Source organism: Leptosomus discolor, chromosome 20 (genome assembly GCF_034619465.1).
Source record: "Leptosomus discolor isolate bLepDis1 chromosome 20, bLepDis1.hap2, whole genome shotgun sequence".
NCBI lineage: Eukaryota > Metazoa > Chordata > Aves > Leptosomiformes > Leptosomidae > Leptosomus > Leptosomus discolor.
The window spans coordinates 8875375-8993529 of NC_141410.1; the positions used below are offsets into that span (position 1 = coordinate 8875375).

The 118155-nt window shown below is 49.4% G+C and overlaps 4 protein-coding genes across 8 annotated transcripts; all 4 read right to left on the reverse strand.

The window, feature by feature from the left end:
* Window positions 1-13059: 13059 nt before the first annotated feature.
* TMEM240 (transmembrane protein 240) lies at window positions 13060-29186 on the reverse strand. 2 transcript variants are annotated; one of them, XM_086476270.1, is made up of 4 exons: window positions 29130-29186; window positions 28757-28863; window positions 16524-16732; window positions 13060-13208 (listed from the first exon to the last, which is right to left on the reverse strand). In XM_086476270.1, the coding sequence occupies exons 1-4, from the start codon at window positions 29184-29186 to the stop codon at window positions 13060-13062; spliced, it is 522 nt and encodes a 173-aa protein (XP_086332396.1). The 2 variants fall into 2 exon arrangements, with proteins under 2 accessions (XP_086332396.1, XP_009950928.1); XM_009952626.2 differs by lacking the exon at window positions 29130-29186 and having other exon boundaries at window positions 28757-28962.
* A 7707-nt stretch (window positions 29187-36893) lies between these two features.
* On the reverse strand, window positions 36894-65373 carry SSU72 (SSU72 homolog, RNA polymerase II CTD phosphatase). The gene is made up of 5 exons (XM_086475989.1): window positions 65232-65373; window positions 58036-58179; window positions 40435-40574; window positions 38501-38619; window positions 36894-37491 (listed from the first exon to the last, which is right to left on the reverse strand). Exons 1-5 carry the CDS (start codon window positions 65309-65311, stop codon window positions 37390-37392), a joined length of 585 nt encoding a protein of 194 aa, XP_086332115.1. The 5' UTR covers window positions 65312-65373; the 3' UTR covers window positions 36894-37389.
* Window positions 65374-73831: 8458 nt separating this feature from the next.
* Window positions 73832-74575, reverse strand: FNDC10 (fibronectin type III domain containing 10). Of its 3 annotated transcripts, none has more exons than XM_086476269.1 (2): window positions 74477-74575; window positions 73832-74431 (listed from the first exon to the last, which is right to left on the reverse strand). In XM_086476269.1, exons 1-2 carry the CDS (start codon window positions 74573-74575, stop codon window positions 73832-73834), a joined length of 699 nt encoding a protein of 232 aa, XP_086332395.1. The 3 variants fall into 3 exon arrangements, with proteins under 3 accessions (XP_086332395.1, XP_086332394.1, XP_086332393.1); XM_086476268.1 differs by having other exon boundaries at window positions 74474-74575; XM_086476267.1 differs by having other exon boundaries at window positions 73832-74434; window positions 74471-74575.
* A 7842-nt stretch (window positions 74576-82417) lies between these two features.
* Window positions 82418-116155, reverse strand: LOC104352542 (uncharacterized). Of its 2 annotated transcripts, none has more exons than XM_086476229.1 (14): window positions 115969-116155; window positions 107541-107615; window positions 106245-106294; window positions 104507-104560; window positions 99818-99968; window positions 97382-97464; window positions 93511-93666; window positions 93098-93376; window positions 92241-92398; window positions 88119-88327; window positions 85486-85553; window positions 85024-85188; window positions 83940-84011; window positions 82418-82528 (listed from the first exon to the last, which is right to left on the reverse strand). In XM_086476229.1, the coding sequence occupies exons 1-14, from the start codon at window positions 116153-116155 to the stop codon at window positions 82418-82420; spliced, it is 1818 nt and encodes a 605-aa protein (XP_086332355.1). The 2 variants fall into 2 exon arrangements, with proteins under 2 accessions (XP_086332355.1, XP_086332356.1); XM_086476230.1 differs by having other exon boundaries at window positions 83940-84013; window positions 85017-85188.
* Window positions 116156-118155: the final 2000 nt, after the last annotated feature.

Here is a 118155-nt window from a genome sequence, read left to right on the forward strand (position 1 = left end):
TATTAAAGGACCCCCTTGCTGAAATGCCGTTGACTGTGGTGGTCTGTATGGCCTGTCCTGCTAGAGAGGCCCCAACTCCAAATCCTTGTCAGCCTTTTGGCACTGACTGTACGGCCGCAACGCTTTGTTTGCTTTCTCCAGCCGGCTACGTGCTGCTACAGCTAGTCTGAGAGCAGCCCTAGATACGTTTTTTCCCCCCAAATAAATCATCTCTCTCTTTAAGGAGGTGAGTAGGCCAGGCTCAGTGAGTGAGTCTGGAGTACAGGTGTCCAGCACAGTCTGAAGAGAGAGGTGAGTGGGGCTTGTTTGCTGCTGGCTGCTGCCATCGAGCTGCTTTTGCTGCGTGAGTCTTCTGCTGCGTTTCCAGAACAACTGAGAAATGTGCCACTGTCAAGTCATGAACACGAGCGTGTTTTGATCAGATGACGTGTGCATGTAAGAGACAGGTCAGAAAATCTCTTGATTATTTATTTTTTTCCTTCCGAGTTTGAACTGGGTTTGAACTCTGCGCCCCGCTCTGAGTCCCCGTCTGTAACTACACGATGCGAGCGCAGTTGCCTGACCTAAATTTGTGCCCTTGAGTACCTTGCTGAGCCGTTCTCCTCTGACAGGACCTGACAGCCCTCTCTGCTTTGTCCATTTCGCTGGTGGCTGTTGCTGGGCTTGGAGAGATGCGCCCTGACAGGAGCTCGTGAGCATGGGAGCGGAACGGGGCTGCTCACTGGCGTCCTCGGAGCAGGCAGCCTCGTGGGACACCAGGAAAGAAGTAGTTCTGGAGGCTGCAGACTGGCTGGGGCTGCCATCTTCTCTCAAAATAGTTCTCTGATATTTTCCCCTGGATGCCAAGGGAGAATTTGAAGAGGCATTTTTAGAAGCTGCTCCTTTGTTAAGGACGGCAGCAGTGGCTGCCCAGACTTGCGTGCCCCGCTGACACTTAGGTGGTGCAAGGCCCGTTGCTGTGGGAGGCGTTCTGCAGAGGAAAGGGAGGAATCACTCACTGTATGAACTGAAAGGGCGTGCTTTACGTTCTGAATGACTGAAATAAAACTGAATGACTTTTTTATTTTTTCCCCTCCCCTGCAGTCTAGGTGTAGTTGTCCTTTAGTCCAGTGATTTACTAGAGGATTAGCTGTTCTAGGGTTTCCCCTTCCGATAGATTTTCCTGGAATTATATTTCTGTTTAAGCCCCAAGAGATGGAAGGGAGCAAAGCAGAGCCGCTCTGCTAAAAACCCCTTGCTAATGAATTCTGTGAGGGAGCAGGCTGATACTGTGTGATTAAAATCTCTAACTGTGACATACACCTTCACTACCTTTCCCCCTCTCTTCCGTCATCATCTCCATGAAGCACAGAAGGAGCTGGGGGGAGGGGAAAAGTCCTCTGCCTTGTCCTTACGCCGTCTGACTGCGCTTTTGCTGATACCCGTAGCCGGGGAAGAGAATCCTGCCGAAAAGCCGTTGCTGTCTCAGCTGTTTTCATGCGATTCCTCCTTCAGATTGCATCAGGTCCCTGCGTGGAAGCAGAGGGAGGGCAGTGCTTGTCATGCAGCTGTGAGAGCCCTGCTCCTGGGCTGTGATTAATTGCGGGGTCGGGAGAACAATTAGCGAGAAGTAGCCTCTTGCTGTGGCAGGGGAAAACAGCGGGAAGCGTAGGCTGACCTCGGGGCTCTCGGGTTTGCTTCAGCACAGAAGGACTTTTCAGTGAGTTTTGAAGGGCTTTTGATGCCCCCTCTTAAGGAGGGATGCCACGAGTCCTTACCTGAGCTTTGCTGCACGGGCTTCGTGTGGGTGGAAAGGACTGTCCGTCTTGAAGACGGACGCAGGGCTGGTTTTGAGAACGCTTCTGGTGTGTGTATGGATCCCTTGGCGTTTCTGGTGCGTGTTGAGACATCGCTCTAGTGTGCTGCTTGTATCCCAAGGGGCAAGGTTGGTTTTCCCCTTGGGCAGCCCAGAAGATGATGCGCTCTCCACTAAATGGAACCTGTTTGCTTTAGTCCCTTTAAAAGGTGGGGAAGGGGAAGTAGCGGCATTTCTCTACTCTATACTAGGAACTTACTCCTAGGAACAGGGCTTTTTTAATATACAGAGTTTTTCCTGTGTGTCTCAACCTGCCTTCACCCTCAGAAATCCTCAGACAAGCGTCAGCTGGTCAGCTTTGCACATCTGTGCTCTTCACGCTTCGGTAGCAACGTGTTGCGGGCTCTTGTGCAACCCTGGAGCTCGTGGAAATCCCAGTAGAGCGCTCCAGGGCTCCCTTGTTTTCTTCTCTCTGTTCACCATCTCCCTCCACGGGCCCAGCCTGGTAAGTTGTGCCAGCATCTGTGTGTCTGAAATTCGCAGCGAGTTCTCATCCTCCTTTCCAGAGAAGCTCGTGGCACTGGGACAAGCAGGCACGTCCCCCAGTCCCCTTCTGAGAGATCCCCTGAAAGCCCACGGTCGCCTCTACCTGCAGCAGCAGCAGCAGGACTGCTTGCACCCAGCCCAGCAGTAAGGATACATCATTTGTCAAACTCCTGCTGGACGATGGATGTCTGTCTTCCCACCTGGGAAGAACAGAGGGAGGAGGCACCTGGGCAGGAGTTGGAGCAGAAAAGCCAGAGATGAGCTTGAGGAGGCTTGGGGTGCTGCACGTGTCGAGTGAGGAGGGGCAGAGGTGGTGTGGACGGCTTGTTTTGCTTGGCTCCTCTCTTCCAACCCTGTTGTCTTCACCTCTTGCCGCTGCGTTGAGAGCGTAGCACAGATTTTTAGCTTGTACAAACTGATACCGTTTGTCCTTCCCCGACAACGTTTTGGGAGCTGGTGGGGGAGGTTCCAGCCAAATAACCCCCACGGGGCTCAACATCCTTGTGCCGGGTTAGCGGCATGGGGAGCACTGGGAGCAGGGGTGGCGGATGCACCCTGCGGTTCTGCACCTGGTCAGCCTTGGCACAACCTGGAACAACGGTAGCTGGGGGGCTGGAAGGTGCTGCTCTTCTCAGTGCTGACACTTTATTTCCACAGGAAATCGTTCTCCATCCGTGCTCTTCGTTCCTTCATAGCAAGAAGGGCAAGGAATCTCCTTTCAAAGGCAGGATTGAGCGAGCTGGTAGCCATAGAGCTGGCTTCATCAGTCCCTCAGCCCAAGGCACACGATGTAAAGGAGCGAAGAGGAGGTCGCTCCTAGCCACCAGCTCAGTGATTTCATGCCCTAACGCCCGCTGAATGGCTGGGCCAGTGGCTGTCACTGCTGCTGCTCGTGTGGAATGCAACGTGAAAGGAGGGAAAAAAAGGCCACCTGTCAGTGTTCAACTCCTGCCTCATCAAAGATTTAAACGCAGGGCCTTTGTCACCTCTGCCAGCCTCGTCAGTGAGTTTGGTTTGCTCTCAGCTCCCAGGATGAATGATGTCCCTGTGGAGGTGGCACCCAGCTAGCCATTTGTTAACAGTCCGGGCAGGGATGTAGGATGGCAACCCCAGGCTGAGGTTCTCTCCTCTCCGTGACACTGAGTGAGTTATGAGCCCACAGCACTTTATTAAAATAGTATTTTGCCTTGGAGAGCAAATCCAAGAGCAGATGGATTAGCAGGCAATCCATCACTCCCCATCTTCGCCGCTGCCAGCGGAACCGCCTTCTCTGTGCTGCTTCGGCATTGCAGCTGGGAGACAGATTTATAACGTGGTCATCTATCTGTTCTCAGCCCTCATCCATTAAAGTATTTAGTTTTGAATGTCACACGCTGGAAGGAAAGTTCCTTTGGGCGAGCCCGAGGCTGTGAGCGCCGCCTGTTGCCTTAGCGGTGCGTGTCCCGGGCTGTAGGGCTTAAGGGAGCCAGGAGTCTCCCCAGGAACTATTTCTCTGCCAACTTGCGTGTTCTGAATGGAGAAGAAACACTCAGATTCTTTTACAATCCGTTGTCTGTGGCTGTTCTTATTTTATTGAAACATTATTGTTCTCCCTCTTATGTTTGGTTGGGTTTTTTTTAAAAAAAAACGTGGCAAATCTGGTTCGTTTGCCCCGCCTGTAATGCAAGTCAGTCCCTTGCCTGCCCTGGGAAGCCTTGTGGCTCCAGGAGGCTCCGTGCTGGTGGAAGGCAGCCCGGCCGAAGGAGCTTGTACAAGGCAAACCCACCTGCAGGTGGGGAGCTGGAGGGTGGTGGGGCTGCACAAGCAAAGGGGGGGGGTTTAGCAGCACATGGGTGGGTGTGGGCAGCCCAGCGGCCGTGGGTCCGCTTGGCAGGTCATGCAGATACGGCCCTGGGGTGTCTTGGGAGGCAGCACAACCGCGTAAATGCGTCACTTGGGGAGGAGCAAGGAGCTAAGGTCTGGTGTCGGGGCTAGTTGTAGGTCCTCTGTCCCACGAGAATGTCACAAGCCAAAAATGACACTAGAAAAGCCTTTCTCCCGTGGTTACCCCTCCACCCGGCCTCTTTTGCAACCTCCAGGCCGTTCGTGGTGTGCATCCCTGAGTCAGCGCTTTCACAGACTCTGCTGGACCTTGTGGTTCAGCCAGCATCTCCCCCACAGACATCAACCCCTCAGGCGCTGGGATAAGGCAAAGTTTGCCCATCTGAGCTGCAGTAGAAGAGGAAACAAAGGAGTTCCACCAGCTGGATACTCAGTAAGTGCCACCAGGCCGCTTCACTCATCATCTCTTCCTACCAAGCACTGACAGCAGAGATTGGGTGCCTGGGGAAGGGCAGGTATAGGTCAGGCCTTGCTTTGAATGACCTAGGACAGTGTATCCTTGCTGGCTGCTTTTGCCTCTCTTTCCCCTGATTCCTCGAGGTAGCACAGCCTTACCAAATCTTGGTGGTACCTTCTGATATACGGCATCTCCTGGAATGAAGCTCTAGCAGCATTACCAGGCTACACGATGTTATTTTTGTAAGATGTGCAAAGGGGAGCAGCACAGGGGTAGCTCAGAGAAGTCCCCAAGCTAAGCTCTTGTCCTCTCTCTAATTGTTCTCACCTCAACAGAAGTCAGATCATCTGCCTGTCTCTATTTTTTACCCCCCAGACATAATTTGCGATGCCGGTGCCTGCAACTATCAGTCAGTTCCATGACAACAGCTCCCTGCCTCGCTGCCTGGCTGGTTTTTAGCCTCTCTCTGCTGTTGCTGTGGGTTTTAGTCTCGTTGTGGGGGTTTCTTTGCTTGGGTGTTGGGTTGGGGTTTTTTTGTTTTTGTTTTTTTTTTTACTGCTGCTCTGCTTTCACGTAGTGTCTCCACCAAGCCCGAGTAAGATGTGCCCAGACTTGTAGAACAACTCGTGCATCTTGGCGCGTAAGGACTGAAGTCCCGCTCAGTGTCAGACTTGCTCTGTTTGTGTATGTGTGGTCCTGTTCCAGGAGAGAAAAGAGCAGAAGGAAGAAAGTCAAAGGACAGGTTCGTGGTGGCAGATTTCTCCTTGCCCCTGCCAAAGCCTTCGGTTTCCTGCACCCTGCCTTCCTTGCTTGCCCTTGCAGGCAATAGGCAAGCGAGTCCCGCGCTCCTCTCTGGAGGGAGGTTGCACCCAGAAGGTGGTTTTAACAGTAAAATATTTATCTTCTTTTTAAATCCGTTTTGGACCTTAGAGCTTCCCTGTGTTCCCAGTGAGCGGGAAGACGAGCAGGCTGGAATCTGGGACAGCCTCCTGTGATGTCACGTAACCTGGGGGAAAGGGCACAGCCCTTCTTCAAAGGCTGGGCGCAGCCTTTTCCCCACAGCGTCCAAGCCGTGGCTGTGCCTCCTCCTCTCTTAAACCCCTGCCCGTAAGCTGGTGACCTGCTCCTCCGCTGCGCCCCTAGCAAGCCTCCAGCCTCTGCCCCCAAGAGTATCGTTTGGTTCAAAGGGTTGGAAAAACCACTCAGATGCAAAACGTGCAAAAAACTATTTTACTGACAAACAGCAAAGGACGGGCTTAGTTCCAGGAGCTGAACTGGTTATCTATTATACAAACATATTACTGAAAGGGAAGGAATGGCTGAAATACACTCACTCATTGACCCAAATAAAATCACAGTGTGCTTTTTCTATTGCCTCCCCCCGCTCTCCGCAGCCCTCAGCTGCTCCCCTCGGCTTCCGCACGGCATCGGCGCCGCTCCCAGCACGGCCGCTGGAGAGCACAAACTGTAGGTGACATTTGCCTGTGCAAGTGTATTTAATAAAAAAAAAAAAATTAGCCATTATTGCTTTTCAACCACAGTAGAGATTATTCTATGATTAGACTCAGAGCAGAGTATAATCTCTCTCTCTGTTAGTATCAACGTGTGTTGTACCTCTTCCTGCCTGATGCATGCAAAATCGGTTTGAGTGCGGGGAAAAAAAAAAAAAAAGAAAGATTAACAATCAGGGAAAACAGCACTCCAAGTTTTGTTCTTGTATTCTCACTGCAGAGCACTATTGAAAAAGAAGATCTTCCCGAACTGCATGCTCTCTCCTGCAAAGGGTTTCCGCTGCCGTGGTGGCTGAGGGTGCTCAGCGCCTCGCAGCATTGAGCCATCCTCCTGGTGTCACCCCCTCTGTGGAAATCCCAGGGCTCAGCTTGAGAGGGGACTAAAACTAGCAACCCCCTTGGAAAAAGAAATGAGTGCAAGCGACGGGGAGGTACTCAAGAGGAGGAACAGGCTTCATGCAGCGAGCACGTGATGACACACACAGATAGAGACACACGGACGCGCACTGACACACACACACACACACACACACACACACACAAAACTGGAACAGCATCCCGAGAGCCCAGCCAGGATGCAGTAAACCCGCAGCCCAGACTCGCTGTAGAGCTCCTCCTTACACCTGCCCACATTTTCCTACTCCTCTGCTTCCTTCTCCAGTGGCCCGGCAGCCCACGCCCGTGGAGCCTGCAGGCCTGGCGGGTTTATTTCATTTTATCTTATTTTTCTTCAGCAAGTTCCCTTGCTGCTTCACGCTCTCCTGGGCGCTGCAGTGAGGCGGGCTGGCCTAAGAGGACATCTCGTCTTCATCCTGAGGTAGAACCAGTAGTCCTGTGTCCCTGCCTGCCAGTAACGCCCTGCCTGTCCCCTGCGCTCCCTCCCGTTGCCTGTCGCCGAAACGTGCCTCTGGTTCACCAGCGTGTCCAGGTTGCGAAGCATTTGATCCAAATGTCTGTCTACCTTACGCTCTAGTCATGGAGGTACTTCTGTTCCTTTACATCCAGAGGTGCTCTGGGAGCTTCTGTTGGCTATTTCTACCTCCAAAGCCCCCTGAATGCAGAGGCCTTTGTTACCTCCGTGTTCACCCCCACACACACGCTCTTCTTCAGCGCCACACTGAACGTTGGAACTGCTGCTGCGAGGCTGCCTCAAAGTGAAACCCAAAATGAGCCTGAGGCTCCCCTGTCACTGACTGCCAGCAAGCCTCTAGCCTTCGAACAAGGGACGGTGAGGGGCGAACGTTGCCCTCCTTTTATCCAGGGGAGCCAGAACATGTGAAACGGTTCCCTCACAACGTGCTTTCTCCTGAGCTGGGGGTTGACCTCGGATCGCTGGCTTCCCCCCGGGGCTTTCTCCTGCTCACCCAGACCTGACCCAAGGTAAGCAAAGGCTGTTGGGTTTTGTGTTGGCGCTGCCTGCTGCAGTCTTGAAGCATCAATTCTTGGTCTCTTGCAAAGCCAGTGGGCTTCAGCTCACCTAACACCGTTTGCGTGGCATTTTCTTTTCACAGAATGGTTGAGGTTGGAAGGGACCTCTGGAGTTCACATGGTCCAACGCCCTTGCTCAAGCATGGCCACCCTAGAGCAGGCTGCCCAAGACCATATCCAGTTGGCCTTTGGCTGTTTCTAAGGATGGAGGCTCCACCACCTCTCTCAGCGACATGTCCCGGTGCTCCATCACCCTCACAGTGACAAAGGGTTTCCTGGTGTCCAGGCAGAACCTGCTGTGTTTCAGCTTGTGCCCACTGCCTCTGTCCTGTCACTGGGCACCACTGCAAAGAGCCCGGCTCTGCCGCCTTCACGCCCTCCCCTCACCTATTCAGGTACGTTGATAAGATCCCCCTGAGCCTTCTCTTCTCCAGGCTGAACAGTCCCAGCTCACTCAGCTTTTCCTCACAGGAGAGATGCTCCAGTCTCTTAATCATCTTAGTGGCTCTTTTTAGTGTCCCTGTTTCTCAGGGATTCTCTTCTCCCAGCTGAGTGCAACTGGAAAATGAGGTAGAGAGTAGCAGTGAAAGTAAAACCACCCCACCGTGCTGCGAATGCCTGGGACAAGCATTCTGGGCTCTCTTCTGGTCTTTTACTGTTTATTGATAGGTGCTGCCAGAGACGTCGGCAAGGATGGGCCGGTTGATGTGTCCCTGGCTGGCTCGAGGGCTAGCTGAGCCGTAAGAGGGCAAGGCGGGTGGATGGCTGGTATCACAGCAGACACCTTCCCAAAGTGCTCCTCGAAGGGGAAGGGTCCTGCTCGCGGTGTCAGAGCAGCAGGCCAGAGAAGGCATGTATGGTGCCTGGGTCTACTCTGGGCTACACCCGAAATCCCATGTGCCTTTGGGCTCTTCCTTCCCTCTCATTCCTGAAGCAACGTGCAGCTCCCTGGCACACCTACGGTGAATTTGGCCTCCTGTCGCTTCTTCCTTCCCCGCGCCCATCCTGTGGTGAGCCACCGAGCGCGGTGGAAGGACAGATGCCCGATCGGAAGCGAAGTGGAGGAGACACCCAGCTTGGCAGGCCTGCTCTTTATCGTGTGGCTCTCTTGAGAAGAAAGAAGGTGGTAAGAACGGAAAGAAGGTTGGTATAGAACGGGTTTGGCTTTATGCTGCCTTCAGGGGTCTCACTGAGGGGCAAGGGGTTTATCCAGCTGTGCTGGTAAGTGGATGCTTGAATTTAGAAAGGAGCTACTGGTTGATACGATGGATTTCACAAGCCTCTCTCCACCTGTCTTCCCACCGCACCTCTCCTTTGCAACAGATCCCGAGCAGCAGCGCGCAGCCCCTCGGTTGTGCAGGCAGCCGAACCCGGGCTCCTCGCACCGAAAACGCAGGAGAATGTTTCCAGTGCCAACCCCAGCTCTGGAGAACTGGCACGTACCGTTTTAAGCTCCGTCTCTGCTCTAAAAATAGCCCCTCCTGAGGCGGCACAAAATTCCCCCCCCCCCAACTATCTAATTCTGCAGAAACCTCCCTCAAAGCATCTGGCGGATGAGTGCTGAGACATGGTGCGCACTTCCCACTCCTTTGTCCCTACCGAGCTGCCATTACAGACACAGCTGCAAGCTTTGCAACCCCGAGTTTTCTCTTCCCCAGGTTCTGACCAGCGTCTTGCCTAGCCCTGACCTTGTTGTGTCAGCTCCCTGATGCCAAAGTCGCTTTCTCCCAACGGAACCCTTTTTTTTTATTTTTGTTCGGGGTTGTTGCTGGGTTTGGGTTGTGGTGGTGGTGTTTGGATCCGTCTGGGGGGGTTATTTGTTTGTTTTTCTTTGTGAAGACTGGATCAGAGGCAAGAGGACAACAAACAAGTCAACACTGGTACATCTCAGACAATTAAACACGGAGAAAACACCCCCACAACCAGACAAAAGCGGAACGAACACATGCACAGGAGAAGAGGACAGCGCGACGGCGGACTTTACAGACAACTGAGCTGCGAGCAACGGTAGCGACCTCACTTGGACAGAGGAACAAGAGACCACGAAGTCAGAGAGTGTTGGTAAGGCTCACACCTCGAGCAGAATCGGCTGAGGGGATGGGGTAGGGACAAGAGTGCTGATGCCAAGCAGAGGGCGAGCAGGCGCTGCTCGGGGCAATGCCGCTCCCAAGGCTCCAAACACAGCTGCCTCTTTCACCTTCTGCTTCTCTGGGAGGAGCTGGGGGGGGGCTCGTCGTCCCCAAAGAGGCGACGTGGCAGGCACTTGGCTGTTGGGACCAAGAGTCATCTTTTGCCCACACCACGGGTTAAACGGCACGTGGGCCCTGGGCGGGGAGTTCTCACCACGGTGGCTTTCCTTGGCGTGTAAGGTTGGGCAGCCCCAGCCACAGGCACGGGCTGGTCTCTCTCCGTAGGGTCAAATCTACGGCAGCTTCCTAAACTCGGAGGAAAACGGCACCTCGCTCCAGGAATCTGCCCTTGGGTCTCTCTTAAGCTGGCTGTTTGAAATCACTCGTGCACAGGAGATGCACCACATCGCTCGGGGCAGGACGAGGACCTGGCCTTACCGTATGGGAAGGAACTTTGCCCCTTATTTATTAAGGATGCGACTCGGAGGCCTAGGCAGTTCCCCAGGATTCATCCCAGTGGTTTAGCGTGTGCTGGGACAAACCTTGCGCTACGGGGTTATTTCTGCTTTCCTTGGATCTAAGACCAGTGAATCACCCTCAGTAAATTTAATTGCACTGAGAGTATTTTTTGTTTTGTTTTTTTGACTAAGTACAAACAGGACATAGGCTCGCAGCGTAAGAGCTGCAGACACAGCAGATTCAAATAAAAAGTGTTCTTAAACAATGGCAATATGTACCATGTAGGATTTTTTTCCGCCCCCCTCTTCCAGAGCCTCATATTATTTTGAAATTCTGCTGCGGATCAGACTTGATCAGTGTGAGCCGTCACTTCACTCTCTCCAGTTGTAAGGTTCATATTTAATGATATTTCAACTACGGTCAGTTGCTAGAGCAGGGCAGAACCAGACTTTCAATTCAGTCTGAGTTTAGGTCACTGCCTTAAGTATATCTTAAGTGAAAGGCTCCAAGTGGAATGATTATTTAAAGTGCTTTTCCCCCCCCATAATGAGTTCCAGAGCCTCAGTATTTGTCCTTACGATGATGGAATTGTCTCCCCTGCAACATGTTGTCCCACCTGAAGACGTGTCCATGACACGGACCTGGTTTATAATACAGTGCCTACTCCTCGCTGTCAGTTAAGCCTGTGCCGTCACACAACGGCAAAGAGCGCAGCGGTTCGGCCAGCTCTCCTCTGGCACTGCACGAGGCACACGCCATCGAGGTGAGCATCCTGCGCCCCTCGAGGATGAGCCCACGCAGGCAAATGCACAAAGCTCATACAGCGAGGGAGGCTGCAAAAAGCCGTGTGTCTTGGAAAGGAGCTGCTCAAGGAAAAGTCATTCTTTAGGTACTGCCAGGTGGCTGCAGACATGACAACCGTAGGAAGTCCTGAATGACAGACAGTCAAGCAGACAGACATAAGTATAGACCGGGCAATTATTTAGGTCCAGACAAGAGGCACTAGGGAATAGCAAGGGTAGGAATGGCAGAGAAACAGGTATGTTTGGCTTTTGGCCGACTTTGGGGCTTGCAAATGACCGAACTGATCCTGAGCGTAGGAAACAATGAAAAAAAAACCAAACCCCAAGACACAGAAGTTGAAGCAGGGAGGAAAAGAGCAGGGAGTCGTGGTGTCCTTTTCCCTTCACAGACATTGCAATCAAACAGTAGAAGGCCATTGACACAGTCAAGGAATCCACAGAAGAAAACAGTTTCTGATAATATTCACCACCCTTTTGTTCTGGGTTTTTTTTTCCCCATTTAAGCACAAGCCCACTCAGTACAAAATGATGAATGAAGGAGAAATGGTTGGGATTCAGGGCTACCACCCTAAGTTCTTCGGTCTAGCATCGCCCTCCCTTATTCCCCTCAATAACAATCTCTCCCTTCCCACGGCAGCCAGCAGGGCGACTGCTGACCGCCGCCCAGCACGTGCAGAAGCGATGCCATCTGGGCACGTTGGCTTCTCTCCCCCCCCCGGCAGAACACAACGGCTACAGGCATCGGTTACCGCTGTGCTTCCGAGGTGCCCATGGGCTTTATCACCTCCTTCAGGCACCTCCGGCTGGAAGCAGAGGAGGGTGCAACAGGCATCGTGACAACAGCCTCGAAATCCCCACCTGAGCTGCGACCAGGGGAAGCAAAGGCAAAAACCACGTCAGAGCATTTTCCTACTTCGATTCAACCCCTTCTTAGGACTCCGTAGATGAGTTTGGCTTCAGGCCCACGGCTCTCTGTTCCTCAAGCCCAGCCCAACCTGCTGCCGAAGGGCTATTTCAGCTCGGAGCAGCAACACAAGAAGACAGCGTGTGTGGAACACGCTTGTGGAGCACAAGTGGCTGTTCGTGCGCAGGAAGGGTGAGACTGGGAACAGGACCGTGAGCGTTTCGAGGGTGGTATTAACCAGGCCCGCGGGCTCGCCCTCCAAGAAGAGGGGGCGAGCAGCTCCTTTCCTCCAGGGCAAGGGCCGGGGGGTGGTTATGCGGCAGAGGGGTATGATCAGGGCGCAAGTCAGACCGAACACCATTCGACCTCACACGCTTCTCCCCCGCGTAGCAGGAGCAACTCCTCTCTAGCATTAGTGAAGAATAACAGCACTGACATCAGCAAGGTACCACCAGTATAAAAGTGGTGTAACCCAGGCAGCACCAGCCCCGTTAAATGGACCGATACCTTAGAGCACTGTTCCCCTGGTACTAAGATTTCTTGGATTGCTTAAGGCAGGTTTCAGTGTATAGCGATGCAAACAACAAATCAGTTACGTATTCCCAGGATTTCCTTCCCCCACAGCAACTCCCCAAAACATGAACCAAAGCGAAAGGGACGCTGTGCCTTCGCAACCAGCTGGCAGCAGCCCCCATCCAAACCTGTGGCCAGCCAAGCCGTTCTAGCAACGGAAGGAACAGAGCAGAGCAAAACCAAGCCAAAGGACCAAAGAAACGGGGGACTTGAGCTCTTGGATGAGAAACTCTGCATCTTCTTCATGTTGTCCCACCTCCTTACCCTCGGCCAACATTCCCCGTAGGGTAGCTGGATGTGCAGGACAGCCGTGAATGCCAGGAAAAGGGGGTTGAAAGTATAATGCAAATCTCTTTTTTTTTTTTTTTTTTTTTTTTTTTGTTTGTCTGCTTTTTACATATGTACACAAGTCTGACAATAAAATGTGGAACACAGTGCAATGTCTTGGCTGCGTGGCATCCAGGACTGGCTTAGTTGTGCATCATGGTGTGCCACAGGGACACACGGGATGGGTAAGTAAAATTGTGTCCTCGGCTGGCTTCCACAGAGGAGCGAACTAGGAGCTGTTCCCCTGCAAGAAGAGCAAAGTCCTTTTTAAAACCTCACTGCAGTCTCTGGAGGGGAAGGCATTCCTCAGAGGTGCCGTGGGCTAGGGTGCCCGTTATGGTACAGCTTCTGTTTGATGTGCACCATGTTCCCAGTCGCCTCCTCGTACTGCCTGTGATGACGTTTTCTGAACTCCTTTAAGTTACAAAATTTTGGAATCCAAGACCAGGAATTGTCTGGAAGGCAGAAAGGAGAAGGAAGATGAGATGTTACAGGAATGGTGAGACCCATGTTCTCCTGCATGCCTAGCCCTGTTCCTGGCCTGCCCCACAGAAATCCAGCGCTAGTTATGGCCTCGGCAAGGCCACCCTTGAGGCTCCCCTTCAGGTCACCCTTGTTCCCCAGCCAGATTTCATGCCTTGGCTGTAGCCACAGCACTGCCCCTTCATCTCCTGGACTTGCAGCAGCCCGTGCCCTGAACACAACCAGCACATACCCACCCTTCGGACGCACCCTGGTTGTGCCCGCTGTAGGAACGGCTTGTTTCCAGAGAGGCACGGATGGGCTGCACCACCCCGTCGTGACAGCGAGGCTGGGAGTCAGAAGAGGCAAACTCCAGCTCTCTGCTCTCGGTAGGAACCAACTCCTTGCGATGAGCCCCCCATCCTCCAGCCTTCCTCGTGCCTTACTCACGCTCTGCATTCCGGGCTCGCAGCACGGGCCAGGGTCAGCAAAGGCAGTAACCTCACACTGATCTCTGCTAATCCGGAGCTGCTCTGGGGACCGAGCTGCCAGGGAAAGAGCAGCACACGCGCATCATCCCTGCTCAGCCCTGGCTCGCGGCTTCTGTCTTCTGGCGCCTTGGCCAATTTCACGCAACATCAGCACAAGCCACTTTCTGCCCCACAGCCAGTGCAGGCTGGACAGCATCATTTTATTTTTTTTTTTTTTTTTTTTAAATCCAGCATTTCAGCCCATGAACCTTTCCCTGGAGAAATGTTTCGGCTGCCATTCAGTTTTAGGAGAGCTTGGGGTCATCCCACCCAGAAATACTCATGGCGCAATGCCACAAGGGAGAATTTGAAAGTCCCAGAGAACGACAGATGGTGTGAAAGTTGAACTATTGCAACTAGCACGAGGTGGTGTGTGACTGCTCTGACCAGCTCTGACTGCAGCTACTACGAAGCGCAATCTGATGTCTGAGTTTCTATAGAATGTTTTCTATTTTAAGAAATCTCTTCCATCAGGAAGGAGCTATAGGTTATTCTAATAGACCGAAATTCAAGCTCATCAGGCCACAGCGTGACATTGAGTCACTGCTGAGTGGTACTCATGTATTTCAGGGAGGGCTCTACATTTTGTACCAGTACAGTATTTTGCATTACCCCTACCCCCATCTCTCATAGTCACGGGCACCATTTCTTTCTTTAGAAGGAAATTTTAGCTTAGGTGCTTGTTCCACAAAGAAACGGGTATCCTTTCTGCTTGCTGCCTCTAAAATGCCTAGATTCGCATCGCTGATTTGAATGAGCAGGAAATACCCAAAGGCTCAATGTTCATTATTCTGCTCCCTGTGATTTTTTCAGCCCGTCTTTAGCGAAATGTCCCCAGCACAGCCCACAAGCTCACTGTTTTCTCTTTGGACAGAGCAGTTCAAGGCATGTAAAAACCTTTACTGGGAAGAGACATCCTGTCCCACTGCACGGTACACACTGGAAACCTCACCTACAGCTTCGATGAGGAGGGCTCCCAGGGTCTCTTCTACCACCCATTTGACTGTGAGGCCACAGGGTTGTTACCAGAGGTGGGAACAGCGCAAGCACTCAGCTCTGGAACAACCAACGTGGTTCAAGAGTGGACTGGTCCCATGTGGCTGGTGCAGCACCGCCAAGACGGCACTAGGAGCCAGTGTCTCAGGCCAGAGGGGCTGGCAGGCTTCTGCATCATGGAAGGGGCACTGCCAAGGGGGTTGCTAAAGGAACCAAAAGCTGGGTGCAAATTAATCACAGAATCGTATCATAGAATGGTTAATGGTGATGGCGTTCGACTTCTGAAGAGATGTATCTGCACCCTTGGCCAGCCCCTTCTTAAAGCCTTAGCATATGCATACACAGGGAGAAAATTTAAAAAAAAAAAAAAAAAGAAAGAAAAAAGATCATTCAGCTTAAATACTAAATTAATTACTAGCATTACCCCCAATTACTAAAAATAAAAACCTATGCAGTATCCATTCCCAAGAAGGAAGGTTGGATGGCGATAACTCATCTGTAGCTCACTGCTCCGTAACGAAAGGCAACAGCTCTGGAGAACAATCTCGCTGTGCTCACTGCCGCCTCTCACCCAAGGACGGCTCTTGCCAGCCCTGCTGACTTCGTCAGCGGTGAGGAGATCACAGCCGCGGGTGGTCTGACCAACAGCAGGTGTCACGGCCCCAGGATTGGCTCGGTACCTTGGATCCCACTGGAACCTCTGACAATTAGCCTTCTGCTTGGGAAACAACAGCCACACAGCCTCCTGATTCAGAAGCTGCTCAGGCAGGCTGCTGGGGAGGGGTTTGGGAAGACTGATGAGAAATTAATATCATTTTGATCTGAGTTTTTAGATAGTCCACTTCCCTAATGAGAATTTCTTACAGATAAATCTTTCTCTTGCTCATTTTCCTTTTCCTCAGAGTCGTAATTTAACCGACACCATCAGTCAGAGTTGGAGAGACTGGGATTCGTAGGTACACTGTTATGGAATTTCAAGTCATTCACTGTTTTAATAGTTTTTCTGACTTTTTTCTCCCCTCCAAAAATTAAAGCCCATGGGATGTCCACGCAGAGGGGCAGAGCAGGCCTCTGAAGCAGCATCTGTTGGCCATTCTCAGGATGTCACTTCAGGATGCTAAGTTAACCAGTCCAAAGACTAACTAGTAGGGCTAACGCTGTTCCCTGTGGGGCTGATGTCGCTACTGAAACACAACTGACACACCTGGAACAGCAACGAGGATGGGGAAACCTCAGCCGACGCGTCCCTGACACAGCACAGAAATGTCTGCCCCCGTCATCACGTTGTCACGGGTTTGTACAAACCCCGAGGGGCCGCAGGCCGTAAGCACGTGCCCGGCTGCACATCACACGCACAGGAAAATAAATAAATAAATAGATAAATAAATAAATAAATAAAAATTTCCAGATTTCAGGGAAGTTTGGTCTGGCCTGAAAAGGTTCTGCCCCCATCTGCAGACGTGCAGCCGCCACCTGCCAGCCTGCCTGCGGGTGAACATGTTGCTTTCCATCGAGCGCCCCTCTGCACCGACACACGCTTCACGCTTCCCAAAGCAGAGCTCCCCCCCCGCCCCCCGCCCCAAGGCCAGGATCCGCGGCTGGGTATCTCCACGAAAACATTCCTGCTCGTATAGAGAGGGCTGGGGTACGGCTGGTCAGGCCCGTGCCAAACCCACGTGGGACAAACGCTGCGAGACTCTCGACCTCCTCCCTCTCCACCAGCTTCAGAGGACAGGGCAAGGGATGGAGGAGGGAGAAGGGAGCCCATGGGGCTGCACTTACCATACCGTCGGCTAGTTCTCCAGGCTCGCACTGCGTAATGGAGAACCCCATCCATCCACACCAGAAACCAGCTTATACAAAAGCCCAGCAAAAGTCCCAGCATCAGATCAATCTCCTGCTTGGTTACATTGTCAGTCACAAAGTAATTCTCCGAGGAGTCCACCACTGACTGATCCCCGTCATACGGAATGACATAGTGGACATGATGCCTGTTGCAAGGAACAGAAACAGGGAAGAGCATCAGTGGAGAAAAGCACAGTGCGGTTGGTTTTTTTTTCCATCCAGCGCCTGCTCTTGTGGCCAGGGGCTGGTTTAACACCGTTCCTTCGAGTTTCTACCAACATCCCCAGGAGCAGAGGTGCTGCCTTGGCTTTTTTGTGCTTATGTCAGCAGAGGAATTGCCGGAAAGCGAGGCAGGAAAGCACAGAAACCTCAACCCGTGCCTGGAACTCGCGTCACATTCCCGACACAGGCTCCCTGTGCCTCAGTTTGCCACCTGTGAAACGGAAGATAACATTAAGGACAGCATGAGGCTGGAGCGGTCACCCCCTCCACGAGACGTCACGGGCAGCACCGCGTTCGTGCTCGCAGGCAGAGGTCGATAACACTTTGCTCCCGGGAGTGCACGCAGCCTGCGAGGGCAGCTGGGCAGCCCTGCGAGCGCAACCATCGCCTGCTGCCTCGCAGGGGTTAGGAAAGTCCTCCGCTGGGCGGCACCGCCAGCTTCCCCGGAGGTCTGCTGTTTTGCTTAATGTCCCATCTCCCCGAGTAAAACGAGAACCGTGTCTTTCGCGTACTAGAGCAGAGCGTGTTTACAGCCACGGAGAAGTGCTTGAAAGCACGCCTTGAAGTCATCCTCGGGCAGCAGATGGCAGAGACCCTGCAGCCCATCCCTCCTGGAAAAGTCCTGCAAGCTCTAAGGCCGCCTCAGGTTCTCTTCCTGCGGGTCCCTGGGGTGGTTCGGGGCGCGGGAAGGTCTCCCTCAGCCTCCTCAAGGAACAGGCAGCAATTCCTGCCTGTTGCAAATAGCGAGAACTCCGTCTCAGCGCAGGAGCAGCCAGCAAGCCTCCCCTGAGTGCCCCCAGTGCTGCCTGGGGTAAACGGCAGCTGCAGCTGAATCTCACAGCTCCCTCCTGCAGCCCTCCAGCTCAGGAAGGTCTCCCAGATGGACCCTGCTGGGTGCAGGATCTGCCAGCACCCTGCAGGCTGCCTCCCAACTCATCCCACCCCTCACCGCTTGCTGGGGACGCCGCCAGAAGCCTGACCTGACCTTGCATTGCAGCCAGACTCCCCCCCCCCTCCAAAAACAAAAAAGCCACCAGCGTAGCACTGACCCAAACGGCACAGGAGCGCAGCAGATGCCCTGCCTGCCAACGTGCGCCGCGGCATGCAGCAGGGAAGGGCTGCTGTGCCACAGGCTGCCAGCCTCCTTCGAGGGAGAGCGTGGACTCCGGAGCCTTCAGAGACTTCTGTCTCTCTCAGGGGTTCTGGAGAGGCTGGGTGGGTGATGCCAGAAGGGTGATGGGGTTCATTTGCGCAATGAGATGATGGAGGTCAAGCTCAGGATGATGCTGAACTGCTTGAAAGACCCTGGTTATCTTGGGGAAAGCAGGAAGACGGCAGGGATGGAGTGAGGGAGTTGTAGAGTAGAAAAAAAATAAAGCAGATCTGTGGGGGCTGAATGGGAGGGGACCAGCTGTGACAGGTGAGGCGAACATGCGGGATAGGAGCATCCCAGATGACGGGGGACGCAGGATGCAAAGCAAAACTGGAAGCAAGCTGCTCTGGAGCCTCGGCACCTGCTTTAAACGGCGCTTAACCATCCCTGAGAGCAGCCAGGAGCCATGAGGCTGCCCAGGCTCTGTGCTTCGCCATCCCGCCTCCTCCCACTGCCTGGTTTAGAGGCAGGCACTGCTTGGGCAGGTGCTGTCACTGCTGCCGAGGAGCCCAGGAAGGGCCGGCCAGCCCCGGCGAGGGGTGCTCAGCAGCCCCACGTGCCTGCCAGCCCCGCTGGCGTTGCACGCATCAGGGCACCACAACAGTCCCGGCGCCGCAGCTCGAGATGCGTCATCACCAGCGCTCCCAGCCCGAGGCCAGTTGCATGGGGTCTCCCCAGCCTTGCCCATCGCCACCAGCGTCGCCTACACTCCCGTCCCTCCCACATCCACGGACCCAGCCTTGCTCCCGCGTGCAGGAGAGGAGGCAATCGCTGGAGGCCTCTGAATATGCATGAGGTGCAGGTTGCTCAATAATCACGCCTGAGAAACGTCCAAATATTTACACAAACAAACCTCCACTCAAAGGAACCTACTGAAAACAGCCCTAATCTCAGCAACGGCTTAATGGAGGCCACCTGCACCAGAGGCACCAGTTCCTGGCAGATCACGGCACGGAAGGCTGGTGTAGAACCTGGCAGGCAGGGGGTGAAAAGGCTGTGTGGATGGGAAGCCCATCCAGCCACGCTCCCGCTGGCCAGGACTGCTCCCCGTTTGCCTTCCTCAAAGGCTCCAGTACTAGGGACCAGACTGGGGCAGTGGCAGAAAGGAGATGCATCCAGGCCAGCCCTGATGGCAGCTCAAAGCCACCTCAGAGGCTAAGGGCCGGCCCTGCTCACGCCTCCTCTTGCTGGTTGGTTTGCAACCAGGGTTTTTTCCACCCCTTCATTTGACTAGGGAAAAATCTAGGGGGCAGAGAGGGTGGGAGGGAGGGAGGCTCCCCAAAAGCACGTACTTACTCATGAATGGGAGGGCTCCCACTAATTTCATGAACACAGCCAAGCAGCTTTGCAGAAGGGGAAAAGGGAAGCCTCACACGGACCTCCCGTGTGCCTTGCTTTCCCAGTCACTGCCAGGGAGACCTGGCAGGTCCTTAACTTACTCCCTTTCGCTTCTTGCAGTACAGAAACAGCCGAAGGGCTGAATCCACAAACACCTCCAAAACCTAGACTCCTTGAAATGATCAAGAGCTCGAGGGCCTCAGCAGGAGCGGGTAAGTATCCGCTCTGCATCGCTGTGTCACAACCCCCCAGGGCTATCTAAAGCCTCCCCAGGCAAAGCATCACTGACACGCAGCCATCGCTGGGGTTGAGAGAAGCGAAACTTCCCAGACACGCCAAGGACAGACCCATCCCTAGGAAGCGAGTGCAGACCTCGCTCCACACAGGAGGTGCTTCTCACGGAGTTTCTCAGCCCTGTACCAGAACAGAGTCCTGGAGGGCACTCCTCCTCCCGCTGCCAAACATCCCCTGGCACTCAGGAGCAGGGATGTGCCTGTAGCACTCACATACGTGTGCTCCCACACACATGTAGAGCACGGCCAGCTCTGCAGTAACGTGGGACATAGCACTTTCCTCACGTGCTTCACAAGAGGTTTCTCCAGCCCCACAGCCTGCTTTCTTCTCTTCTCTGCTTGCAGGGCATCGAGGGAAGGGACACAGTCACCTCTTCCCTGCCTTGTCCCTCTCCTCGGCGCAGGCTGACTCTGCACACTGCAGTGGGATCTCCTCCAGCTCTCCTGGCTTCCTCTGGTCGTCACTGGGCTGAACGGCACCTTGGGGGCAGCAGTTATGGCCTGGCACTCCTTTGGGGTTTGCAGCTCCCTTTCCACATGCAGGGAACTCTCCCCAAAGCCCAGTAATTTCAGGGTCCAGACTCAGAGGTGAAGTCCTTGTTTCTGTCTGGTAGCTTCCCTAAAATAATCACAGAATAGCTGAGGCTGGAAGGGACCTCTGGAGGTCATCTAGGCCACCCGCTTGCTCAAGCAGGGCCACCCAGAGCCAGTTGCCCAGGACCACGTTCATGCGGCATTTAAATACCACCAATAAGGCCACCACCTCTCTCAGCGACCTGTCCCAGTGCTCCATCACCCTCACAGTGACAAAGGGTTTCCTGGTGTCCAGGCAGAACCTGCTGTGTTTCAGCTTGTGCCCACTGCCTCTGTCCTGTCACTGGGCACCACTGCAAAGAGCCCGGCTCTGCCGCCTTCACACCCTCCCCTCCCCTATTCAGGTACGTTGATAAGATCCCCCTGAGCCTTCTCTTCTCCAGGCTCCATGGCACAATGAGTCTGGGTCTGTAGGTCATTCAGATCTAGAGGATGCGGGTGGCGTGGGGCAGACGGAACAACATAACCAGGTCTGGGATGCAACTGAAGTTGGCAACAACTACTGTTCTCAGCACAACCCCTCGGATGTGACTGCACCACCCTCTCCGCACACCCGTGAGCCATAGGGCACATCTCAGGCGGACAATGGAGGGAGGAAGCTCCAGGAAAGGATGGCTGGTTGGCCCTTTCTCACTGTTCACGTGCGGGCTGGGCCTAGGCACATAAAGTGGCCATCGGCTTCCAGCATTCCATAAGGAGGGATTTGGTCCTCGCAGTATCCCTGTGCCAGCCCTTGGCCTGTTCAGCCTGAAGTGCTGCGGGACAGTCGTGTCCCAGAAGAGAAAGGAGTCAGTCCTGTTGTATGGTGAGCCACCAAGAAGTCCGAAGGGGATTCATGGCGGGAGCAAAAAGCAACAGAGAGCAAAAAACTTTCACCTATCCGGATTTGGCAACTTAATTTTCCAAGTATCAGAAATCAAAGTCGGATCCCAGGGGCAAATTTCCTTAAAAGAAAAGCCTCCTGTCGCTAAAGCACCCCAGGAAAGCACTTGAGGCCCCTGCACCGCTGCCTTCCAGGCAGGTTTTGGGAACCCTGAGTTACCAGAGTAGTTCTATGGAGATGCCAGTGCTAGGTTTCCACTCGGCAGCGTTTTCTCTCTGGAGGGTTTAGCAAGGCGCAGGGAAGATGAACAGTGCAACCACTGGGAGAGTTGGGCTGCAGGGATTTTTGTGCTTTGGCTTAACAGGCTTGAGCGGCGCCACTGAGATGGGGAGGAGAACAGGGACGGACCCCCAGAAGTTTTCTGTTGCAGCTCAAGTCCTTGGGGACGTTACGGGAGTGATTCAGAGCCACTGGCACATCAGCACAGCACGTTATTAATAGTGCACAAAGGTCCAGGGTCCCCACTGCATATCGAGGGAATTGGAAACTGGAACATGGCCTGGATGGCTCTGGGGGCTGGATCCAGTGAGGGAATGTATCACCTCCAAGCTGAGCATATTGTGGGTGCAACAAGCCACCACCAGCTGCACACCTCTGCACCTCCAGGGAGGGCAGACAGTGCTGGAGGCCAGGTTCTGGCCGGGCAGCTCCTCAGAGCAAATGCTTTTGGCCAAACCTTGGTTTCGGAAACGTGGCTGCCCAGGGGCTGGCATAACCCTCCAGCCAATGACTGTTTCACCAGCCAAAGACCTTTGAGAAGAGACGAAAGTCTCCTTCAGCCCTGCGTCACCTTAGCCAGCAGTCAGGTGACGGGGTGTGAGGACCCTGGGGTGCACAGCACCCTCAGCTCTCAGAGAGCTGTCACAAAGCACATGTGGCCCTCAAAAGGCAAACCCATGTCCTGACCACGTCTCTTTACAAGAAAAAGATGTACCAAATAACCCGAGGGCCAATTCCTGGGGCGTTCAAGCTGGTATCAGTTGTCACAACAGATCCAGGCCAAATTATTCCTGCTAGGTGAACCGCGCGCCGCCTCCCTTCGTGTGCCTTGTGCTTTCAGCCACACCTAACAGCTAAGGCCAGCCTTGCTGTGGTGGAGCTTCCACGGGAAGCAGATGGAATTGTAGGAAAAGGAATAGACCCACACTTCAGGCCAGAAACACCCTCGGAAGCAGGAGGGTCTGGCGATCGCCAGCCGCCGCTCTCCTGAAGCAAGCGAGAGACTGGATCTGCTGGTCCGTCCCCAGCTAGACGGCGCCTGGCTCAGGTGGGGAACTGAAGCTGCTGCACAAAGGGAGCACAGTGGCTGTGGCTGTGCACTGTGGGCTTCAGCTGTAGCATCCCTGCCCCCTTTCCCAGTCTTTGTGAGAAAGGGGGAAGACCTCCTCCTCTCCTCCCTCCCAGGGCGAGCAGTGCAGCGGGCTGGAGCAGAGCCTCGGCCAGCACGGCTGCGAAGTTTCACTACCGAGCTGCCCAGAGCGCTATTGTCCCTTCCAGTGACCTTGCGTGTGTGCTGGCTGCTGCAGCCAAAGCACCGCACGGGAGCCTCCAAAAAATCGCCGCTGATGTGTCGGTTTTAAATGCGAAGAGCCCGTCGCTGCCTCTACACATCCTGCCCCACGTCCCCCCTCGCTGGGGATGTCGAAGGCTGATGCTCCGGCTCAGCTTGGCTCCCTCCCGGGCAGGTGTCGGTCTCAGTCGGTAGCAGACATGTCACATCTCCCAGGCTCACGCTGTAGCTGTCACAACCTGGCTGGATTGACCCATTCCCCACCTCCAGCTGCAGCAGGATTCGGGGGAACACGGCTTATCCTGCCTTGCTGCCCAGCCCAAGGGGCTGCAAGCAGGGCTAGAAGGAGGCAAAGAGCCCCCCCTCCCCCGGTCTGCATCCCTCGCTGACCTTGCAGCCTCTCCCCAAACGTGCCCAGTGCCTCGCAGAGCCATCGCCATCCAGACCCGCGTGGATGGCACCGCTGCGCAGGGAAAAACGTCTCCCTGGGTCCCTTCCCACTGCAGCAGCCACCAAAAGCCCACGGAAGCCCTGGTGGTCTCCAGCACGGGGCAAAGAGCACTCCCAGCCTCCCAGCACATCCAACAGAGGATCTGGGGACAGAGAGGTTTGACATCTTTTCCAGGGAAGGAGGAAATAGCAAAAAACATACTCGCTGCGTACCTCCCGACAGCAGTGACGCTAGCCTGGGGCAAGCACTGGTCTGTCCCTCCTCTGAGCGTGGAGGGCAGCATTTGGCCCCCTCACGGACCGAGCCCAGTGAGCAGCATTATTCGAACCCGTGCTGCCACGAGACAGCACTGCTCCAGCACCACTGGCCATCCTCCCTGGTCACTGGTGCTGCCAGGGACCCCAGCACCAGGGCAGAGCTCCAGCCAGCAGCCATCTCACCCATTTCCACCCAGTGCCCAGCCACTCTCCTGGGAAGCAGCCCATCGCGCTGCAAGGGCTCCGTGCACACCAGTCGCTCGGGAGAGGTCCAGCATAGCCTTGCCCTGAGACTTTCCCTCCTGGATCAGAGCCTAGCGAGAGAGCAGGGCTGAAGCATCCCTCAGGAAGAGCTGACTTGAGGGTTGGCCAGGCCCCCAGCTCCGCTGCGGGGTGTTGGCGTTCAGGTGAGGCTGACGCTCCTCTCAGTCCTTTCTAACCCTGCTCACGGAGAAACTTTGCCTGGGAGGGAAAGACTTCACCCAAGGTCACCCAGAAGGTCAGTGGAAAGGAGAATACATGCCAGAGCTCCTGAGGGCCCTGTCCTTTCCCAGACAGGGAACTTCCAAGCCCTCCAGGCTGTTTTGACGGGCCCTCGCTCCATGTAGGTGTCATCTGTCCTCGCCAACTCACCCTGTCTCCACAGACGCCCTTTGGTGTTTTTCCTTTGCATGACATCACCCAGCTCCTGATCCGCTGCCAGCTCTCTGCTTCCAGAGAGGACCCTTTACTGGCTGGGACGGACATTTGGGCTGGGGCAGTGCCACACTCCTGCAGTCCTCCACAGCCCTGCTTCTCCCCTGGGAAGAGGTACATCCCAAGGAGGTAGAACCAGAGGGGCTGGGCTGCCTGCTTGCAAGCTGGCCCCAACACAGTGATTCGGACAACCTGAATTATCTCTACGTGCTGAGGACAGAGAGTGCCAAACTCCCCCAGCGATCTGCTCCAGCGGGCGCATTCCTGCGTGGCACCAACAGGAGCCAGCAGGGGCGTAAGTGTGGCTGTCACCCCTTCTTCCTCCAGCAAGAAGGCAGATGTTAAGAGAGGAACGGTCCCTGTCGTACCAGACACGTCAGCGCAGGCTCAGTATCGGCACCAGGTGCCAGGGCCAGCCCTGTCTCTCTGCTGACGTTCTCACTCCATGCACCATCACGACACCAGCTTCCCTTCCCAAGGAGCTGGCAGGACTGTTTTCCCACTGAACAGCTGTAGGTGTGCGCTCTGACTGGCCTCAGGGGCTCTGGCAGCTTGGCCCTCCTTGGCTCTAGTGCTGCCAGTAAGGCAGCCGAGCGGGAAAGCACCGGTCCAGCCCAACAGCAACACCCCACCTGCACAGATGAGTCCATCTGCTCCCACCCACAGCCCAGAGGGCCACCCGTCTCCGCGCGGAGAGCAGGACTGCTCCTACGGCCAAGGCACCGTCCAGCCCAGGCTCGGCGGACGCCGCCACGTAACAGACCGCAAATGCGCGTCAGCCTTGGCCACCCATTTTGTTGCACCGGGCAGGGGAGAAGGGCGGCTTACATGGGCAACCCCAGACAGCATCCCCTCCCAGCACCACCCAGCCGTGGGGTCCAGGCCCTGCGGCCACCGGCAGGCACCAAAAGCTGTGCACAACACAGCCTTCGCAAGCGCCCTCTCGGTTCTCCTGTGCCCAGCGAGAGGCCACGACTCCCTTCTGTCGCCACAGACCTGAGAAGCACCTGCCAAGGCCCAGCACAGCGAGGGCACTCTTGCCTCGACAAATTGCTGCCTTGCTTTTGTGGCACAAAGCGACGAGCAACAGCTTCAGCCTCAAACAGCCCCAGCGACCCCGACCCCGCAGGGGTGTGCACAGCGAGGGTGGAGCAGTGCCAAGTGTCCGGCGCTCAGCAGCGCCTGAAGATGGGGCTGGTTTTCTCCCCCAAATGTCTTGACCCCAGTGACTCTCCACAGTCACCGCTAACACACCGAATGCTCGGGAACATGGGGAGGAAAACCCCACAAATACAGTCCCCAGCTGCAGGGAATGAGGCCCTTTCTCTGAGGCGGAGGGTATTTCGGGAAGAAGCACGCAGGGTGCCATAAGCTATCACCCCCTTTCATTTGCCGACCTTTTTGCTCGGCCCAGCCCCCCACGGGGAGGAGAACAGGCAGAGTCCAGGCACAGACACATCACTGCCCATGAGGAGAGACCCCAGCCCCAGCCTCCACGCAACCCGAAGAGTTACAGTCTCTGCCTTGCTGGCCACGCACGCCGGCGACTCTAACGAGCCCAGAGCCACCAAGATGGGGGCAGAGCCTGGGGCACCCTGGGGTACGGCTCGTACTGCTGCCTGCCAGCCTCCCACCAGAGCCCAACACCGCAAGGAGACGCGTCCCAGCCGACCCTCCCCAGGGAGCAGAAAGGGTGGACAGAAACAAGCGTGGAGAGGGAGCTGGAAGTCCAGCCAGGTCCCCATCCCACTGCCAAGGGAGCGGAGACCCAGGCTGCAGATGCACTGACGGCACACCTCTGCCTTCGCCCTGCTGTGCTCCAAGCCAGGAGCCAGACGCCCAGGGCCGCCTGCAGTCTTCCCAATCTTCTGGCTGGGAAGGGCACTCCAGCATCCAAGAGCGGCTGGGAGAGCCAGGGGCTGAATCTGGGCTTTTTCCCTGGAGCCGTGCAGGGATGCGGTGGGACCTAGAGGCCTGGGAGGGGCAGAGCACAGAGCCCAAACTCCCCCGGCACGCCTGGCTTCAGCCTGGCACCCAAGACACACGCACGGAGTCGCCGCGGGCAGCCCTCGCTGCCCACAGCCGTCGCCAGCAAGGCAACGGTTCCCACCGGCCACGTAAGGTCAGGGCAGACCCTGATTCCCCCTGGAGAGCACGTCCTGCTGTACAGTGGATGCCCGAGGCCAGCTACTCACAGCCCAGCCTGGGGTGTTCAGACACGGCAGATCGTTCCTGGGGACGGGGTCCACTCTGATACCCTGAGGAAGGCTACGACTAGGACGGGAGAGTGGAAGAAGGAAAACATTTCTGAAGGAAGGAGTTGGGGTGACGGATGCTACAACCTAGGCTAGGGCAGGAGGGGAAAACAGTAATCGCAGCAGCTCAGCCTATTGCACATCAATCTTCACTTCTTCCAGTCCCTCCTTCCCTTCCATTGCTGCACCATTTCCCCCATTCCTCCCTGCAACACACTGAACTGCAGCCAGTTCCCTCCTCCAAGGACTCCCTTTGGTTACTCCTTTATCAATCCCTGGTACCACTGTTCACAACGTGCTCCAGGATGCATCCTCGCCCAGCGCGAGGCAGAACTGCTCGTGGCTCGTGCTACGTGCCCTGAAGGCCTGCACTCGGAGCACTTGGACAGCTGACAGCAAGGACCAGGCTCAGTCATCATCACCCGCCTTTTAAATCAGAGAACTCGAAACACTGGCAGCAGGTCAGGGCTCACGGAGAGCAGGTGAGGATCAGGATCACAGCCCCAACCTTAGCGTGAGGCCGCACGAAGCCCCACAGTACCGGGATGCTTTGCACAAGTGTCTCCTACATCAGAGCACGAACGCGTCGAGGCCAATGCTCACGCACAGCAAGAGCCCGTGCCCAGGAGCAGAGACCAGTATGCTATTTCTGTGGGCAAGAGCCATCGCTTCTCCATACCTAAGGCAGCTGGTAAACGTCCGCTTTTTTGCCTCCTCTCAGATCCATGCTTGACAATTTGGAAGCTGTTTTGTGCACTTTCTAAGAAATGACCTGAGTGTGTCTGGGGAGAGTGCCATGGCTAATTTATCTGCCTCAAGAGCATCTCTGCAGACATACAGTTAGAGGAGAGAGGAGTGCCCCTTCCACCTTCTCGGGCTTGGGCAGAAGGGACACTGCCAACACTACCAGTGAGACCTGACACTCCTCAGTCACCCCAGATGACGTTAAAGTCTATTACCAGCAGTCAATTTTCACCACCGCTGAACGCAACTGTGACAAGTATAAAGAAAAATTGGTCGAAGAGGCAGAGGAAAACTCTTAAACTAGTGAAAAACATCAAGAAGAATCAAAAAAATTACCTAAGAAAAAGCCAACCCTTGCCAAAAAATGTCAAAGACACTGTGGACGTTTCTTGTCCACAGTCTTCCTAATTGACCTTAAGGCAGAGGTGCCCAAGGAGCCAGGCAGTGAGGGTCTGCTTCCTAAATCGCTCAGGGCCTGGCTGCACGTGGCCCTAGAGGTGCTGCCTGTACCTTCTTCGCTGTTCTGCCACAGAGGTCTGAGGAAGAGCCGTGGGGGGAAAGGTAATGATCGCCTTCGGTGGATGAAGCAGAGTGGAAGGGCATCGCGGTTCCCCTTCGCTAAGCCACGCGCATCCCACTTTCAGCTCAGCTTCCACACCAGGGCCACCAGAGGGATGGGATGCCTGGGAGGCAGGATGCAGCTGGCTCCAGAGGCAGCTCAAAGAGCAGTAAAGCTCAATCCAAACGTCGGATGTGACAGGGGAGGGCTCCCCCAGCATGTCCTTTAGCTGGCACAGCCTCATGCTGCTTTACTCCCCCACAGACAAGAAACTCTCCAGCAGGCAGTGAGTAACCAGGCACAGGAGGGGAACGGGGGCCTCTAGGAGTGCAGGACAAGGATCACCAACAACAGTCCCATGGAGAAAAGAGAGATTCACCTCCCCAAAACTCAGTCCCAAGGCTCCATCACAGAGAGCGGCCAAAGCCCGGTTACAAGCTGAGCACCTCGGCAATTACACACGACACAAGAAATGCTACGTTGCTTGGGAGAATTAAGCACCACCAAACAGCCATGGAGAGAGGTCGGTATTTGTCCAGTCACAAACTTGTACACAGCAGAGGCGTTACTCCTGGCACTGAACCCACCCCGACGCTCCCAGCTTGCTCCACAAAAGCACAGACCAGCTACCTCGGTGTGCTCCGTCCAGCAGCACAGCAACTCTCAGGAGAAAAGCCACAGAGAACTAAAAGCTGACCAAAGACCACAAAGCCTCAAAGTGACACTTTGTCCTAGACAGCAACACTCCTTCCTGGACACAGATCCTCTCGGTTCTCCAAACCCCATTCCGTTTGAGCCACACAACCACTGACTGCAACACCCTGGACCACAAACACACCGAGAAACAACACACACAGCCCAGTGACAACAAAGGCAAAACGGCAAGCGTTTAAACGAAAGTTACTCACTTTCCCAGGGCTCGCAGATGCATACACACAAGCATGCACACAAAGGAAAACGGACTTCCAGGCCCACAGAAAACTCTTCTTCCGGTAAAACAAACAAACAAAAAAAACCCAAACCCAAACCACCCCGTGTTCATGCAGGAGCTACCGAGGGAGGTGAGACACGGCCAGAATGCACAAATGGTAGCCCAGCCAGCAGCCCCCTGCTGCTGGCCACCACCTCACTGTGCCTTTCCCGTGAGATGAGGTGGGAAGGGGCTGGGGGGGGGGGGACAGGACAGGTGAGGGACATCTTACGCAGGTAACTTACCTTCCACAGTTGCAGTGACAAACTCGGTCTTCCCCTCTCAGATGCGGTAAGATGTAATTGTGAAATCTGTCCAACAACGCATTCATGTCCATCAAGCAAGCTATTGCCTGTAAGAGCCCATAACCAAGGCATCTGGTCAACTCTGGATGATGGAATAAAACATTGACTCTAGTTTGATTGCCAAAGACTGAAGCAGTCATAAAGAAAATAATCTTCGGTGTCTAATGGGGCAGACACACACGCACACACACGCGCACACACAGAGGGGCACAGGCTAAGGGACAGCGCGGGGGGCGGGGGTGGTGGCGGCGGTGGTGGTGGTGGTGGGGTGTGTGGGGGAATGGAGGGGAGGGAAATAAGCAAAATCTCTTACCATAACGATAGAGGCGCCCAGGATCATGAAAATCATGGTGTTTGCATTCATGGACATCAATAGGGAATTGCCAGCGGTCGGGTCCGTCCGCCCCCAGCCCGCGGTGAGCGAGCGGCGGCCGCGCTATTCCGCAGAGCTCAGCCCGGGGCGCATCGCGCTCAGCGCCCGCACGCTGCGGTGCGGCGGGGGGCGGCGGGGCGGCGGGGCGCCCCCCGCACACACACACGCACTCCCCCGTGCCGGGGATGCCTCGGGCTCCCTCGCCCTGCCCGTTTTATTATTTTATTTTTCTAGGACGAATGTGATAGGTAAAAAAAAAAAAAAAAAAAAATTAAAAAAATTAAAAAAAATAAAAATAATGGGAAAAAAAAAATATACAAAATTCTCGATATCCCCCGGCCTCTCCCCGGCCTCAGCCGAGGGAGGTGCGCCACGTCTCCGGGAGCGGGCACACACCGCCACAAGCACAGCCCTTCATGCAGCAACTGGAAAGCGAGCCAGCCAAAACCGGGGGGGAGGCTGGGGGAGGAGGAGGAGGAGGAGGAGGCAGGCTGCAAAAAATCACCCAGTCCGGGGGGAGCCTCATTGCAATCCTCTTCCTCGACCCTCCCCCCCACCCCCCCCAAAAAAAAAATCACCCCCCTCCCCTTCCCGATCGGTGCAAAAAAAAAAAAAAAAAAAAAAAGGTGAGGAAAAAAAAAACCAAAACCAAAGCTCAAACCAACCCCCTCCCCTAAAAATAATAAAAAAAACCCCCAACCGAACAACCCTCCTGGCTCAGGGCTGCGTGTCCCCGCTGCTCGGCTCCGGGCTGGAAGCCCCCGGCCCAGCCCCTCCCGGAGCCCCGGGTGGCTCCGCGCCGGCGGCTCCGCACGGGGAGGGGAGGGATGCGGGATGCAGCAGCGGGGAGATGCGCCCAGGCAGAGCCGGCCGCCCCCTCCCCACCCCGGGCATTTACCTACGTGGGGAGGCGCTGCTCCGGGAGCGGCTCATTGCGAGCGGCGGCGGCGGCTCTGCGGACCTGCCCTTGCGGGGCTTCCCCCCGCCTCGCAGCCGCACGTTTTTCCCCAGCGAAGCCCCGGCCCCGGCGCTTGGCCGCGTTTGGAGTCCCACACGCCATCCTCACCCCGCCCTTCCTCCCGCCCGTCCTCCTCGCATCCCGCTGGGAAAGCCCCCCCCCCCCCCCCCCCCTCCTCCCACTCCCACCCCCACCCCCCCGCAGGGGGTGGGGGGACGGCGGCTTCGGTCGGAGCAAGGTGGGGGGGGGGGGGGGGTCCGGGGTGGGGGGGTGGGATGGGAGCCCCCAACTCCGTCGCGCACCCCGTGTTTCCCACGGCACCTCCCTCCGCCGGCTGCTTCCAGCAACGGCCTCTCCTGGGGGGTCCCCCCTCAGCCCTTTGGTCCCCCCCAGCCCTTTGGTGTGTCCCCCCCAGCCCTTTGGTGTCCCTCCCCCAGCCCTTTGGTGTCCCCCAACTCTTTGGTATCCCTCTCCCAGCCCTTTGGTGTCCCCCAACCCTTTGGTGTCCCTCCCCCAGCCCTGTGGTGTCCCCCCCAGCCCTTTGGTCGCCCCCCAGCCCTTTGCCCCTGCTCGCTCCGGGTCTTCCTATCCCGGGGGAGATGCCCGAAGGGGCACCCAAGGAAGGTGCCCAGCCCACCCTGGAGCATGGTGGCAGCAGAGCTGGGAGCAATTCCCCCCCACCCCGCTGCCAAGTGTCTTCCCCTGGACTCGGCCCCCAAAGGAAAGCTGGGGTGATGCAGACACAGGAGACCCACTCGTTTTTTTGTGGCAGAAATAAAATCACCCCGCGCAGCTTTGTCTGGCAAAGCTGAGGTCTAAGGTCCGAGCAAAAGGTCACGCTGCAGGTTCTCCCGCGGTTTTATTTCACCGCGCTCGGGCCACGCTGAGGAGCTTCTGAGAAAAACCAAACAAGCGGCCAGCCGATAACTTCGTGCTCGTTTGTTTGTTGTTCTTTTCCGTGTAAACCGCGCGATCTGGATGTACAGAAGAGATTACAGCCACCACGTGGGAAATGCGTGGCAGCACATCGCTTGGTGGTGGTTGCGCCGCGTCGTGCAGCGCCTTCGCCTCCAAGGTTAGTTTCACCTTGCCGGAACCCAAGGATCATTTGTTTTTTGCGCTTCTCGGGGCCATCGAGGTAGAGTTTGCTTGTTCTGCGTTTTGCATTCTTGCATATTTGTTTTCCTCCTGTTCCTCAGGCCCCAACCAGCCTTCTTATGTAATGGCTTGGGTTATATAAACTCCATTCTTCAAGGAACAGTCATTAACCTACTACTGGGTATTGAAAATACCAAAATACTGTCACACAATTAAAATCACTAAATGGTGTCCTCAAATTAGAGCACAGATTGCATTGCAGATTTTTTTTTTCTTTAAATTAAACCACACACATGAAACATTTGATAAGCCAGGCACCTCATGAAAAAAGCAGAGAGGCTGGGGAAGGCGTCTCTCGCCGCAATCCTGCCCAAACCATCAGGGTTCCCTCCTCAAGAGCCCTCTGCCCTGAGCTGCTTTCACTTCTTAATGAGCTAGGAGGTGCTTCCTACCAGCTATATGCAGCCCTCAGTAAAAGTAATGCAGAGATAATGCAGCTTGTTACTCTGCTAGTTGTAGAAAACACAGGCATTTTTAAAGTAACAGCCAAATAAAATCACAGGAGAGACCAGACCATTTGAAGTCAAGTCTCAAGGAATTTTGGGTAGCTGAAGGTTTGCCTGGCCCTCAGCCAACGCTTCTGATCTCCCAGCCATCCCCACAAGCTTGGCCAAGTCAGCTCTCAGCTGGGCTTGAGGCACTGAGGAAAGATTTTGTCATTGACTCAGGTATAAGCCGGGTTTCTCAGCAAAGAGCAAAAGTCCTGGCTGCTGGGGAATCCAAACATCCCAGTCCTGGTTGCACCTACTGCCCTTAACCTCCCGTCTTCAGCTATAGGGCATTAAAGCTGCCTGACAGTCAACAAACTTCAGCCTAGTGCTGGGCAAAATGGTGCCCAGAGACCAGGATTTACTGAGTCTGACAAGGCTGCAAATGCGGGTAGCAGCCAGGAAATTACCGCAGTCTGTGTTAAACCCAGTCGCCACGTGTCATTCTGCAGCCAGGACGCTGTAAAGCTTGTCTTGTCCCATCCTCCTGACCCCACCACATCCAGGTTTGCTCCCGAGCCTTGGTACAGACTCTTACTGAGTTTTTCAAGCCGCAGCTCTTCACAGCAACCCGTGGTGGAAACAATGAGTTTTGGGGCAGGGATCAGACCGCAGACAAACCTGGATAAACATAACCAGACCCCTTGCTCTTGCAGAAACAAACCACCAGCAGCATTTCTGTCCCAGTCAGTGCTAGCACACGTCGGACCCTCGGCTCCTCATAGCCTGATTAGCTAGAGACCCAAGAACAACCTGAGGCCATGGGTGGTCTTCAGCCAGTCTGGGCTTCCGTCTGCGTGTCCAGGGGAAGCGAGGGGAAGGAGAGTTTCTCTAGTGACTTCCATCTGATGAAAAGAGGCAGCAGGGACCGACTGTCACTTGAGCAAAGGGACATTCTACTTGCCTGAGCGAAGACTGCCCGCCTAACGCAGGTGCTAACAGACACCTAGGCAGTTTCAGGTTGCCACCACGCTAGTTTACAAAGGGTTTGTTAAACTTGCTCCTAATGGGTTTAACATTGCTAGAAGCAAGCTGCTCCTTTTTGAGAACAAGCATCCACGCTACCTACGGCTCCTGTTCAGCGTCAGGCCTCGCGGTGTACCGTCCCCACCACCCTCACACAGGCAAGCCCGTGCTCCGCATCACAAGGTGGTGTTTGGCCAGTCCCCAATCAAGCCACTGCTGCCTTTTCCTTCGTTTTAACCCAACCCTGCTGCAGGACCTGGTACTGTCACCCAGCCTTGGGGGCATCCTTCTCTCCTTACAAAACACCTTTCAAACCCCAGCAATCCTGGCTGAGATGATAAAGGCCAAAGAGATCCGTGTGGGAACCCTCTCAGATTTTTTTTGCCCTGTGAGTACGCAGCCCCGGGTAGGGATATTATCCCAAGCCACGTCCACAGGAGCCGACGCCGTCTTCTTTCCTCCTGAAGGGAGCACAGACCTCAGCTGGCATTCTGCAGCGCTCACACAAGGCAGAATTTATGGAAGAGCCTAATAACAACTAGAGTGAGCGTTTACCTCCTTTTTCCTTTATAATTTTTGCTCTTCTGCAAGAACCACTCAGCTGTCCCATACCCTCCCTATACTCCCCTGGATTTAATCCTCTTGTTCTCTTCGCAGTTCCTGTGCTTTGTGTTTGTCTTTACCGATACCTTCTCCCAAGCTCCTACCCGTATGAGAACCAGAAGTTGAAGCTGGATAATCTGCCTAGCAACAAATGCATTAGGCTGCTGCACTGGGGAAATCTAGCTGGGATCGTTGATCTTCGCAGAGTCAGATCCAGAAATGTTGAAATCTCGGGAAGGATGCTCTTTTCCACCACACGCAGCCCGACTGCGTTCCCTGCATTACTCTGTGCGTTGAGCCTTGTAGGCAAGCGAAGGAAGGCAACGAGCAGAGAACTTCAGCAGTGTAGAGGGGAGAAAAGGCATCACTCTTTAATCACCAGCTTTTATTTACATAAACCTATTCGAAGGCTGATGTCTCTGACAAAGAAGAACGCTCATGAACGTTACAACAGGCCTTCGGCAAGGCAAGGCACACAGAAAGCAGACACCAAATCTAGAGCGACTTGTGTGGAAGAAAAACAGGCTGTGAACTAGGAGTGAGCAGGGCTCTGTGCCTCACGGATAGGATCTGCGGCGGGCTGAGATGGGAGAGATGGGAACCTCAGGAAGTTCTTAGCAAAGATCCGCCCGCACAAGAAGCGGCATCGACTTCACGGCAGCAAGAGAGCAAAATCTTACAAATGTGCTTCCACAGACACTGTCCTTTAATCAACGTGGCCTTTCACAGAAAGTCCAAAAAGTGAGAGAAATGCCGACAGAACAGAACCACCGTGTTTAGAAAGCGGAGGGGACATACCTCTGGGAGGAATCTGTGTTTTCAATCCTCTTCTGCTGGCCTATGGAATCTGGGAGAAGAGCCCAGATAGCTGGAAACCCCCCTGTACAGCAGAAATCTCCCATCACAGCCAAATTCTGAATACTCACAGCCTGTTCACAAGGTGTGAACCCTTCGTGGCTTTCCCTCTAAACAGGAAGGCGGCCAATGGCAGGACTTAAAAAGAAACGGACCATCTTTCAACACTGATGCCTATGAACGAGAGCATCAACGCCCCTACAAGGCAGGGAAGAGCACACCATCATCACATACAAGCCACACCACTCCTAAAGGAAAAATACATTATTTTTCCCCCATTTCCTTTAGACAGAAGTTTCTCTTGACATTTCTTTTTGACACAGAATAGCCAAAGTTTATTTTATACCTACATCTACATTTGCGTGTGTATAAACACACGTGTATCTCAAGCAAGACAAGGACCCCATAAAGCTCTCGTATAAACTGTGCTTCGTTGCGGATTTCAATGCAAATGGAGCGCATGGAGCCAAAGTAACTACATAAACGCACACATTTTTCACTAACCTGTAAGTTAAATGAGAAGTAACGTGTCGGAGTAAGGGCAGCTTTAGCTGAAGAATGAGTTTTGCTCACAGAAATTTGTAATACCTTGAACTGGGCTGTGGATCGTTCAGAATACTTGCCTGGTAAATAAATGACAAATGACCAGCTCCCAGTCTTGCTTTGGCTTGTGAACAGAATGTTTCCGATGGAAAGAACGATCCTGTAACACCCTGTAACCACAGTAAAACACTGTGGTTTTAGACCAAGGCTCCTCATTTCAGATGGAGCCAACTGAAGTTCCACTAATTAATCCACACCGAGCTCTACAGCAACCAGAATTCTTTGCCAATTACACCCGTGAAAAGTATAACCTTTATGTGATGAAAGGACACCCGCTGTAAATCTCCACGTACACACAAAATGGGTTAGAACATCCTGTTTGGGTTTTCACTGCCTTTTTAGAAAATAACAAAGAGCTCTGTTTAGGATGAATTAAGATGAAAGTAGAAAACATTTTCACTCTCCAAGTTTCACCTTGCCACAGAGTAGACTTCAGTAGTGTCTAGGGAAGGAAAATGCTGCTCAAAATACTCAGCACCATGCTGCTTGAAATGTCTTTTTTAAAGAGATCAACTAAAGCAGTTCAGTCCTCGCAGAATCTTCTTCCTTTGGCTGTAAATATCCCCATGGTAACAAGCGATGGTATCAGACAGACAAATGAGCAGAAGCAGAGGAGGCTGAACGAAATCCTTCAAACACAGAGTCTCCAGAAACAAAACGGGACAGGACAAGCCAATCGCAAAACAAACACTCTGCAAACCTTATCACAACCGCTGCTTGAACTCCCCAGCCCCTAATTGTTCTGATCTCTTCATTCATTCCCCACAAGTTTTTTTTTGTTTTTTTGCTTTAAGTATTTTTAACAGACAAGAGAAACAGCACAGGTAATTCCTGGGTCCTGACTATGATGCAATGACCCATTTGGACACTGTCCAGGACACAGATCGAGCTGGCAGAGGTCTAAAGTTTTCCCACAAGGCAGCTGAAACCACAGCCAACCCCCAGATCCCAGGAGCAGAGAGAGGTATAAGGTTTCTTCAGAAGCCTGACTCAGACTTCAAGATTTTGCCACTGCAAAGAATTTTCAGCTCTGGACTCGCAGTTTTCAGGCGTGCAGCCACGGACGCCTTTTAACACGCGTGTTCACTGAAAGAGGCGCAGCAGCGTTGCTGTGTGACTTACCACAGACCAGCTGGAGTCGCCTGCACAGACGGGTAACATCGCCCTAAACCAGAAGCAACTGAGCACTAAGCTTCCTGCACGTGCCCAACGATTCAAGCTGAGGAAAATCAGGCGATTCATGGGGGCTGTCAGAGGTCAGTGATGGAACGAGAGAGAAGGCAGGAGCTCAAGCCCCGTTTCATGCTACCTCGCTTTCAGGATGATGTTTAAACAGCTGTCCCCGCACAGCCAAGTGCTGGAGAGCACACGGACCTCATCTGCTCCAGGTCATCCACAGGTTCCTTTAAGAAAACAGCTTTTAAGATCTTCTCTTGCCTGTGAGCAGCAACGCTTTACCACTCACCTTTTGAATGTCTAATAATTCGGTTTGGTTTCACTTGCCTCAGTTTGAACAAACAGGAGTCTGAGCTTTTGCTCTGTTTGCACACACATGGTCAGTTTCTGGATGCTGAGCCGTGACAAGCATGTTGGTTAGTGCTGCATGGGAAGAAAATGCTCCTATTCAAAAGACACTTCAGGTAAAAAAGAGCTTTAAACTATTTCTACTGACAGCAGCGTTCGCCATTCCTCTCCATCTTCCTTATAGAAGGCGTATATACAATTGGCCCCACTGCTACAGCTACAGCCTCGGTGTCTTATTAATCCCACACAGGGTAATTCAAAAGCAATTAAGATTCCAAAAGATTTCCTGGTAGTGCCCTAATTCATGCCGAGAAAGCAGTTCACTTTAGTTCAGCAGAGGCTCAAAAACCATGAGGAGCTGCCCAAACACACGGCCTCTCCAAACAAGGGACACAGTCCAGGTCTTCTGATCCCTGTATCAAGATCTTCGCGCTGCCGCTGCCCTCTCCGAGACCCTTTGAGAGTCCTTGTGCCGCTTCAGGTACTTTGTGTTTTACCTCACAGGGAACAGTCACGCTTACTGAGCTTCAATTTTGAAAACAGACAAACTTACAGGTTTTTCATTTTTATTGGATGCTTCCAACTTTATATCTAATAATATACAGATACTCGTTTTTCATTGTTCCATTCATATCCTCACGTAGTTCAGCCATTCTGTCACGTTAAAATAAAAAAAAAAAGCACAACTGAAATAAAATAAATTTGTAAGCTGGAAAAATACATTATAAACTTATATTCAAGAAACATTCTCTTTATAATTAAAAACCTACTTGTAATAATTAAAGTAGGATTTAAAGAAAAAAACTTGATTTTCATTTTTAAATAGGTGGCCTTTGTGTATACTTTTAATCATCTCATATGTACAAGCCCAACCAGTATCTCTGCCTACCTGTGACAGAATACCCGAAACAAAACAAAAAGACACTGAAAAGGAGTTTTTAAACAAAAAAAGATCAATATTCATTTTCCAGGAAAATACAGTATAATCAGAACTTTAAACACATGCTTCCCTCATCTGTATTAAGGCCTAAGAGACAGATGTGCTTTAATAAAAGCAGACAGTATGAAGAAAAGTCCTTCCACTTTTCTCTTCAAATTCCTGTAACAGCTCATCTATTTCATTTTCCATGTCTTCTGTGTGCTGTATCTAGAAGAGAAAAAATACTAAGCAACCGGACTCCAAGGATATGATGTAGTTTAGAAAAAACTGCAACAATTCAATGCTTTTGGCTTCCTGGGAAACCTAACCCAGCAGCAGGCTGTCCCAAACGTGAGCACTGGGAGCTCCGTGGAGATTCCCAGCATTCCCAAACTGCATCGTGTTTATCTGCACAGCCTTCCTTCTGCAACCCGCTGAACTTAACTAGTCCTTTGCTGAGCAGGCAACATCCTCAGGAGATCACAAAGGGGAGCTGCAGAACAGCTACAAGCACACTGAACTGTCGGCTGGAATTTCAAGGCCTTGAACCCTCTTAGGCTTTTTGAATCTGGAAAGGATTTAAGGCTCAAATGGATCTCTCAGGCTGGGGTGAAAACAAAACAGCCTGTTGCTACAGTCGAATAGGTGAGCTCATCAACTCCACACCGACTCTGTCCTCACAGTTACACGGGCTATTTGGGGCGCAGCTTGTTTCAGTCGTACTTCAAGGGCTGCGGCCCTCAATGTGGGTGACAGAAAGCGCTGGTTTTCCCTCCCACACCACACACACAAGGTGGTACTATGAACTCCATCTACATGGGATGCTTTTCAAGCCTATTGTGATTCCGAACGCGACTCTGATGTTTAAATCCCACGTATTACAACTGCTTTTGAAAGGGATGTTTTGGCCATAAACGGCGTTTTGAGTACGGGCTCGACACGTGTAACGGTTACGCGCAGCGCTCTGCGATCCTGCTCTTCCCCTCAGCTATCCATGCGCTCGTTTTGAACGCACAGAGCCCGCTTGTGACCGAGTTCATCGTTTCCCAATTCACCTGCTTGCACAACGGCTTCAAAAACAACCACGAGAATCAGGAAACTTGCGCCTCTTGACATGGATTTTACTTAAACAACTGTTGCAATATGCAGCACCTTCAAGGAGCCCCAAGCAAACCCCAACCCCTGTGCAGCCAGCAGGGTCCAAGGCACCCACGGGCAACGAGCCCTCTCTACTTACACACTGGCAGAGCTCACAGATAAGGAAAGCACCCAGGGTTGCCTCCTCATGGTTATCCTGAATGTCCACATTGATCACATGTACTGGCTGACATGTCTCCTGCTCTCTGGAATTTAAATCTATTTGAAAACAAAACACACGTAACAGCAAAACTTTGGGTGGAATGGCATCGTATTTTACACAAACTATTTGCAAGATTTTAAAAAATACATAGACATTGTCCACCTCTGCCTTCTCCAAACTTGTTTTTAGAAAACTGATTCTTTAATATTGTCTTAAACAGTAGTCCCTCTTGTTTCAAAAAGAAAAGATGGATTTTGGCAACAAAAGAATTCAGTTTTGTGGAAGGGTCACGACAGTTTATTTACTCTGGTCCAGAAAAGTTACCACCCGCCTTACTCTGACAGTCTTTAAAGACCAATATTGAGATTCCTGAAAGCCAAGAATGACCTTGGGCTCCCTCACCTGGAGAGGTTTAATTGCCTGTTTGGGTTTTTTTGTTTGTTTTTAGAATAAAAGCACTGTACATCTAACACTGAAAATCCAGCTGCAAGGTGAACTCCTACAAGTCAAGCACTGATAGTCACATGAGAAAGTTCTAGCTAATGTGTTCTGCTTATTAAGGGGGGAAGGGGGTAAAATAAAGCATCCTTTTCCTACTAATCCACCCGTGTATCATTGTTACGCCTCTCTAACATAACCTTCCTATCCCACACACTTGTTTTTGAGCTACAAGTTGTCCTTCCCTAATCTCATTCTGCAACTTCACTTTGACCTGTTGAGGCCTTCATTTTAAAATTCCAGCTTTCACATCGAGAGCCATTGGGGAGCACCCGAGCCGCCTTCTTTTCAGTCGTGAAGGGCGTTACCACAAAGTTAGAGATGCACAACTGGAAAAAAATCAGCAAGCGGTTGCTCTTCAGCTCCCCTCCTCAGGATACTCACCCAAAACATCCCAGTGAAAGCTGCTTTCTACGTGAGACATGCTGAACTTGCCGAAAATCCATTCAAGTCCCAGGGTGGCTGCTCTCAGAATTTACCAATTTCAAAGCACCTCACTTAAACATGCAGAACACTAACTGCTCAGCTGGCAAAGCCCAAATGTATCGTGCTCTGCACCTCTTGGGACAGGACCACTGAGGACTGAAAAAGCAAGGCAACAGCCTTTGACGTTATGGGTATGACACCAATTCGGGTGGCTGCTCTTTCAGTGCAGAGGAAACCCCTTAAACCTCACGTAAGGCTGTACCCAGCATTTCCAGAGAGGTTCTCAGCCCAGGAGCTAACTGAGTCACTGCTGAAACCCCATGACTTTCAAGGAGCTCACATCGAGCTTGCTGCATTGTATTCACGCAGAACCCAATCCCCAACTGAGACTCCTCTAGCGTATCTCACTGACTCATTTACAGGCAAAGCTGTAGCACGTTTGCAGTGTTAATCGTGCTCAAGAAGAGTTTCTCCACCTGTACAGGAGGTCTTTACTGGGGGTAAACTGCTTGGTAGGTCACAGGAATAATTCTGCAGGGAAGGGAAGTTGCACAAGGAAGACAGCTTAGACTTTGGTTCTCCACCAACCCAGGGTGAAAAAACGCTCATCACGTACAATTTGCTAGTTTTCTAGATCCATGAGCATTTTCAAACCAAACACGTATTTTGAGTTTCTCCAAATGCTTGCCATTTCTGTATGTCAGCCCTTAGAATTACTGTACAAACACATTCTGTGTGGCTGCCAACACCAGCATCTTTTAGAAATAAGTATTCAGCCACCAGTTCTCCGGTACGTCAAGTCTACATCGACGGATTGCAAACTCCTGTCCCTGCTGGTGTTCCAGCAGCAGTCGTCAGAGATGTTTCCAGATTTGTGAAGGACTTCGGGGAGGAGGGGGAAAAAAAGCACTCAAAGTTAACTTGGTTTATCAGTTCAAGGTCCTTACCTTCTACTACTTGATCATAGACTCTTTCTTCACACGTTAGGATCAAATCAAAAACGTCTTTGCAGTTCTGGAATCTTTCTGGTCGTGGCTTGATTCTCTTATTTCTGTCCAACATGTGTAAAATCCCATTCTGTGTGTATCTGAAGTTGCTTGAGTTAAGTACCTTTACTTTAAGAAAAGTTATGTTTTTGAGCAAGTGACCAGTACAAGTTAAATTATTACTGTATCTTCAAAATACGATTCTTTCTGTTTGCAAATATAAAGATCAGTGACCACTAAATAGATTCCTAAGGTGGCAGCATGATCCCCATCAGGGTCATCCATACAGCTTCTGGTTTTCAGAGACCTGTCACTGTCAGGAGTAAAATGGCAGAGACAGCTTTAAAAGGCCCTCCTAAGAGCAGAGTTCCTCAAAAGGACAGCTTTTCTTGGGCAACTATTTTTATACCCATAAGGCTTAGAACGCACCGACTGTTTGCGTGAGCAGAATGTCCTACATTCACTTAAGTCCCTGCCCCTCACTCCAGGGGCCTCCGTCTCGAAAGTCAATTATATGGTGCTTTTCGTGTCAACTGCCCATCTGCAGGAAGTCCCACTCAGGCCTCAGGTTGATGCAACTGAACTTCCAAAGAAAGTTAAATAAATCACAGAAGCACAATCCCTTTAAAATATCCCAAGATATATAAATGGGAACGAGGAAAAACACTGACTTCATGCCTGTCAGAACTTCAGTCGCTGTGTGGAAGGAATCTGTTACACCGCTTGGTAGCTATATTTATGCCGGTACTGCAACCTTGAGGCTCCAATTTACATCCTGTATCCCCCTTTGAGACAGGTTTCACCAATCCCACTGTCTTCTCAGCCTTCTGGGACACGCCGTTTCATTAGGAGCACGCCAGGGTTGACTGTCACATAAATCTGTTCGCTTGACTAAAACCAAACTCCCTCTGAAAGCAGAGTTTTATGGGCAAATTAGGAATATCAGGAAAAGTTTGAATTAAGAAAGCCTGGAAACCGATGCATCTCTTCCTTGCTTTGAAGCAGCAGTATTTTTAGCCATCTAAGTACATATTTTTAAATTAAAATAGCAGGAAGGATAAGTCTATAATTTCTTGAGATAACAGAAGGATTCTGAGCAAAAAACAACTTTCCATCATTAGTAGCAAGTATGTAAGAGGCTGTCGTGGATCATTTCCTCGTTGAAAAGGTCACATACACACCTAGTATGTTTAGGTATGCTATAAGCAGGTATCTTAATTCTTTTCAGAGAACAGCCCAACGACCAACAACCTTTCTGTCTACCTTTTTGTAGTTGCCCTCTGGTATCTCAAGTTCTACCGCCCTAGGTATCCAGGTCTGCACCTGCTCACTCATACGCTTCAGTCTTCTGGAACAGTTTTCAAGCAAACAGCCTTCAAAGCTTTTTAAGTCTTTCAAGGGTTTAAGCTGTATTAAAAATTAAACCCATCTTTTTACCTGTGCCTACTTTATATGGAAGGTACGTTCGGTTCTCTCATGTGTCTGCATTGTTGCACTTTAACTACTTGATGGAAAAAACCTTCAGTTTTGTATCACAAACTGAATGATACATGGGCTATCACACGTACATGTTGTCAATTCTCTCTCAGCCAACTGACTTCCACTGCGTTTCTTTTCTTCAGGTCACCCCTGAGCCTTTTACCGCTCTTCTTTCCCAAAAGACTTCTCCCTATATAATCAAAGAACTGTCCTGTATAGCCCGAAGCTCTCACAGGCAGCCTTTGTACGCCAGCACCCACCGCTTCCTCACAGCCCCCCTGTGAATTCTCCCTGGGTTTGTCGTGCTTGGAAAAAATCCACTTCAATGTAGTCATTTCAGCCCCCTGCTTATTTGCAAAGCATGAAAACGACTGCAACGGCCATTTTCAAAATACTTGTCAACACCTGGGTGCGTTGCTGCGTTCAGGCAGAAGGTCAGCCCTTCCTCAGCTCCATATCCTCATTTCTACATCACGCTGTTCAAGGAAAAAAAAATCCACAACGTCCCACACACTTCTTTGGGTTCTTCTTTTTTTTTTTCCCCCCCTTTCTAGGATAAAACGTTGCTGGCATCTGTCCCCTAGCTTTCCTGACTGAGCTTGGAGACAGAATTACGCATATTCAGAAAACCCACACAGTCAAGCTTTCTGCTTCACGCAGTCGAGCTTTCTGCTGCCAACTTACAGCTATTTTTTTTTCCAAGGGTCCATCTGCCTATAAAAGGAGTCTGAAATAAGCAGTTAAGATTCATGACACTTTCGTATTTGGTTGTCTGGAATCTTTTTCACCTGGAAAAAAACCCAGCATACCATCCTTTCAGCAAGCAGGGGGATGTGATCTGCATGATTGCTTTCAATGCATAATCATAACCCAGCTTCTTTCTCTTCATGAGCTCAGGCGACTGCAAAGATATTACAACTTATTAATGGTTTCCAATATACTACCAGATGTTGAGTCATTTAAGTCAGACTTTGCTCTCCTTCCCACAGACTTCAACTCCATGCTTCCTATCCTATGCATCTCTGCTCGCTCTTTTCAGCCGTCACTTCTTCAGAAGGTACTCACAAAATTTTCTCCTGGCTTTCAGTGCTGTTATGTTGTCTGGCCATAGCAGCCTTCTCCACACTACCACGCTCAGAAAGTCAACAAAACATGCATATATTTATCTAAGAGGCCTTCACCTACTGCAAACTACTGGTATAGTAAATCCATCACATTTTTCCAGTGAGTCCAATTCAGATATCACCTTTATTGGAATAACTATGCTAAACAGATCCACAATATAATAAAATTTATGCATGACAACTCGGTAATGGAAAGACTTGGTATAAAAAGTAGAAATTGCAATACAAGTTGAGTTTTTTCGATAGACACAGCATCGTGGCTTATTCTTATGGAGGGAGCTATACCCAGCTATTTCTATTGTTACTGACTCTGCATTCTCTTCATTTACTTAAGGATATCCCGTAATAACATGCTGATGAAAAAACATACATGTATTAAAAAAAGTTATATGTGCGTGTGTTTAGATTAAACCCCCAAAGCTTTCATAGCTTCTGCTACCCAAATTCAAAATCCCTGTCACGGACACCAGCAATGCCTTCCACCACCCACTCGGCAGGTCCCTGCCCCCCACAGCTAACGGCCCTTCACCCCTCTGCATCCACCACAGCCTCTCGAAATGCCTTCGCCCCCTTCCCAGGCTGTTTAAAAGCTCTAAAATAACTTGTCAGAAAGTCCTCTCCACAAAGTCTCTACTGAAAGCCATTTCCATTGCAGACGCTGTACAAACTATTCTCCCCAAGCACGAGAACATTTAGAAGTTTTACAGAACTGAACGTCCATTTGCTGGTTTTACCCCTCTTCCGCTGCTGCTCCGAAGTAACTGCTTAACAGGAGCACTTCGCAAAGTATGAGCGAGTCTTGGCAGAAACTGCGAAGGGGAGCTTTTGTTAAAAGGGAAACTGGGATATGGGAGAGCATCCCCAGCATAATGCAGATAATCCTGAGAAGCAGAAGTGTTTTCTTGTTCAACATATTCTCATAGTTACCTTCACACATTGATTATGAGTAATTCCTTGCTCTCACCTCCCCAAACCTGCCCTAGTATGTCATAAAACCTACAATGAGGCTAAAATTAAAAAAAAATAAACATTTTCCTTACCCCAGACTACCCTTTTTCAATGTCCACATACACCACTCCCACGCTGAAAGATAACCACGACTGCATTGCTTTCACAAACATCCAACTTCCCGTTTTGCTGACTGTGTTTCTTGTGTAGTTGAACGAATAGGCAAAGATGTGGTGGTTACCAGACTACGAAATTCAATAAAATGTAGATTGCTGTTTCCGTTAGGAAATTGGATCCCTACAAACCCAAAAGATATTTCTGGCTGTTAAGTTCATGAGAACTATTGGAAATGCATTAAGAAAACCCACAACAAAACACTCAAAGCACATGCTCCTGCGTATTTACGCTCTCTCCTACTTAGGTTTTCCAGGATCTGGTCTGCATTTTTCTAACTGTTAGAAGTTGTAGTGAATATGTACTAAACCACTCACGGTCTAATTATTTTTTTAATGACTCAAATGGCAGTGCTATCTCCCTACCTCTGCCTGTTAACAATACGCTCCTTCCTCTGTTTAGCCAGAGTCGAGAACAGCTGTTATTCCAAGTTCTATTTCAGAAGCCAGTGTTTTAGGTAACTAAAGACGGTCTCTAGAGCAACTTGTGAAACTGTCTATGCAGAGTTAAAGATAGCCCAGGCATTCTCTTCTTCACTCCAAACAGCAGAATCTAGTAGGAAAGTCACATCGAGTTTATCTGCAGGGACAGATGGTACCTTCCCCATCCCCCCCCCCTTTTTTTTTTTTTAAATAGCTCCTGGATAAAATATGGCATATTCCCTAAAAACCTGCACATCGAGACTAATTCCCCCAATACATCAATATTGAAGTGGACTGCCAGCACCTGAAAGAATACTAAAATCATCTGCATTAAAGTAAGACAAATGCACGGATTTGACTTCCCATTGAAACAAGACTCCCGGCCCCCCACCCGCCCAGTATGAGGTGCTATGTGTGTCACACCTGACCCAGCCTTAGACCTTCTGTCACCTCCAGACCTCAAGGTTTTATGCTGAGCACACTTCTCAAGCAGAAGCGCAAGAGGACAGCAAGAAGAAAGGAAGCTCAGAAACAGAAGACAAGATTACAGTAACGTACCGGCTGCAACTGGAGTGTTTTTATCACCAAACAAGCTTATAGAAAATTATGTAAGAAAACCAAGTTTTATTTGCATTAAATAAAAACAGGTACTCTTAGGGCACAAAGCATATGGCAACATACAGGGTACAGAAAGCAACTAGTCTGCACAGAAATTACTATGGATTATCTTCAGAGAACCTGTACTTGAGGCTGACAAAAAGCAACAGTAGCAGAGAAAAAACAGGAGGCTTTGATAAATCCCAAGATCAGGCAGTTAAAGGTTGAAAGAGTATGTCGCACAACAACAGACATACTTGAATCTGTCAGAATACAAGATCACTGCTGCTTTTCCCAGAGCAGCAGGAATCAGGAATCGCTATTTACTTCATTGGGAATAAATCCAGCTAAGGGCGAGGTTTTTTTTTCCCCCCAGTAACCAGGATGATGGGGCCACCACCTACCATCTCAGTTTTGAGAGACAAGACGACTGTAAAATTCTAAATGAGAAATTCTGGGAAACAGGACGGACTAAAATCAGAGTTGGGCGTCGCCAGATGAGTTCTGTTTCCCACTACATTACTGTTTTGCAGAGCTCAACGTCCAACTGCAATCAGAATGCTCTACTAATTCAGCAGGGAGATCTCCTCAGCAGTTCAACCTCAGAGCTCGATATTCATGAATGACCATCACCTTAGGCCATCTAAGTTGCATGTTTCTAAAGGAATGTGCATTTCAGAACTTGTAAAACACCACCTGGATACCAAGCACCACGTGAGAAATGCAAGGAAGAACGCTACATTTCATGCCTACTTCCCCGCACGAACATGTCTCAGCACATGATGCTGCATTTTATGACAAGGGCTTCTTGGTTTTCATTTCTTCCAGAGCTGCATTTTAGTGGTGGTGGTAGTGGCAATCATTGCACCTAGACAATTTGCCTTCAGAAGTATTTTTCATACCTTAAGAAGAAATTTAGACGAATTCAACCGTGCAGGTTTAAAAGGCTGTATGTAAACATCTATGTCGAAGGTCATCAGGTAGAAAGTCTCCCTTGATATATCGTCAGCGGAAAAGAATCTGGTGTATCTGTAGCCTAGCTACTGTTTTAGTTCTTCCACCCTCCACAAAGAAAGGTCTAAAATATCCCTTTCTCTCCTCTTGGCATAAGGGCATCCAACCAGGCCCCATCCTGGCAACTAGTCTGCAGATGACTAAACTTAGGCAAGCGTTGCCTTATGCAATTTATATGCACCAATATATTGGCCTATTTAAGTTAAAATCCTGTATGATGAAAGAAAAATGATCTCTTACTGATCAAAGTATCCAATAACTTTCATTTTAAACTCCCAGGTAAAACTGAAAATTAAAAACTCTCAAGTGATTTGAGATGAAAGATTTGGGGTATGTGATGAATTACACGGCCATCTAAAATATACTAGACACCAATTCATTGAACATAATTGGGCAAACTACATTTGCCAAAACGTATATATCTTTAGGAAAAAAAACCTTCAAAGTAATGGCTGGCACCCAAAGCTTCTAGGTCTTCAAACAAATCTGGCATGATCATTCATTTTGGTGCAGCTGTAATCATAGTCAAATAATGCAATTCTTGGTGAAAAACCAGCAGCACAGCACAACACTTCCCACACTAGCATGAACGGCATTTGCAGGTCTCTTCCCTATCGTGTTAGCTCAGTTGTTAGTATCTGCATTATGAACAGAAGATGCATGGTGTTAAACCCTGCTTAGCTAAATGCCTAGGAACTAGACGTTTCCTAAAGGAGCGGGTGTAGGGGTGAGACTGCCCGACCTTCTTCCACCTTCAGCATCAGTTCCTTTCACAGGGAATGCGAGACTAAAAATGGGCACCAGTGCTATGAATTCTACTGTCCAAGCAACTGCGACGACGACTGCAAGAACAGCCTGCATTCTACATCCAGAGCGCCAATTGTCTTTCACTTGGAGTTGAAATTGAGTGGTTTTAGTACAAAACCAGAGTTTGTTCACAAGTCTTTTGTGGCACTGTGTAACTTACAGTCCTAACATGGAGAATATGCCATTCCAAAATATCACAGAAATACTAGCCAGGATGAAATAACATTTCTGGTAACATTTGTGCCTGCATCAATGATTTGCAAAGAACTGAAGTGTCACTGGTTTTTCATGGGCAAGGACAACTACATAGCATTTCTAAGCTACAGGCTGCACAACTGAGCACGGTCACAGTAGCTGGTCCAAATATAACATGCTAGTCATGCTCATTTCCTCAAGTCTGGCTGAGCCCTAAAACTGAGGGCTACATACCCACACATCACCGAGAGAAGGGAAAAAATCTTCCTTTTAGCCTAGAGCTCAAGTGCCAGACAATGACTCGTCAGCACCGAACAGCTGAAGCTATATTCGAGGATGAAACTGGACAGACACAAGCTGTCAGAGGGGAAAAGAACAGGAGCAATGGCAAAGGCCACTGCCAAAGAGCTGCGGAAGGGATACACAGACCTAGTGAAGGGACTACCTGAAAGGCAAGGACACCAGAGAGAACGCAAGATGACTTCAAAGATGCGGTGTGTTTGACTTTGGCATCACACGGCTGACCGTGCACTTCATCCAAGCACGTAGTTCACGAGCAGTTTGAGTTTGATTGCTGGCATCTACAGCGTCTTGGTCACTTGGCAAGAGAGCCAAACAACTGACAAGTCCAGTATGTGTCACGGCCGTGTAACAAAGGAATACGGAAATCGTTATCGGCACCAAGAGGCGAGCAAGATGGAACCGTAAGAGGATTTGGAAGTACCGCACGTTACTTTTGGATGCTCTTCTCGGGTTTAGAAGCAAGTGCTACGTTTCAGAAGATGAGCAGCAAATGTAGTAGGACTGGGCAGGGGAAGTGCTTTGGAGTAGCTGTGAGGAGAGAGGTCTGGGAGAAAACCATCAGCCATCCCACCTAACGTCTCGGAGAAACACGGTCTGCAACAGTTATTTTCAAATTGGTTTCCGCTGTTGTCATTGCTTTGTACTGTAAAACTCAAAGGTAATTTTCAAGCAAATAGAGTTACAGCTGGATAGGGTAACTCAGATAAAGCAAAACAAGTATTACAAAACTTAAATCAATTAAGCCATTTCATTTCACACATTTGGGAAACCTGAGAACACATTCACAAAGACAGCAGGACCACTTTTAAACAGCAGCACGCTGAGCCAGAAACACGCTGGGTGAGCTCTGCAGCAACCACTCCTCAGTGCAACACCACCAACAGGATACTGACGAACAGCAGGATGTGGTCAACCCACAGCCGGATTAACAACCAATTTTGCAAAGCTGACAGACACACAACTTGTGTGCCTTGGGTAAACACTGCTCCCAATAAGCCCTTCTCACCCTGGTCATTAGTATGTCTCCATTCCTGCGTTAAATTTTAAAGATTCTGAAGACTGCCAATTCTGTCACCTTCTCCCCCTCACCCCAACTTACTGTCTTCTGAAAATACAGTACTTTAATCACTTTGGGGTTTTTTCCTGACAGGGTATCTATGCTACGCCAATTAGAGGTATATGGCAGCAAGAGAGTCTGAATTTCTTTCACACATCCTGAAAACAGACTTCACTAATTAATACAACTTCCGATTTTCCTACTTTCACTACCTATCAGATCTGTCAAAAATAAGTATCCCATAAACTAGCAGCACCATGTTTGGGAAAGGAAAACATCTAAATGCATATTTCTATTTATAGTAATTCCCTCTTTTGCTGACTTTCAGAAGTTTATTGTAGATTTTTTTTTGCAAAGAGCTCTCATGTATACGAATTTCTCAGGGCTGATGGAGCTCTGTCTGGGCTATGAAGCCCTTCAGACATTTCTTGCATGTACGCTAGCAGCATACATGAACAAGATCTTCCAACAAGAATTCCACGCCAGCAACTATTCTCTACATTGAGCGGGATTTCAGAAACATAGTTGTGGCAGCCAACTTGTTTCTACTGAGACGGAAAGTAAGAAACTCGCACACACCTCTCCTGCCATTCCCATCCTAGGCTTCTAATTTGCGCTGCTAAATACTTCTTTATATGTTGGTCCGTTGCTGAAACCTTGCTGGTTTCACTCTAGTTGAATGAACGCGGCTCCTGGATCCCCAAGTGCCCAAACAGTTGTTATTTGCAATACACAGAATGATATCGTGCTATCCTTCGCGCTGTAACCCAAATAATTCTGCCAACGCTTGAAGTGCATACCTCCACAGGCTCTTGTGTAGTCTAAGAGTACAAGGAGTATGACCAGTGTAAAATGGTAACAATGGCCATCTTATTCAGATTTCTCTTACCTTTCACATTTTTTCTGATCTTCCTTCTATCAAGATGTGGGTTATTGATCACGTTTCCAAATGCGGCCAAAATTTCCCAACAATCTTTCGTTTCTATCTGTTAGAAGTTTCCAAAACGCTCCTCTATGAGTCGCTGAAAGATGGTTTACGCCATACTATGCGGACATGGGGCAAGCTACACAGGAGTTTTCAAAACACTTCACAGAAGTAAGCCATCTCAGATGAGATGATCAGAAAAATTTGTCACATTTCGCTCCATTTCTGCAATTTGTACCTTTGGCAGTATTGAGAAGTTGCTAAGACCAGAGTCATCAAACAAAAATGATGAAGCATCAAACCTTCCCTTGCTCTTCCATATCCAAAAGTGTTACGTGGTTTGCCTTACACAAACATAACCTGATCACTCTAGAGCCAAAATCATCAAGATTAATTGCTAAAACTATGAAGATTTATTTCTTCCCAGTAAATTAAATTTCTTTCTTCACAGTAGTATTTTTCAAAACTAGCTTCTGTAACTTAAGTTGTTGGGTTTGTTGCAAGTTTCTAGATGCTTTAGTAAAGTCAGAAGCTGGCTTAACTCGGAGCTTTAACAAGAAGGAATGCTGGTAGCAAGAGAATGCTAACTTTGCCTAGATGGAAATAAATCGTGATTCATACCCAAAAGCTCTACCATTTTAAAAGGTGGCAGCGATGACACTAATACTCCATGCACAAAGTTTAAGTAGGAAACACGGCAAGATAAGACTGTCTGACTAAAAAATCCGTATCTTTAGTTACGGGTACAAGAGCAAAGAACAAGAAGAGGTAACACGTATTTGCACACTTTGTGTGGAAATAGGCCTTTGGGCCATCTGTTAAATATTTTCACCATCTTTCTCCATATCCAAGAAAAATGGCGTAAACACCCCAGAAGTCAGGCACAGAGGTTTTACTGTCGTGCAGCTAATGCTAGTTGAAGAAGTTACAGCCACTACTTTGAAGATGGAAATTGTTTTAGAATCCATGTAAGGAAAAAAGTATAAGCATCCCTTACGTTGGCACAGGAGTTGTTTTGTGTTCGTCCGAGGTAACCGCTTCCAGGCGGGAAGCAGCAGTGCGCTGTCACTTCTCTCCCCTCATTCAAGCCCAGAAGGAAACTGCCAAACCAGGACCAAACACAGCTAGGCTCATTTTCATGGTGCAGCCTGCTTTTAAGTTTTATCAGCTACAGATTACAACGGCACTGAGTAGGATTTAAGTCAATGCCCAAGAGTGGAAGAAGCAAAATTCTTTACTTACCCTTATATAAAGTCCCTTATAAAGATGATGGTCTATAAACAAAGACATTAGCTATGTGAAAAGCAAACAGTATGAACGTCCTGCTGCACTTACTGTCAACGCTACTCCTGAGAGCTTCCCGGGTGGTGTCACAGGCACCAGAGCAGACGCGTTATGATCTGCTTACGCAGCAAAACGTATTTAAGCAACGTGCAACGCTAATTGTGCACGGTGCATTCGGGGGGACTGCCGATGGCAGGGACCTATTTTGGCTAGATGTTCAAGTAGCCTTATTTTTAACCTCCAAATATGTGAAGTCTCAGATCCAAGTGTCACCTTTCCTTCCAAGAATGCCCTTTTAAAGACACTTAAAGATTCAAACATATGTGCTCATTCACAGAGCTCACACGTTATGACTGAAACACAGTCAATGAAATCACTCAAATTCTGAATGGACTTTACAATAGTTACCAGCCTCAGACAGGACCCTTTAGTCAGAATTCTTTAGAGCATCTGTTCAGGACTCACCTTGGTTGAGGAAATAAACCTTCCAAAGACTACCTAGAAGACAGACAGGATGGCAGGGGGTGTTTTAAATGCTGAAAAACATTTAGTATTAGACTGAAGTCTGTAGTTTCTACCATGTCCCAGAAGTTCAAATACAGAGGAAATAACATTTTAAAAATATATAAAATATTTACGTACATATTATTTAAAGGTTTCCTTTTTAATGTGAATGAAACCGAGATTAATGGCAGTCTGATCAGACTAAACCAAAAAGTACTGAAAACTGCTGCCTTTGAAGGCCTGAAATTTTGTGAAGTGTTTTGGTCTTATCATCCTTCACGGACAAAAAGAGATTGGAGTTCAGCTTATGGCTGGAAGCATACAGATTCGCAGGAATGTGCCTCTTCAAAGACTGTTCAAATCCAGTTTGAACACTGCTTTCCATCATCATCCCTTCCCTCTATTTCTAGGGGTATTAAAGAAAGACACGTTAAGAAAGAAAATGAGACTTGTGCTGCACTGCATCCAAAGGAAGTTTTGCCACTGACATGCAGCAGGCCATGATTTTAACCATTTTTAGCTTCTGCAAGGTCAGGCTTCAAAAAAAAAAAATTTGAAAAAAACCCCAAAAAACCCAAACCCCCAAACACACCTAAAATAGAACATTCCAGAGGGGTTTACAGAGGTACTGAAACTATCCCACTGACCACCGGAATGGCAGCTCAGAACAGAAGCTGACAACTGTTTATCAGTTCAAAAGCCATGAAGAAAGCCAAATGAAAATGTAAGATAAATACATGCATGAAGGGCTTACCTGAAGTGGAATCTACTTAAGCTACTCCCCAAGACTGAGCTACATGGCCCCAACAAGCAGGGTGCAGATGCTCTGCAGCTCTCACTAGTCCTCCTGTGCACCCATGCAGTGGTATCTTTCCCCATTAAGCAACTCAAGGTTGCTTTGTACAGCCTCCAGTGAAGCGGTCCAGTATAAATGCTCCATGTATTAGGGTAGTTCATCGACCCAGAAATGTCAGGAATTACTGCTCAAGTATTATGGATCCCAGAGCTTTGTTACAGGTGGCAGAAGTTTCTGCAACAAACACACACTACTAAAAAGAAACTGGGGAATAAGTGCTTTAGAGCAAGCTATTTCTGCCTCTGCCGACTTTTCTTCCAACAGCTTCTCCCCATCAATGCCTGCACAGTCACCAGCTCAGGCCATGAATCATGTGGGTATCAGTATCATACGCCACTTTTTGAAAGTGGGAAAACACAACTAAGCAGCAAGATGCAAGGTATTATTCAATACTAGACCCCTCTCAAGAAAATGAAAGGCTAAGCCAACAGAAGGAAGGCCTCACATAACCAAACGATTTAAGAGACCTGAAGTGCAGAAAAAAAACATATCTGGCTTATGCTCCAGATGAACTATATCAGAAACTGAAATCCTTCTATCTGTCCCTTTACTTACCAGGCTAAAAAAAAAAAAAGCCACGACTTATTAACTGGCTTCTCCACTTCAGTTTACTCCAATGTTAAGAAGATACATTAGAGCAAGCTGATGAGTTTAAGACCAAGAATTCTCAAGAAACCGAGAACTCTATGAACCCAGGAATTCTAAACAACTAAGACCAAGGCTGTAACAAAGAGATGCTACTGTCCTTGTAATATACGCTACACCTAACTGAGAAGAGCTGGTAGATGTAATCCTGGACTAGCTGCATACTTAAAGAATTTTAGTTTCTTAGGAAGTGTGTTATGACAATCCCTTTTCAGCTTTAGTCCCAAATTTAAAAACATTAATCTCTTATTGACTCCATCCTTCAGACTTTGAATAGAGGAATGAATTCCTATTGACCCGTAAGACAGTCTGACCATGGTCCAACAAGCAATTCCATTTCTCGCCTTGAGCAGAACCCAGCAACACACTTGCTCTACAACGGAGATGCAGGATTTCAGCAGCTTATCAATTCTGTGGCTGATGACAAGTAACTTCCTACTACAGCTGAGAGACACTGCACAAGCAATGGATTCCTTTCTTCCAGTACTAGTGTTAAGGGAGAGCAGAGGAAACCTTCTGGAAGAGATGGCCATTAATACTCAAACTGTACTGTCCCATGAAGCTAAGCTTGACTCCAAGTCAGGAAATGCAGTTTTTCTGCAAGAAAAGCCTAACTGCAGTGATGTCTGACTAAGGTGCCAGCACTAAAGAGTCCTCCTTCATCACTACCCTGACAAAGACAGAAACACTATTCCTCAACATAGCCTCACTGCTTCTGGATGCTCCCTCTTCTCAGCTAGTCCCAGTCCTCTTTGTGTTTATTCCTCTTCATGGGATCTCAAGTGGGAATGAAAAGTTTCGAGAAAGGCACAGAATCCTTCTCCCACACAGTTCTACAGTGAAGACAATTTAGTTCAACAATATACTTCTCTTGGCCTTCCTCGCCTTCTGTAGGGAAATAAAGACTTCAGTTTTGTTCATCTAGACCCTGTGAAGATCTTGTGCATGCCAGAACCTGCTTCAGATTTTTCTTCCCCCACTTCCAGTCTGTAACTGCTATACATAGTCCCTCAAGCCTATGCTTGCTCCAAAGCCACCACATTTTCCCCTACTGATGTTCTACCACAACGCATCTTACCAGTTAATAGAGCACGTCATCGCAGGCAGATGGAAGACCAGGGGATAAACCAGGGATAAGCGTCACCTACGGGGAGACCACGCTACAAATATTTACTGGCAAAGTGATCTGTATATGGCAGAAGAAACTGGTTCCACCTGTTCTGAATGGGAAGGGTACTATTAAATTGAAAAAAAAAAAACAAACCCATAACCAAAAACCCCAAGACATCACCATACATCAGCAATAGCACAAAAAGTATGATATGGCCACCTGGCTTAAATATGGAGTTCACAGAGAAAAAACTGCATCCAAATCACCCAGATTACTCCTACTTTTGGGTTTTTTTCAGAAAAGAATCCTTATGTCTTTCAGTGATATGTACCAAGCCAGTTTTTCTTCACTTCTCCAACTTTCTCCCTTCTAACTGAAGCACACCCTTAGTAACTTCTTGAGGTCAGGCCTCACCCCCCACCCCACCCCCAATGTCATATCATCATATAACTATGGACCTAAAACTGGAATCCTGTCTACAGTTAGAGAGCTGGACAAATTAAAAGAGGAGGTCAAAAAAGTAGGAAAGAGAGCAGGAGTCCAAGCTTGCAGAGTAGAGGTAGGCTGCCTAGAAATCCTAATTAAAAAAAAAAAAAAAAAGCCCTATCTATGGAAATCATTAGGTATCTTCCATCTGAGGGCCACAGACATATCAGTGTTGAGAAAGAAAAAGAATCAATCATGGAGTTAGTTAATATTGAAAAGGAAGCCAGGAGCTACTGCTGCAGAATTCTGGTCCAATTTCCATTTGAACAGTTCCTATCCCTGGGCGTAAAAGCAACTGCTGCTGCAGATTTAAAGCGGTGTTCGGAAAGTTTTATCCTTGACTAGTTTTTGTGTTCACGTGAAGGCAAGGCTCACCCATTTGCCTCTATTTTTGTTTCATCTTTAAAGTCACCACCATATAATTAAAATTAAGTCCTTAAACCCCTTCACACACCTGTAAGGGGCAAGTCAAAGCGGCCTGTCTTTGAGAGGTCCACATGCAAACACCACCAGGCAGTGCAGCTACACTACGTAAGCACAGCCCCAGAGGTACCGCAGACCATGGTCATGTCTCCTACAGATCAGCAGTAGAACCCTCTACTGTTCCCTGAGAAATAAAAGAGTAATATTTTAAAAAGCAACCAAGAGCCATAAGCAGAACAGCCTTAAATGGTTTTGTCACAGCCCTCTATTAGGACACAGGGAATTTAAACGCTGTATTCTAAAAATGCAACGGTAGTTGTGGACACTTAACTACAAGGTTTAACTACCACATCTTAAACCACTTTGAAGCAGTTCCATTTTACACAGAGGGTAACCACCTACTCAACTGAATCTGTATGCCTGGCTCCATTAATTTCTTATTCCTGTGCTGCTGAAATTCAACAAATGCCTTCAAGGTATGTCAGCTTGTGCTCTGTATTTCACGAATTAACTGCAATGAAGCTGCTTTTATCTGCAGAGAGGGGTTTTGATAGTTCTCCCCCTTCTCCAGAAGTAAATAAGAGTTTCAATGGATCTTTTCACTCTAACACATTTTTAACCTTGCGCTGACTGATGTCCAACGCTGCAGAAGCTCATTTCTGTTTGAGGCTACTGCTTTCTGAAACAGGAGTCACTTACTTGCTGGCCAGAGAATGTTCTGCATTCCTTACAGCCACAATTTCACTAACTATCTAGTGTCCAGAATGCTTTGGACCCTGCTGGCCCACAGAACTGGAGGAAGGACACCACTCCTAAGTGAGGCAGTACTGAATGCTGAGCACTCAAACTTCATTCCCACTGGAATACGGGAACAAGCAGACAGCTGTCACCAAACCAGATGGAAAGGCTATAGATGCCAATCATCTCCCCTTAGCTGATGAAAGCAAGGCTGGGGAACAAGGAGCTGAATCATATGGAGAACCACACCTCCTTTGGTTTGCCCATACCAATTACAGTCAAAGCCCGTCAGTAAAGCAGGCCCTCCCACCCTTCAGCAGGGAATGGTTGCATGCCCATCACCTCTATGAAGTAAAGCTCACCCAAAAAAACATAAACCCACATGACCCTGGTTCAAAAAAAATTACTCCACAACCCTCTGACGAGTAGGTCTGGTTTTGGTTACTGTAAAAGTCTTTACCCTCAAAAGCCATTTCTGGAAATGGAGCTGCTTTCTGCACTGACAGTCTTCAAAAAGCTTAACGTATTATCTGAGAACCAAAAATGCAAAGATGTGGAGGCAATTGTTCCTTCCCTATTTCCCTTGCAACAGCTGTTGTTCAAACTTCCTTCCTTTCATCTCGAGAAAAGGTTTAACTGTAGCACTGCAAATACCTTTGGGGAACACAAAACCATCTCCAGCGTGGAGCAGAACCAAAATGGCAACTCCACGATCCGATAAATGGAGGGGACTCGGTAGGCTTCGTGTGGTTTTACCTTAAAGCACTGCCATAGCCAGCACAGCAGCAATGAAGAATGCAACAAGGAAATCATAAGCCATTAGTGCTTTTAAAAATTATTTCTCAATACAAGTAATGTTCTTATGAAGCAATTTTTTTAACCAAGATACGGCATAGCTTGTTAAGATGGGTTTGTAAGACTTTTGTTTTCTCTAAGGGCAGAGGGATGAAGACAAAAAAACCCCCAGCGTGGCACACATGATTCATTAAGAGTATATAAGACTACACCCTACATTTTGAATTTTTTTTCTCCTAAAAATGGACCTCTAGTTAGAGGTTAGGAAATCAATACCCCTGCAAGAGATACCATGTGTGGAACACCACACAGAAAGGCATTCCAGTGTTTCATCGGTTCTCACTGTGCTGTACAGCTTTAACCAAACAGCCCAGCCCTTCTTACCAGAAGTCCTTCAATGCCCAATGCAACAGAATCCGCCACTCTTGGGGTCTCAGAGAGCCCAAATTTACTATTTCTGGTCAGCAAATAGAACAAGGAATTTGCTGAGTAGTACTAAGCCATAGTGTAACCTGTGCTACCAAACAACTGGAGAGCTGCCTTTTAAGAAGTTACTGACTTTGTTGACTCCTTGGGTAACAGCTTGAACCAGTTTCTACCATGTTGCAAGCTTTCTAGCCTCTGACAACCTGTTTAGTCTTATTCCAGGGTTTGTTGTTTGTTTGTTTTTCAAAAAGATGCAAGAAAACTGGTATTTGTGTACAATTAAGACATTTAAGCCATGTCAACATTCCTGCTGGATCTTCAGATGGTGACACCCAAGATTTCAGAAAAAAAAAAGCATTCTACGACTAAAGACTGCTCTATTAAATTACTAAGATTCATTTCTGGGATACCTCACTCTAAAGGATCCTCTATCTTTTAAGCAGAAATTCAGCATATACCAAATCCCTTATTTAGGGTAAGTTTTCTCTTTCATATTTAACATTTTAAAACAAATCAGATCCCTTGTTGAGAAAAGACTACCTAAAATGAGTGCCCCAATTCCGTAGATTTGTGGGTTTTCTTAAAAACAAACGAAAAATCAGCTTCAAATATAGATGTTCTAACATCAGTTTGACATTAGTCATGGTTTTAAGTAGTGTGCATAACCTTGATCACCTCTGCTTTCCAGGATGAAATATGTTATTGGGCTCTCCTGTGTCCGTTCTTTATACTATACTACGGGATTTGGGGGTTTTTGGTGCACAGATCAAATTGCCTATGAAGAAATTGTCAGTGAGCTCTTTTAATGAAAGGTATCCTCTCTCCCAGAGAAAGTATACTGTAAACCTTACCTGTCAGTTTGTCTGAGCTAAATACAACATTAATGTCGAGGTGGTCGCTCTTCGTATATCCGTTATCAGGACAGCCTTTGCACTGAGAAAACACGATCCACAGTGCAGTGGAGGTAATGGACAATCTGTGATAGTATGATTGTGCTTTCATTCAAGAGCTAAACACGTTAACACACTACAAAGAGCATTCTGAATGCGTGCATTGTAACTCAATAGCAATTTACAAGGGAGCATTAGAGGCTCATTGTAAAAAAAAAAAACCTCCTATAAACTTAAAACATCTTAAGTTCGCCAGTCAAGCAACTATATAATCCTAATGCATAATGCCAAATAATGAATTACACCTTTCAAGGATGAATCATATTGGATTTTTTAAAAAGGCCATGCCACAGGGATACAGTTCTTTGTCTTTCCTAAGTAGATCATTGTACATCTGATCATATGTTGTTTTGAAATCATAAACATTCGGCTTGTCCGGTGCTGGTCCTGGCAGTTTCACATGAGTCCCTGTTCCAAAGGATCGGACACTGAATCCTCGTTTGCTGAAAGACAGAGAGAAAGAGAAGGAGGAAAGGCAATTAGATTGGGTGGACATTAAACCCCAAAGTGCTGAAGAACACATACTGAATTTTAAAAACACCTCTTAGCAATCAGCCATATCAGTGTATATTTCCTTGCAGTTACAATCAAAACTCACACACCATTTCTAAAGGAGCACCTGTATTTTATATTACATTTTCTTGTAATTGTGGCATATAGCATTTTGGATATTTCCTTTGTGCTTTCAGGCATCTTGGATTTGCAACAAGCATGCATTGTGTTCACTCTTTGACAATACAGTATAGGCAGAGATGTTTTTGTCTCGATGTAAGAAAGCAAGTAACAATACCTATTGATCAATACTCATGTATTCTGCTAAAGTTGCTGGGCTAAGTACATTATTCCCCTCACTATGTTGCCAGAATTACCTCTAGTGTAATTTACTTCACCTAGTACAAACATTTGTGTGCCTGGCACTTTTCTCAAGTGGACTGAAAAATACACTCTGTAATTACCTTTACAGAAGTGGGGCAGATATTCGGCTGGCTGGTACCTACAAGTCTTGGGTAAGCCAGGGACGGCTTCATTCCATTCTTATGAACAACTACGTGTTCAACAATTGCAATTTAAAAGGAGGCAGGAAGCTGCTTGTCTTTAGGGGTAATGTCAAAACATTCTTCCTGATTAACCTAAATACACCTACTTAACCTCAACAAATCTTTCAGTAACATTAAGAAACATTACAACACATTTGTTGAAACAGGACCAAGAAGAGATTGTTTTCTGGTGGCCTAATGGACAAAATAACATGGTAAAGTACTGTCACTATTGCCCAGAATGCTGAAACATTTGGCTTTAACTTCTGAAATAGGTCAAGACCATGGCTTAATCTCTAAGGACACATTCTTTCAGCCTCAATAGTTTAGCACAGACTGAGTAGAGAGAACAAAGGTAAAATAAAAAGTGAGCAAACAACCCAACTTGCCCTCCACCGCCCCACGAGAAAAAAAAAAAAGTGTAGAGCCTTCTTCTGAGAAGAGTCAACAGGAAACTGGGAACCAGTGTGAGTCACACCTGGACTCCTTGGTCTTCACATACAAGGCAGCAAGGAAATTCAGTAAAAACCCACTAATTCAAATTGCATGTTTGCCTTCAAATGGTGTCTTTGAAGTGATCCAAAAAGCTTCTACGCAGAGACTAACTGTGATCAAGCTCTGCCCCAAACTCAGACACTGCTACGCAACTATCAATAGTGCTAGTCCCTTTAATCTGTCCTACTGGAACAGAGCCCCTCCTTTCCCTTTTCTTGCTTCACTACACTTTTTCTTCCAGCAACTTTTTAGAGGTTCCTATTTCTGTAGGCAGGATACATGACGATTTTCTGCTTCTTTCTGCAGGACTAAGGACTGAAGACGGATGCAAGTGAAAGTAAGCGTAACCCCCCTCCCAGCCCTCCACCATACTAACAGTGACTCATAACTGCACCAGTGACATTGTTTTATTTTCCTGGCAACACTTCCAGACCCAAGTTTTTATTCTACTGCTTCTACTGGACTGGACATGAAGAGAGCCATAGCATGTACACAAGAAACTGCAGTGCTAACACGTTAATGTTTCAAATCGATCTTTTTCCAGGTATCTTGCCCTTCTTCTTTCCTTTCTATATCTACCACTTGGAAGTTATTTTTGCTATGAATTTTAATACCAACTAACTGAGAAATAGTGGACTTTGGCACCTTGCACTTTCTGCCTTCTTTCCTTCTCTCCCACATTACCGTAAAGCAAGTAATGTTACCATGGAAAAATACTTTCTTCTACACTTTCCTTGTAACTTTTAATTTTTCCTTTAGTATTATTCTTTGAAACAGCTCTGCTTGGAGCACACACAGCAAGAACTCCACCGCCAACTGTCTGAAGTGTCCTTGAAGTTTGCGCGATCTCATGTAAAGCAAAACAGAAATCTTCATTGACGTTCCACACACCAAAAATTTGTGCCTCTAATGCACGTGACCCATTGAAAATCACTTCCTTGAATAGCCCAAATATGCACTTCTCACATGGAATTTCATGCTTTGACACTGGCAGTTGCCAGGGTACAGCTTCTGCACTATTTACACACCAGTGTACTACCATGCAATACGCTGAAAAATGTTTCAACTCATTTCTTGTGACAATTGGGGGGTGGGGGAAGGGGGAGAATGCCTGCACAGAGCCATTGTTCAACAGAGCCTGCTTCTATTAAGCAGCTGGACAGATCTAGTTTAGTGAGTCATCAAGTATCTGTTGTAATGTGGCACAGTCTTTTAACAACAAACATTTTCTACAAGACGATGTGTATCTAGTATTTGTCCTTGGCCTAGTAAAACTATCCAGAAGATGGTAAAGTTGAAGCTCATTGTCTTCCATAAACAGTAAAGGGTAAGCTGTACTAATATACTCTCCTAGCACTGATTTCTGAAAGCGTGAAGCTTAAACATTAACAGATCTGTAAATGTTGTGAAATTTCAGGAAGCTGTTTCTAATAATACTATTAAGACCAATATATATTTAAACTATCAATACACAAAGTACAAATACAAGCCAGTATACAGATCTCACTCTCAGCAAGTATGCTCACCTCAGTTAAGTCCAAAGCTCGTTACAATGAGGTCACCGCACTACTCGCGTGCCCAAGAGTTTACAGACTTTTAACTGAAGAATCTGAAAACAGTCATGACATTTCCCTCCCAAGAATCTCAGAGCTCCCTGCAAATACTACTGCTCACCTGGGACACAAGTGCTCCTGAAAGCAGAGATCAGCATGGGACTACACTGACAGAGCACTAACACCTGACAGTTGTTACCGCTCAGTTTCGGGCGCTGAGAGGAGTAATAGCGATCCGTGCAGATGAGGCATGAGCTTTTATCCACGCCTTGCTTCTGATTCACTGTTATTTTGGGATCTCACACAGGCTTATTACAGGAAGGTATTTTTCAGCTTACTGTAAGGTCGTAACAGCACAGCTTCTCTTCTTACAGTGGCCACTAACAAGTATTACTAGGTATTAAAGCAAATGCAGTAAATCCTGCAGTACCACTGCAGCTGGCAGTGGCAAAGACTTTCAGGGGACAAATCACTGATTTTAATACATCCCCTTTCACAACATGTAGCAGGAAAGTAACTGGCAACGGTGCTCTCCTTGTAGACCGCTTCAAAAACAGGAAAATCGATATTAAAAAAAAGCAACCCCCAAAGAAACCCACCCCCCCCAAAAAAAACCCCACACTGTTAAACAGCAGGAACACGAGCATTGTTAACTATTTTTGATTACAAAAATCTTTAAAACATTAACAACTTGTTGTAATTTGCATTATCACTGATGAACTGTCAAATGAAAGTGCTTTAATACAAAAATGTTAAACCATTTCCTTCTTCTTGAGCATTTATTAATACAATTTAAGATTTCTTAAATTAAGCAATACAAATTTCAATACCTCACTGCATTTACCTGCTGACAGACAATGCCAGCAGAGAAGCTGTGACTTATGTAAACTGCAAGGGTGCAGCTGAAGTTCTCTTCCGTGGTCAATGTTGAACTATAAATCATACCATCAATATGAAATCTAAGTTTCAGCCACTAGCATTTCAATATTTAAATCTGTTTACTGCCACTAAGGTATCTCACATTTACACTCCTAATTTCTTAACACACTTAAGTTTTCCAAGACAGAGGAGCATATATGTAGCTCCAGCGTGTATCAGCGTCCTCCAAGTGTTCATGATCAGCAGTAACACAGAGACCCTGAGCTCAGGACGCGGAGACAGGGCATCTGCATCTTCTGAGGCTGAAAACACAAAGTTACCAGAGCACCTCCCATACCCTGGGAGAGTCTCAAACGGCAACTTCCTTTTAAAGGCCATCTGTGTACTGCCGGATAAACACACACACACGGAAATGCCAAAGATGCTGTATAGTGAAGTCTGGTAATAAGAGCATTGTCACCCTTCCTCTTCTATGGCTGAAGGAGAGCCATGGCCTAAGTCTGCACATGCTATGGTGAAAAAAAAGACCAGACCTGTGCACAAACTCTGTTTGTAAACGCAAGAAGGGTAGGATGAGTAAGATTTGACCTAGGGACTGGTTACAGACAGACACCCAGCTTGGCAGCTTTTAAGGAAGGATTATGTCTTTCTGCATAGTCCGTATGTATTGCTTTTCCTCTTGCCCTTTGCTTTAGTGTCTCATACCCCTACGGCGATGGTAACTATTCTACCAACAAACTTGGAAAGACCTTCAGTCTGACTTCTGTTGGAAGATTAGAACAAAATGTTTAAAACCTGGTGAATTAGAAAATACACAAGCACACTACAAAGCAAACAGAAGTTGTACTAAAGCAAGATAACACCAGAAACTGGTAAATTGATTATTCAGGTATGAAAAAGATCTAGTGCGTGCGTTTGTTTTCCAGGGGCACAAGTGGCAGCACGGAGATAGCAAGTACAGTAAGGATGAATGTGAAATTCAGGTTGGCAAGTGAGAGTCATTGCAAATCCTTCGGAATGAACCACTGCAATTTAAAAAGACAGAAAGTTCCTAAGCGTCCAAAAAAAGTAACCCGTTATCTGGTACGTTAAGTTTGAAGAAAGAAAGAAAAACAACCCCAAACAGACACACACACCCCCCCCAAACTGCTGAAGTGTACGAAGAAAGCACGTATGACAATTTTGGTCTTCCAAATCCAAAAGAGAGAGAACACCAGGATGTTATAAAATGTAAGTACATTAAGATGTTAAATCAAGCCTGTTCAATCACTTCATAATGTCATGCATGAAAAAGGAGGATAAACTACTAAGAAGAAACATAGAAGCAAGAAGCGATGGACTGCAGGTACTTCCAACAAAAGCCTACCAGGTAAATTGAACGTTTCATCCCGATGTCATATGTAGAGGGATAAACATTATGTTTTACAAAATTCAGTCAAAATTCAGACATTTCTGCAAGACTGCTTTTGCTTTAAAAAGGAAGTAGCATACAATTAACTTCAAGTTTCAGTAGGCATGAGGTAGGCCTAACACATGGAAAGCAAAATAAGCTTGCCTTACTGATATTTTTCTCTATAAACTGAAGAATGGAATAAGCACAGCTACTCATAAAAATTCTACATGAAGTACGTGGCTTAACTAAAACTTGACTAGACTAGAGAAGTTAGTTCTGAAACCTGACTTACAGCATTTCAAATATCTAAAAGGCTCATCAAATACAAGACAAACTCTTCAAAAAATTTTTTTTTTAGTTTTTATATATTTCCTAGCATAAATATTTGTAAAAAAACCCTATATAAAATACTTATGCAAGATCTTAGACTACACATTACAAAGTACTGTTTAAGAATGTTCATCAAGATGCTCAACATTGAAGGCTGGTCTCCAGACTTTGTTTTCAGTCACCTGCAGACTTTGCATCCTCTGAAGTCTTGTAATCCCCTTAAAATATCTCAAGGTTTCATAACACCTCAATCTCTTCCTAACTCTTCTTACTCTTTTTATTATGTGTTCTTTCAAACTGCAGCATAACATCCAGCAAGACATTACCCTGAACTGGTAAAGCAGACTGGCTCTGAGCAAAGGCAAACATTTTCCTGAAGTTTCCTGGCAAATGGCCATTCTTATTGCATGGGCTAGTTATTTCTTTAGAACAGCATCAGCAATTCATCTCTATTTTGCCACTTATGCTACTGTTGCTCTAATTTCATAGGATGTTGCTGAAAATAAACACTTTCCAAAGACATAAATTTTGTTAAGTTTTGATTAAAATCTTAAGGGAGAAGAGACTTTCAAAACCCATCTCCCTGCCACATCTGCCAGAAGAACATCAGTCACACCGGAAGTGATTTATTTCTTCTGCAAAAACAGAGAGGAAGAGAAAGGCTAGACATTAGAAGCAAATTTATCTTTGTCCTTAGCACTCAGGTTTCAATTAAAACTCAGTTCCAGTATTGTCAGCAGAAAAACAAGAGAACAGCAACCTCCCCACCCTGCTATTGGTAACGCCACGTTTCCACAGAACTGCCACAAGGCAACATCTGATGCCAAGTTTAAGCACTAACAGCATCATATGCTGCTCACAGTAAGATGGCTGCCAGACCAGCTGCTTCTATTATTTATTCCTTTCAAGGCTGTTGTTTTTATTTAAACATAGCACACTATTTACACATAGTTGTTTAGCTTACTGTGCTAGCAACATGTACCTTTTAACGTGAATGTTACTTAGCCTAACTCAAAAAAAAAGCGTGCAAAAAACATCTTTATCATGTTCCTGCAATGCACAGGGAAGATTTAGGAACGTGATTTCGGGCAGATCAGGTCTCTCCTGGCCGTCAGTCCGTCCCCAGTCTCCCATCTCCCCTTTTGAATTCAGCCAAGCTGAAAATACTTGCAGTGCTAAACAGATGAACCCTCATAATCCCACAGACATTTGACATTCCGAACCAAACGCTTCGTCCAGCTTTCCCGCAACAGGAAAAGGCTCCCTTTCAGCGCACAGAGCGGCTCCAGTCTTCGGGTGGATTAAAGAAAAAAAGTGGGGTGGGTGAGGGCGGAGGAGAAAAGGAGCCATTAAGTTCCAGATGCCGAGCCACGGGAGCTGTTCTGCGCCTGTCGAACTCGCCAGCTCGTGTTTTGCAGCACTGGATCCGGAGGTCCGCCAGCGACCCGGGCGGAGCAGACCCCACCGCCCCGGCCAACCCGGCCTGGAGCAGGGCCCGGAGCAGACGGGATGCGAACAGCACGAAGCCCCCAGGCCCGCCGGCCTAGCGGGGTCAGGCGCGGAGCCCCGAGCACAGCCTGGGACCGCAGCCGGCGCGACGCCCCGCCAGCCCCCCCCCCCCCCCGAGCTCCGGGGCAGCCAGCGGCCGCCCTACGGCGCCCAAGGAAGGGGCCCTGAGGCGGGCCGGAGGGGCGGCCCACCATGGAAGGCGGCCGCCAGGGCCTAGGACGCCCCCCGCGGGGCCCGGCACCGGCGGGCCAGGCCTCGCCACCGGCGGAAGGAAGGGGTTGCGGGCAGTCCCCGGTTACCTGAGGATGTTGTGCGCCTCCATGCTGCGGTTCTGGTTGCTGGAGCACACCACGGCCACGCGGAGCGGCGAGGAAGGCATGGCGGCGCAGGGAAGAGCCCAGCTCCCTCCCCGCGGCTCCCCAAACTCTCTCAGCCCCGGCCCGCGGCTCGCACAAAATGGCGGCGGGAGCCCGGCGGCGGGCGGTGCCGGGACGTGTCACCAGGGCCGCGCCGCCCCGCCGCGGCCAACCGCGGAGCGGGCGTCAGGGGGCGGGAGCCGCCGCCTACCATTGAGAGGGAGGCGGAGCGGCGGCGGTGGAGGCTAGAGCGCCGCCGGCCATAGAGCTGGGGGGGGGGTGGTGGTGGTGTTTCGCGCCGCGGGGCCGGTCCCGCCGCTCCCCCCCCTCACGTCGCGCCGCGGGGCCGGTCCCGCCGCTTCCCCCCCTCACGTCGCCCCGGGCGGCTCTGGCCGGCGGAGAGGCCGGTCCCCGAAGCGAGGCGACCCCGATCCTCTCTGCCGCGCCGCGGAACCGCCTCCGCGGGGCTGACGGGCGGCCTCCGCCGCCGCAGGGCCTTGCCGCCCGTCTGGGGCCTCTGGTAGGCGACCCAGCAGCGATGCGCAGGCCCCGGGGTGTTCTCAGGAAACACCGGGGCTTCCCGGGCAGCACCGGCGAACCGGCGGGGCCCAACCCGCAAGGGCTCAAGCGTTTACAAGAGAAAACTCGTCATTTAGCATGACTTGCCGATGGCTTGGGCTGTTAAAATGCCACCTAACTTGTCAGCCGCTGATTGAGAGAGAAAAGCCACCAGAAGAGTCACGGATGTTCCCCGGGCGACTCAGAGCCAAGCACGGCACAGTATTTCCCCTCATCCAGCTGCATCCCCCGGTTTTCTAAGCTTGGCGACAGCGCTGCAGGGCCGGTGTGTTTCTGACCCGCCTTCTGCTTTCCCACCGGACAGCCTGCTGTCAGTGCACGGCCTCTTGTTCCTAAAGGATAAAACTTCGTCCTGATGGACCACTCAGCCACCAGATGTTTCCCAGCAGTGCACAGGGACAACTGTGAGGCAGAGAAAGGCACTTGAACGAAGCCACCTGAGGTCTAGTGCAAAACAGGGAGTAGCTGTGAGAAAAAGTACAGCTTTGCTATTGATCACCAGTACACGCTGTGGATTTGCACTACTCTCCTTGAAACAAGGACAAGTATACAATATTTTACTGGATAAACATTCACACCCCTCATGTAAACTAAACACAAACATAGGGGTGTAAGATATGTCCAACGACGTACCCGTCTGGGATAGAGCTTTCACAACTAACCGTGGCCTTGTACTGTTACTGTATGAGCAAGTGGCTCTTTCAGACTCAAATACAACCACTGAAAGATCCCAGCAGAGACAAGAGCAGCTTCTCTATTTAGTAATTCTACGGTTCTGAAGAGTCTCAGGTGGACGTACATGTACGGGGGGTGCTATTAGGTTTCATCTACACGTGCCAGAGAGACAGAAATGCGATGACCTCCTGTGACCACAACAGGTGGTAAATTCTAACCACCCCCAGCTCCAACTGCCCTAACTTAGATGCTAGACAACCCTGCCTCATTGTAATACAGAGGCAATTTTCCAATATCCAGAAAGAAATTACTCCGAATTTACAATGTAAGATCTTGGGTCCTCCCATCTTCTTCCCAGATATGCCAAATTTCCATACTCCACACCCGTACCATCCCTATTTGCCTGTCAATGTAAGCCACACGCTCCATTATTCTGTTCTCAGAAGAATGTGATTCAAGCAATCGCTTTTTTTTTTTTTCCTGAAAAGCAGTCTTCTGGCTAGGGTTTTTTTTTTCTAAGCACTAGGTGGCAGGCAAATGTTGCAGTAGGTCCACTGAGATGGGCCACGGACGGAAGCTGCAGGGAAGAAGCGTTTGGATGGAGCGCTGAATCACCCCTAAGAAGAAGTAAATTGGGTCTGACACCCTGGATCAAGCCCATCTCCATGTCTGTGCCCATAACACTCCGTGCTGAGGACTCTGTGGTGAAGATGAGGCAGATATGCTTTCTGCTATGCTTAATCATGTCATTCTGCATTTTAGGAGTAAACTCATGCTTTTACTCAAAACTGTTCAAATAAGAATGGCCCAAACTAGGAGTTATTGGTGTACCCACTGACTGGTGAAATGCACCGATTTCGGCACTGGGTTGCTCGCATACACGTCAAAACAATCATGGCACTCCTCGCTCAGCCCAGACAAATTCCATTTTTCTCTGAGGCTTTCGTCACCCTCTCCCCTTTCCGTATCATTGCGCTTTTCCACCTTGGTTTACTTGCACTATTTCAGCTGACTCCAGTACCCTTCAGTGTAACTGTTATTTAATTTTCACTCTAATCCTTTTCAGTATTTATTAGTTTACCGCTTACTTGGTTTAAGACAAAACGGAGACTCTTACCCTTTTAAGCTTTATTAAGTAAAAGACATCATTAGGAAGTGGTTGGCAGAGAGACAAAATTCTGGAAGTACTTGGGAGGCATAACTGAATGTGACTCCAGCTCCGTTTCAGGAAGGCAATAGAACAGTGAGAGCTGAAGTAACTACGTGGGACTTAGGCTCCTAAAGAGAACAACCATGAAGAATTTGTATGAGATGGAGAGGATCGTACGGATCAGTACTGCCTGCAAACAAAACCCAAAGTCCTAAGCAATACCGAGTGATTTTCTACCAAAATTAAAACTCTCTATAAGAAAAGCCTATCTGATAGGACATTTACAAATGAGCTTTTCCTTAAGATGCCCACAATTATTCTATAGAAACATTTCCAGAAACCTTGCTCCGAAGATGAAAGCTCCAGATATTCCAGCATAGTATTATTGTATGCTGGCACAACAACACAAAACACAAAGCTTGCAAATGCCAGATTACCGAGGGCAGAAGAATTTAGGACATACGTATTCCAAAAGCAAGAACAAAAAGAACTATCCCTTGCTGCATTCATCGCAGGAAAATTTGTATTGCAATAGAGCAGAAATCTGGGACACGAAGACCCAAGATAATTACACATTGGTCCCAGGACTCACAACACGCCTTTGCTTGCTCTTGAAAAGTACCCCTAGAGAAGTCCAACAAAGGATATGTGAGCAAAGCACCTCTACACTGATGTGGGGAAATGAAAAAATGACAAAATTCATAACCTGAAAATTCAGAGACAGCAGGAAGACAGTGATTAAAGGAAGGAGAAGGTAACAGGCCCTAAGACAAAACAACCAGCTCAGTGTATCTCAGGAATTTTTCTCATACATAACTAGAGATATAAAAGATCTTCAGGCATGTTTTCTCACAGATTTTGCAGCTACATTATAGAATAAAAGGAAATATGGAAAATAAGACAAAGACTAAGGACAGATAAAATCACACCAAAAAAGGAACACGAAAGGGACAAAAAGGAAAATAGTATCTTGAAAAAAGCAACTGATGCAGAGACCAGGAAACAAGGTTTATTCGTGGTGAAAAAGTATTCCATCATTTTTGATGTCTGAAAAGCATAAATAAAATCTATAGAAGGAGTTAGGAAATAAATACACAAAAAGAGACATTAAACACAAGAATAAAACCCAAATGTCTTATCAGAACAGAAGGCAGCCTCACTGCAGCACCACCTCCAGCCGGCTGCAATGCCCGCTCTTCTGTCACTTCTCGTTCTGCAGAGGCACCCTGCGAATCATCTGGTGGCTCTGGGATATCTGGTTGGCGAATGAACTGCCTGAACGTGCACGTCTACTTTCACGAAGGGTCTAGGGGTCAATGCCCAGAGACCTCCTCTGGGAAAGTCTTCCACCAAAACCACTTTTGGAGGAGTTTTCTTGGCACGTTGTATAAACACTCTACTGCGCTGTGCCGTCACGTTCACCTCGGCTGAAAATGCCGCCAGTGAATTTTAAATGACAAGCCCAACATTGCGATATGAATATTTCTGCGCCCAAAAACCACTCTTTCGGGTGAAAAAAAAAACCAACAAGGGGCTTGGGCAATTTTTTCCCGGGTGAGATCAGCCAATTTGGTAACGACAGGAGATGCAGTGACCAGATCTATGAGGAAGCAATGCCCGTCAGGGTGTATTTGCTCAGGCTCAAACTGCGAGAGAGCCAGCCCAAGCACCGCTGCTGCAATTCCTAAGCCTTGAACAGGAATGCGACAGAGTTAACTGTTATCTGCCGCTTTTTCTCCTTTCAGCCCACTCTTCCTGGCCTTTCTTTTGGACCATGCTGGCGAAACCGAGCAGCAGTTTGCGGTCTTGTAAGACTACAGCTCCAGGTCTCCATGGAAGCAAAATACCAGCTTCCACTTGCACCTCCAGATAAAGCCAAGCAGCCCTTCCTTTTATGTGCTACCAAAAATATCGTCACGGAATTAAGAGAGATTCTTTGCCTGAGGCACAGACTGTTTCCTCCAGAAGATTCAAAGTTGGGGTCAGGCTGAGCTTGAGCTGCTTGCATTTAAGCAGTTGTTTTCCTCACATTTCGCACAGGGCAAGGGAAAAAAAAAAAAAATAAAAGGCTTGTTAACGAGCATATCGCTCTCCATCTTAACTCCTGCAGAAATGGACATGGCTCGATATTTATGCTGGAAATTACCAGATAAAAGCAGGACCACATTCCACCAATTTTTATGGAATTTTAATACCCAGGTACTTGTATTGCAATACAGAGAATGTGTAGTTGCCTTAGAAGCTATTTCCACTTTTTCCCAAAGCATTAGCTGCGGAACAGCCAGCTTCTTGGCAGTTACAAATCAGCATCCTGCCAGTTCTTTATCGCTGCCTGGACAGGCCGGGACTGATCATAACTCTACAAGGTACTCTGCGTGTTTTGGGAATTGCTGCAAGTGCTGGATAAAGCTTTCTTCAACTCTGCGGTCTCACAAAGGCTTGTGGGAGTCAAATTAACAGCAAGCCTATGTACATCTAATTTTCCCCATTATTGCCAAAAAAGAAACATCCATACTCGCGATGGAGGAAATGTCTATACTTACGACGGAGGAAAAAAAACCCCACGGTTACTAATGGGTCAGCAGATGTTTTGCTTAATGCCACTTAAAATGAAATAGGGAATACTCTGATTTTCTTTTCCAGACACAAAGATGCATCCGATTAAAACTTAATCCACTGAAAATTTATGAGAAACTGTGAGATATTGTTTCCCACATCCCATTTATAATGCATGGAAAGGAAAAAACCAGAAAAAAAAAAAACCCTTTAGAGACTTAGAGAATTTTCTCCATCAGGATTTACATTCTCGTTCTAGATATTTTGCTCTTGCTTGTCTCTCCTCTGCCCAGCACGCTGTTGCAATGCAATCCACAGAGGCAGATGCATGGGGATGTGAGAGGACTGCAAATAACGCCTCTGTAGGATCTACTGGGTGCTCTTTCAGCAGGTGACAGTGTCCGATCGATACCCGCAGAGGTGTCTTACCGAGGACAACCACACACAAAATTCTCCATTAAATTTGGCGCTGCGTTTCCTCAGGCTGACCTCAGGGTCACCGCAGCGAGCGGTGCTGGCTGCACACAGCATGAAGCAGCCTGAATCGGTCAACGAAGACGGGTTCAGGAGCTCCGGGCAGCTCATTCGGAGGTCCCGTAGGGATCGTTTCTATTTGAAACCAAAGCCACCCGGCTGCCCTAATGAATGGTTTCGGCTCCGTGAGTTTTCACACAAAATTTCACATCTGGCTTCCTGTAGCTGGAAGACTGAAGTGGTCACACCTCGAGCACGGCCCCTCTTTTCCCCCTGCTGTCACGTAGATCATCGGCTCCTTGTACCAAGGGCTGCGACCTCCTGCTTCCTAAGAATATTTCAGGCTGGACCAGATGATCTCTCTAGCCCGAGCCTTTTTGTTACAGTTATGGACAATACCCTGACCGAGCTCAGGCAGCAGAACAGCGTGCCGAGAGGCTGTGCCGTCCCTGTCCCCAGAGGTTTTCAAGGCAACACTGGGCACAGCCCTCAGTAACCCGGTGTGATCTCAGAGCTGACCCTGCTTTGAACTAGATGACCTCCAGAGGCCCCTTCCAGCCTGAATTACCCTGTGATCCTGTGGTCTAAACTCTAGTAAGCAAAAATCAAGCACTCCGAGAATAAATCTCTTTTCATTTTCCCATTCATGCTGTCATCATTTCACAGCAGGCAATGGAGTATCATTTGGGCAGATTTGCTCGCTTTGAGTCAAAGATCTTGAACCATCGAGTATTTGTGATGGTTTCACTTCTTTTCATTATTCTCTTCATTTATTAAGGTCAATGCCAAGGTGGTACAAGGCTCATTGTTTATACATTTCGTTTTCACATCTGGCAATTCACGACAAGATGAAGAACAAATCAGTAGCACTGGCTGACAGAAGCTGACAGAGATGTACAAAATCAGTCCCACTCTGACAGTCCTGTGCAGAACCGACCACAGGGAAGCCTGACTTGGAACCTCTAAAAGCCCTTTGACCCAAATTTACTCTGTGTTTAAATCCACTGAACTAAACCACCAGATACAATTTGTCTTCATGTTCTTAAAAACGGATTGCCTTTTTCTTCGAGCAGTCAATCTCCTTGGGGATAAAAGAAAGACAAATGATGACATCGTCCTTCAGTATCGATGAGTGACACCATCTTCCCGTCCCTGCGACGCTGGGCACGGTCAGGCTGCGCAAGTCAAGCACACAGGCACGTCCATACAAAGAGAACACTGTTAAATTTAGAGTCAGCTGCAGGTGGGAAAGAAAACAACGCAAGAATAACGAACAAAGAAAAGGTATTTTTGCCCGATGAAACACAGACCTGCAGCTTCCCAGCCGCTCTCAAATCATTGAAGGGATTAGGATCAGTACAAATACTGCATTTTATTAAGGACTCCATACACTGTCGATATTTACCCTCTACTAGCAAGTTTATACTTCACAAACTACTTTCACAAAGAAAAGCACATGGGTCATTCACCAGTGAGAAACATTTACTCAAACACATGAAACGGATGCGTTTTACCAGCAATACCCCTTAACAGAAGGCCTGTCCCCCTACTTTTGCTTTAGGTGCTCAGTTTAAGTGATACAAAGTCATTTTCTGTTAAAGCAGTCAACTACATACCAACAACACTAAATGAAAACGAGCTCACTAAATACCTCTCGGGTGGTGACGGGCTATTTTGTGTATATATTAAAGTTCAAGTAGTGATCAGCCTAAGTTTGTTGGGTTTTTTTTAAAAAAAAAAAACAAACAACCGAACACACAAACCAACAACCACTAGTTTCAGAGACGAAAACACTCGGGGAGATACAGCTGTTGATGAAGACTACAGGAACAGATATACCAATATGAACGGGACAAATTCTCAGCACTAAGGCACAATAGAATTAATACTAGAATATGGCTAAAACCTTACTTACTACAGCATTGAGTTAGCAGTTAACGAGGAGTGTTCCTGTGCTCAAAACACTCGGCTACAACACCAGTGAGTTGTGTTTAAGACGCTTTTACCTCAGTGCAGCTGCACGCAGCATTCCTAAAAGGGGGGAATCTCGGAGGGCAGTGACGGTGCTCATTTACACTGTACTTCTTTTCTAAGGATCGGCTCGTCCTTGCGCAACGAAATGGAATTTTCACACTAAATCTGTCCCTTTGGCGTTGCTCGTCGTGGAAACTACCGAGATGACAGTTCTACAGGCAGAAAAGCAGGTTCGGTCGGTGCAGGATGTTGATGGTCACTCGAGCTGACCAGAAAACCCCTCTTGTTTTGGACAGTGGCCAGCCCCGGTCCCGGAATTTGTGACCGCCACAGGGCACGATACAAAACCCGCTTCAGTCACGAGATTTAGGTGGAGCTTTGGATCAAACACACGCTTCGCTACATGAGTTTTGTGGTTCCACTGGCCGGTTCTCCCGCAGTCTTTAAACAACATTCCCGCTCAGGAAAAAATTCACACGCGCGCCTAAGAGCAAGGGGATTTGGGTATAGGCTTGAAATAAGGGTGTTCTGGAGAGTCTTCTCAAACAGGCCCTCTGTAAGATCTTGCTTTTAAAACCAGACCATTTTCTGGCACTTGTGGACCATTATTTACTTCCAATCCACTGAGAGCTCCCACGAGTTCAGTAACCAGGTATGGCTCAGCCTGAACAGCCACCCTAAGGAGCAAGAAGAGCTCCAAATACCGAGAAAAAACCCAAATCCTCCAAGTTTGGGAAAGGCAAACCCAAGACACCCAACGCTTCCAACGAGGCCATGGGCAAAAACCGCTGGTTGGGGAAAAAAAAAAAAAACCCAACCCAACCCAAACGAGACCAAACCAAAACCCAACCAAACCTCTCCCTCTCCCGTTCCCCCAGAACGACGCCGCTGAAAGAAACCACCTGCCCGGCCAACCGGGGAAACCGCCGGCGGACGCGGCAACCCCGGCCCGGCCACCGGAGCGCCCGGGGATGGTGGCAGCGGGCCGGGGAGGGGGGGGTCGGCGGGCCCGGGGGGACGACAAGGGGCCCTGAGGGGGGCAGCAGCGGGTCCGGAGGGGGGCGCAGCGGGTTCGGAGGGGGACGGCAGCGGGTCCCGGGGAGGGGGGGGGGGGGGCGTCGGTCGGCTCTGAAGACTAAGCGCGGCGCGGCGCGGCGGAACCCGAGGCCCCGGCGAGGGCCGGGCTCATGAGGTTCTCGGTGATGTAGGCCACGAGGAGGCAGATGAAGACGAGCATGACGCAGATGGAGCCCCCCACGGCCGTCATGGCGACGACGATCTCCCGCATGGCGGCCGGCTCCACGCGGAACTCCACGCACTGGGCGGGCGGCGCGGGGCGCGGCGGGGCGTAGCGCGGCTGCAGGCAGAGGCGGTAGCGCACGCTGCCGTGCGCCTCCGGCAGCAGGTAGTCGCGACAGGCGGCCCCCAGCTCGACGCTGTCGCAGGGGAAACGCGTGTAGGTGCCGTCCCAGGAGCAGTTGAGGGCGAAGCCGCGCAGGCCGGCGGCGGCGGCGGCGGCGGCGGCGGGGCGCGGCGGCCCCCACTGCAGCAGCCCCCACTGCAGCAGCACGCTGCCGTTGCGCAGCACGTTGGCCACCAAGGCGCCGCCCGGCGAGCGGTGGGCGCGGCAGGACCGCGCCGAGCACTGGAAACCGCGCACCGGCGTGCGGAAGCAAAGCCGCCCGCCCGCCGCCGAGCCCTCGGCCCCCACCTTGTAGGGGCACCACGGCGGCGGCTGCTGCTGCTGCTGCTGCTGCTGCTCCTCCTCCGCCACCACCGCCGCCGCCGCTTCGGCTCCGCGTCCTGCCCGGCCCGCGGTGGCGGGCGGCGGCGCCCCGAAGCAGAGCAGGGCGAGGAAGGGCGGCAGCAGGCTGGGCATACCGGCCGCCTCGGCATGGAGCCGAGCCGCGGTACCGGCGGAGGGCTGCGGCGTCCCGGGCGCCCGTTATAAACGCGGTTCTCCGCAGCCGCTCCCGCCGGCCGCCAATGGAGAGGCGGCTCCGCCGTTAACTCTCGCTGGGCTGCGGAGCACCCGCCGCGCCGGGCAGCGCAACCGGCTCCGGACCGACGGCGGGCGGGACCGACCCCGCCGTGCCTGGCCTGCGGGGGAGGGGGGGGTGTGTGTCCCCGCACCCCATCCCCCCCCCACGGCGGGCGGTCCCCCCGTAAGGGCCGGCAGGGGGTCGGCTCAGCCCCCCCCCCCCCCCCCCCCCGCACCCCACCGGTGCCGCTCAGCCGCCGCTCCGGGGTGTCCCCCGGGGGAGCGGCGTCCCCAAGGGAGCGGGTTCATGCGATGCTCGGAGATGCCGGACATCAGCGGGGGGGGGGGGTGAGGGGTGCCTGTGCCCCCGGGGGCTCACAACCAGCAGAGGTTTGGTCCAGGGGAGGGTTGTGGAAAGTTGAGAGAGGTCCCCTTCAAAGCTTGTGCCAAGAAATGGGCGTTCGGTGGATTTTTGTAATGGTTGTTTTCTGCAGACCCAGTCTGCTTTAACCCCCTTGGGACCGGAGATTGGGAGAAACTCGGCGAGGAGGGAACAGGGGGAGAAAGCCAGGAGCCCCCAGGAGGTCAGCGGGTAGCAGAGATAAAGCTGCGGGTCTTCGGTGCGCGCTAGTCCCGAGACCAAAGGAAAAAGATGCTCCTGTCTTCTAACAAAGCCATTTTCCCCCCCTCTACAGCAGGACCAACCCCCGATCCACCCCTTTGATGGAGGCAGCTGTTTATTTTACAGCATGGAAGAGGGCTGAAGGAGGCAGAGCAGTGCTCCCTCCTAGCATCGCACCATAGTGCCTTCTGCACAACCTTGAAGGATTTCCACTCTAGACTTGTCTACAGGTGGAAACAAGGGCTCTCTCATGAAACAATAATAAAAATGCCTATTTAGCCTAACCAATGTTTGAAGGTTATTTGAACAGTTGAAGTGGTAAAAGCTGCCCTAAGCCCTGTCTTCTGAGTCTCAGATTTCATTCCAGAAAAAAATTGGGGAGTTTGGGTTGGTTTGTGTTTTGATCAGGTTTTACACAGTGTCCTGTCCCCGTTTTTATCACAAAACTTAAGCATTTGTCTACATTTAACTTGTAAAGTAGAACAATTATCAGATTACATGGTTAAAAACATCAGAAATGTACCTAAACACATTGGTGCTGTTTTTCACTCTGTTACCTATTTGGAAATACAAGATGTACAGATTACTACTCTTTAAAAGCATTTATTGTCTTATATTTTAAATATAACAAAAATAAGATTCTGAAGCTTATTTAAACAAACAAAAAAAACCCAAACCCCAGTCATACACCTTGGACTTCATTGAAGGTGTTACTCAAATATATGCAAAGGGTGATGTGCAGCGATGTGGAATTTGTTCAAATAGTTTTGTTTCTGGTGTATTGAACATCAACATGACCAAATAGTCTCATATCAGGACACCTTTTCCTGTCTGAAAGACTTGCCTTTTTAAAGTCTATGGTTTCTTAAGGAAATCTTTAAACATAATTTAACAACACCAAATATTATCTCTTCAGTTATTTCCACACCTAATTTTTAACCAAATTTAACACTTGGGGGGGAGGGCGTCTGCTAGCCGCTAGGAAGTTGCTAGAAATCTCTTCTGATACCAAAAGGTATCAATAGGAATCAATGAAAAACTAGGATCAGCATAGAAGAGGATGCTAGAGTTGTAGTAATGGCTGCTCTCCTCAGAAAACACTTGGTTATCCCAGAACAACAGGAGGTGCTGCGGTGCTGAAGGCACTTCTTGGTGGCTGAGGCAAACTTACCTGGGGAAGTTCCAGCTAGGATGCAAATCTAAAGATCTGACAGCCCTTCCCAAGAACTGTGGGGGTGTTCAGGAGGTGGCTGGAGCCAAACGAAGCAGGTTTTGCCACCTTAGACTTTGTACAGTTCTCCTAACCCCTGTTGAGAGCAGGCTGCGCTCCAGAGCTGTCCTTGTTTCAGCAATCAGGGAAGAGATCTGGCACCAGCTTCTGATGTTGCTTACGATGTGCAACATGCTTTGAGTTCTTCTGTTGAGAGATCCAACAGAAGGGTCTGGAGTTTGGTACAGGAAAGGAAAATGGTTGGCACAGCAGCGAAGACAGGGGGTTGCATGTGCTGCCATCCCTTAGCTCTGCACTGAATTCCGTACTTGCTTTTGGAGTTGTAGAAGAGGGAAGAACGAGCTAAGCAGAGATACCTTGTTTCATGGCTCCTAAATGCCTTTCCCAGAATGACTGCCAAGATGACCAGGAATTGGAATAATCCTATTCTTCCCTTTGGGTGCAAGAACCCGCGCAAGGCAGTAGCGTACTGCCGTTTAGCTGTTTGCATGCTATGCTCAGCGTAACTGGTTCTGTGATAATGGGCTGGAACAGGTTTGCTGTTGAACACAACAGTGAACTACCCTGAATGAGCACAAAAGCTGTCGAGCATATCCTTGTGCCATCCCTGTCGCCCTCAGAGCTTTTGGCTTGTAGCTGTGCCCTTGTGCTGGAGCTGCAGTCTTCCGTGTAACAAGGCACCTGGATAAACACACACTCCTTGGATTCCCAGATTTTCTCCAGGCACGTGAATGTAAAGGTACAGAACACACCGACCCCTGCCAGTGACACTTACGCCTACCTCATCTTTTCACAACTGGCACTCTCCACCTACCTTAAATGCTTTGGTCTAGGGGGGCTTAACTTACCTCGGGTGAGTTGCATCTGTTGCACCAGAGCAATGCCAGCCTGTTTCCTGCAGATAAACTCCCCTGAGTCTCTTAGCTTATCGATAGGACAAGGAGTACTGGTTTTAAACTAAAGGAGGGCAGGTTTAGGCTGGATATAAAGAGGATATTTTTTACAACAAAGGGTGGTGAAACACTGGCACAGGCTGCCCAGAGAGGTGGTAGAAGCCCCATCCCTGGAAACATTCAGGGTCAGGTTGGATGGGGCTCTGAGCAACCTGATCTGGCTAAAGATGTCCCTGCTCACTACAAGGGGTTGGACCAGATGGCCTTTAGAGGTCCTTTCCAGCCCAAACTCATTACAGAATCACAGAGTGCAAGTGAGAGAACAGTCTTGGTTTGGGGATGTGCAGACAGTTCACACCTACGGTGTACAAGGGTTTAGGGCATTTTCTCCTCCAACTATTTCAGCTGTCTTAGAGAAAACATCTCATTAAGCTCCTATTAGATTGTCACATTTTAGCCCCTAAAAAATGCCATGTAAATGAATGAGCCTAATAATCCTGAACAGGTTTCCAAGTAAGAATTGGATTACAGAGAAGTAGGCTTCATTAAACAGAGATTTCATTTAACTAATTGATAGGCATATGTTTTCCTCATCCTTGTTTGTAAGGGCACAGAATGTACTATTAATTCTCATCATCTGGCTAAAGATGTGGCAAAACCACTTTATAGTTTGATAGCGTGTGAACCCTGAAAATACGTTTGTTCACAGAAATCTAATCTACATCATCTTGCTGGAATCCAAACGAAAATAAAGAGCAACCCATCAAAAAAAAAAAAGCTGTAACAGCACTACAGGTTAACTACACCTTACCCTGCACTGCGTCCTTTGGCCCTGCACCGTGTCTCTAAGCAAAAGACAATTATTTATGCAAGAGACAAGCAAAACCACATGCTTTGGCTTGGTCAGTCTGCCAGCACTGGCTTCAGATGAATACTTTCCCTCATTGTCTGCTCTCTTAGTAACCCAGCTGTTTCCCAAGACCTTCTTCTGTGCCCCGGTCCACAATAAAACTCCGCCTGGGCTTCTCATGCGTACTGCTTCAACAGTTCACCACTCAGGCAAAACATTGTTATTTGCTTTAAGCAGTGAACCTCCAGGCAGCATATCAGAATCGGCAACATCCCATATTGCTCTATAGGCCTTCAGCCAGACCCAACACCACAGGTTTTCTGCTTTGCTGGTTCTCCTCCACCGGGTTTATCATCTCCTCTTTCATCTCCCATCAGAGGAAACCGTGAACTGGTATTAAAATGGGGGCAACTTGCTCTAGGCCAGACGAGGAAGCACTAACCGCCCACAGCTAACAATTTATGCAACACTCTGCTAATTTTAGCCTTGGATACAGCCAGAGCAGACAATCCCTAGAGCAGAGATGCTTAGCTCTCAGCTAAGGGCAGCATGCAACATATGGCTGGTAAAGCATCCTGCTAGCAGGGAGCTTTGCATTTAGGGCTGAGTTGCTACAGTTCCCTCCGAGTCATAACTTTGAGGATTACTCATCCTGGACATGCAAAAGCAGAGAATTTGCCTCCTAATTTAGATAGCTCCTGCGGTCTGAATCAGCACACAGTCTCACCCCCACTGGGGTTCTATTTCCAGCACTTGATTCATTTCCAGTAAGGTCTGAACCTCAGTGTTCTGACAGTCACAGGCTCAGAGAAGCACGGAAGAGGAGTGAATGAAATCCAGCGGACAGAGAGCTGTACTACACCTCTCCCTGGGGCAGCTTGGGTGTGCAGGTTTGAAGCTCGTGCCACAGATCGTGTTGGTCGCTGCTCCCGCCCTTGAGCTGTCAAACGATGACATCTTACCAGCCCAGCTAAGAATCAGAGGGATTTTTGATTAGGGCGCATCTGAACTGATGACTGCAACTCCAGCTCATCTATTCTGCACGTGCTATTTGTAGCAGCCAGCGGAGGCTGAGCAGTATTGCATCATACAGCAAGGTTGGCAAGATAAAAGCACTAACCATTTCGAGACATTTTGGGTATCTTCAGTCCCGTTACAGTTTTGCAGTGGGCTCCTTAGTGGACTACAGAAGCAGCTACGGCGCTTGGCTAATGGACCTTTTCCTGGACTCCCTGGAACAGCCTCGGGCACCTTTGCTTGTTCTGCCCACGAAGACCCCAAGCTGTATGATGAGTAGAGAGCCCCTCGAGCAGCATTTGTCATCTCTGGAGGTCTGTGCGCACACTGAGGCCTGGACACCTCCACGCTTAAAGCAGGCTATTCTAGGGAGTGATACAAAATGGGGGATCAGAAAAACCACTTAGAAATTGGGTTTTTTTGCTGAAGCTCTCAAATTGAATGATTTAAATAGGAGCTGGACCATTCCTGGATTTCTGATCCAGGAGAAAGCTGTGAGAAAAAGAAAAGCAGTATCCAGAGAATGCTCTGCTGACTGAACGCTCCTTTCCAGGCCTGAAAAAGCTCTTGTCATCTTGAGCGGTGGGTTGCAGCTGAACCGCTGCCGACAACAGCTCTACATGACTGTGGCTGGGGTGCTCTGCCTTTGACTCGAACTTAGCTGAGATAGGGTGCTTGGACGTGGCTGCAGATAGAACTCGGTAGCCAATAGCTCTCTCAACCCACGTCCTCCCAAAAGCTAGAATCATCAGTACTCGCTTGGGAGGAGTTCTGTATTCTCACATGGTTTTGGGACATACAGGTCAAAACTGTTGCAATGAGGCTCTTCATGGTCTCGGTGAACAAGTACACCCTCCCCAGCTTCAGCAAGCAGCAGCTCAGGTCTGTGAGGTCCTAACAATGATTCCACAGGACTCTGTAATAGCCAGCAGTACCATCCAGCTCTAGGAAGGGCAGCATCTGGAAAAGCAGAGTTCTTGCTGCTTCCACACACAGCAAGCAGAGAGCCAACCACATGAACTGCTCCAAGGTACTCCAGAGTTTGACTTGCCCAGCTGAACGGGCTGGTAAGAAACACAAGCAGCATAAAACCAAAGAACCAGAAAGCCCTATGAGGTGGTAATTTCAAGCTCCATTAGAAAGTAGAAGAAAAAAAGAAATCACCACTGTCTGAATGAAGACAACCAAGCTTATTTGGAGATAAATAGTTTTCCAAGTGTCTAGACACTTTTTCCAAGTGTCTAAAAAATACGCCCCAAAACAAGGGATTAAAAGAAGCACGACTGATTCAAATAGGGAACAAAGATCTCCCCTCTGATCTTTTGTCAGGTCGTGACATTCAGCCACAAGCTGCGTTTGATGAGCGAGGTCCCCCAGTGCAGGACTTCCAACGTGGCGATGAGAAAGCAGGAGACAGCTCAGCTGCATGGGTCTTGCACAAAGGGAGGAGATGTGACAGCTCTGCCCTGTTCATATGACTAAACCAGGTCCCAGGCTTTGAGATACCATGACAACACCAATTCTCCTTTCAGCTGCCTCCATTTCAAATTCCAGGGACTCCAGCTGACTCATTCCTTCTTTCTGTCTGTGGTCAGGCAAGATGTGTTTTGGAGACTACACAAAGCGCCACAGATTTCAACCTATTGAATCAACAGAACACCAGAAACACCCAACTTGCTGATTAAAAACCAGACCTCTCTAGAAGGAGCAAACTTTATCTTAGCTCCCTGTCAAATATTGGGAGACTGGAAAGAAGCTGAACAGGATGGAATTGTGTTACTTGGGCTCCAAATATTCCTTCATATCTACCATCATGAGTACTCTTCCTTTTTTTCCCCCCCTCCCTCCTGTGCACCAAATTTCATCCTTAGCAAGCCTTTTGTGCTTGCACGGCAATCCTGGACAAGCCAGGGCACCGAGGGAGGTGCCAAAAACTGAGCATATGTCAGGAAGACAGGGAGGGAGGAGGTGGTGGGTCTGAGAGGCAGATGCAGGCTGGGATGTGCTGATACATTCTGCCCATAGCCTGAGGAGGGCAGAGTAGGGACGGCTCTGCTGGGATGCTGCAGCTGCATCACGAGTGGTAGCAAAAGCTTGAGCAACACCCGTGACAGAAATGGATGTCTGCTCCCATCCTGCTGCTTGCCTTTGAAAGCTTTCAGCAGCGGATAGCTTGGTCCTTCCCAGGCTCTATTCCTGTCCCGCTGGGGGCATCCGCACCACCGAAATGCTACAAAAATAATATCCTCTCAGAGGGACTGGCAGCTGTGCCGTGAAGTGCTTCATCCACCGCAGACCTGCGGAGGTTCCTGCAGGGTTGTGATTGTGCAGCAGTCCCTGCCACCAGCTCAGGCCAGCCCACATCTCCAGGAACCCAGCGTGCAGCAGCAACATCAAGACAAGATGCCCAGCACTGAGTGGGGAGGCTCCGAGCCCGGCAGGACAGTTACAGCTCAAAGCCAAGGAAAGGAGAACTCCACAGGGTTCTACCTTGAGTCACTGGGAAGGGTCCCTGCACCAGGAAGAGGATCCAGTTGTTCATATACACACACGTGCTCAAGCACACACTGGCTGGCACACGGTCATTTCTGTTGGTGCTCATGGTTAGCCATCACCCTTGCATTACTCCAGACAAAAAGCAGGCTAACTTCCTCTCCACCTTACTCTGATGGGAGCAAAAGGTGTTTTAAAGAAACACTACTGAGCAAAATATTTTATGAAGACAGATTCCTTTGTATTAGCAATCAGTCGAGTAAGTCCAGGCACCCCTCTGCTGCCCAGAGGGTTAAAAAAAACCCAACCCAAACTCTCCAGCTTGGGAGGGGATAGGGAAAACAAGAAGATGAAGGACACAATAAATCAAAAAAGTGCTTCTAAGAGAAGCAGCAGGATAAAAATCGTTCCTACAGTCTGAGAGCACTTCCATGCTACTGACTGGAGGGGCAGCAATGGCCCCACACACGTAGGTGTGACGCACATCCACCAGCACCCTGCTCAGTGCCTGCGGAGGCAGCTACCGCCTCCTGCCTTTGTCTGTTCTGGGCAGTGTTTAATACAGGAGCCAGTTCCCAGGAGGAGTTCCCGTCCCCTCGTTCCTAGCGTACTCCATTTGCCTTCAGCACCTTTTTCAGTAGTAGTCATCCTTCTTGCCATCAGCTCCCTGTACGCCTGCGTGGTCTTTCTGGTCTTGGACAAGTTCCAGGTCATCATTGTCATCCACCTCACCTCCATGATCCTCCTGGGTGCAAAGGGAACAGCCAGGAAGGGGAAAAAATAAGAAAAATCAGCAAGGCCCAGAAAAGGAGACCCTGACTGTGCTGCTTCTGAGTATAGCACCACATGTATATACATATGGTATGGTACCACACCAGCCCAGCTTAGGAAACTCAGGAAAACAGGGAAGAATCCACCTCTGCCAGGGACCTTTAGGTGTCACTGGCAAGCCACTTAGCCAAGACAGAGGCGAGCAGCCTGCGTTGCCATGAGCAGCCTGTTCATTTTAAGCAGATTTAATATCTTGGCCTTACAACGCCATTTTAATGTCTCAGCCTGCTGCCACTGCAACACCAGCAGAAGACAGCTGACATCCACCACGTTTCTGCCTAACAAATCCCACCCATGATCAGCAGCAGCCGGCACAGCCTCCGTTGGCACTTCTAGGTCCAACTGCCCGGTTTACAGGCCAGGTTCTTCACACAGGGCAAGGATAACTCCCGACACCAGCTTTGCTCTGCCCACCCTCTTCGTTCCCAGCAGGTAGCCCAAACCCTCAGTTCCTCAGCAGTCATGTTGAATCTGCAGAAAGAGCCAGCAGCAGCCACTCACAAAGGGCAAGGAGAAGATGAACAGGACTGGAAGAGGATCCTTCATTTCTGCCTACGTGAGCCAGAAGGCACCAGGGTGATCCTCTCTAGTACTCATGCTCTCAATCTTTGGTGGCCTCCAGTCTTTCTCCTAGAGCAATGCCAACTTGTCACTGACTACAGCAGCCCTGTGGCTCTGAGACACAGCAGTAATACTTGTTCTCAGCCAAACAGAGGAGAAGTTGCTTCCTGGCAACTGCGGCCCAGCCGACACACCACCTCCCGCGCTTGCCTCAAGTGGGACATCACATTCTCCTGCTACCCGTACTTTTGTTCGTCTGGCTGGCCGTAACCCACTGACCCTTCTCAAAGCACAGCTGTGGTTCTTCCCAGCTCTTCCAGAGGCACAGGCTAGACCCAGCAGGACCTGTGCAGCAGCAGACTACAGGGCTCCCAGTGACATTCCCACCACAGGAATAATCACCCAGGGTGATGCTTGGAGGAACACACTGATCTCCCCTAGCTGCACCGGCACAGCTGGTAAGTCACCCCAGCTGCTCTTTGGTCAACATCTCACAGCTCAGCTGCTGCAGATTGATGCAGACAGAAATACGGGGAGACAGAGCATAACGGGTGCTCTGAACACGGGAAAAGAAAAGGGAGCAGAGGTAAGCAAGCTCCAGGTTTGTTCTGGAGACCCACCTCACTGAGCAGGCAGAGACAAAACTGAAGTCAGTGCTCACATCTGGTCTCCTAAAAGCCAAGCCATGCTCAGCTCCCAGCTACCAACATACCCAGGTAACAATCACACCAGAGAGGGAAAGAGGAAGAACCTTGGTGTCGTACAATTTCTTGCTCCTGATCTTCCTGATAGTCATCCACTGGGTCTTCCCTGGGCTTGGCAGGTCTGCCAGCATCCTGAAAAACACAGAGAGACAGACACTGTTGACACTGCCCCAACCTACTTCCATTCCCTGCCAGGGATACAGCTCTCCTGCATTAGAGCCCCAAGTCTGGAAGACTGGGCTACAGATCAGGAATCTGGGGGCAGCAGACAGACCATGAGGCAGCCCAAATTCCATTGGTACTTTCTCCACCCAGTCTCTCTTCCCACCTGCTGGCAGCAACTGCCCAGCTCCTTCCACTGTGGAGAGAGGGGCCTCTCCTGCAGCAGGAAGGTCCCAGGGCCAGGGGAATGTTGCTTCAAGTCACAGGACTGCAGGGAATCTACAAGTTATTTAGGGTAGAGCTCTAGGGAGCACAACACAGCCCTAGCTGAAAGTCAGGTATTTATGTCACTAATTCTTTCCACATTTTCACTAATCTTAAGGTGGTGTTGCTCTGTTGGTGCCAGCATGTCTTTGATTTCATTGGCCTGGGTTGGTTTATTTTTTTCTTTTTTTTTTTTTTTTTAAGCCTCACTATTAATCATGATTTTAGAGCCTGACAGATAAAACACTCCTTTTTAAAGCAAGCAACACTCAGCTGCTTGTCAAAACAAGCGAACATTTCCCTGATGCAGAGTCTGGCTTCAGACAGCAAGAAGCACTTTGCAAAATAAATGGATTCCATCTGCAAGCAAGCAAACAAGGAGGCAGAGTTCTCACGTGTTGTCACTGCTGCCAAGAGCCTGCTGCACCCCCATCCCAGGAACAGCAGTGACTGCACTGAGCAGACCCCGAGCGTAGGCCCATAGTATCGTCTGGTTTCGGGCTCTCAAGTGCTTGAAAAGCTACAGACCTCTGCAGCACAAGCTCTGGTACTGATCAACCCACCAATTCACACTCAAAGAGGTTTCTCCTGCCTGCCATATCCTTGCAGTGGGATTGTGGATCCACCCGGGAACGTGGTGTTTTCCTTTCAGTCCTTAAGCTCTCTGCCTCCCCCCATTCATAGCTGGGGATCTCTCCCTGCCCCTCATGCCAGTCACCTTCAGCGGCTTCTCCTTAGACTCTTCTTTCACGCTGGGCTCCTTGAACTTCTCCAAACCTCCCACCTTCTCTTCAAAGTCAGGTCTCTCCAGCTCAGCTTCCTCAAACTCGTCCTCACCTTGGTTATTGGGATCCTGGGCAGGATCTGCAGCATCATCTGGCATCTGGACAAGAAAAGCCTCTGGTCAAGAAAAGGCAGGACACCCCCTTGGGAGACAGAAGGCCTGGTGCCTCCACCAGCAAGCATCAAGTGCTGGCTCGTAGCACTTCAGTCACACCTCTCCAAGCACGCTAGCAGTTCTAAAAACAAAAAAAAAAACCCTGTCTTTGTTATCTCTCTGAATCCCTCCAGAATCAAGGAGTTTGGAGTTGCATGTTATAGAAACTTCTGGGAAAGCATTGACTTAAGTGGGACAGCTTATTCGGAGCGAGGGTTGCATCCAGATGACGGCATCACTTACCATGGGTTCCTGGACAACAGCCTCTTTCTGAGAATGTGAGTTCTCCTCCCTCTCAATCACTCCTGCATCTGCAAGGAAGAGGGACGGTTACCAGTGTCACCAGTTAAGATGCCGACTGCTGGGGAGCAGCTGTATTATCTCTAGGCCAAGCAGGGATTTGTCTCGACCTGCCTGCAGCTTGAGGCAGACAATGCTCTGTGGATGCTTTCAGAGGAACCCTTCTTCAGTGCCACTTGCAAGACTTCAGGGCAAAGCAGCACTGTGCTCCTACAGCTGCCAAAAACAGCTTCCTTGTCCCCAAAGCTGGGGCACAGGCATGGGTTGAAGCATGCCCATAACTCACCAATACACAAAGACAAAAAACCAGCTCCTAACCTACATTAAGATGCCTCTTTCCCTCAGGCCACTGCTAAGCCTGGGCAGCATCTATAGCAGCAACCCAGCCACGCAGCCATCAGACCATCCCTGGGAGCCATCAGACCATCCCTGGGAGCCAAACTAGACCACAGCAGGTCAGGACGTCAATGCCACCTCCCCTCCGGTGGCACACAGCTGCTGGCAGGACCGAAAGGCTCCCTGTGGCAGGCAGGGGGGCAGTCAGGGCAGGAGATAGTGCTAATGAGAGAAAGATACAGCCTTTTAAAAAGAACAGCCTTTGCTTTCAACTAAGTAAAGGCCTAATCCTCACCCCAAATTGGATGTGGCTCCGACTCACCGCTCTGTCTGCCATCGCCAGGGGCTGAGTGGCTCTCCCCAAAACATTAATGGAGCCTGTCAGACAGCAGCGTTCCCAGCTGGGGAGCAGCACGGCCAGTCATTACTTTGATTGTTAATTCCAATTAGGACACAGAGGTCAAGAGCTGTATGTCCTCATGCTCCCTTATACCTGCCGTGAGGCCTTTTCTTTTCAGGGTAGAATTCACTTTGATGTGAACCAATTAGTTCAGTTCCTCTAAGGGAACCTTGCTGAAAAATCAGGTCAGTAAAATATGAAATAGCAGCTAAACTCAGCCGTTGGGAAGCACAGGAATACCAGCCCTCCCATCAGCTGTTACCCACTGTCGCTGTCCTGGAAGGGAGGACTTCACCTGCCCGGGGTGAACTGAGCCAACAGCCTGGGAGGGACTCGCCCATCTTGGGCGATCTCAGCCTTTTAATCCGAGATGCAGTTAGAACCACTGACCTTCATCTCTGTCCCGTGACATCCCTCCTCTGTTCCAAATCCAGAGCCAAAACCTACTGTCAAGAAGCCGGGCTGGGACCATCGTTATCATGTTTAATAGAATGCAAGTCAGCGTTTCACATGAGGTCCTCACAGGAGCCTCAGCTCCCAGCTTCCCTGCCTTGCTGCATTCGAGACCAGGGCTTAATTAAAAAATTAGCTACATGAAAAGCCACCTACTTCTACCTCAGTCTAGAAACATATGGAATTAGCATTAGTCATAGCTACATTTCAGTGGCTCTGACAAAGGCTACTAGCTACCTTCCAGATCTTACAGGTTATTTCCACATGTGCAAGAGGAATTGAGGGGTTTTGCTGCTGTTTGCAGCGAAGAAATCTGTCCCCAAAGTGTTCCCGCTGTATGTCCTGGCCCCTTGAGCACAGCAGGGCATCTCCACACAACTTCTCACACTGGATGCCTCTGCTCAAAAGCCCGTTTTAGATCTCCACCGCCTGACTGGCTTACTGTAGTCCATCTTTGTCATCTTTATTTGCTTCCAAAGGGAGTTTGTAGCTTCCCTCTTACACTCGTAGACATACAGCTGCAATTAAGTCAACCTTCCCTTTGTTTCTGGACCTACGGAAGCGCTCCAAGCCCCTGCCCACCCACTGTAATTTTCTGAAAGGTCTAGCCGTTTTACAGCTGTTTTCTGTTATTTCACACACCACAAATGGTTATTTAATTGTTCCTTCATTTTGCCATTCACATGCAACCACCATTACAGGCCAACCGATAAACCTCACCTGGAAAACAAGGCAAAGAAAAGATCCTGCTCTCACATAATCTAATGGATTATTCATTAGTTGGTTTCATGGTGTGATGAACTTTACATTAAGTCAAACGTTTCTCCCAACCTGTTATTAGCCAAGTGATTCAGTTGGCATAGGGCTCTGAACAGGTCTGGGTCAGAAGACTGAGGAGTTCTCAATTTGCCTCCAATCGCAGTTGCCTACTGGACTTTAAAACAGCTGTAGGTGCTCTGTGGGCTGACTGACAAATACAACTGGCTGCCCTTGAATTGATTTGCTTTTAGCCTCTTAAGGACAGCTGGGAAATTTTCTGCCTAAGTTAGAAAACCCACTTCTAAAAAATTAAATCAATCTCTATGGGAGACCGAGATCAAGTCTTGCAAAAAACCCAGTGGCATTTTCCCCATCACTCCCGTAGGAAAGAAAGAATTGACTTAACTTACACAGATTTGGAGTCCACTACCTTGGGAATGCGTGAGGATGCAGGACAGCAGAGAACAGAACCAGAAAACTGTCCAAGCTTTTCGTTTGACCAAGGACAACAGAAGCACGAGAGTTTTTCAAGAGTTGTACTGTTTTCCTTTAACACAAGCAGAAAGCTTTTCTCGCTCCTCACCTCAATAAATTAGTCCCATACAGCATAGGATTAGGGAAGCCATACCCATTTCGAGTTCCTCATCATCTGTCCTTTCCTTCTCGCCTTCCTGATCAGCTCCGTGATGCTCTTCCCCTCTCTTCTGACTGGGTGGCTGTGGGCTGCCTTTCTGCGCCTCTTGCCCAGGCTTGGGTTCCGAATGAAGGCTCTTTGGGTAGCTGTGCGCTTGTCCTTCATCCATCTGGGCATTCACTTTGTTAACGATGTCTTTCCAGCTGCAACAAGGACATGAAACAAGAGAGAACACCCCTGCCTCAGTATATCTAGAGCCATTTCATAATGGCAAGCAGAGGGGAAAAAAAACACCACCCTCCAACACACGCAGAAGTCTGTCCCAATTTAACTCTCTGGCAAAACTAGCAGATTGCATTAGTTACTGGTGTATCTGCTTGAAACAGAACGTTTAGTACGCCACATGAGTACAAAATAATTTATGCTTTATAAACACCATTTATTATAGAATTGCTTTAGTACTACTCATATGATACAACAACACATCCACATAGCATTAAACTCCAAGTCTAAATCGATACTTACTCATGCCTCACACACCAATACACAAATCTAAGTTTCTGAAAAAAAAAAAAGAAAGAAAAAAACACCCACAAGTCCTCTTTATTGTTCCAACTTAATGTAAAAATGAAGATGCTAAAGTAAACCTGTAGTATTTTGGCCTATAAGAAGAAAAAAAAACAAACCCAACTTTCAAAACAAACAGGAAAACTGCAATACAAAATTGACAGTTTCCATTGTCTGGTAATTTATTTATTTATTTTTTAAAGCCACAAGCTCTTTACCAGCTTTACAACTGGGATGGATACTTCAACCAGTGGCTGTTTATAAAACTTCCATAGCATGCATGTGTCCCTTGAACCAACCCAAAGAGTGAAACCCCAACTAGCTGAAAGGAAACAGTCACATGTTGTTTTGATTCTGGTTTTTAGGTGAACATGGGAAAGTGTCTCATTTCATCATTCAGGGAGGGAAGCCACGTTCCAGCATGATTTGCTGCTTTCACTACCACCGCCCCCAAGTGTTTTCATCCATCTTCTGATCTGAAAAATCAATTATCCACACACAGCTCTGTCTGCAAGAGTTCAGGCAGCCCCTTTCAGGCAGCTATAGTCAGGAATTCCTTCCCCCATAATGGTTCCACCTCAAAGACCCTTCTGATGCCTACACCGATATCCCCATCTGCTTCCTTCTTAACAGGAGTGCCTCAGAGGGGCGAGGACTTGATATCAAGGTAAACACCAGGCACAACACTTTTATCATTAATGCTCCTCCGCCTGCAGCAATAGTGCAGCTCATGGGTACCCAGCCAGAGGCTCAGCAGCGTAACACCATCCCACTGCATGGAGACGAAGCGGAGGTCAGAGAAGCAGCAGAATATCTTCCTGTCAGTTTGAGTGACCCCCCTGAAAAGCCCAGAAGGCAGGGCTGTGTCACAAGGAATGTTCTCTTCCTAAAAATCCTGCTATTCTTCCTCAGGGACATCTCTTCCAAAAAATCCAACTATCCTTCCTCAGGGACACCTCCAGAAACAAAGAAGGGTAAAGGAAGGAAGTCCCAATAACAGGGACTCTCAAAAGTGACCGAAATAAAAACTTTTAACTTAAGTTACCACCAGTTTCAAGCAGGATTACTGCCTGTCCTGCTACATGAGCCAGCTGAGATTTAAGAGTCAGGACATTTAAGTTTTTAACTGCTGAGAAACAAGTGGCCATAGCTTCAGCAGCTTTTTAAAGCCAGCATACTGCCACCACACAAACCTTTTAGTAAGAAAACAAAAAAATCACAACCCAGCCTTCGGCTCAGATTTCCCCATTAAAAAAAAAAACCATCAAAGTGCAAATCGGCCATCAAGAGCTCATCTGGAAACTGCTGGTCTCAGCCACCCAACGCAACAGCTCTTGGCGTTGGATGTGTGGCCTCCTTTGTACTCGGCTGCGGTTTGATATTGTTCTTGGCATTGACACCTTCTGGAGAAAGTTGGTTTGTGCACTCCTTATCGCAGACCTCATGCCGTGTAAATAACAGCCTCCAGCTGCTCAGCGATTTCTTGATGATAGATCCAGGAAAAGAAAAGGACACCAAACATACCATGATCTCTGTCCTCGCAGAAATCAGTTGCCAAACAAAGCCAATATTTGCGTTTTCTCTTTCACAGGGTCGTGACAGTATCCTCTCTAGGCTCTACACAGCCAAGGAGAGGCCATTCCGCCATCACAACTTCAACCCTCACCTTCAGCTACACCCACACAAGTCCCTCCCAGGAAAAAGACAGAATATCCTCTGTGTGTCCATGCAGATGTTATTACCAAAGCAGCATGGGGAGGACTTTGCCCTTCACAGAAAGGCACAAAGCACAATCCCTGACCCGGCAAGATTACAGGTTAAGTTAACAAAAGTGGCAGAGAAGAATGGGTAGGATCAGGCTGAATTTAGAACAAAATCCAGAAGTCTCTTCTACAGATAAAACAGAAATTAAATCTGGTTTGCTCCAGTCAACTGAGCAGATGACCTGGACACATGCAGGGGAAAAATAAGCTAAATGAGGAAGCACTATTTTCAGTCAGTTTTTGGATTATGGCCAGACTTTGATGAATTGCAGCCTCAGAAAGACATTTTCTTCCTTTTGCAAAACAGACCGGTCTTCCGTGAGTGCTGCTGAGGCAGTAAACAGTTTCTCCTGTGCCTGTACAGCGCCCGGTACAAGAGGATCCTGGTCCCTCACCAGGCTCCCAGGTACCACACCAACACAAGTAACACCCTGTAGGAATTAGCCATTCTGTTACCGGCACGGAACGGGTACGTTCATGCCATTGTCTGAACCTCTGCCCTTTCCAAGGGACTCCCCTCCCCGGAGCTCTCAAGAACAGGTCTGGTTAACACATTGTGCTGAGGATGTCTGAGATGAGCAACAGCCCCAAGTTGCAGGGAATTTTAATACCAAGGTTTCAGCCAAGCTCAGGAGATTGTACCAGTTCCAAGACTTTTTACTGTAAACCCTGATCCTTGTATTGATACAGTTGAATGGGTTTGACTTCCCTGGGTGAAGCTGAAGGTGACGCAAACTCCACCATCCCAAGTGCAGGTATGCAGGAGCAGAGACAGGACAAAAAGCCTGGGCTGCCTGTTGGAGTCTATCTTCATTTCTGGCATGAACTATTGCATTACACTCTTCTACCCCATTCTGGATAAACCCCATAGTTTTGGGATCACAGCTCTCAGCTCTGTCTGACTTTTCACCTTCTAATCAGGCGCTGAAGGTGAGTCCCTAGCCCCTAGCACACCTCAGAAGTGCACTGGCAATGGGAACACAAGCTCCATTCCCTGGGAGGAAAAAACGCAAAATAGAGAATACAAAGTTTGGGAATTTGTCTTCGCCCTAGAAGCAAAACCAAAAAAACTCTAGTATCTGCTCTGGGCTAGTTGCCTGCTGCTTCTAGATTACCATATAACCTTGGAGATGAGCAGCTTTCAGATCCTCAAGGTCTGGTTGTTCCTGCAGAGCTTGGCAGATTACTGATTAGTTGGTGGAAAAAATGAGCAAGTTGCAGCTCTAATGTACAACTTAATGCCTCTTATTTATAGAAACGGAAGGAATTTTTAGCCACCCTAGCTGCTGCAGATGGGTTGCTTCCATCATGCAGAACCTCTTCTGTTTGCTAAACAAAACAGGATATTTAAGTCACCATCACTGAAAGGGAGGAGATTTCCTGAAGTCGGTTCAGACTCCCGGCCCACCCTCTCCTCTAGCTAGTAACCATGCTGACCTGGTCTCACGCAGCCATAGCTCCTCTTTCCCGCTCCTCCCCACACAAACACTTTACAAACAGTTCAGAGACAAAGGCAGCCTGCAGAACACGCACCAGTAACAAAAGAGCCTTTTTTTGATGCCAGCACAGCACCCACACCATTCAATCACACACCATTGCCTCCAACATGACTAGTCTTCTGAGGCAGAGACCTGGCAGCAACATTCAGTTACAAGAATTTGATGACACTGGAGCCAATAACTAACATTATCTTTCAAGTCGAAACCACAAAAAGAGAGACCAGATGGAGACTGTGGTACCTTTCAGCCTGAACATTGGGAGTAGAAGGGAGTTTTGTTCCACCAACCTTTGCATCTGCACCTGTTTGCTCCCCGTGGAGCGGTGGTGGTCTGGCATCTGAGGTTTTCCTGCTGCAGAGGGTTGTTTCAGATCAGACGGTGACAATCCAGGAGCCTGGCTTTCCTCGTTGCTTTTCACCTGGATGCGCATCACCATCTTTACATCCTGAAGAGAAGACACACGCATGCCCTCGGGATATACACAAGCCCTTAATATCTTATCAGGTACCTGCAGGTCTCACTGGTATTTGGGCAGGCTTATGGGCCAGAAGAATCGTTTCTCAACGAACTGGAGCACTCCTGAATCTGCTGAACAAACCTGTCCAGCCAGTCTGCAGTAAGAGAAGTCCTTCTCCTTCCCCACAGCCAAGAAGAAATAATTTGGATCCTACAGGACCCAAGCTTGTCTTGGGTAGGTGAATCTCCAAGAAAAGAGGAACAACAAAACAACAAAACCACCTCTAAAAAAACCCCACAAGTGTTGCCATTATAATAGTCACTGTAATTATAGTGTAACCACATTGCAATTGTTTTGGTTCGGGGGGCTTTTTTTTTTTTTAAAAAAAAAAGAGATTTACTTTCTATAAGCTCACTCTCGATCACCCCAGGAGGCAGGGGAGCCGCTTTTATGATTCACTCTTTGCAGATCCAGCAGGATCCAGAACAAAAAACCCCAGCCTGTTCATCTGAGCCCAGCCACTAAACCACAAACTCTCTGAAGAGCGCACAGGAGTCTGAAACCTGAGGCCAGGACAGTTTCCACATGAGGGAAGTGGAATGCACACGTGCATGTCATCACAAACCTAATTCTGAGCTTCTAAAGCGAGGGCCATGCAAAACAAGGGGCGAAGCGTGCAGAACTCACCGGGTTCCCATGTGGTAGGCTGTTCATGGTCCGGGTGAATCGGATCATGTGGCCATCCCCACGTCTGGCTGGCCAGGCTGGCATGGCATCGGGTAGCGAATTGGCATCTGGCCGCGGGGCTGGGTGGGTGGCGAGCACGTCAGCCTGCAGCTTCGGGCCGTCGTTACCGTACGAGTTGTGGCCCTGCGGCGCTGGGCCATCCGCCTGCTTCTGAACCCCAGAGACTTGCGATGCCGGCGGGTTCCCGACAGGGCGATTGTCCTGGTGGATGGGAAAAGCCTGCGAGGAAGAGGAAGGTCAAGAGCAAACTCTAAAGAAACAAGCTCTGTTCCCTCCAGTTCGAAGCCCCACGCTGAAAACCCACAGAAGCCCTGCGGAGCTCTCCTCCCCGGGCTTTCCTGGGAATACCACACCTTCTGCCTCCCGAGCTGCAGCTGGCTGTTGGCTGGCACCACCGGCTGCTCCTTCAGCACCTGGAACTGCTGCTGCCCCTTCCCAGCTCCTCCTCCTTTGAAGCTTGGCATCTTCTGTAGAGCTTCCTTGAGCTGCCTGAACTCTTCCATCTGGGCCTGAGGGGATGAGAAGGGTACAGAGAAACCTCACCCAATAACGGTTAAACCACTCCTTGCTGAGGATAGTCACTTTTATGGGCAGTTGTTCAGCACAGATACATTAAAGAAGATATATATAAAAATACATGAAAGGCTGGAGATAATCCACAACCATTAATAACAAGCCCAAGCTAGTCTTCAGCTTGCCCTCCAGATTTCATGGATATTCTGTAACCTCCCCTTTGCAAAGCGTTTTATCACATGCTTTTACCCTGGAAGTGCTGACCCATGACACCAGCTCTTTGCCCAATGCTATTTAGCGCATGAGCCATTGATGTAACTCCTGTCTTTGCATAAGAACTGTATCCTGGGTCTTGTTCTGTGTGGCTCCCGCTCCTCCTCTGCCTCACACATGCACCTTCAGGTCAGCTTTTTTTCTTCCCATGGAGGCATTTCTTCATGGATGTGCTCATCTCAGCAGGGCTGACAATAATTGGCATAATCCTACTTGACAATTTACTTTGCAAGCCAAATGAAAATTCTCCTGGACTGGTGAGCAAATGCAACACTTTACTGCAGCTTCTTTCTTCCGTCTCCAACTCTGAAAAGCAGGGCTTGAAGCAGCTACTCAGGAAGAGCTCCCCACTCCTACCCCAGTTATTTATAGGGAAGTGAGGCGGGGGTAGAAATTTTCATAGGCTTGCCAGGGTACCTGGAAACGGACCAAATTAGGGACTGGGCAGAGTAGGAAAGCTTCCAAGCAGCAAGGAAAGTTCAGCAGGAAATTAATTCCTGAGCAGGCTCTGTTGATTTCAGTTCTTCCCCCTGAAATCTGACCTTAAAATTAAAACCAAAACCAAACAAAACCCAGTAAAACCACTCAGCAAAGCTAACATAAAAGGAATGAGGAAAGGAAGAGGAAGCCAAGAACAGCTCATGGGATATAGCCCTAGCTAGGAGGAGACTGCTTCCAGCCAGAACACGGCAGATAGAAGCAAAACTTATACCCATCAAAAGCCTGTTGAGGGGTCAGCCCAGAGGAATGAAGCTTTAGACCAGCCTCAGTGCACAGACTCCCACATGCTGTTTGCACCCCGTCACGGCAAACTGCGCATACATCGCTTGATGCCTCTGTGCCTCGTCCTACCTGACAGACCAACTGATACAACAGCTACTCAGGCTGGGCTCACGAAACCTGTTACAACCCTTGGAAAACAAACGTGTTGTCTAGAATGCAAATTACTCCTCTAGACATTTCCCCCACCAGAAAGCAGCAAGATCAACAGGACGCTCGGTGCAAACCAACGCTGCAATGAAGAGCTGCAGCGCTGCTAAAGGTGCTGGGAGTCTTTGTGGGTGTCTGCTCCAACACAGGGCATTTCACCCCACTGAAGGCAAATGCAATCCCATTCACCTTCGTGTTATGAAACACTATTTAGACACTACAAAGGCCTGATCAGAAAACTTCCAGATTTAATAGTAGGTTCATTGTCAAAGTACTTTCTGAAATCACTGGGGCCAACCACTGCCACTTCTGTAAGAGCCAGAAATAGCAGTCAGACAGATGGCTGGAGCACAGCTTTGTTGCACATTCAGAGCAGGGAGCTGAACCGTGTCTCCTACACCCGGGGCAAATACTTTTGCTCTTGCTCACTCTTAATTTTGGCAAGAAGTGACAGCGAGCTGTTTCTTGCCAACTACTTTTCCCATTGGTCACAACACCGAAGGGGCCAAAAGCTAAGACTGGCAGCACAAAAGCTGCCACCACGTTCTCCAGTCTGCAAGCGCTTGACTTCGTAGCCTCAGCCATCTCCAGCCAAGTTGTTTTTTTTTATTGCTGTTCAGAGTATGCTCTAGCTTGCACACTTGAGCTGCTGATTGCTTCCCCTAATGCAGCAGTCAGTCAAATACCGTTTGAAGGGCACTCTGCTGAGGAGTAACGCAGGACTGGTCCTACAGGGTGTGCCAGATACAAATGCACTCAGCATTGAGCCAGCAAGCCAAAAGCAGAAATAGGTAATGACAAAAGAGAGGACCTTTGATCAACTGATATTGACCCAAGTTGGCAATGGCAGAGGCCTGGATGGACCTGACTGGGTCTCAGCGTTGCTTGAAGAAGCTTCAGAGTAGCTGCTGATGTCACTGCTCTGTAAGTTTGGTCAGGACACCTGAAAATGAAGGCTGAGAGACATTTTGACAGCAGGAGGTGTGAATGCAGGGTTGCCAGGGGCACTGGAGAAGTTTGTAATCACATGCTGTCTCCATTCCGGGGATGAGCTTGCTGGGCTGACCCCTATGGAGACCAGAAGTCTTTGTTTAGTTTCCAACAAGCACACTGCAGGCAGCATCACCGCAGAGGATCCTGCCAGTTTGCCTTAGCCACGTGGAGGAGCGCGGTAAAAAAGCCTTTCCGTGGTAAGATGCGATTATGAAGGCAGCAGGCAAGTCAAATATGCTGCTGCTCCACCTGGGACCCCTCAAACCACGTCTGACACGAGCCAGAGAGCTGTCAAATGACAGCTGCCTGCAGTGCCAGTAACCTGGGCTTCCTGCCTGGAGCAACCAGTTATCTGTGAAGTTCGCAATGCCCTAGAGACACTTAGTCCCTGCTATTTTGCAGGGCAGATCAGGTCAGAGCTCAGGAGCAACCTTGTAGAAGTCAAAAACCCACCACCCCCCACACCTCTCGTTCAAGTTCATCATCCAGTTCAGGGGAAGAATCCGTTGTCAACAGCATCTAACCGCAACGAGCTAATTGCTTCTGGGCTTATCCTGTAATCCAAGGGAGCGCTTGACAGAAGGTTGTTAATTACAACAGAAAACCAGAATTCAGACTGCGACGTGCCTTTTAAAGTGTATTTACAAAGCTGCTTGTGCCTTGGCTCAGTGCAAGAGCCTCAGACAGATGCTGTAGAGACATAAAGTTCTCACATTTCTCCCAGCATACCCAGCTTTCTCCCTTCTCCCAAGCCATCTGGGAGCTCCCAGCTTCAGCTGGGTGAGCAGAATTCTGTGAGGCCAGGACTTCCAGGGTGCTGAAGAGGCTCACACCATCTCCATGGCATGAGCCCAACACCCTACCAACAAAACTGGTTTGTTTTTTTTTCACCTGCAGAAAAAAAGCTTTTCTGCCTCTCTAATCTTAAGCCAGCACCCCTTGCATGCCTGCCCTGGCCTCCAAAACCATCGCACCAACAGTTATTACTGAACATTAACTTTTTTCACATCGCTCTTTCCGAATTTTTCCCTAGGTTTCCCTCTCTAAGGCTTCACAAGGAGATGCCGAAACAGGCCTTTTTGCCAGTGTGGTTGAATATCTATCTGTAGTCCCAGCAAGCTAGGCAAGGCACCTCTACATTACTATTTCTTGGTTTATATAAAACTAATTGCAGAGAGACACTTCATCATTTAGGGAGGGAGTAGGAGACATGGGTAAGTGACAGGAGGCATTCCAGGGTTGGGAATATGCTGGTTCATGCTCACTTGAACCACAGGGACTTGTGCAGCATACCTGTATTTTCAGCTACTGAGACAGATTCCAGGCTGGGGAATATTACTTGTACAGAATTCATCCATAGCACCAGCACCAGCACCTACCAGCACTGTTGTAGGCAACTCACCATAGTGGAACACAGTTGATAACAAGGTCATTATTTAGAGAATATTTGCTAGTGCACCCAAGCCCCAGTGAAAGATTGTCCCACTTGGTCACAGACACCCTCTTGTTGATTACCTGGGCATTAAGGAGCTGAGAGTGAACTTCCTGGTGGGCCTTCCGAAGCAGCTTGCTCTCTTCTCTGAGTTTAAAGACTGTATCTGCAAGAGAAGAAGAAATTTGCTTGAGAGCGCTCTTTTCACCAGTGTAGTATCTCTCTTCCTTACCATAAATTCCTCTTGACCTCATAGATCTCTCCAAGCCCGGGAATTACGATGAAGCACTAGCCAGGGACTAGCCAAACACACTGACAAACCCAAATCATCATTCCTTTCTGCACTCAGGAGTCCTGCCCATCCAAGGAACTTCCTCCTCTCCGGAGCACCCCTGCTAACTACTGCTCTCGGGGTCAGGCTCTTGCTGTGCTTGCTCTCAGAGCAAGATACTTGTTTCATGTCCCTTATCCACTGCAGCTAAATAGCAGGGAGAGCAGCAAGCAGTGATCCCTGCCCCTACCTGTGGTACCTGGAAGGTTGAGAAACAACTGCAAGAAAGGTCTGTCAGTCTCCTGAACCCAGAGCAGACCCGATAAGGAGGTTCCCTCTTGCTGCACAGAGCAGCAGTAGGATGAAATGGAAGGATGGTACAAACAAAAAACCCCACAACCCACTTACAGAAAGCCATCACAGGACAGCTTGGTCCTCGGGCACATTTATTCCAATGCTGTTAAGTAGCGAGCTTGTGCCTTGCAGCCCCCAGGCCAGGCTCCTTCCAAGCTCTTTGCACACTCCTAAGTGCTTCAGTGACCAGACACACAACGCACTTACATTTCACTGCCTTGAATATACTTGTGTATCCTCCGATAAGAAGGCAGACTGTGTTAGAAACTGTCAGTCTCCTTTTGGCTCCTGAAGCTCTCTGAAAATATCACTAGGACTGCATGGACCAGGATTTCTCTGCAAAACACTTGCACCTGCCAGGACAAGGATGGGGATGTTTCCCCCAACAGGATGGTCACTTTGCTGTGGGCTGAATCCGTACAAGATTTCAGCTAAAGATTAGAGATGTTCTCCATTACAGCAGTTTGGGGTTTTTTTTATTGTTTTATAACATTCATCCCTGGGACAGGCCACTTTGCCGTTGAGGCTGGGTGCTGTGCTCCTGCCTTGCGGTGAAGGTGAACGTCAAACTGAGGAAAGGCAGCTTCGTCTTTCCTGCAGCCAGAAGGAAATTTGGGATTGGGAGTACAGCTAGAACAGCTTTAACAGAGTTATCCTGTGTACACAGAGTGCTGGAAGCACACACAGCTGTGGGTGTTGGCCTGGAGCAGCAAGTAGGGGATATGTGTCTAGGCAGCTAGTCCAGGTGAGATGGCAGCTAGCACAAGACTGCTACTGCTAAGACTCCTGACTACAATACAGACATGTCCCCAGGTCTTCAAGAGAACCAAAGACACCTCAAGTGTGGGAGAGATGTCCAAAAGAATCCTCAGTAATGGTCTTCAGAGCATATTCAGAGACTGGAAATCAAAGCCTTCATGCCATTGTATGTCCTCTCTCTACCACCAGCATGGGAGACACGAAATCCTGGTCCCAATGACCTCACCAGGAGTTTTACCACTGATGTCAATGAGAAGGAAGTGTCAGCTGTAATTACAGGCTCCTTATCTCCAACAGAAGCTCAAATATCAAAACAATCCCTCTGCCTTCAGAGCAGACTGTGCCAATGTGTGATGAGAAAAAAAAAACCCACAGAGTACAGAATCAGTGGACAGGTTGTGCTGGGGTGTGAAATGCAGCATAAATAGACTGCAGTTCCTGTAAATCAGAGGAGAAAATAGTTCATAATGCAGCAGGAGAGGGCCGGGAGTAAAGGGAGGAGGGAAACAAGATTAAACAGGCTCCAGTTCACAAGACCAGGAAGCTTCAGCTATTGGAACATCTACTCATCTCCCATTAATCAGCATCCAAAGCCACTTGGAGAAGCAGGGATTTTCAGGAACAGGGCACAGATACCCTAACAGCACCACAGCCACTGGATCACGACACAGCTCTATCATCCCCAGATCCCAGCATCTTCTGCATGTAGATAGCTGTGTCACCAACCCGAGAGCTGCCCCAAAGCTGTAAAGCAACTAGGACAACCAAGAGGAGCTACAGAACCCAGCTCCATCTGTGAACGCGTTCCCTTGTATTTCCCAGTGGGCTTCTGCTTTCCCCCAGCATCCCCGGGGTGAGAGAGTCATTTCTGCAATCGAATCTAGCAAAAACCCCTCAATTTAATTTTAACAGCCCTGAGCAGTGCCCACTGCTCAGACACCTCTTCTGCTCTCTGTGACACTCGCTGACAGAGGCACAACTTCCAACACACGTCTCCTGAGGCCACATTATACGTGGAAAGTACTGATGGAACATAAGGAAAGGAATGAGCAATGTCCCCGGACAAGTGGCCCCTGAGCTTGGTTCTTCAGTCCTTCCTCTGCCTGGTGGTTTCTCAGCTCTCCATCCCACTCACCCTGCAAGTTTGTGACTTCACTGTCCTTCTCCTGCTGCAGCTGGGCATATTTCTGGCTATGGGACTCCAGTGTCTTACGATGTTCCAGTTTCAAGCTGTTGTGCTGCAGCTGCAGGTCAAGCAGCTGCTTCTTGACATCTTCATGCTGGTTCTGAATATGAAGAGAAGTGACAAAGAGTCAGTACAAGAAGGAGACGAGTAATTTAGCTATTGCCAAGTGCTACTCGAGCGCCTCTGTTCAATCATTTGCTTGGGGACGCAGAAGAGATGTTTATTCCTCCAATGAGGAAGCTGGAAATCCCAGATACAGTAAAATATTCTTTGTGTTCAGTGGTTCAGGAGGGATGCGAAACGCCAATTAACCTCTGCTTTGTGAAGCAGTTTGGGAGGTCCCCTTGAAAGCCACTGAACTGGAACCAGAATGTGGTGGCAAGACCACTCCTGCCTGAAAAAGAGACGGCGACTCTGGGACACAGCCAAGAGCTACTCCTACTCCTTCCCAGCCTCCCTGCACACCCTGCCCTGCGAGAGCAACGCAGGCTGTAGTATTTGCTGGTATCAGGCCCAATGCCTGTGGAACACTGTACAAATCCAAGGTCCCTTCCAGAGTCCCAGATGTGCTGGAGGACAACATTACCTGCCAGGAGAGCTTCCGTGGTGCCCGTGGCATCAGCCTGCACACTGCACTGCTGGAGCAGTTCGCCCTGAAGCAGGGCGAAGGTCTGATTCCTGCTGCCTTTCTGTGCACAGCTACTCCTAGTCCCTTCGGTCACACGGACACCTAAACACTCAGGTTGTTCTCTCTGCTTTGTTTGCTTCCCGATAGCCTGGCTGTTCCCCCACCCACCTCTCCAAGCTGCTGGAACAGGAGGGAGACCTTCTACATCCAGAGAAAGATGAGAGCACCCACTTTCCCCACAATAACATGGGGCTCACAGGCATGAAATGCCAGGACAGCAGGGCTCTCACAGGACCACAGACTCTTTCAAGCAGGCCAAGAATTCACCAGAGAGGAGCAGGTTGAAGAGCTGTTCTCTTCCCCCCCTCCCCTCTTGCAGAGCCCAAGAACAAAACATGCTGAGCCATCCTTTTGGTCAGACCCACTGAACCAGAATTCACCTCCTTTTTTGTTCCCATAGTAACCTAGAGAGTCCTTCCACATTCACTTTGTCAACCCCAATTATGTATGCAGATTGACTGGCTCACAGGTGAACCCTGGCCCTTCCACACAATAGCTCCTCAGGACTCAGGCAGCAATTTCAATCAGCCTTCCTGTAAAAAACCCAATCTTCCTTTTAAAAAAACCCAAACCTCTAAATGCTATCGATGATTGCATTTAGCCCCAGTAAAACAAAGCATCTCTGGCCCAGGCATTCTCCCCTGAAGCAATTATCCCCCACTGAAAGGAGAGGAAAAAAACCCTGTGCTCCAAAAATACATGCAACGCGGAGGAAAAAGCTATCGGTATGGAGGGGTCCCAGAGACAGAACAAAGAAGAGCGACAAGGACGTCAGCTTAATCATATCACAAGATCAGGAGGGAAAATAAAGAGAATAAAAAGACTCCTGCTCTGGCTTTCAGAGACATTAGGTACTTACAGTTCTCATCAGAGCCACCGGCAGAAAGCACTGCAGAGGAACCACATCCCTAAAATCATTTTGATACTAAACACCTCAGAAGCCAGCAACATTAGCAAGTGAGAATCAATTCTAACAAGAAACTCTAAGTAATTCAAGGAATTTTAAGTCCTCATCAGCTCAGGTCAATTAACTTCTAACCCATATTCCATCTGGCAGATGATGTGCATAATGTCTGTCCTCAGACTGCTCACAGCCAGGAAGAAGGGAGGGAATATTCATCCTTTGATAGCAGCAGGAAGCTGAAAAGGGAGATAAGTGCCTTGACCAAGGTCACACAGAGCACCTGAGGCCCAGTCCAGCTCATTAAGCACACAGAGCATCCTCACTCTCAGCTGGTTTCTCAGGATGGCTGTGACCAATGTAGATAAACTTCAGGAGGAATCTCAAGGCACTGTTTTGTTGTCCTTGCAGGACAGGAGGTCTGGAACATGCCATGTGTGATAGTTTTTCAGTGAAGCAACTTAACTGTAACCACAGCATTCCTGACCCAGTCAGTGCTGCCAAAGCTAGGTGTGCCGACAGCCCCGAGGAAGCCAGGAACCCCTCATGCCCAGAGCTGCCCATCTGACTGTACCATCATTCCCTCCTCTGCCTCAGATACACTGTTTTACTCAGTCAAGCAGAAACTGCAAAACACAGCACAGGAGCGTCGTGCCCATCACGTACAAACGCAGCTGGGGGTGAGGGAAGAGAGACCACGCCGTCCTGACGTGTCACTCTGTGACCCTACCCACCGTGCCCAACCCTGCAATACAGGGAAAGCGTATCCTTCAGGCAGTCAGCTAAGCTTTCAAAAACCAGGAGTCCTTCAGCTCTGCTGTGTGAATTCAGGCCAGCGAGTCCTCTCATCCCACCTTCCCTTCGCTCCTCAGACGACATGTAGTGCTCAAGATGCATCAGCTACGAGCAGAGGAGCTGCCACCGCATCAGCGATGAGCACGGTAGCTCTATCTCACTGAGGTCTCTGGGGAAATGAGCAGGCAAAGAGAAGAAAATCAGAGTACCTCAAAACCAGGTATTTCTGCCATGATTTAGAAAGCAGCTTTGGAGACAGCATTGTGCAGGACAGTCAGTAACTGGACGCTTAGCCCACAAGCAGAGGAAGGGCACACTTCACCGCAACTTTCCAGCAGTTTCAGGAAGTCCATGTCAAAAACCTTTTGTTTAAAGCCACCCACCTCCTTGCCTGCCTGCTCCAGTGAACGCCAAGATGCGTTCTGCAGAATGCACAACAAAAAATTTTAATCTCCCCTCAAGAGGATGAAAGGAACTGAAGACAAAGTCTGGCCCCGGCAGGAATCCAGACACGGGCAACTACTGCAGCTGCTATTTTTGGACAAAGTCAAGACAGACTTGGACACAGATGACTCCAACACAGGTCAGAATGACAGCAGCCGTCAGAAACACCAAAGCCAGATACACTGATGTGGCTTCATGGAAGTCTTTGGTGATCTTTGGGACCTTCAGCTTAGAGTTAATTGCTTCTCATCATCATTACACACCTACTTCCCAGGTGACGGTATCGCTGGCAGCAATCATCCTCCTGAGGAAGCTAGTACCAGTGGGAAGCCTTTTTTGCCTGTGCTCCAGTAACAGAAGTGTTACTCACAGTCTCTAACCAGCTAGAAGCCGAGCTGAATACTGCTTTTTTCAGGATGGGGGAGCTGAAATCTACCACGCTGCAGTCCCAAGGGCTGGTCTGTCTTTCAGCAGCTATAAATGTGGTTAAAAAAATAGATTATTCCCCCCCCCCCCCCCGCCCCCCTCACCCCACACCCCGTCCCCAATAAAAGGAAGCAAGAGAAAGGGAGCCAGGACAAAATGCTCTCACTGTTCCCTCGAGACAAGCAAACCAGCGCATTCTGCTCAGACTGCAGTTGCTATGAAGAGGAACATTACTATTGCAAAGTGTTCCCAGAATCCGCAGTGCTGGATAATACCCAAGAGACAGAACTGTACTTCCCTTTTCCCAAAGTTTGAATCCAAAAGCCAGGCAGCTGGAGGTCCGACTCTGCTCAGGAAATACAACCCAGCGGTGCTAAGGGTTGCTGGAACCTCGCCCGCTTTCTACAGCCCAGAATTAAGTTACCATTTCACTGCCAATGCTCTAACTAAAAACGTTTAAAAACCACCGTCACCAGCCACAGCTGCATTGCTCTGACAAAAGCAAACTTCAACACAGAATAGTTTGGGCTGGAAGGGACCTCTAAAGGCCATGTGGCCCAACCCCCTGCAGTGAGCAGGGACATCTTCAGCCAGATCAGGTTGCTCAGAGCCCAGTTCAACCTGACCCTGAATGTTTCCAGGGATGGGGCTTCTTACCACCTCTCTGGGCAGCCTGTGCCACTGTTTCACCACCTTTGTTGTAAAAAAAATAAATAAATTCTTCCTTATATCCAGCCTAAATCTACCCTCTAGTTTAAAACCAGTACTCCTTGTCCTATCACAACAGGCCCTGCTAAAAAGATTGCCCCCATCTTTCTTGTAGACCCCCTTTTACGTACTGAAAGGCCACAATAAAGTCTCCCCAGAGCCTTCTCTCCTGCAGGCTGAACAAACCCAACACTCTCAGCCTTTCCTCATAGGGTATATTTCAGATAGAGCACGCGATAAGCCATAAAATGCTATAAGCCACCCCCCTGTGAGCCTCTTGCATGGACTGGAATACATTGTGTTAGCCCAAAGGGCAAGGCACAATGAATAGACCCATTTTCACACTGAGAGACCCAGAAAAGAACAGGCTGAACAACAGAACTCCTGTGCAATAAACTGCACAAAGACTGCCATTGAAGTGAGGTGTAGGTGAAGGCTGTAATCTGATTCAAAGCCCAACGGAATAAATAGGAAACTCCCATGAACCTGAATAGTCAGGAAGGAATGTAGATCAACACCACTGTGTGGTCTCCTCCCTCTGTGCTGGCACTAGCTGCAGGAAACCCTTGGTCTCTCCTAGGTATCTCCAGTAAGTGACAGCATCCACTCCCCTTCCAAGGAGCATTCTTTAACACGCAGCAGATGGTGAGCACGTGAAACCAGACTCCTCTCTTACCTTCAGTATCTTGTGCTGGGAACTGAGGGCCCCATATCTGTTCATAGAGTCTTGCTGGAAAGAAAAAAGAAGACTTTCAGGAGAAAAAAAGATTCAACAGTCTCATTAGATCCCAGAAAAAGCCTAAGGCAGGGAGAAACACACATGAGCACCTGCCCAGCCACTGCACCCACAGCCCGTTCCCACTGCCCATTCACACACGTGGTGACTGGGAACGAGCCTACCAAGGTGACCAGGGGAACACGCAGCCTGAGCACAACTGGAAGAGAATCCTTTCAGAACCGCCAGCCACCAGCTAATTCATTGCACTCTCTTGATTCACATTCAGAGTCATGTTCCCCAGTCTTCTGTTCTTTATCTAGGACAAACCCCGCACTGAAAGAGCTCTGCACAGCAAACACACACCCCCCCCCCCCCCAAACAGGCTGAGCACTCTTTGCAGCAGCTGAGGGGGAGGCAGACAGCACCAGAGCTAAGGCTTTCGCCTACACTGTACCATTTAACAAAAAAAAAATAAATCAATCACTAAGCAATTGAGTAAGCCTAAAGCAAACTCCTGTAGCTAGGTACAGCTATCCAGCCAAGCTCAACTGACACAACCCAGCAGCAGAGGAGGATTTACATGTGTCCACAGACAGGTCTGTACCCGTTTAACAGATCTGCTTCTGCCTTGCTAAGGGTCCCATCCTTCCCCTTTGTCCTCAGGGTACCAGTCTTCCCTGTAGCACCAGCATCTCAACCCAGCAAGTGCCAAAGCCACCAGACACCCGCGCTCAGAGGCCGAGTCCCCACAGCAGCAGCGGCACCTGAGAGGGAACGCGCCGCAGCTTTCCCCGTTGCATGCAGTTCTTCCAGCATCTGCTGGGATCTGTGTTTTGGGAGCTTAAAGCAACGCGGCTGAGACACGAAGCAGCACCATGGAAGTGCAAACTAACCACCATGCAGAGATTCCCACTACAACCCACAATTTAACTTATATGATAAACACTCAATACGGTACGAAATATTACCAGTAAATGAGCACAAACTGGAAGGGAGCTGCCCAGCCATTAGAGCATTCAGATATTCATCCCCGAGTTCCCTTCTGCAACAGGATGACATTCGCCCACAGGCAAGCAGGCTAAAAGCAATTCCCCTTCTCCAGCATCTCATTAACAGATGCTCTGAGAAAGGAATAAAACCAGCCTCATAACTTCAAGCAAATGGGACAGGCTGTAACCCAGGGATGCATTTCTTCCTAACCCTCACCGAGTCGTCCACCTTTTCCCTGCCAAATGACAAGTCCACAGGCGAGGGAAATCATTTGACAATGCTTGAAAACAGACAGTAATGGCTATGCTTTCCCCAACAACACCATGGCCTTTCTTCTCCATGTTCCCTGTGGTGTGCCTTGCATTCAATTCCCTCAGGACTCTTCTGGACCATGAACCAGCAATTCTCTTTTCAGACCGCAGCGCAGGGCTCCCTGCTACACCAGGAGCTGACAATCAAGTCCTCTACTCTGCTATCATGCATGGGAGACTAGGCAGAATAGCTCTAGCACACCACAGTCCTTCCCCAAGATGAAGTAAAATCTCACACACGAGCAGCCTTGCAAGGTCGAGTCAGCCAAAGTTCACCTTGTGCTCCAGAGCCTTTCGTGCCTTCCAGACAGCAGGACTGACTTCAGGACCGCAGTGAAACTAGAAAAATCTTTACCATTATTACACACACACTCTAAGGAATAAACCATACCTACCTTCTCCTTGTTCAGAGCTTCCTGAGCTTCTAACTTGTACACTAAAAAATCTAGAAAGAGAAGAAAAGACGATTTAATGAGCTGGAATTTAATAAGGATCTGGTTTATATTTTGGTGGGGGTAAGGAAGAAGGAAGCGAGCCCCTTGCTGTGCAAAAGGCTGCAACTCAACAAGCTGGAATGCAGATGCCGTTAGGAGACTCCACTCAATGTCCTCAGAAAGGTGGCAGCATCTTCCATGAGAGTTGTCCACCCACCTAGACTGGCCCAAATGTCCTTCCTTTCCCATTCTATAGGCAAGTGCATTGGTGATTTCCTACTTCAGCACAGAGACAGCTGCATTTTGAGGTCACTGAAGCTCTATAAGGATTTGGGGTGCTCTGAAATGAGAGAGGACTCTGGAAATAGAGGAATCGAATCTTCTGTGAGACCAAAAGGAACTCATCTGCTGATCTCATCTGCGCTGCCTCCTTAAAATGGGAAGCTCCACTGTAGGACAACGTTTATGAGGATGCTTCATTTTCTCAGCCAGTCCCCACCACACAAACGACAGAAGCAGCAGAAATGCAGCTTCTCCCTCGGCTGTGTAGCCACACAGCTACAGCCAAACCTGGATGCTGTGCGTCAGAAACACAGCGCATGCAGGACTAAGGAGCAGTGATGTTACTCCACGTGCCATTTTCAAAGATCAAGCCAAGCTATTAAGTTGCCAACAAGAATCGGCTGCAAAGAGGTCCAGCGTTCAAGCACACTACTCCACTGAAAGGTACATCAGCTCATCTGTTCGCTTTCTACCTCTGGACGTATTTCACGGTCTTAAATATCCTGCACGTGTATACCTACTCTCGTACATCAACTTTAAAGGCTCTGACTGTATTGACTGTTATGGAGTGCAGTGATGCTAATATTAAGCACTTGTAGAGCTCAGCATCTTCAGGTCACCGTTATAAGAAAGTTTACATATTTCCAAGATAAAAAGCACTGCCTAGCGCTAGGTTTAGCTATCACTTAAAGTGCTCAAACTCCACGCCATGGGTACTGTTACTCACAGATTAGACTGAGGACATAGGTAGGAATAAGAGAGCAGAACCCACCTCCCAGCACCTTTTGCCCGTGGGCAATGGACAAGTCAGTCAACTATTCTCCAAGTACAAACCAGGGACGAGTCTCACCTGGAGTGTGTTCGGTAACATGTCCCTGAAGGCAGAAAATGCTTTGGGTACAACATACACGTCTCCCCACAGGACAGCTGGACGGTTGGCTGGCCACTGCTACGCCACCCATGCCAAAGACTCACCTTCCTTCGTCTTCTTGTGCTCCCCTCGCTCCTTCTGCAAGGATCGTTCTAGCCGGGATCTGTGCTCGTACACAACTAGGGAAGCAGAAAGAGGCAGAGCATGAGATAAGCCCTGAAATTTCTTCCCACACGTTCTCTTCCTCAAAACAGGCCTCTGGGGTTGTGCCACCAGGCACACAGGGGGACCTCAAATCCTGCCGTAGACTGGGCCACCAGGTGCCCAAGAGAGCAGACTTGGGCAGAGGAACCTTTCCTGTTTTGAGTGGCCTGCATCGCTCTGGGTTTCCAGGCTTGAGCATACCGTAAAAATCCCACGTAAAATCCAAACCAAGCAAATCAACAGTCCCAAAACACATACAGATACCTGATGTCCTAAACAATGAAAGGGTCAGGTCCAGCTACAAGCTGTTCGCATTTCTTTGTCAACTGTGACCAGACTAAGGGCTGGAGCAGGGTAGAGACAGCCAGATTGGAGACAATGGATATCGCCGATATACCACACCAGTCTGTCATTCTGTGAGTGTTTGCACTCAGGTTTTACTTTAGAGTCTAAGCTGCAAAGCCCCAGAGCTGGCTTTACTGGCCAGCAGCTAAACTGTATATCAGCAGGTCAAGTCCACTACCAGGCTGAAGACAGCCAGAGCCTTCCAGGTCATCTGACCTGTAAAGGCATCAGCAGCACGCAGGAGAGACGTTTTCTGCCCTTCCACATCCCAACCACTAACTGGCCCTCAGGCCTCTGAGGAAAAGGGAGCCAAGGAGCTCCCTTTCCCATCACAAACAAAAGAGCATCTGTAAGAGCACAGGAGCTGAGAAGGGAGAGGGATGCGGCTGCTTCAGGGATGAAGTTGCTTCACGCAGCAGCCGTATGACAAATGAAAGTGCCAGAGAAGCTTCCTGATGGATGGAGCTTTTAATCCACCCTGACGGCTGAATGCGAACCGAGCGCTTTCCCTGAGTCACGGCACTCCGACAGGCTCCTCCACCCCCTCTGCACAGGGACCGCCACCACGCCGGGATGGTACTGGGCAGCGATTCAGCGGGGAGGGGGGGGTGATAGAGGTGACTTGCCTCCAGCGCCAAGATCTTCGGGGGCGAGTTGTGCCGTGATGCACAGCACCCAGGAAAGCGAACAAAGCGGGATGAGGTTTGCGTGCCTAAAACAAGTGCTAACCCATTCCTTGTTGAAATCTTGCCAAGCCAAGCCCCAAGTGACTCGTGCTGTCACGGCAAGCGAACCTATAGAGACTGCCAGCTCCACTCGGGTCATACGGGAGCAGCAAAGGCAGCATACGTCCTGCATCAACAAGTGGTTCGCTGCCAAAGAGCCAACACTCCAATTTGGGGAGAGAAGAGACAAAACATCCATATGCATATCTAATATTTGAGTGTTGACCATCAGTGGCACCAAGCCTATGGTAGTGCAGATGTCGCTCTGGATATATACGTAGGGAAGAGCTCAGAGGCAGGTCTGGCATCGTAAAAATCTGACTAGGGTGATTTTCTAAACAATACCAAAGATCATCCAGGAACTGCAGGTAGGGACTGTACAAGAATGAAACTTGGTGATCAGAATAGCCCTTCCTTGCCCTACCATCCGCTATTCTGCTATCTCTGTAGCCCCTGAAGGAAAACAAAACAAAAAGCTGCTCAAAGAAAAACACCTTTTCTGCTGCCTCACCCATTTCTCCCCAGGCAGGGAATTCAAGCCACCCCATTGTCCAGAACTCACAGACTCCCTACGCCTCACCTTTTCTTTCTGCATGGCAAAATGGCGACTATTCCTTGCATTTTTAGACTGTGTCTTCACAGCAGGTCTCCCCATTACAGTAAGTGCATGGAAGACTGTAATTTCACCAGGCAGCAAAGCACTGCTGCCATGACCATTCTTCAAGAACATCTTAATCGAAGCTGGGCGTTCAAGGGAAGCATTCCTTGCCTTCATGAGCCACATCCCCCCACAACTTCATGCAGGGCAGACCTGAGCACACAGGCTAATCGTTTTATCCAGCTTCTTTAAAAGCCTGGTCCACTATTGCATGTTTCTTTTCCGTTGGATCACAACAAGTCCAAGTCAGGTGGCTCTACCAGGACCCTCACAATGACCAGTGTTTTGTTTCCCACCTGGAAATGCCTTTTCTGCACAGAAAAAAACCTCCACACGGTTTACCTCTATGATTTGAGCTACGGTCATGACATTGGCTTGGTCCAAGCTTGCGATTTTCACAGCACTTTGGTTTACCAGCAGTGGATCTGATAACATTTATAGTGACCTCCAGCAACAGCTCAGTGCCTGAGCAAATCAGGGGGAAAACATGACAAATGAAGTCAGGCACAATAAAGTGTTGAATCCTAAGGGGTTTGTGGGTTGCAGTACAACTGCTCCCTAAGCCTTCTGGGGGCACTACTGCAGCTAGCCAGGTGGGCAAGCAGCCTCGATACTGAGGGTAGCCGGAGCTGAGGCTCCAACTTCAAGACACAAACCAAATCCAAACATCTATGTATCCCATTGTCCCCCCTGGAGCAACTTCAGTGCCCCTGGACAGTGACTTTTCCTGTACTGAAAACAAGGCTTCAGCAGGACGAGACAGACAAGTCGGCTTCTCCTGGACGATGCCGGTTTTAGACACTGAAGGTACAAGGACTGTGGTTTAGGTTCTGCCAGCCTGGGCTCATCACATGCCAAGCTCAGTCCCACCCCAGACTGAGGAGCCATTCCCCAGGCACACGTTCACATCCACTTGGTCTCCCCTGAGCCACCCAATTCCCTCTGTCGCTTTTGAGCTCCCCCAGGAAGTACCGGTGTCCTAGGTCAGGAATTCCTATTGTCACCCAGCACGATATCTCCTTCCTTCTCTTTGTTACCTTCCCCAATAACAAAGACAGGCATCCCAGTGGCGAAGATGCTTCCCCCGGGCTGGGCCGGGCCCCTTCATTAATATTTTCCTCTGAAGTAAGGAAACTACCAAGTTCCCCAAACCATTACAGCAGAAGTCTTCGTTTTCAATCCGGAAGGATTTGTTTCCCCTGCTGAGCACATTGGTAAGCAGCAAGCCCATCACTGCAGCTGTCCAAGCACAGACGTCACGACAGCTTTATTTTTAGAAACACTTTTCCCAACAGGCTACAGATATGTCACCCTGAGGACTTCCCCAGCCCCGTTAAGCACGCAGACTGTGGGTGCTTCTTCACCACACGCTAAAAAGCCTTGTTCAGTGAAATTGTCGTCTTAACATCAGCCACTTCCCAATAGATCTGTGAGCTCTGGGCACACGAGTTTCTGCCACAAGCATTTCACTTTCTTGCAGCCTTATCTAGCAGAGCACCTGAGGACAAGCCTTTGATGTGATGGGAACCTCACACCAGCAGTAAAACCTCACGGCTGCCAGGACTATTAGGGATGCCCAGCAATTCACAGGCTTTAGCCTTTGATGTACTCTGATATTCCAGTCTGCGTTTGCCTCAGCAGTTCTGGCCTGGGAGGAATTCCCCATGTTGGAGTTTCTCCTGCAGGCATTTCGTTTTGTTTCCTAGTCACCTGAGCGCACGGGAAGAAAACAGCCCATGACCAGGGTTAGAAACTCACCCCACATGGGCAGGGTTACCCACCTCTCCAGGTCCCTGCAGCTGAAGAACCCAAAGCAACCGAGGCAGTGACCAGCCTGGCTGCGAGCACGGTTGTGCTCCATCACCCAGAACGGCAAAGTACGAGGGTACCACAGGAGGCAAGTTGAACAGCTACAGCCTTGCCCAAAGAAAGCCAAGCACTCCCAGCACAGGACCAGGCAAGTAAATAACTTTTGTGCACAAAAGGTTCTGCTTAGGTGACCCCAAGCTACCAGGTGCTATTGATCTCACATAGTAATTGGGAAACGAAAGCTCAGGGAAGCATCTATAGCAATAGCCTTGTGCTAACACCCGTAACCACCAATCCTAATGCACCCACCACAGAGCAGGTGAGTCTTTAGGAGCAGCTTCATCTCATAGGCTGCTTATTCAGACATTTAGCACACAAAGTCTGGCTCTCCTGACACTTTTTTGTAAGTAGGATAAGCTGAAGTAACCTCCAGTGCCTAGGAAAATAAAAAAAAGTTGTAATCTCTCCTGCCACTCCTCCAAGTCTCCACAGCCCCGAAGAGGTGGGTTCAGCTTTGCACAAAGCAGCAAGTAAGTGTTGCATAAAGTAGTCTCTCTGCTCATCTTTGTGGTGGAATGCAGCAACAACTTCAGAGACCAAAATGTCACGGTATAGCTTCAGAGGACAGGAAGCCAGGAAGTCTTTAACAATTTGCAAATACAAGAGAGAATGGAGGGTGGTCAATGTCTAAATCCAGGCTGGAATTCAGCCAGAACCCAGCACTAAAGCACCATCACCTGCTGCCAAATGAGCTAAAATGCAGAACTTAAACTGCTGAAACAATTAAATCCCTTGCAGTGCCTTGCCTTTGGGAAAGAAGAACAGGTCAGGCCTTCCACAGACTCGTTCCCATTTTAAAAGACCACAGAAGACGGGGTGACTGTGCGAAGGGGCTGCCTCATGTACACCAGAGTACCAGGGAGAGTTTGAGAGATCCATAAAGTGGGTGTGATTCCAGTTGTGACAGCAGTCCCGGGTTTTACCCTTCTTCTGTTCAAGCAGTTTCATTTTACCCCTGCATGGGAAAGCCACGAGCGCTGCTACCTCCCTGCTTTTATGGAGCAAGGCAGCAGATGTGCTGCTCTGGTCCTGCTAAAGCCTTGGTGCACAGTTCATTAGGCCATTTCTGCGCCAGTAGCACAGAGGAGTCCTCATACTGCCCGTGGTTCACAGCTCCAAGCAGCTCTCAGCACAGAGATCAACTTCCAGACTCCACCAGGCTCCTTCCCCTCTCAGCTAATCACCCAGAAAAAGCTTTCTTCTCTGTTGCTTTCCTTGTTAGAGGCATCAGATACCCCTGCCAGTCTCCATCCAGTCACATCACAACCAATCACCCGTGGCACCTGTCACTCAGGCTCAAGAATCCATCCAGAGCAAGGGGAGCAGAACGAAAGCCAGGCTTGCCACACCTCCCTCTCTGATCCACAGAGATGGCAAAGGAAAGACAGGCTGGGTAGAAGACACCCAATGGTGAGGACAGGAGTGCTGCGTTCTCATGCTCAGCCCCTGTGCGATGGCAGCCTGCTGTGAGAGAGAAGATTCCTCCACCCCAGACGCAAGTTTGATGTGCCATTGTCAGGCCACATCAGGAAACGTCAGACACAAGTGGAGGGTGCTATAAATCCACCCTTCCTCCCCATCTGTTCGAAGAGTGCCGTTTGTTAGTGAACTGACTGAAATAAAGGCTCTCTAGGTTGACTCAGAACCTCCAGGCAGCAGCTCGCTCGTACATATACCAGCGCACACCTACGGAAAGTGGGAGGTGGCAAAGCAACACTTTGCTTGAAGCCACCTGCTGCATAACTCTGGGTGGTGAGAGTTTGGGGTGGGGGCCCAGACAGAACGGACTCATCTGAGGTGCAGACCAGGTCACCGCTTGCCAGCCTGTGTCTCTAATCCCCTTTGAGCCTTGGGACACAGCTCCAGAGTCCCCCAAACCACAGCCCACGAGAGAGACCTGTATTTGACAAAGCGTCTCCATGCACTGTCAGACATACCTCCAACCCCACCCAGCAGAAACAGAAGAGGTGGAGGGACAGAAAAGCCAAGCAGATTTTTCCTCCTGGATTCCATCTCGACCACAACACAAAAAAAGAGGGTCTGCTGGGTCCCAGCAAACGGCTACGTCTGCGTGCAGCAGCAAGAGCCGGCCAGGACGAGGGGTTCTAACCACCGGGCGGGAGGTTGGACGGGGTCACATGCACCACAATACCTCCCTTTCTTCTCACACAATGTGTTTTACCCTACAGCAAAGTCAGCAGCTGCTTTGCTCTTGTTTTAAAAGAGCAGATGAGATTAATTTCCCTGTGTGGAGCCAGTAAGCGACAGCACATGGGACAGGCGGTGCTGGTTTCAAGGCAGCCCCGCTCCCTCCTCCACTTGCTTCCTTTTCCCTTTCACTCAACTCTTGGCCGAGCCCTGCACTTTCAAGCTTTGTTTACAGAGGCTACCAGAAGCATTAACCATATGTTGCAGTCAGATATAAGGAGGGTAGGAAACACTCGATAGCTGAAAGGAGACACCTGAAACACTAGTTAAACAGTTGAATTCCACCTCAGAATAACACGTCCTCCTTTTGTCGAGCTGGAAAGACAAAGATCAGATGCAAAGACACCCAACAAGTCAGCACGAGGGCAGGGGTAGAGCCCAGAGCCCCCACTCTGCTGCATTCAGCACCAAAGCACCCCAGGGAGCAGCCCTGCAAGGCGACAGCGTGAAAGCCACAGCCGTATGCGCCAGACCCCTCTGCACTTTTAAGACTCCCCTGAACACGGCTCCTGTCTGCCGATCGCCAGGCTTCTCCCACCAGCCAAATCCAAAAGGAAGCTTTGCCTTTGTTAAAATTGTTGGACAAGTAAGTGTCTTCTCAAAATAAAAAGGGTATCCATGGCAACAACTGAATTTAGGAACGGGAGGACTGAGAGAGGGTTCGAAACCCCAGCAACAGGCTACAGCTCTGCTACTCAAACATATTTGGGTGGAAAAACTATTAGGAGCTTGTCTCTGTTGTTTGCTTGAGCCAGCTGTTCCCAAAAGGCTATCGCTGTCATCTCACCCTTTGAAGAACCAGCCCTTCTCCCCAAGCAAAGGAAGAGATGCTGACACACCACAGAGGCATGCAGGCTAACTTCTGCCCTGCTGCTCTTTGCATCTCAAAGACAGGAGGCATGTGGAAGTCGCTGTGGCTGGGACCATGCAACACATTAGGAGCTGTAGCTATTTGACTGCCTTGGGCTAAGAGCAAGAAGAAATGGAGATGAAATGTAAGATAACAGCGGTGAACCTATACACACACACTACATCGATTCACAGGATTGACTGGGTTTTTTTAAAGCACGTTTCCTTGAGAGACAAACAGAACACACCACACTCCGCTTTCCCGGTTTACAGGTAGAAACACACAGCCCTGAGCACAAGCAGCATGTGTGCGCTGTTACACTGGCATCACAACACTGCACACCACCACCAGGAAAGACTTAACCCTAGAAGGCACAACGTATCTGCAGAACCCCCCAGCAACACAGGCTACAGAAACAATGTCACTGGACGTGTCAGGGGTCATAATGAAGCCCCCGTATTTGATTTTAGCCCGAGGAAGAGCTCTCAGTTTAAACACTAAACCCACTTACTAGAAGAAAAAGTGTTAAATGCATCTCTTGACCTTAAGTCACTGGAACCACAGGCAAACAATACTTTGTCCACATAAAATTCATTCTGCAGGCACTCCAGGGCCAACCCGTCCTCCAGCATTACACCCCCTTTGGTGGCTACCAAAGAGTGGATTCCCACCAAACCTCTCTACAGGGAGCTCAGCAAATCCCTCTAGAGACTCCAAATCTAGTGACAGGGGCTGGCGACGTAGCTTTGGCAGACACAGGAAGGCTCAAATGATAGACTAGACAAGGAAGATAAGAGTTCAGCAGTGGCGTAACACGTGTCCTCAGCCTTCCCTACAGAGATCCCTCCACGAGCTAAAATGTCATTCTCCCACAGTGGAGACATTTATGTAAGGAGGACAAATGAGGGGGGAAGGGGGGGCGGGTGAGGGGAATACACACATTGTGCTTGCCTTCCGGGCTTCTGGCAGCTCTTGCCAGAGGAACCAAGTGCTGGTCAGCAGGCTCAGAAAAGCCCATTCTCCCTCCCCCTCCTCCCCACTTTTTAGGGAGCTCCGTGCTGCAGCATCTATCAGCACCAGAAAAAAAAAAAAAAAGAAAAAGCTGGTAAGACTTTTCCAGTCACAGATCAATCTCCTGAGAAGAAGGTAGGTTTGTTGCCTTGCCAAGGCAGTGGGCAGTAGACAGCGTGACAACAAACTTCACTAAAGGACCCCTTGCCCCTCTACTCACTTTTTGGGCAGACGCTCCTGCAGGCTACAGAGCGGAGCCCCATCTCGGAGCCTGCCCAACCAGCCTCTCGAAGTCCCGTTTGCTTTTTTACTGCTCCACATTTAGCATGACACAGGTGTAGTCTTTAGGGGCGAGGGGAACAACAGGGAGAAGAAAAGGAGAGACGTGATGCAGCTGAACTCACCCACCCAGCACACTCCAGTCCCCTTGCTGCTGTGAGCAGCAATTCAGAGTCAAGGCTATCCTAATTCTAGACAGCAAAGGTGGGAAGGAAACAGGCAACAACGTCTTCTCGGAGCTCTTTAAAGCCAAAAGCTGAACCCGGCTCCACAAAAGCACCCTGCTGGACGCTGGGCCGTGCAGCAAAGCCCCCAGCAGGTCACGCTGGGAGGGAGGGAAGTCCAGCGTGTGGGTGCAGACACAGAGGGAGCGGGTCACTCACCTTGGAGCTGGGCAGACAGCGCTTCCTGCTGCTGCTTGTATTTCTGGGCCAGGGCTTCGGCGTTCCGCACCTTTTGCTGCAAGTGGTTGTACATGAAAACTCCCGAGCCCAAACACGCCACCGTCACCAGGCAAAACCCGGTCTGCAGAAGCCCCTTCTGCCTCCTCGAACACATCCCGGTACCCATGATGGGGCCGACGCCAAACGGTGTAGCACCACCTCTCCAGCGTTGCTAAACCATCCGATGATTTTTTTTTTTTTTTCCCCTTTTTGCCCGACAGCCCCTTTTCCTCCGCAAATTCGCAGATCCCCTCCGCCAGGCGCGATCCAAGTCTCGCCTTTTCGCTCCTTCCCAAGCCCTCACAGAAGCCGAAGACGCTCCGGTTTATCCCTCATTGCCCGCGGGAGAGAAGCGCAGCGCGACACCGGGGTCCGAGAGGAGCAGCCGGGGGTGCCGGCGGGAGCATCCTTCAGCGGCCAACCGCTCCGGAGAACCGGCCCGGGATCGCTCGGGGCTGCCGGGGCGGCGGGGAGAGAGGAGGAGGAGGAGGAGGAGGAGGAAAACTTTTGCTTCCCATGCGCTGCAGTGAAGGGAAGGGGGAGGGGAGGGGGTACGGCTGCGTTTGGCTCTTCCCACCTCCCCCTCTGGAGCACCAACCGGGAAAAAAAAAAAACAAAAAAACCCCAAAAAAACCCAACAACCCGTGGGGAAGAGCAGCCCCTTCTGCCCCCTCCCCGCGGCTCCGAGAGGAAACGGCGGCACCGGGGGCCGGGAAACGGGCCAGGAAAGCGGCGGCATCCGGGCTGCGGCGGCGGCGAGTCCGCCCTCCGCGGCGGGAGGGGCGGCCGGGGGGCGGCGGAGCCCCGGAGCGCCCCGGAGCATCCCGCATCCCCCCACCGGACCCACCGCCGGTGTGCGGGGCTGCCCCTGCCCGCCCGACCCCGAGCGAGCACCCCGGGGTACCCGGTCCGCATCGCCCCGGGGGTGGGGGGGGTGTCTCTCCACCCCCCCCGCTGGGGCTGGGCAGGGTCAGCACCACCGTGTCCCCCCCACCCGGGCAGACCTGAGAGACGAATCTTCCCCAGGTGGGTGTTTTCCCCTCCCTTTTCTAGCCCCCTGACAGGAGACAGATGGGGGACACCTGCATGGGTTAACAAGGACATCTTCAGCTGGTTTCTTTAAAACCTGAAGGTTTTCAAGAGCAGCGATTGCTTCTGGGGAAGATGTGAGCTGAGAAAGGCATGAGGGCAGCGCACAGAAGGGTGTGAGATGTGGTAGGCTCTGTCGAGGTGTTCTAGGCAGCTTAGCCTTTCCTAAGCAGCTGCCTTTAAAGTGGGCTGTCTTCTTCTGGCAGAGCCCAGCTCGGTTTATCCAGGTATGTGACGGACAGCTGCAGTGTTAGCAGACAACAGACACGCCAGAGAACAGTCCTACTGCCCCATCCCTGGAAACACTCAAGGTCAGGTTGGACAGGGCTCTGAGCAACCTGATCTGGTTGAAGATGTCCGCGCTCTCTGCAGGGGAGGTGGACTAGATGGCCTTTAAAGGTCCCTTCCAACCCGGGCTATTCCATTATTCTATACTTCTTGGGACAGACAAAGCTTTCTGGAGCCATGCCAATGTTCTGAGTTTAAATCTACTACTTAAGGCCCCCAGGTTTATAATCTTGCCTGGGGGCAAGTCTGACACAGCCTGACTGTCACATTGGCTCAGCTCTTATTTGAGCTCACAAGGATGCTTCCTCCAGAACTCTGCCAAGTTCCATATTTCAGGCATCCGGGGAATAAGCAACAATCACAACAATTAATTCTTCAGCAGCGATTCCCCTCCAAGAATCATGCATGGTTTTATAAATGTTAATCAAATGAGCTTTACAGTACTACTGGGAAATAGTGGAATGGCATTCCTGTCTCTCTAATTTGCAGACGGGAAAACTGAGGCGCAGCATTCCTGTAAGGTCCTTATCCAAAGTAACTAAGTTTTTACAGTGGGGTTTTTTGGTTGTTTTGTTTGGTGTTTGGGTTTTTTTGTTTTCCCCCCAAGCATTTTAAGTGGATTTGGATGTTGTTTGAGGTGTCTGCCAGAACAAGGGTGAGACTCAGCCTACTGGAAATCGGGTGATTTGGCTAACAGCCCTTGCTCTGAGTACAGCTTCCAGAAAACATTATATACTTTCCTTAATGAAT

Bases quoted from the DNA above. Each gene is read 5' to 3' on its own strand.
- TMEM240 (XM_009952626.2), bottom strand. From the start codon at position 28,956: ATGACTGCTTCAGTCTTTGGCAATCAAACTAGAGTCAATGTTTTATTC. The intron at 16,733-28,756 runs GTAAGTTACCTG...TCCTTGCAACAG, and splicing joins TGTCACTGCAACTGTGGAAG to GCATCATGTCCACTATGTCA. The intron at 13,209-16,523 runs GTAAGTGCAGCC...TCTGCCTTCCAG, and splicing joins GAGAACTAGCCGACGGTATG to ACAATTCCTGGTCTTGGATT.
- FNDC10 (XM_086476267.1), bottom strand. From the start codon at position 74,575: ATGCCCAGCCTGCTGCCGCCCTTCCTCGCCCTGCTCTGCTTCGGGGCG. The intron at 74,435-74,470 runs GTGGCGGAGGAG...CAGCAGCAGCAG, and splicing joins CCGAAGCGGCGGCGGCGGTG to CAGCCGCCGCCGTGGTGCCC.
- SSU72 (XM_086475989.1), bottom strand. From the start codon at position 65,311: ATGCCTTCCTCGCCGCTCCGCGTGGCCGTGGTGTGCTCCAGCAACCAG. The intron at 58,180-65,231 runs GTAACCGGGGAC...TCTGTCTTTCAG, and splicing joins GAGGCGCACAACATCCTCAG to CAAACGAGGATTCAGTGTCC. The intron at 40,575-58,035 runs GTATCCCTGTGG...AAGCAACTTCAG, and splicing joins CTTAGGAAAGACAAAGAACT to ATACACACAGAATGGGATTT.
- LOC104352542 (XM_086476230.1), bottom strand. From the start codon at position 116,155: ATGGGTACCGGGATGTGTTCGAGGAGGCAGAAGGGGCTTCTGCAGACC. The intron at 106,295-107,540 runs GTGAGTCTTTGG...TTCTCTTTCTAG, and splicing joins GCACAAGAAGACGAAGGAAG to ATTTTTTAGTGTACAAGTTA. The intron at 99,969-104,506 runs GTAAGAGAGGAG...CTTCATATTCAG, and splicing joins CCCAGCACAAGATACTGAAG to AACCAGCATGAAGATGTCAA.